The sequence below is a fragment of the Thermobia domestica genome, chromosome 16, assembly GCF_964235325.1.
Source record: "Thermobia domestica chromosome 16, izTheDome1.hap1.1, whole genome shotgun sequence".
Taxonomy (NCBI): domain Eukaryota; kingdom Metazoa; phylum Arthropoda; class Insecta; order Zygentoma; family Lepismatidae; genus Thermobia; species Thermobia domestica.
This window is the reverse complement of record NC_137469.1, coordinates 104,174,007-104,279,419: the sequence shown is the minus strand read 5'-3', so window position 1 is coordinate 104,279,419 and position 105,413 is coordinate 104,174,007. Positions and strand designations below refer to the sequence as shown.

The 105,413-nt window shown below is 36.0% G+C and overlaps 2 protein-coding genes across 4 annotated transcripts; one reads left to right on the top strand and one right to left on the bottom strand.

Annotated features, from left to right (window-relative positions):
* Nucleotides 1-1,016: 1,016 nt before the first annotated feature.
* Nucleotides 1,017-60,669, bottom strand: bora (aurora kinase A activator-like protein bora). Of its 3 annotated transcripts, none has more exons than XM_081742884.1 (9): nt 60,536-60,669; nt 47,440-48,084; nt 44,233-44,366; nt 38,040-38,194; nt 22,235-22,320; nt 14,851-14,960; nt 12,020-12,110; nt 9,577-9,808; nt 1,017-6,235 (listed from the first exon to the last, which is right to left on the bottom strand). In XM_081742884.1, exons 2-9 carry the CDS (start codon nt 48,070-48,072, stop codon nt 5,673-5,675), a joined length of 2,004 nt encoding a protein of 667 aa, XP_081599010.1. In that variant the 5' UTR covers nt 48,073-48,084; nt 60,536-60,669; the 3' UTR covers nt 1,017-5,672. The 3 variants fall into 3 exon arrangements, with proteins under 3 accessions (XP_081599010.1, XP_081599009.1, XP_081599008.1); XM_081742883.1 differs by lacking the exon at nt 60,536-60,669 and adding an exon at nt 60,263-60,378; XM_081742882.1 differs by lacking the exon at nt 60,536-60,669 and adding an exon at nt 59,548-59,803.
* Nucleotides 60,670-60,678: 9 nt separating this feature from the next.
* On the top strand, nt 60,679-92,437 carry PolE4 (DNA polymerase epsilon subunit 4). Its single transcript, XM_081742885.1, has 2 exons — nt 60,679-60,930; nt 92,147-92,437. The coding sequence occupies exons 1-2, from the start codon at nt 60,679-60,681 to the stop codon at nt 92,285-92,287; spliced, it is 393 nt and encodes a 130-aa protein (XP_081599011.1). The 3' UTR covers nt 92,288-92,437.
* Nucleotides 92,438-105,413: the final 12,976 nt, after the last annotated feature.

Sequence of the window (105,413 nt, the reverse complement as noted above, 5' to 3'; positions counted from 1 at the left end):
ATACCATACTGATTTTATGATAAGACGTCAGTAACGCAAAATGTATGTTTCGTGATCATTTATCCTCGGCAACTTTGATCACAGACTCGTCACCACATTTCTTCCAAAAATATCATGCGCTGCAATCTGCAAATTTTGCGAAGTCTAATACTTGATAATGCTCAGTGTGTTGAAGTACGATGAGAAGCGGTTCTTCATGACACTTCACAGCTATTGGTTGACATCAAATAAATCCATTCCGAAACCAACATGACATCAACAGATCATGTTGTGTGTGGTGAACTGCACGCATTACTGCTCTATCTGATAAGACGATCAACTCATGTGGGACTGTAATCGCAGAAACTGAAAAGTATGCTTGAAAAATCGAAAAGGTGTTATTCTGCTTCAGAACAACGTGAAATATCACAAGTTGCCATCCGTGACAAATATCCCCAGACATCGCACTGCCGGAATGCCAATTGTTCCATTCTTTAGACCAGCGTTTCCCAACCGGTGTGCCGCGAGGAAATCAAACAAAACTATTAATTCTATAGCAACCAAATTGCAAGACATAGGAAAAAATGTATATTTTTGTGTTTCACATTACTATGAATTTCTACCATGGAAAAAAATTACTGTAATTGTAATATATTATTCTACATCTATTACTGTGTAGCAGACAGTATTTCGGCTCGTACACATTTCTACGGTTAGCTGCTATGTTACGCTTCAATTGAGAGTCATACTAACACCGAGAAATGGAAGCACTTGTACGGTATGCGTCAAGTGAACGTTCGTAGAACACTCATTCGCACGTGAATGACAGTACAACACTTTGTTCAACAGCTGTGTTTTGAATTCGACGCATCGCAAGCTGTGTGATTGGAATAATATGCACCGGTTTTGGTTAAAAGTACAAGACATTTGTTTGTTCGTTCGTTATTTAGTGATCTTCGTTCTTAGTGAAAGGTTGGATACAGTTTTCGAAAAAGAAAGCGTATTTTTAGAAATCTGAGTCCTATATTTCATTGCAATTGTTTTCTATTTTAAAATTAGAATAAAAAATAAGCATAATGAATTAGCATAGGGAAAAACCAGTGATCGAGCTTTCATCTCTGTGAGAAGGAGATCAGTAATCACAGAAAAAATTACCATGGTATTTTATATTTGCAAATAATAATAATAATAATAATAATAATAATAATAATAATCTATGAGTGTGCCGCGAGAATTCAAGTTACACCCGTAGTGTGCCGCAAGTTGAAAAAGGTTGGGAAACGCTGCTTTAGACAATCATCTGTGCTGACGATGGTGGTAAACCCTGGATGAGGTGTCTCAGAAACTGGACTACTTTGGTTAACGTCTCGCTGAGTTCTACCTTTCTGAAATATTATAGTCTACCCGAGCGTTGGAGACAAGTTATGGTTACTAAAAGGGGACTAGTTCTTATTTTCTACGTACGTCTGTCTTCACGTTATCGCCTATCTCCTTGCAAGATCAAAATGCGACAGAACTTTTTTGGGTACCTAATGAGTAGGATATAACTTTGCTCTTTTCAAATTTCTACATAGTTATTGGGAAATGTGTCTGTTATTATTATGTTATTCTTTGAAATATTAACAAGAAGAATATATTGTATTAGTTCACGTATTTTCCAAGATTTTGCCATTGATATTGATCGCAGAAGATAAAGTAGTAATTCAACAAATGTAAGCATACATTTTTAACCCCTTTGAGATCTTTCTTGCAAGCTTTTTACCAATATACTCGCTCATTCTTTAAATAAAAAAAAAATGTGTTCATTTTAAGAACAAGTACGCATATTTTACATTATTCTATTGCTGTATCACATACTCTTCAATGATTCAGGCACAAGAGTCCCAGTTAGACACTTGCTACGTGATTTTGTTTAGTCATCTGAAAGACTACTATTATAACTAGCTGTTCCCTCAAGCTTTTGACTCGCTGAACACCATAGGTTAAAATCGTACTTCGTCCTCTTTTGAAATAATGCAGTTAAGTTGTAATTAAATCTGCAAATTACCTGCTAGCGCCATCTATTGGCATCAGACAGCGCAGGTACAGATACCCATCAGTACGACTGTGAACTAGAAGGAATTAGCGTTACTCACAAACTGAGACGTTCTCGTATTATAAAATACGGTATAAATACGCATGTAAATATTGTACTTTGAAACACGGGTAGAAAGAAATAATCGATTTGAAGTGAAAAAGGAGCAGCTGATCATGAACTCCCACTGCTTTCGCTTTAGTAATAAATAACTCCTATACATAAGCACATTAGAATTGATCCTCTAAACACAAATAAAGGCAAATTGTTTAACTACAGCGTTTCTGTCAAACCAAGGTTCGCCAGTTCCCATACATTTGTTGTATTTGTAGCAAAAGATTCCCAGTAAATAAATATGTGCTTAAAAAATATCATTTTATTCCGTGAGATTCCCTCTCCCGCCCTTCCAAAAGGATACTTCTTTGTTCTTCTCAAAACTGCAATTTTCACATATAGTCGTAGTACAGCCATTATATACAGAAAAGAATAGTTTCAAATTTGAATTACATGATTTTGTAATGAACCAAAATACATGAAAACCTTATTTCTGGCAAACCATTACACGAGACAAATTGGATTTCAGCTGTGCCTATACAGAGATTTTCTGTAGTTTAGTATAGTTTAATTGATAAGAACAACATGGTCAAACACTGGCCAGAAGTATGATGTTTATTAAACTTTTTCTAATTATAGGTATCTCCGTGAAAATTATGTAGAACATTCCTCTAAAGCAACCATTAAAAAATACATAAATAAAAAAATAAAAGATGCACAATATTTAATAAAAGAAAATAATATTGTTGAGTGATGAACACATTAATTTTATCTGAGTGCACACTCAAGATAATATTGTTAGTTTAAAAAATTGTCTCTGTGTATTCGCTTTCTCTCTCCAATTTTCAAAATAACAGAATAAAGAAGGATATGAAAATGTGTGGATCACAGCCATCTAGTAACTCACAAGTATACAAAACCCAATATTACAGGTCTCTTGATAGCAGGTGATCATAGCCCTGCTTAATGACTTCTCTAGCTACATTAAGTAAATTTACCAGAACCTACCATCAGACAAGCTGTCTAATAACGTAGTGATTATGACACAATGCCACAAGCTTTCTGATCCCAGTATTTAGAAAATCTTAGAAACGCGGCAAATTTCAACCACCTCTTAAAAAGCAGTGCCTCATTTCTCAGGTACAGTATTCTATATGATTACATTAAATAGGAGCCTTGTTCATTTAATTTCTGACACATTCTTCTCTTCCTTCCAAAATTGTGTACTAAAGCACCTGAAAAAGCAATGCTAGATGCGGCAATATATGGGGAGAATAGAACAACGAAAGGTAAGTGTACTGTAGCCGTGAGTGAAGGAAGTGAATCTGTGTTCGTTTCTGGTTGAAACTCAGCAAGTCGTCGTAGGAAATTTACAATTTTCTGAAAGACTGTTATGAGTCGTATGTTAACATTGAAGTAGCATGCTCGCTTCAATTCTCGCCGAATATCTACAGATGATGATTTACGTCTTACATGGCTTTACATCAATAGGGACGAAAAGAAACTGAAGTAACCATGGCAGATCGGAGGAAATCATCGACTGACCGTTCAAGAAATCGCAGGAGACTAACATCTCCGTGGACTAAATATCACTACATATTATTTGAAATTCTTGGGATAAACGTGAGGTGATTTTGAGTTTAACGTCCCCTTCAGCAGCGAGACTATATGAAACGTGAACCTACTGTTTAACATGGAATCCGAATCACATGAGCTCCCCCGGGAATCGAACCCGGGTCTCCCACGCCAAAGGCGCGTATGCTAACCGTTTAGCCACGAAGGAGCTCTCTTGGGATAAACATGTTGGCAAAATTCGTGCCTAGATGTCTCACTCAGGAACACTAAGGCAATCACTTTGTAATTTGCAGAGGTACTAGAAATATTAGCAACTAAGGATCATTGCAAGGGACGAAACATAGATATGACTACGAGTCAGAGATGAAGCAGATGGCAAAGCGGAAGGCACCATAGAAAGAGCTGCCACATTCAATTACATGCCAAAGTCATTATAATAATTGGGTTTGTTGAGGACGACCATGTGGAATATGAATTTATTCTACACAGAGAAACTATCAATTAGTACTACAGATGCTCTTCGCAACAAAATTAAATTGAAAGATTCACCACGAACCGCCCCAGCTTATACATTATGAATGATTTCTAACAGAAGGTATTCCTGTAATGCCCTTAATATTATTCGCCTGATTTAGTCTCTTGTTATTGTGATCCTGGATTAACAAAAGGCACTCAAGGGTCGAAAATTTCAGAATGTTGTGGATATTAAACGTAAAATCAGTTACCAAAGCACATTCCAAAAGAGCCTAACACCGTATCTTCTACAACTGGTAGCTACGTTGGAGTAGGGTTGCTGCACTGAATAAGAACCTGAATGAGATATTATCGAGTATCGAATGTGATATTGTCGAGTAACAGATATCATTCCTACAATTTTTAAAACCTGTCAGGGAATTAAATGAACAGGGCTCATGTTTAATATTTCACAAACATCTTATCACATTTTCTACTTTTTCAATTTACTTTAGAAAGAAATGGCTTCTTCAGAAAGAGCGGTATATTTCAGATGTCAAAGGTACAATACAATAGTAAGCTTTAGATATTCTTTAAAGCAGAAAAGTGAAAAGTAATAGATATCGAAGCTTATTTACATTCAAGATTGTTGATTTTGATATACGTGCAAGTACTTGATTTATATCAAAGAATATTTTTATGATACATTTCCGATTAATAATAAATATTGATAATTATATGTTTTTATTACATTATAAAGATGTAATGGATATTGCACTGACTTAAAAAAGAACTACGCCACAACGAAAATTTAAATAGTTTGAAAATTGCAAAGACAGTTTTAACCATTACTATCGACGAAACAAACAATAGATCTTTCAAATCAAAAATTACATGCTCTGGAAAAAGATCGTAATAAAATATGAAAGTATCGGACTCGTCTCATGTCCAGTCACAATAAACAAATCCAAAATAAAAGCAAACGCTAAATAAAATTGATAAATATATGTGTAACATGAAAAAAATAAAACGGAAAGAAAAAAATAAAGAAAAAACAGAAAAGTAAGGCTGAAAGAAAAAGAAGGAAGAAAGAAGAAAAACGCATTTATAAATATTTCAGCTAAAATCACTTTTTAAGCTTTATACTATTTGTTTTGTTAAATTCTTAAATATTTTAAAATGGATTTTAACTAAAGTTTGGAGAGCAGAATGGATTTTTTTTTAAAACATATAATTCCAGAGTACCTGTAACTGTGTTCCTGTTTTTTTAAGTTTGCGTGCTGGACATCACATCCATGTCTTGTAAAATATTATTGCAATAAGTATATACAAATATATATAATAGTTTTTAAGTTGCTTGTAGTACATTCAGAAAAAGAATCACTTTCCTTATAAACTTTGAATATTATATATACTCAAAAAATACTCACTACAACAATGTAAACGTAATCGAACACTCCTGATTCAGTTCATATGATACCAATTCATGGTCATATTGGCAATTATCATAAAACTAGAAGCTATTTACATATGTACATCATGAAAGCTGAAAGGCTTTGGTAGGAGTTGAAGATACGAAATGCGAAGATTTCCATTGATCCATGCTGTTATCATGGAAATGAGCAAAATTGTGAACACCGTCTTCCTTACTTGTATTATGATGCCTATTTTGAAATCCTTTTAGAACCGAAAAGTCACTTGTCATTTCGCTTGGAGCCTCCATACTCATCATATTGCGAGACGACGATACAGTGCTGTAAGTGGTTCCTGTGCAATAGCCAGTGTCCTGAGTCATTTCTGACGTATTCATCATCTCTACTGATACATTATCTGTTACTTGGTGAGTAACAGAAGGCCACAACTGTCTTGTTACAGATTCTAAATTGCTAAGATCCCTCACAGCCGTAAGTTCTATATTCATTGTCCGAAGTAATTCTTCTTTATGTTCTTTGCACACTGGATTTGGAGACATAGATTCATCTCCCAGTTCTTGACTAATACTCATATTTTCAACATGTTTACTTTGAGATGATGTTACACTGACTGATATCATTTTCACTTCATTATCACATTCATCGTCATCTTCCAATGGAGCAGTACCTGAGAAACAGAAAACAAGCTATAAACTATGGTCTGATAATTAGTATACAAAACTATTTCTATTTATAAAGAATACATATTTTTATATAGAGAATTACAACAATTGTAAAGTCCGAGTAGGGAAATACTTGTCCACGAACTTTCACGTCGAAAATGACCTGAAACCAGAAGATGCGTTGTCGCCATTATTATTTTTCAATTTTGTGCTGGAATACGTTATAAGAAAGATTAAAGATACTAACCAGGGCCTATAGCTGAATGACACATGGCTTATGCTGATGATGTCAATCTGACAGGGAAAATGCATAAAATAGGCAACATTAGGCACTAAAGCAATCATTTAGGCAGGAATGGGAGAAATAGGCAAAATAAAATTAGCTTAAATTGAAACCATAACCCCCCATATAAACTTTAAAACATTATTTTTGATCATATCTTTAATATTAAAGAATATATATTTTGCCTAACATCCGGTCACTAGTAATGACACAACTACACTAATGAAATAACTACACTAACAGATGTTTAACCTTGCTATGTTGATGTAGTTTGTTTCATTACTAACAGGGTTGAAAAAAGAACATCACTGATAAGCGTAGTCACATTGAGCACACACTTTGAGGAGATAATTTAGTATTCACTTAGCTACGTAGAAATAATAATTTGTTTCATCACGCTCATTTAATGAATTTTTAAACTTATAAAACCGAAACTGTTAAATAGTCAGACACTCAATATATCAAGTAGTGGAGAATGCAAATCCCTTCAGATTTATAAGTTCCATCCATATACGGCATGCGGATAGAAGCCACATGCCTCTTAGTACATTACTGCTTATGCATCATTGCACATTAGGCAAATAAATTCCGATTCTGACAGTCGCAAAGTAGGGGATGGTTCACTAATGGATCACGGATATATTATTTTTTTTTCTTTCTTTAGACTACGTAAGTGCAAATTAAATCTAGTGTTCCAAAATCCAAACTATTGTCCCTTCAAATAAAAAATAGACGTTTTTACTTATATATATATAAACCCATTGTGACCTTGGAATCTGCAGACATAATTAGTACAGTATAAGCTCCATTTAAAGATTTTTTTTTAACTTAAATGGAATATATTTTCCAAAAAAGAGATTAGATATAGAAGAAGTGCGCATCATGGAGAAAAGTTTCACCAAGATTTTCTAATATTTTAATATGCTTCGTGTTTTTAAAACATTAGAGCTAAATGATTTTGATCTGCACTTTTAAGGATTGATAATTTATTAATAAAAATATTAAAAAATTAAAATACTTAAATAAAGAGAGAAAATCACTTGCTTCAAACAGTTTGTCAAATGACAAACCAGTGAATCTAACCTATTGTTTTTAAAACGTGTATACTATCAGTGTTTTCATTTTCCCAAGACTAAAACATTCCATACTGAACAAACATATCAAGAGCAAAAATGAACAAACATATCAAAATAAAACTAACAAGCACCTGGAAAAAGAGAACTGCTAACATTAACATTTTTAAGTTCAGAAAAGTAATATCGATCTTAGTGTCAGTCGACAGTGATGAAAATGTTAAGCAAGTTTCTCTCAGAAGTTATCAAAATATTCATATACAAGTCGACTTTGATTCCAGTAAATATGGTGTCCTGTGAGCGATATATATGAATACTTTCTATTTACTGATAATATTTCTTCCGCTTTTTCCCACATTAAATGCGGGAAATGTACTAAAATATGTTTTCGTAAATGCGGATTTAAATACATAGCGTTATTTTTAGGAACCAAACTAATATTTCAATAAATGCAGAAACGTACAATCAGGGTTATACTACACGATAAAGTAGAAAAACATGATCATACTGAAAAAAAATGTTTTGTGAATTTACTCCAAATCAACTTTTTCAAAGCAGAAGACGAATCGCGAGTGATCAATTTTCCTTCGTTGATGTAAAGGGTAAGAGTAAGTGGTAATTACATAGATTCTGCGTTCCATTTTGAAGCATGTTTACTAGAATAATTACAACTACAGAGGTAGAGCACACAAGAATCATATAGTCTCAAGAAACTGATCATTTCATCGCCGCAATGAAACTACCTCCGAATAAAATTCGCATAGTGTGAAAGAACAATGTTAAATGATTTGTTACATCACTATCAGCTGTTGCATCACGTAACCTGTTAAACAAGATTACCGCTAATTCTGACGAAAAAGTACAGAATTACATAACTGAATTACTAGAACCAAACTCTTACTATTGTTCAGCGTAATTTTAGAACAAAATACAGCAAAGTACTACCAACAAGGCAGCTTATCTTTATTTACAATGCGAAATTTAAGGATACGACACGAAAGAAAATTTTGCAACTTCTGTTAATATCGACCCTTCCAACAAAGCTGGGGCGAATTGGACTACCAGGTACCACATTAGTGACTACCGTGTTACAAAAACTACATACATCATCTTCAACTTGCTGGTGCAAACTTAAAGACGAAATGTTACAAAAGATGGTTGGAAACAGTGTTTAAGAAAGGGAAATCAAAAGTATCTTCCCTTCAGTAGACGGATACTCTACTATTCAACTTGCATTATTCTTACTTCCCTGTTTCTGTTATCAGTATAATGACTATATTCCTCTACGTGAAAACACATTGCGATCCACTAAACCTTCTGCAATTTTTAAATCTTTTGTTCATATGTACTTATGTTGGCAACTGTAGGCTAACTTCATAAGGACATGCCTCAAACAGCATTCAATCTCATAAATACTGGAAATTCAGGAGCCGAAGGATAACAAAATTCTACCTAGGTAGGAACTCGGCATCATATGAGACTGATTCAGTTTCTTTCCGAAATTCCTGTTTTAAGAGGAAGGAAGGTGTAATTTCTATCCAATCTGAATAGACGTTGCCTGTTGTTTATGACTGCATCACATAAAACGGAATACCTGTTTGAAATGGACCTTGGAACATGGTTAGTTCCTGCTGAAGGTTTTATATCATGTCACAGTGGTTAACGAAGATATCTTAAGGGAGTAGGGGAGTTCAAAATCTATGCCAAAAATAGAGTATCTTAGGGGCTTTTAAAATTGCACTTTCACTGAAATGTATATCCTAAGGGAGTTCAAATATTTTCCATAAACCTATTCCTCCCGTGCAAAAAACGGGCATTTCAGCTGATATCATATAGAAGTTTTCTGTATCCATATCTTTGTCTCTCTTACCTTGTACAATTACACTACAAAAAATTAACAATATGATACAATAACGAATACAAGTGCTTGAATGCAGAAAATACGAAATATTTCCAGCAAAATCAACAAGAAAACTCATAAAATGCTTACCAAGTGGTGACAGGCATTCACCTTCAGTGAAACGCTTAATACTACCTGGAGAATTTAGTGTTCGGTCATTATTTTCATTCCCCTCTGATATGAATTCTAGTTTTGTTGAGAGTTTAGTTCTTAGGGTAGAACTGAATTCCTCGTTTGTTGTGACAGGAGACATACTAGGTGACAGATCGACTGTAGTAAGCGTACTTCTTCTTGTTGCCGATGGACTAAATGAAAAACGAGGCTGCAATGGAGAAATAAAATATATCTTTAGAATAATAGATTTTTTTTTAAAAAAATGTTGAAAACAAGCTACATTACTTGGAAACTTATGGGAATTTTGAATACAAAGGAAGATTTTGATATGTATATTTCAGATATATGTATATTACGCTGGAAAGATTGTAACGGTGCTGTTTTATTCCCACAATGCTATTTAGTAGACATAGATGAGTGGTCACGTGAACAATGTGCATTTGCAGTAGGATCATTTTACAAAAAAAATAATGACTAATTAAAAGCTGGAAGTCGAGAGTTCCGACGTCATTTCCAACTTCGGCGCCATAAAGTTCCGTCAGCTTACGCAACAAAGACTTGGATTGAGAATTTTGAAACAACAGGTTCAGCACTAAGCAGGAAGCATCCAAGAAAAGGAAAACTGTCCGAACACGGTGTTTTATTGGGTGTCACGCCACATTTTGGGAATAATTTTATTTCAAGATTTACATTTTCATTCCTATAAAATTCTCAACCCACGTCTTTATCACGTGTGACCTTATTATGACGCCGAAATTGAAAGTCACGTCGGAACTTTCATCTTGCAGTTTCTGAACAGTCATTATTTTAATAAAATGATTTAGCAAGTGCACATTTTTCATCTGACCACTCACCCATGTCTATTAAATGGCATTATTGTGGGAACGAAATAGTACTGTTACAATCTTGCCGCGCTAAGGTCCACTGATTCCTGGATGGCTATTATTAATAAACAATACCTGGTGGTTAATGGAACCAATAGCCTTGCAATTTATGAGCTAGGATCTCGGGTTTGTCTGTCCGGAAACTTTGATCTTTTAGTGAACGAGTAGTTCGTGCTGGGGATTTGATAGTTATTAACTTACAAAACATGAAATGAACCATGTAATTCGTTTGTCACTGAGAATCTAATGTATTACTTTCTCATGCAGACGCAGTTTCGTTATCAAAAGATCTACAAGTTGAAACTGGAAAATCAAATTTTAGGAAAGAAAAATTTCGTTACCTGGGCATATGACCATTTATCAGATCCTTCATCAGAAGAAGAAAAAAAAAAATCACTGCACACGTCAACACCTTTACAGTGTAACTATTAAGAAATAACACAAATATTGGCCAGAAATATTTAATTTTCACTTTGCCTTTTTAGTTTTATCTCACACAAACGGAAGTTTCTGCTTGTACTGATTATCAGTTTTTACACTTGGGGAAATGGGAAAGGAAGTAAGTAATTAACTGGTGAGGTATTGATACGAACATTCAGTAAATTGTCTTAGCTGCCTAATGCGTAGTATAATTCCACATATTGCGTAGTATAATTCCATATGCAAAAGTCGTAAACTTCTAAACATAACTTCATTACATATATTCGTATTTTTGATATTGCAGCAGAATCAAATAAGTACAAATAATTAATGTTGCCTTGAAACGTGCATGTGAATGTTAGGTCGACATTACGTTAGAAATATAACACTAGTGCGCTCAGAAGTATTTCGACGTGTATTTAATATAAGCGAGTGAGATTGCATCTACGGAGTACAAGCACGTGCTACTGCTAAAAGTGCAGTTTCTTGCAGCTTTTTGTCTCGGACGTGTGAACACGTTTTTCGTTCCCACTATTTTTCCTGAAAAATCTCATTCAAAAGTCACTGTCCAATTACTTTACTTACGAACGATGAATATATTCAGGTAAATACATAATGTTCTGGCAATCTCGTTTTGATAAAGAAAACCCAGTCTATGGGACAAAATTCTCTCACGCTTCGAGATTCAGTATAGCTTACTCACTTTGATGAAGAAAATATAATACACTCATTAATAGTTCGTACTCAAATTGTATATAAAACAGTTCAGTGCAATTATTATAGTAATTCGTAAACGATGAATTTATAGCAAGATTCGTACTACTGACGAGACAATATTTATGATTTATCACAAAATTGTATTTATAATTCAGAAAGAAAGAAAAGAAAATGTGAAAGCAGAAAAATGTACTCGTGGAGGTTTCAAAAGTTTCTACGATCAGTGTAAAATGAATGACAAAAATAACATAAGACAAAAATGATTTCTCCGGGTCAGAAATGGTAGAAAATTATAGAAAGATGCTATATATATATATATATATATATTCTAAGATGATGATAAACCTACCCAATTAGTATCCACTTCTTTGGACTAAAACTACTACCTTGAAACTTACCAATACTGGAGAAAGCTGCAATTGTTTAACATCACTGTCCAAGTGCTCGTTCGATCGTTCTGGAGACTCTGGAGGATCACTGTAGGCCGAACTAAAAGATAAAGATTAACACTTAGATAATATACTTAACAAAATACTGTATATGATAAACTTGGATCATTAAACGCATTCTTCTAAGCGAGAACCAAAAATAAGAATTTGCTTGTTTCTTTCCTTCTAATCGATCTGAAAGGACATCAATTCAAAGATACAAGAAAAATAATAGAGAATTCGACAGACCATTTGAAGAGGTTTTGAAGAACTGGTTTCAGTAAAGTTCACGAAACTTTTACAGTATGCGGCAAAACAAACAATACTGAAATCACATCGTTGACATTTATTTATATGTTGTACAACATAACGAAACATAAGAAAGGTTGTCAAACGGATGTCAACTACATGTTACTCAACACATACTGTAAATTTACAAGGAATCATTCCGGTACATCATGTGTTCAAAATGTTGAACATTATATCGCACATATTCTTCATAGCGGTCAAGTAGATCGATGAACATGTTAGTAAACACGGTTTACTGGAATGACAAAGCAAATGACCGAATCTTTTCTCGTAACTCCGGTATAGAGGTAGGAAGTTCGGAAAATTGCTTCCTTCAGCATACCCCGTATGTAGGCATCCGGAGTAATGAGGTGAGAGGAGTGGGAAGGATATGGAAAATCCGTTCCACAGGAAATCAAGCGATGTCCAAACTCTTGTGAGGAGAAGGGTAAGTGACTCACTTGCAGTGTTGGCAAACGCTCCGTCTTGCTGCATCACTTGTTATAACGACAGACTTTTCGTGCGGTAAAAGCTGTACAAATCATGCAAGACAGGGTCAATAATCAACTGTCGATTGATAAGGCGATCAAAGTACACATGGCTTTTCATCACTGAAACATATCTTACTGATGAAATCTTAATTTTCATATGCCATAGCTAACACTCCAGAGCAATACAGTAGACGTCCACGCTAATCTCCTGCAGTGAGACGCTGCCCCACACCATATGAACGGAAATATTGCTCGACAATAAGTATCTCCTCCTCTCTTGTAACATTATCTTCCCACCAACTGCATACTACGCTAGTCCACACACAACTGAGCACACATGTGGCACTCACAGCTCATACCACGTAGCATCTGAGCGCCACCCGTACGCGAATTTCAGTACTGTTTGTTTTGCCGCATACTGTATGTACATTGACAAATATAATCATATCACAAGGAAGAAATGAATCATATCACTATTAACCAGAAATTTTTTAAGCCACCTTGTATTTATATATTAAAACCAACCGTAAATTTTCATTCATTTCTCTATCTATAGTCATAGGCATATTTGAAATTACTTGCAAATTTAGCTTAGTTGAGCATTGTAGTACTGAAGGACAACATATTGCAACTGCTTCTTATTTAATCTATCTATTAAAATGCTACAATAGCAATTAAGAGCGACTGAGCTCCAACCTATAACTTTAGCTTTTAAACCTTTGATTTACGGTTATTTGTGATTTCACGTTTATAACAAAGACAAATATTTTTAAAAAGGTGGACTTTAAATAAACTACTTAAAGATATCTTTTTCACAAAGTTTATCCTTTTAAATTATTGTTCAAAGCCTTTGCATTTTAATAAGCCCTTCTCCGAAATAAATGCAAATGAATTGTCCTGCCATCTCTGGAGTTTTTTAAACTATACGTTTGTGGACGTTTATATGTTTGTAGCAAATCCTTTCGACAGTGAGATCTCGGAAACTACAGGCTCTAGAAAGATGACGTTTTCACTGATCGATTGCAAATTTTGCGTCGATTGTCCAATTCTAACTCAATATTTAAAAAAAATAAAAAAATAAAAAAAAACATGACCATTATTTATTTATTACATTTTTACGGGTACACTGGAAGTGTTGAAATTAAAAAAAAAAGAACTAAAGCATCATATCCTACCTATTATACATTCCAACACCATATAATTGTATATAAGGGCTGCATATCTCTCAGGGTTTTGTTTCATGGCCATATTATAATGAAAAACGAAGGATAACCATTTCTCCAGTCCAAGTTGAATCTTTATTGTTTGCCCAATGAACACCATATATCACTGACATTATAATTGATCGTATGTGTAATGTATTAGCTTATTTTAAAATGAATAAAACGATAATCATGTCTGTTGTTCTGCATAGTTGCGAAATATGGTCTCTTGCTCGGAACGAAGAACATAGATTGAAAGTATTTAAGAACATGATCCTGGGACGAATATTCGGACCCAAGAGAAACGGGAATAGGGAATGGCGGAATCTTCATAACGAGGAACTACATAATTTATACATTTTATCCAACATTGTTAGGGTCATCAAATCTAGGAGGGTCAGGTAGGCAGGTCATGTAGCCAGGATGGAAGAAAGAACGAACGCTTTCAAAATCTTAACTGGAAGACCAGCCGGAAAACGACCATTAGGAAGACATAGGTGCAGATGGGAGGACAATATTAAGATAAATTTCGCAGAAATAGAAATACAAAGTAGAAACTGGATTCAATTGGCTAAGGATAGAAGTCAGTGGACAGCTTTTGTGAACGCGACATTGAACCTCCGGGTTCCATAGGCAATAGAGTTACTTAGTTTATGTATTTGCTTATTACATACTACATGCAAGAAGAAAGAAAAAAAAAACAGATCATACATGAATTAACAACTGCAACCGGAAGTAGGCTCAAATCTTGCAAACGGTACGAGATATTGAAAAAGTAATCGAAAAAAATCGAGAGAGAGAAAAAAAATCCAAAAAGTACCTGGCGGATGCATTCGAATCGTTTGTATGGAATAGTAACTTTCGTCTAAGCGTTGACGTGCTTAAATTCGCTTCTTCAGTTTCTGATAAAGGGCATTGTGCGCTCTGCTCCTGAAATAAAATGAAAATAATTACTCACTTTTTATTTATTTATACTTGTTTTTTTTTAAGTTCCACTAAACTTCAAAATCTCACAGTTTAGGTTCGAAGAGATAAATCTAAAATCAAAATTAGGTACTACGAGGATCGCTTCCAAAATTCTGGGAATTTCTAAAAAAATTAACAGAATAACTATTAATAACAATTATTGACTGTAGGCAAGTCCTGACACATTTTCCTCACTCAAAGCCCGTCAATATAATTCGACTGCTTCCGTGATATCATTCCATATCATCAGATTTCATATCATCCATATTCTAAAGTTGTCAATATGATTCGACAACTTGAATCACTTCAATAGATTAATTCTAAGTGACTGATGAACCATTACAATTGGTTGACTAAAAACTTTCTTACTGACAACTAAAATAGCTCATAAGTGCAACACACACTTCTCAATTGCAGACATATGCCATGAAAGCTATGCAGTGTATACTTTTCTTTACCATTAAACAACTTGGATGAAGGAAGGCGTAAAACTGACAAGGAACGGACATGAACGTGTTATCCGGATATCTGAATCAAACCTAGTACATTCGATAAAAATAACAAAGATATGTTCATGCACAAAAAATTAGGTGCCATGAACAACGGAGTAAGTCCCTGGGGTCCATTAACCCTGTTAATATAAAGAAAGTCGTAGAGTAGCAGTGAAATAGCTATTGCATCAACACTGTTTATTGGAAAGTCATAGTTCATTCTCTTCATCATGAAACAAGCTTTTCCAGATGCGCTATGTCTTGGGACCCGTAATGTATTTGAACAGGGAAAATTGAGAGAATGCTGGGAAAATTCCCACCAGAAATCCCTACCGTCAACTTTGGACTTCTCTGGAGTGGCCCAGGTAAAAAGCACACAATCAAAATGTATCTTCAAAAATACTATGGGGATTAGGAAATGACTAACAGGATTTGTATTGACAGACGGAATAGATGTGAGGGAAATGCTTGTATTCCAATACTTTCCCCTCATACCTAATCTGTCTATCAATGCAAAACTTGTTATACACATTTCTTATCCCCTATAGTATTTTTCGAGATACATTTATATTGTGTGCTTTTACTCGGGGCCACTCCAGAGGGGTCAAAAGTTGATGGGAGGAATTTCTGGAGGGAATTGTCCAGACATTCTCCCAGTTTTCCCTGTTTAAGCATATTATGAGCTCCAATACATAGCACCTCTGGAAAGCTTGTTTTATGCCGAAGAGAATGACTATAAACCATTAATTTCCAATGAACAATGTTGATGCAATAGCTATTTCACTGCGAGTCTACGATTTTCTCCATATTAACAGGGTTAATGGGTCGCAGGAACTTACTCCGTTGTCCATGGCACTTAATTTTTTGTGCATGAACATATCTTTGTTATGTTAATCGAATGTACTAGGTTTGATTCGGATGTCCGGATGACACGTTCATGTTTGTTCCTTGTGAGAAAATCATTTTGAAATAAAATAATATTTCATGTATTTTAGAGGCTTAATTCTTATTTTCAAAAGTGGTGCATACATATTCACCTGTGAACACATCACAATACTACTGCAACAAAAAAGTATCTCATACATAACTTATTATCAATATATCACAAACTAACTTAAGACTCTTTTTAATGTACTGATTCCAAAAATCTATTTCTTTCCACAGTTTCTCAGCAGACAATTGCGTTATAGGCCTGAAATTTGCAGGGCACCATTACATTTGGAGTTAATTAAGGAGCTCTTGATTAATTATGTTGAGTAGCAAGTTAGGCTTACTGACTCCATGCACCACACTTTAAATCTAACATAGTAACACTAAAGAATAAACAATTATATCCACCTCGAAGATAATTTTATTGAGCACACTAAGTGGCTAATACACTTGTGATATATTCAATTACCAGACCGAGCTCCACAGGTTAAATAGTCTCTTCAAAATACACTCCCTCTAATATTCATGTTATTGATTTATATAACCGACAAAATACCAACACTTCACTTTATTGACTGGATTACCTAAATCCAGAGTATGTACACATTTCTTAATAAGTCTAACACTTTTCCCATCTCTAACAAGTACATACACAGAACAATGACAAATGGAACTAAACATTTGTCAGAAAAAGCCCAAAACTCATAATATCCTTCTTCATCTGCACTTGATATAATCAACTGGAGATTGGAAATAATTAAATGCAAATTCTTTATAGTCCAGGAAAATTAGGCTTTAACCCGGACATTTTGATAAACAAGTTGAAAATTGGTGGAGATGTTCAGAACGTTATTCTAATCAACTCACTCAAAGTCCCAAAAAATCCAGCTTGGGGAAACCGAGATATGATGTCATTAATATGGTCGACGACCGAATTCATCCCTTAAAGTGTAAAACATTATATCTATTCTGGATTTCAAGATAGGAACTTCGTTTTTGCTTCATTTTCCAGAAAACACATTGAAAATTATTATTTACAGCGGCTACTTGTCTTACATTGGCACTGCTTCCTCATATAGGACTTCAAACTGAAAATAATGTGCATTCTTGATTTGTTTTTTGAGATTTAACTGTAAATAACTTGGGAAGGAGTACATATACGAGAAAATATTCTGAAGTAATCGTTATTTGCCGTTTCAAGAGCTTTCCAACGAGCTCAGTTATGTTGCTGTATCTCTAAAACTAACGGAGATATTCCATTTTGTGCAGAAAGACGTAATCTCTTACTAAATTTATTGTGACGCTGTAGAGGTTAAAGACTAGTCTGTAGGGGTAAAAGATTAGTGAAATGTACACAAAATTAGTGAATTATCGTAACTTTATGGGCAAGACCCTAACCAATATCTCCCAAAAGTCCTCGCCGCTCTAACGTTTGCGTCATCCAATATGGCGATCATTTCTAATATGGCTGCCGCATTTAAGGGTTTATAAATTACCTAGGTAGGTTTTGATCCGGACATTTCATAAAACACGCTGAAAATTGGTGGAAATGTCCTGGGAAGTGTTCTAATTAACATACTGAAAATTCCAAAAAATCTATTTTGGGGGAAAAGACACCAGTTTTAAAAACTGACGCCATTTTGAGTATTACCGTTTTGGAGTGTTGCTTTAAAAATAGCAGTCCTATAAAGCTATTTCTCAGGCCTAGTTAATATTTTAGGCTAGATTGCATAACTGAAAGGTTAACTTCAAATAATAACTATAATTTAGTGCTTCTTGACCACTTCTAATTGTATTGTGGCTATGATAGTGAGATAAAAAAACATAATTAAAAGTTTTAGTACACATCTTTACAATAGAATAATTAGAAGTAAATATGTAGTTTGGAAATGCTGTACTGACCGAAATAGTGTTTACTGAAACTATATAATAGTAATATCCCAGTTGAGTCACACCATGAGAGCCGAAAATCACTGATTGTACCTAGTTTTTTTTATTTATTTATTTTTTATTTATCGATCCCCCCTGGATCCGCCCTGACTAACAGAGCAGTATAATTTCCATGAATGCTTTTTCGGAGTGCTATTTGTACTTACAATTCTTACTGTGAAACTACCCACCGGACCCTGCAGAGTCACGACAGCTCATCTCGCCCCGACCACAAATATAAAAGGCACAAAAAAAATGAGATAGAACAATTTTTGTTTAATTTGAACTGGAAACATGTTCCAAAGAAAGAAAACGAATGAAAAGTTTTGTTTGTTTCCAGAAAAAGAGAGAAGTAAACTAATTTGAATTTGAGCCTCACCTGCTGATAAACTCGATAGAAATGCTGCTTTGGTGCAGAGGAGGTATTCTGTAGGTGGAAGAATCGCTAAATCAAATTTTTATTTTAGAGATAGCTTTGCCACTTTCACTTACACAGTTGATGCCTTGCTTCGTCCAAAGTGCCATTAATATCACATCTACATAAAGCAAGCAGAAAAGCCTCTCTTGTCGCAAGCGATTTCTTAATGAGTGGCATTTGGTTTGTCAAATATTAACACTTTCTCCCTCAAAACTTGGTGCTCTTTAAGCTTTTTGAAAGATCTAACTTTTTCTTTCCTGAAGGGCACCCAAGTTGTGTCACATTCTGTTGCAGGGAAGGAGAACTGCAGAAGATCTCGTTGTCTGCGTTTTTCTTCCCAGGTATTAACATTCGGATGGTTTGGTCACCAGCAAGAGAGTTGAGTTGATTTTAGTTTTAGCGTCCATTTCAGCAGCGAGGCCATATGAGACGTGGACCTACTGATTAACGTGGAATCCGAACCACATGAGCTCCCGCCGGGAATCGAACCCGGGTCTCCCACGCCAAAGGCGCGTACGCTAACCGCTTAGCCACGGAGGAGCTCACCACCAGCAAGAGAAACCATAAGAACAAGGAGATCGGTGTTTCCTCCTACAATGACGAAACTCAATCCTTTTTCTGACACTTCCACAGAATTTAGCACTACCATCCTATCTGCATCACCTGGAGCTTTTCGAGATGTCCTTACAAAATGCAATGAAGCATGTCTTATTCTTTGCATTTGTCAGAAATACTTCCTGCGGTACAGTTAGTAGTGTAGCGTCTGTGATAACTGTCTCTGTCGCTGCTTGTTTCTACTTCTGATGGCATATTCTTTGTCCTTTGTGCTTGGAGAGAAGTCCCGTCGAACACCACCGTCACGTTTCGACCGTAGTGATTAGTTATGTATTTCACATACTGTAGGCATATCTGTTCAAAGTTTGCTGAACGCACCCATACCACTCGATCCAGTATGAATCCTTCATCCATTGTAAAAACAGAATTTGGTGGAAGAGTGTTTTCACAAGATTCTACCTCCTGCAGAACGGTTATGAATGCTGACTTGTTTCCTTTCCGCATTACTAAACAATCGAAAAGTGCAGGGTCTAGCAGGCAGCTCGTATTTTAAGTAACCTGCTTCCTCCTCTTCACTACATACAACACACAGAAGGCGATGGAAAAGCTGGTTTGGATGTACTTCAACGAATGTGTCTTTTATCTTAATCGTTTTGTCTATACTTACAAGTTACTGTACCTTATCTCTTCGCTTAAGATGAATGTCACTGAAGCGCTGACCTACCATTGACTTCATGGCGCGTATACTATACTCATGAGCATTATCACAGTTGACGGTTTCATCAGCAACCAATCCAGTAGATACTGAAACAAGATCTGATTGTCCTTCGAATGGGCTGAGTTACGAGCCAACCCACTAGCTTTTTGACGTCCTTTTCGTCTCTGGCCCGTCGACGTTCGTAAAGTTCTACGTGCGGACGTTTCGGAATAAATGCCACTAAAATCTTCAATTACCCCAATAATGTTCACTGAATCTGGCATTACATACACCCAACAAGAAATCACTCCATCAGACAGCCCCCGTCCGTGTGTCTCTCCTCCAACAGTTTACATAGTCCGTGTAAGTACTTGCTGGATGACAATGTCTCCTCAAACCCCTGACCAAAATTTATTCGATCTTCTAATAGTGAAACAGCCGTTCCAATTCTGAGGTTGTCATGGTTTCTTCTAATTTCATCATTTGCTGAAAGTAAATCTAAGCAAACTTTGCGTAATTTATGTGCCCAGCCGGGTGCAAATACGGAATCATACTTCTCACACAGTAGAGGTGGAGTTCCCAGTTGCCAGAGCGTTCTGCTCTAATAAAAAGACGCATAATGTTGACCATTTGAAAATACTGCGCCCACAATTTGGCAGCACGACCAGATGAGGAAACTTCCTCCAGTTTGATGTATAACAGCCTGGAAGCTTCGATAAAGCATTCAGACGTGCAAACCGTTTTCAGCGAAACTTTTCCTTCCAGTAGATCATTGAGTAATGTCTTCAGTTGTTGAGTGAAGTCAGAATCCTTCTTCAAATCTTCTAGGAGAAGGACGACTGTCAAATGGTAAATTCCAAAACAGCGAATCTGCAAATTTTGCCATTTTCAATTAAGTGCAGTTTCATGTTACTTGGGGTACACAGATTCCAATATCAAAGTCCCATTTGTGAAATATGAGTATATTAGAAGTTATCGTCAATTCCTAAAACATGTACCTAAGTCTATATACTGATTTTCGGGGTAAGTTGAATATTAAAATGCTTATAACTCAAAGTCAAATTTAGCACATTCGCGGTTTTGGCATTGGATCGACGAGTATGGCCCATTATTTTTGCAGTTGTACTCTCACACTCATCTTATATACCTATAAATTTAAAAGAAATACAAGCTGGAAAGAAAAATCGGGATAAAAATAACCTTTAAAGAATATTTGTATAAGAGCTACCCTTATCAAAAACATCAAATCCAAGATGACGGAGTTTTCTCAATATGGCGGGTTTTCCCCGAAATGGATGCTTGGGGACTTTCAGTATGTTAATTAGAACATTTCCCGGATATTTCCACCAATTTTCAGCGTGTTCTACGAAATGTCCGGATCAAAACCTGCCTAGGTAATTTATAAATCCTTAGATGCGGCAGCCATATTAGAAATGATCGCCATATTGGATGACGCAAACGTTGGAGCGGCGAGGACTTTTGGCGGATATTGGTTAAGGTCTTGCACGCCAAGTTATGATAATTCACTAATTTTGTGTACGTTTCAATAATCTTTTACCCCTACAGACTGGTCTTTAACCTCTACAGCGTCACAATAAATTTAATAAGAGATTACGTCTTTCTGCACATAAAATGGAATATCTCCGTTAGTTTTAGAGATACAGCAACATAACTGGGCTCATTGGAAAGCTCTTGAAACGGCAAATAACGATTACTTCAGAATATTTTCTCGTATATGTACTCCTTCCCAAGTTATTTACGGTTAAATCTCAAAAAACAAATTAAGAATGCCCGTTATTTTCACTTTGAGGTCCTATATGAGAAAGCAGTGCCAATGTAAGTAGCCGTTGTAAATAACAATTTTCAATGTTTTCTGCAAAATAAAGCGAAAACGAAGTTCTTACCTTGAAATGCAGAATAGATATAACGTTTTAAAGTTTAAGGGATGAATTCGGTCGACGCCTATATTGACGTCATATCTCGGTTTCCCCAAGCTGGATTTTTTGGGACTGAGTGAGTTGATTAGAATAACATTTTGAACATCTCCGCCAATTTTCAGCTTGTTTATCAAAATGTCCGGGTTGGTTTTTTTTTTTTTTTTTTTTTTTTTTTTTTTTTTTTTTTTTTTTTTTTTGTCTAATTTGCTTGGACTATTAGTTACGTAAATACCTGAAAAAACAAAGAAAGAAAAAACTGACTTAGGACTATGTTATCTTACCTTTGTAAACGTGCAATATGATTGCAACACAGCTTCGAGTTCAGCCGGCAATACAGGTGGAAGAGTCAGGATAGTTTGCGTCCACACTAGAGGAAGATTAAAATTGAAAAAGAAAGAACAAAATCCCTCATTAAATGTACCAACAAAATACCAGTTTGTTTTGCAAACTTCAATTTATAAGCCAATCGATATGACTTTCCTCCATAACTAGATAAAGCAGAAAGCTTTTAAAGCAATTTGCTTTATTACTATAACGAATATCTTGTGTAACAAATTTCATATAAAACATTAAAGATATAATACAACTAATATTAAAGAAATGTATGTGATTATTAATTTGTCTTTTAGACTGTATGGATGTAAAATTTTGGTGTTATATCGCTAAGAAGAATACAGACTGAAAGTTAAGAAACATCTTGAAGAAAACATATGGTAATAGAAGAAATAACAATATAATCAACAGGTAAGTGAATGGAGAATGTAACGATGTTGAACTACATTGTATGTACTAAATTACTAATTATAGAATATACAGATTGACATCTGGTGTGCGCAGAAAATACGCACGGGATGCCTCAAATGTGCCTCTGAGCAGAAATATTTGGATGAGCTGTGAAATCAAGAGCAAAAGATAAATCTGCGACAAATTGTTAATAATAACACTGATCGAATTGTTATAGTTGAGACCATGGTGGAAAGACTACAAGGTGGATGCAATGCAGTGCTACATTCTTGTCGCTCTGGCGCATGACGTCATCTTGGTAGCAGACGTGGCCAACGACAGTCAGATGAGCTTTTAACAAGCGCTTGCTCGCTGGTATCTTACACGCAAACTTCTCTTCTATTTATAGTGATCTTCAACGAAGTAAAAATTTTAATACAAACAGTAATTATATAAACGTAATGTAGCTAATCAATGATTAAGCTAAGTGAATTCAAAGGAAGATATTTACAATAGCAAAAGAAACAGCAATATCAGTTCATATTAAACAACTTTGAAGCTTAAACAAACTAATATTGCTCACTACATTTTCTACTTTTTCTTTCTTTTCTTTTTTAAACATCTGAAGTATTACACTCGAGTATGTATAGGCCTGAATACTCTATAACAGTGTGTCAATAATGCTTTTCATTATTATATATTTATGTATGCTCAAGTATATTTTCGTAACACATTGATCGGTTTTGATTTACTGTTATTATTATTCTGCTTGAAAGAGAATTCTTTATTGATGACCCCATATAAATTTTGAGAATATCTCAAGGAAGAGTTCATGGTTTTCGTAAACAGAGATGCACGTAACGTATATTTTATCCTCCTATATCCTTGGACAGTTTTTTTTTTTTTTTTTAAGAGGTTGCTCCCACGTAAGTTTCATTAGAATCTCTGGGGAGGTTAAAAACTTTATTGAGCAGGGACGTATGTATTTAATATTTTAAACGCCGTTTTTATTTTTGATTTATATTAAAAAAAATCTTATTTGAAATCGCTGATCGCTTATTTATAGAATTTGTATTTGAACAAAAGGTTTGCTGAAATTGACAGTTCTCTGAATATTAGTGTCAAAATTTACGCCATAACAAACTGTATTATTAAACATTTGTACGAAATAGAACGTTACATATACTATTGTGTTCTAAAAATATATAGAAATAAATATGTATATACAGTAAAACCTGTCAACTTGGCCACCTCTCTAAGTTGGCCACCTGCTTATCTTGGCCTGGTTCGTCTTGAACCTGCATTTTCCCATAAGACATTCATTACTCATTACTCTGTAAGTTGGCCACCTGTATATCTTGGAAGTTGGCCGCATTGAAGCAATGTTTATCCTATGTTGATAATATTAAATTTACCTGTCTATCTTGGCCACGCGTATACGTTTTGTTATTTTTCTTAACTCTTTCGTATTCCCGTATGAGAGCCAAATGTTCTGTATTTGTTACTGGAGACAGAGAAGCATAGATTTCCACTATTTGTTCTTGGAGGCCAATGGCCAGAACACTACCCTGACAAAGGGGTGGTGAAGGAAGATGCGAATAAGAAAAAGCACGTACAGGAATTCAGGAAATGGTTGTACGTATTTGTTTACCCTGTCTGTTTTGGTAAAACCATTATCTATATCGGCTCCTTTCATCAGAGGTGACCTTTAGTAATTCCGGAAAATTCTCAAGGTTAAAGCTAACCATCTCAATTGTAATTTATTGGCACCTGACGGCTTGTTGAAAGGTAGCGGAGGTTTTCAAATATGAATTCCCCTAGGATTTTCTCAAAACATCTTTTGCTCCAAGGGAAACACTTGTAGCTCATTAACAAGAGGTAGTTACTACAAAATTAGAATGTGCATATGTGCAAAAAAGAATACAAGACACGTCTAGAATGAACCACCATGAATAAATTTGTTATTAGTAACTGCTTTGCTACTTTTCGAAAGGTATCTACAGAAAATATTTGTCACTGCCGAAAAAAAATCATATAAACTGCATATAAATTATTGCATTTTAATTTTGCTTTTCTTGTTTTCAATCTGAATAACTCAGTGTGCTACAATATCAATTTCAATAAACTGCGTACATATGTTTCGATTTTACGATTGTGTGATTGTGTTTCCCGTACGAATAATTCAGTGTACCCGACTAGTTTTCAGGAAGAAAAAGGCACATATATTAAATATACTGTAGTATTTTTTCTAGTACTGTGTATTGTTATGATTACTTTATATACTTTATTTAAAAGTAGCTGTCGTGGTATTGCTTATTAAAATTCTACAATCAAGTAATACTAGAAATCCTATTCTAAAATAACACCAGTCACTTATTTTCTGTAAGTTGGCCACCTGTCTAAGTTGGCCACTTTTCAATGGAACCGATGGTGGCCAAAATAGACAGGTTTCACTGTACAAAGCACCTCAAACAAAGAAATTGCAACAACATGGCTATATCAAGAAAGGAACAAAGTATTAGGCGTAGGTGAAGCTGTAGGGGTGTTAAGCTAGACTAGAAAACATATAAACCATAAAATTACATAATTTTCTTAATTTTCTTGACAAGTTTTCCCTTTTCTGTCCCGTGGACTAAAGAAGACAAAAGATAAATGCAAGTGAATGATTATGTGGAATTTGGTGGAATGAGAATGCGGGAATACCCCGAGAAACTCACGGACACGATGTTGTTCACCACAAACTCACTTGACCGAGAAGCGGACCAGTATCCCTTGCACCAGAGGTGAGCTTTCTGCCACTGAGCCACCGTGCTTCCTTTATTGGTTGAGAATTTATCATTTTTAAATTTACTGCAGTCATTCTTAATTTTGTAATTTTGGAGGGGGCCCCTAAATATGTATATGTAATTATCCAAAGTTATGATTAAAATGAACAAAAATTTCTAAATCTGAGTGTAAAAATGTCCCGACAATGTCGCCCTGACATGGTAGGTGAATACTTTATTCTCTTGATCTAATACATTGTTATATATCTTTGTAACCGTTAATCGCAACATCGCTTTCTTTTTCAGCAGGTCAACTGGCAGGCCACCCTCAACTGGAAGGACATGTTGAGTTATCCCTCCCACGTAACAAAGAAACACGCGATTTACTTCAATGGTGTTCCGCTTCCTTTGTAGCCGCCTGGGGACGCTTTGAGCGACTTTACTATATGTTACGTTTAAAATTCACTGCCTTTTTTTTGTTTGTTTGTGTTTGTTTCTGTGACGATAAACCTTCAGTTCCTTCACATATCTAGTTGTAGGATGGACAAGCATCCTTGTAGGTCGATTCTTCATATGTTCTCTTTACAACATTCTCCTACTCTTTTGGAATTAAAGAGCATTCTTACTAGAACCGGAACATACAGGATGTTCCAGGAATTAACTCGATTAACTTCGCATATACAAAATAACGACTTCTACGTGTGATGGCTCGTGCCATAAATAAGTCATCGTCGGAAAGATCCTGCGGAAAAACCCAAGATAACTAAATAGCCAACCAGAACCCTCATTTCAAACAGTTAACAGTTGCGTATCAACTTCACGTGCAGTCTTAGTTGCCACAGTTCCAAATTCTGTCCTTTAAGTTAGTGCTCGATTCTCTGTTCCCAAGATGTTTTTTTGTTCTTACATTGCCTGTCATCTGTTTCATACTAGCCATAGTATTAGGAAGAAAGAACAGACACAATGGGTGTTAAGACCTTGCAACATCGCAAATGCGGTCAAAAGAGGGATGGAGGGAGGAAGGGTGCTGTTGTAAACATCGGTATGGGAGCTTGAAAGAAATTTTCTGAAGTGCACTTCTGTTGAGTCTAGAGATGCAAAAAAGCCGGCTTTTTTTGAATCGATGGTTTTTTTCACATAAAAAGCCGGCTTTTTTGAGAAAAAAACGAGAATTTTGGAAATTTTGGCTTTTTACATTTTCATGATTTTTCTATCTAAATAGCTTTCTTATAGTATATTCTATAGTTAAATAAGAATTCCATGACCTCAATGCCATATTTCGCTCTAAAATTCACCAGCAAGATGGATGGAGCACATGTTTTACGAATTAAAGCTAACGTGAAGAATGTAGTATTTGAGGTCAATTTTAGAGGCTATTTAAGGCGGTCTCTAACCCTTGGAGCGCGCTGAGATTCTCCCTATCTAAAAGCATGTAAAATTTGGTCATGATTATTTCAGGAACTACTGTACTTAGAACATTATAATTTTGGATAAGTGTTTTAATGACCAATCTCCAGAAAATGACTGAGCAATTTTATAGATATCCCGTTTTGTTTTGCAGTTGATTTTCATCGATTAAATTTGACAATCATGCAATGAAAGTCGTCGCTGCTAGCCAGAGCAGACGCGTTTTTTTTCTCTTTGGTCACGTTCATTGTAACTCAAGAAACATTTCAACGCTCTGCGCTATACTTCCGCTTTCCTCGTATAGTTACTGTGCGATGCCGACACACCACGGGTGGTGGACGATGTCACCAAACTCAGTATGAGGACCTATTTATGGCTGGTCGAGGGAAAGTTGGTGAGGGTAACAGATCTATTATTGCCACGTTTCCGTTTTGTGTTATTTGTATACATACTTCTCAACACTTTTGTTCCATGCTTTTATGCTGTAGAGTTCACCCACGCCAGTTATAGATGTAGGTTTTGGTTTCACAAATGCGGTTCCTAAAACAATCGACTGCAAAAAAAAAAAAAAAAAAAAAAAAAAAAAAAAAAAAAACTTTCATAAAACAGCTCAACTGAATTTTGTTTAGTTTTGCTGTGTGTTGTGAGGAAGTATGAGTTTGAAATACTAACATTGGGTCTTTGAGACATTCTGTCGCCTTTTGTGGTGCTGTGATATTTTCTTCTTTTTTCTTTTTATTATTATGTATAATTCTGAGCGATTGTACTGGTTGTTTTTAGAGTGCGTGGACAAGTTTTCATTATTACACCCGTATTGCTTTTGTAAGTCTCTTGAGTTTCGGAGTAAAGAAAACAACGTACCTAGTATTGACTTTTGTACATATTTACGTAAATACTAACCCATATTTGGCAAGATGAGTGATACAGAAGATTCGAAAGTAAGAAGACGAAGGAGATGCTATTCTCGGCTTCCGAAAAAACGATCCCGTCAGGGATATTTTCTGAAGAAGTACTGGGAAAATCGACGAGAATCTGAAATGGACAGGTAAGCAAAACGAATGTCTGCTTCTTTCAAGCATTGGATTGGTGCGATTGAAATGCCACTTTCAATGGCAGTAAAACCAAATAGAAAGTATAATTACTAATTAGTTATTCAAACTAGTCTGCGGTTGCAGCCACATACTTTGCGTTCTCTCTGCCAACAATTAGATTCCATCAAGAAAAAGTCTGAAATCTGCAGTGGCGGAAATCAGGCCCGTATAAACGAGGGGTCTGAGGGACCTGCCCCCCAAATTTTTACTGACCCTCCTAAAATTTTCACGGTATGCTTGCAAATGACCTATAATATGGTGATGAACTATAATATGGTTGGATCGCCCCTCCTAATTTCTACCGCCCCCCATACATTTTTGGACCGGCTACCTGCCTGGCAGAAACGTAGGGAGATCAGGGCTCCCTTCTCAGTAGCGACCATGTTATTGCTTACTAAAATATTGAAAAACTTGTACAGGTCGGGTAAATACTTTTTTGCTAACAAACATTCAAATGCAATACAAACTTCTGATAACCCTAAAGTACCACTAGAAAAATATCAGTAGTTTTGAGTTGTCCACAAGAAAAATATAACATGTGTAAGCCATATATAAGAGTTTCGAACCCAGACATACCTAATGCTGAATCAACGAAGTGACAAGCAGTGAATCAGTGGCTGCTTATATATTTTTGTTGCACGGCCAACTCGGTAGCTAAGCTAGGTGGGCCAAAGTTTGCCAATCCGTCCCTGGGAATCAACATAAATAAAAGAAACGGACACCTCATTTCTCATTCCAGCTTCTCAAATTAGATAATAAACATGTCACACTGAAATATTTATTATTAAACTAGTCTTCGGCTAGCTGGGAGCTTGTCGTCCCCAGAGGCCCATATTTGCTTGACCTACTACCTTGCACTTCATAGAGCTGCAAGCATATCGAATTTCACTTCCAATATCAGGTTTCATGTCTCTGACCTTCCGAGATCCTGGGATACATCGAATTTCAGTTCAAGTACCAGGGGATTCGCTCCCAGACCTCCTAGTTTGCTCGGCCTGCGGGCTCGCACTTCATAAACTACCAAGTACACCAAATTCCAGTTTCAACACCAAGTTTCATGTCTCTAACCCTTCAGGACCCCGAGATATGAACATATAATCATTGTAATCCCCATCCATATTTCTTCCCGTCCTTTTTCTTACCTTATAGACCATATATAAAAATACCGCTTATTGAGAAGTCGAAATAGCAAATTGCATGTTTCTAATTTTCAGAGATTCTGAGAGAACGATATCTTTATAATTGCAATCCTCACCCCTCATTTTCCTTTCTATCTCTTTTCTTATCCTTTTTATTAAAATGCTGAAACACGTGTGAAATTATTTTAAATGTGAAGTCCAAATACCAAGTTTCTTGAAGTCTCTAAGGGTTTGTAATGATGATTGTAATTCCCACTCATTTTTCTTTCCGCGCCTTTTCCTCCCTTCAAGACCATATTATTGGGGGGGGGGGGGACTGAAAACACTATCTAATATGAGTTCAAATACCAAATTCCATGTTTCTCAAATCCTATCTATTGTCCAAATTTCAAATTTCTGGTTGTGGATTAGCCTTTGCTTAGTGTCAGCCAGTCACTCAGGACTTCAATATTTTATTTACTGAGATTCAAATAGTCTGTCTAATTAAAAAGTTTACATCTAATGTGGCCTAAATTGTCGAAGGATTATTTCTCGTCTCGATTCCATTTTTCCCATCTCGTCTCGAAAACTTCCTCGTTTTTTTTCTGTATAATGACTTGAACATCTTTAAACGTTAATAAGTGCTCTTCATTTTGCTCGTACAATAACTTTGTCAACTTATAGGATTATATTATGCATCATTGAGATCTAATATTTGGGTAAAATACTGTTTCCCACAGGAGTCGAGAAATTTTTCGTTTCATGTAGATTGTCGTGTTGAAAACAAGGTGAGAATTGTCATGTTTCTCGTCTTGTCTCGAATTTAAAAATTACTTGTTGCCTCGTTTTCGAGATGAGACGAGACATCTCGTCTCGTGACAACACTACTTACCTCACCAGTCTAATATCCTTTCTGGGTTCTTCACAAAAGGAAAAAAAAGTACCATATTACAGGGTCAATTATGAAATACTATATTTATTCTAAAAATTCAATTTCTATAGCATTTATTCACAAAATTATAAGAACCATTCCTAACAGAATCACTAGAAAAGTCACTCAAATTCCGCTGATTCTATTTTGACAGAAATTATGATATATTCTAGATTTACTAATGAAATAAACTCTGGAAACGACAGTATAGAGTATCAAGTGATATATTTTTAATTAATATTGAAACCGAAAGTGATATTAGATTTATGCCGCTTCCGGTTTTAGTAGAGAGATTAGAGTGGACAATATATTTTTTCTTGATTACAGAAAACCGTTTCTATCTAGGTAATTATCTATTACAGTTTTTTGTCTACAGTGATCAACATTAAAATGTCAACATCAACATGAACTATGTAACATATGTATACCTATGTAATATACGGAACACTGTTAGATGTCAGACATCCTGCAGCGACATTATGTGATATCTAAGCGGAAAAAAGACAGTACGTATGTAACATATGGATGTGTGCTCCGTAAAGATTTACGTAGTAAACATATGGATTCCATATATTTGTAGAATAGGATACCGATGTCCGGATAACGGATTTTTCTCTGTGTATTGTGACTTGAAAAGACTGGCCACCTACTAGTCATTCAAAAGTCATATTTAATCAATCGTATGCATGAAATTATGATGCGACAGCTTGAAGAAACACCTCAGTTGTCCAAAAGAGATGTTCTTGTGTTGCTCATGATGAATAAAATCGATGGATGTCGAAGAGTTAGGAGAGTGACCAGACATTTTTTGAACCAGACTGTACAAGACGAAATTAGTGATGGAACAAATGAATTCAGACCCAATAATATTGTATCCTACAGTGCTTAGATTGAACATATTCTTCACTTGCTTTTTACTGTGAACGGACTTAGCCTCAAACTTTAATATATATATTTTTTTCAAGTTTCAAAAAGGAGTGTGGTTCAGTACTTTCTTATTCACTATAATTCTGAATATTAAAAATATTTTACGTTTTGCATTTTAAAAAGATATGTGAAAATTAGTAAGGAGACAGTTTTGTTCTTTTTCCAATCACTTGACTGTTATGCTTCTGCTGTAAGAAAAGTTACATTATCTGTGCTTCAACCTATTTTCAGATTCGAGGGAGAAAATGACTGAATAATAATAGTACTCCAATAATCTGTAAAGAAAATGAAACTTCTTATAAGCATTTCGTGTAGGGAGACAGGCAACGCGAGGAAGAGAAAAACTGATCGATTGTTGTTTTCCGTGCGAGCAGCAGCCAGTCTTATTGCGCGGTTGTCGAATTTAAATGATCAAAGTCCATTGCAAAATGAAACGGGATATCTATAAAATTGGTCAGTCATTTTCTTGAGATTGGTCATTGAAACACTTATCCAAAATTACAATGTTCTAAGTATAGTAGTTCCTGAAATAATCGTGACCAAATTTTACATGCTTTTAGATAGGGAGAATCTCAGCGCGCTCCAAGGGTTAGAGACCGCCTTAACTTTATTTTAACTTTTGAGATATCGACATTTTTTTCTTCTCGGGATCATTTCAGTTTGTCATCCGTGTTTCATTTCTAAGAGCTTAGTACTCTAGCTTCTAGCGCAAAAGTTAAACTTACGTTTTCTATATATCCATCAAAGCGTACGTTTTTCAATATATCCGTCAAACCGTACTTCCACATTTCTGTTATACTGTAGCTGTGCAACGATTTAGCAATAATTTTCCGGATACAACCTTGAATACTAATTTATACAAATAATCAGTAGCGGATTTAGAAAAGTACTTTCGGGGGGATTTCTCTGATTGTTTCGTTTTCTAAAATGTCCTAATTTTATTTGGGCTTGAAGTTTATGAGTATAGGCATAACTAAAATTTCGTTTCGTTCATATATTTAGCGATAATCTTCCGGATACAACCTCATTAAAGATCATTTTATACTGAGAATCAGTGGCGGATTTAGAAAAGTATTTTGGGAGTCTTTTTTCTTACTAATGTTTAGTTTTTCTAAACATTTGTAATTTTTATTTGACGGCAGCTTAAAGTTTATGAGTAAAGGCATGACTAATGGATATTTCGTTTGTTTTAGACATTAAGTGATTTTGGGAAACAGGCTTCAGTCCGAAAGACCGCCCCCCTAAACTTCGCAAAACCGTCACTGCTGGTAATTAGTAATAATGACGATTTGAAAACAATAAGAAAGGAAGTTGGCCAACTCACAGTACACGCACTATTTCTACTTCACAGATGGAATGAAGAAAAGCTTTGTCAGAATGATCGAATGCTGAGTTGAATCCCGGACTTCCCGATAGAAGCGCAAAAGCTCCACTCAGTCATATTTGTTGTGCAGTTAAATATATTCCGTAGTCCTTTTTTTTTTTTGGGGGGGGGGGGGGTGAGGAGAGTTCCATAATGATATGAAGGGTGTGAGCCAAGAACATGATAACTAACAAATTTTCAATTGCTGAGTTATGCAGCACCAGATAGACAGCAACGCATACCGCTTCGTTTAATCCTTCATGTATAGTCTTATGTGAAAAATTAGCTTTCCGACTTTCAAAATGGATTGTGCAGCAGAAAATTTCTAATTTCTTAAAATAGTAAAATTGTGAGTTACCATGTTCTTGCCTCATACCCTACATATGTTGAATCCCTCTTGTTAAAAATTCAGAAAACTTGAGGACTGAGTAAACCGTGATCAGGCACGTAGCCAAGGGGGGTCCCCCCCCCCCTTCGAGACCAGAAATGAAAAAATTAGGGAAGGATGAAACAAAATGAAGTGAGAAAAAGAAGGATCAGCGTTAAAAGTAAACTACCAGGAAGCTTTTGGTTACTCTTTCTTATGAGGAAATTTGTACTACTTGCAATACATGGTAGCGAGGTGAGCGAGATATCCTGGAAGATTCAGGGAATTTGAAATTTCTAGAAAAGTTGCGGAATTCTCAGAATTTTTGCAACTAGTCAGCAACTAAATTTCAAGCTTCCGAAAGCATAGTGCCGTGGTATAACAGCGTGGACATTTTTTTATCATAATTTTTCGTCATCGCATCCTTGCAATATCAAACATGTTATTTCAAAAACAATTTTCTACTGCTCCTTTAACCTGTCATTTGGAACCGACAGTAGTTGACGGAATAATAAAAACAAAAAAATATGTGGAAAGAAAGTTCTGTTAACATTTGATTCAACAGAAAAAAGAACGCAGATATTGCAAAATATTTTACAAGACATTATTAAGTGTGTACTTTTTATAATAGTGAATATGTACTTTTTATAATAGTTGAGGTCATAATGAAAAGAAAATTGTTACATTTGAATAAATAGAGGAATGATGTAAATATTGTATAATCTTTTTCAATACTTTTTTTTTTTTTATTTTACTCGAGATTTCTTCATAGTTTATTAACATACTTACCAACATTTTCTCACAAACCAATATATGTTGATAGTAAAGTAGTTCAGATTGATCGAGCTTCTGGGCCTTCAGAATTTCATGTCACCACCCCCCCACCCCCACCCCGCCGTTACGAAATCTTGGTTAAACGAAGCAATATATGTTCCAGTAAAATTGTTTAGAATGATCGAACCCCTGGTGTGATGACCACAGTATTTCATGTCACGGACCCCCCCCCCCCCTTCACGAAATCCTGGCTACGTGCCTGCCGTGATGGTGGTTATATAAAAGTGTAGAATTTCAAGAATATACAAAACCAAGCAGCCTTTAAGTGTATCATATAAACCTAAGTATTTTTCTTATGTTTTATTTTAATTTTATTTTGTTCCATAAAGAGAGTATGGAATATTTTAAAGTAAAAATACTACATAGAATTTTGCTAGTTATTTGTGTATTTTTTTAAAATAAGTATTTACTTTTAGGGTTGGCTGGTTTACACCAGCTGTTTTCTTTTTTTAAATAAACAACTGGTTTAAACCAAAAAAATAAAAAGAACGAAAAATGCGAATCGTGTAAACTTCATGGTGACGTTTCCCCATATCAAATCATCTGCATTAGTTTTATTTCCTTTTCACCTTTTAATCAAAGTGTCCCATGTTCAATTCTCGGTCGAACCACAACCCTTCTTTCATGCGTAAACAAAGTAGCGGTTCGGATCTCACTTTAAGCGAAAGTCTTCTTCTTGATAACCTCGGTATTACGTAAGGATGTTAAGCCTGAACATACGAAACGAAACCAAATTGTATATTTCTGCATGCCTGAATGCCTGTTGTTTTATAAAGAAGCCAAGGTTACTTAAATATATTGATATAAATTGACAAAATTTATCGATTGCCTACGTAGCTTCCAACATTAGCTTATATTGGACTTTCAATGATATGTACGTACTAAATTTGTAATTTAATAACCCCAGTTTTAGCGTACTGATTATGATATGTTGACCTTTAAATTTTACATGCAAAGCAATAACAGGATTTTTCTGTTATTGTTTTACATTTATAGTAATGATGAGATTTTCCCGATGGCTAGGGCGGGAGTTTCTCAATTTAAGAAATTTACTGACCGAACTTATTTAAGCTTATGTGACCTCTTCCAGCACAACCCCATTGTTGCATAATAACACCAAGGTGAAACAAACTTATTTCTGTCAATATGTAATATAAATACATAAAGTAGAATATCTAAACCCAAAAAACCTTGGTTTAAACCAAAAAAGCCTGGTTTAAACCAAAAAAAACTAGTTTAAACTCCCCCCAAAAAACGGGGTTTTGCCATTTTCAAAAACAACCATGGTTCTTAACAACCCAGCTTACTTTTGTATGTAGGAGGTTAAAAAAAATCTTATTATAAACATTGGTTAATCCTTTGGAATTCATAATGTAAATATGTTGAGAAGTAAAACTGTTTGAAATATCTTTTCGAAATTTATGGTTTATTTTCGAGGTTTTATATTATTATCGACATCAACCACTAATTAAATGACTTTTTGTGTTATAGAGAAGCGAAACAAAATGTCGTTTATCAATTTAAAGCAGGATTTTGAAAAAAGCCCAAAATTTCCCAAGCAAAAAAGCGAAGCAGAAAAAACCGAGTTTTTTCCAAAAAAGCCGGTTTTTGTCCGAGCCCTTGCATCTCTACACTATACGTTTTCAGGACTTCAATACAAGAAAAACATTTAATGGCGTGGGAGACCCGAATTTGATTCCTGACGGGAGTGGTTCGGATTCCACGTTAATCAGTAGGTCCACGTCTCATATAGCGTCGCTGCTGTGCGGGACGTTAAACTCAAAATCAACTTAACTCAAAAACATTTATCTGCGACTTCGGTTGAAATCGCCTAATTACAGAGATGGGCTAATTTAAGGTAATTAGTGAAATTAGTCGTACAGGAATACCACTATCAACAAATGCCCAATCTCCATAATTAGGCATTTTCGACCAAAGCAGATTTATTTTCTTGTATTAAAGTCCCAAATACGCACGAGAAGTCTGTCGTTTGGTTTATTCAGTGTAGCCACTATACTACTAATTCCACTTCTTCCTCTATCTTTTCCTGCTTTAGGTGCAGTCGATGTTTCTGATGAGTTATCTCCATAAAGCCCTGTCCCGCAATTCTTTCCCTGTTAGACCTTTCTTCCTGAAGTCATTCTTAACCATATCAACCCATTTTCTTCTTAGTCTCTCTCTCTCTTTTTCCATCCACTTCGATTGCCATTACTCTTCTGACTACAAAGTCATTTGTTCTTATTAGATGGCCACACCATTACAGTCTTCTTTAATCTTCCTATATTTTTATAACCTTCGCTGTTGCCCTTATTCTCTCATTCTTTACTATTTCTTCTTGTTATTGCACACATCCAGCGCAACATTCTCATTTTAGTAACATGCTTACGTTAATAGCTTCTTACACTTCCGCATTCTCTTTTCCTGCAGCGAAACTGAAATTACATCCCAATTCTTCTTTACGACTCATTAGTATGTTTTCATTGTTTACGCCCTATCACTTTTATACATTCTTTGAACGATTCCCTTAATTTCTCCTCTGTCAGTCTCTTCAACCCAATTTTCGGCTCTTCAGTTTACGGCCTCCTATTGCATCTACTCGCGAACTTTCAGTCTACGCTCATCATTTTAAACTGCGGGGCCATGCTTTCACCATTTATTATCTTGAAGTTTTTAATTTGCTTGAGATATTATTGTCTTTGGCACTTCCACTACTTTTACTCAAAAGTGTTCCTTCCTCTTCTAAAAATATGTACTGCAAATCGAATGTAATCGCAAAATCTATTACTCTCTCTCCTTCCGCGTTCACTTTCTCCCACAGCCGAGTCACTGTGTATCCTATCAATCCCTTCCCCGTTTCTACCGATATGCCCATTCAAGACACTATCCACAATTACTTATAAGGGATCTGCGGAGTTCGTGGTCCAAATCCTCTCAGAATTCGATATTTTCTTTCTCCTCGCAGCCTACTTCCAAAGCATATGTGCATACTACATTGATCATTTTGTCCCTGCCGATTTTGATACTCATCACCCTGTAGTTTCTTCTCTTCACACTTACCATACTATCTTTCAACTCACTAGAAAGAACAATCCACACTGTTTCTTCCTGTCTATTTGTTCCACTATACAGCAACTTGTAGCCGCCTCTTAGCTCTTTTACCTTATCTTTCCATTTTGTTTCTTGCATGCACATGATCCTCAAGTTTCTCCTTTTCATCAGATCTGCAATCTCTCTTCCTCATCCATTTATTGGAATAGGTGCATCGGATCAGATGCTACTTTAATTAAGTGTTCCTACTCTTACCCTCTCATGAACTAGTTTCTTTAACCGAGCTCGTCCTCGCCCATTTCTCACAGAAGTCGAACGAAACGTATGCGTGTCGCTTACGGGTTATGCACTAGCATTTTCAGAGGCTTTATTTTTAGAGTCCATCATAATGGTTTTGGCGTAGCTTTCACAACCGGACACCCTTCTTGTCGTCAACCCTCCTCATTTTTCTAGACTTGGAACTGGCACCAAGTTGGGCTGAATTACCCCTTTATTTGTTGAGTTCTACGACTAACCCCGCTAACTGCTTGAATTGGTTTAAGACAGGGATGCAAATAAGGAACAAAATTTTACTAGCCCAAGAAAAAAGCTACTAGCCCACATCCCACAATAGAAATCATTTACTTACCTTCGGTATGATATTAAATACCCGCCCGCACCGATAAACCACTCGGCCTGGGCGAGTGGTTATTTGCATCCCTGGTTTAAGATAAACTTTTTTCTTGTACTGAGTTCCTGAACACGTATAAGAAGTTTGTCGGTTGATTTCCAGAACCTCTGTATATAAAAATCCGAGTTTAAAAATCATCAAATTTTACTACAATCATTGGTTTCTCCTAGATAAGGTTTCCTAAACTCGTCCAAAAAATTCCTTTCCCATAGTCGAGACATAGCTCAATCATTTACTCGCTGCGAGGGTTGAAAGGCTAAATAAAGAAATGGAGTCTTTCTTAATATTATACGTCATTGGTCGCTGGTGGAAGATAACAATGCACCAATTTACATTGCTGGATCTATTGAAGCATGGTTTGTGAACATCGAAATAAATTACACCACCTCTCTTGACTCACCTAATCCCCAGAGACCTCAACATTATTGAACACTTCTTGCCAGTTCAGGAGCTCAGAGTTCCGAGCAGATAATTTTCTCCAGCATTGCCGACGGAACTGAATGCTGCACTGCATGATGAATGGTACAATATTCCTCTGGAAATTATTCATATGATTTAGGCCTCCATTCCACAACAATCCAAGTTGTTCTGCAGGAAAACGGTGATCCCACGCTGTATTAATCAGGCAAGTTGCATTTCTTCTGTTGTTTCCTTTGTTTTGATAGTCATCTATACATATATCACTTGTCAGGGTTTCGTTACATTAATACAACTCTCTTCTACGCTTGATAACCTTCGCATAACGTTGTGGAAAGAATTGGGAGGAGCATTTTCTTCTGTCTTCAATAACTTTTCATATTATATTTAATAGAACTACAAGATATAAAATTAACAATACTAACCTTCTTGTTTGTTGACTGTCTGATGCGCATCCGTCATATATTCAGGCGTAACACTTTTGTTTCTTATGAAAGGCTGCTCATTTTTCAATGGAATAATTTTGCTGCCTTCCTGAGGTCCCCAAGGACTTGGCACTATTTCAGTCTTTTGGAAAAACCTGTAAGTTTATATATATTACAAGCAATTAATGATGATTTGTGTAAGATAAAATATACATATTTATGTACTTATATGAAAATGAATAGTAAAGTTCTTATTTACCTTGGTGCATAATTTTATTTATATTTAGCTACATTTCATCCTCATACTTGCTGTGGTCATCTTAATGATAATTTCTCAAAATTTCACTAAACTACCTCTATTTACATCCTTCTGACTTCTTTATTTGCATCACAGAATACTTCTACTTATAGAAATACAAATGAGTGATTGTATAGCTGTAATTATGAAACTTAAAAATAGATGTTTTTAATTCACTAAAAAACATTAGCCAACAATTGAAAGCAAATGAAATCTTTCAGTTTTACGCCCCATGATTATGTTGGCTAGGATAAAGGAGACTGTGATGGCGAGAAATGAATAAAATGGTGGAATGAAGAAAGTGGTAGGAAATGGGAGAACCCCGAGAAAACCCACGCACATGGTGTTTGTCCACCACAAAGTTCACTTGGCGCGAGCTGGGATCTAACCAGGGACCCCAAGCACCAGAGGTGAACGCTCTACCACTAAGTCATCGCGGCCCCCAAATATTAGCCAACAGTAGCTGCCATTGGACTGCATTCCTATAACTTTTGGGGGTTTCTGTTGTATTTAATTTATTATTAACAATGATTTCTATGGATATCTCGGTGCCAAACTTCATTTATGAAAGCTTTCAATTTCAGTTACTTATTATATAATCCCATTGCATATCTAAACAACCTCTGTCTAAGTTCAATTTAGTGTCTTTCGTCGTAATGAAATACACCCTGTTTCAATAAGAATATACGTATTTCGAATGCATATATTTATCAAATTTTAAGACATACGAATATGAAATTTTACACACAGTTTAATGTTCAAATTACAGATGTTCAATATGTCGTCCCTCAGCGACACAAACAATACCACATCGATACTCAAATTCCTCCCATCTCGGGCAAGCATGTCCTGCGTCACTGATGTTATGGCAGTACGGATCCGGTTCTTCAACTCTTCCAGGTTCTGTGGGAGTGGTGGTACATAAGCGTTGTCTTTAACGAAACCCCACAGGAAGAAGTCACAGGGTATCAAATCCGGTGACTGTGGAGGCCAGCAAAGACATGCTAAGTCGCCAGCTCCTTGACGACCAATCCAACGGTTCAGTAGACTTTCATTCAGATATTCAGGCACTTGGCGACTCCAGTTGAAAAATGAAGTTGTCTTCGTGCAGCTTCGGAAACAACCAGTTTTGTAACACAGCGAGATACTGCTGACTGTTAACCGTGTTTCCATTAAAGAAAAATGAGCCACAAACAGATGATCGGGATATCGCACAAAACACATTGACATTGGGAGAATCTCGTACATGTTCAATGACTGCATGTGGGTTCTGTAGGCCCCAAATTCGAACATTTTGTTTGTTTACCTGACCACTAACACGGAAAGTCGCTTCATCACTGAACACGATGCGTTGTGCAAAAGTGTTATCATTGTCAATAGCATCCAGAATCTCGTTACAAAATGCCACACGTTTGCGTTTGTCATCAAGACACAGAGCTTGTAACAGCTGTAACTTGTAGGGCTTCATAACCAACCGACGTCTCAAAACACGCCAAATTGTTGTTGTCGGCACTTGTAATTCCTGGCACGACGAGTTCATTTTGAAGGACTACGTTGGAAAGCAGTTTGAATTCGTGCAACCTCTTCAGGAACACTAGGGCGGCCAGGACTCTTTCCTTTACATACACATCCTGTATCTACAAACTGTCGATACCATCTGCGAATGTTCCACCCATTCGGAGGATCAATTTGGTACCTCAACCTGAAACGTCTTTGCACTGTAATCACGGAATTGCACTTCCCAAAGTCGAGAACACAAAATGATTTCTGCTGCGGAGTAGCCATTTTAAACATATGACGGTTACTAAGCAAAACAGAAGACAAGTGACATCTAGCGGCTATTAATATAAACTAGACTATGTATTCGTTTCTCCAATAGCGAGCCGAGGCGCAGCGATCGATAGTTTGGACAAAATAATTCTTCGTAATACGTATATTTTCTTTTTGAAACAGGGTGTATAATTCATAACACAATCTTCCCCGAAACGTGGACATCCTATGTAATTTCATCTATGATGGTACTTTTGGATTCACCTGTATGTTCAACAATCGTGAAGTTACTTGATAATTATCTTTGGAGTCTCTGTATCCTTTAATACTAGTGTCAAAATTTCTTTCTTATCATGTCTCAATCAGAATCTACCTTGTAGTCGCCTTAATTTACCTTACCATCCCAAAATAGTTTCTATAGACTATTAAAACTTTTTTTAAGGGCCTTTTCTAGTAAGACAGTAAAATCAGCCCTTGATCCAAATTGAGTCGCTATTGACCCAAAATGTTAGTTTAGACCTAAAGCCAAGAAAGTTTCGCCCCTACCCTCACCCTTTAGCGAATTATCGTATCACACTTGCTCAGAATTTAATATTTTTTAATTCTGATGGGAGTGATCCAAATAGTTTGAAAGTTTCACAGATTACAGATAGTATGTAGGTGTAAATGTGAACATTTTATCAAAGAAATCAATGCACATTTAGGGGGAGCGGTGGCTCAGTGGTAGAGCGGTCACCTCCGGTGCTTGGGGTCCCTGGTTCGATCCCAGCTCGCGCCGTGTGGACTTTGTGGTGGACAAACACCGTGCTCGTGGGTTTTCTCGGGGCTCTCCCGTTTCCTCCCACTTTCTTCATTCCACCATTTCATTCATTTCTCATCATCACCGTCTCCTTTAGCCTAACCGGCATAACCGTGGGACGTAAAACTAAAGATTTCATTTCATTTCAATGCACATTTTTTGATACTTTTGAGTGTTGAAAATTAAAAAACAAAACGTTAAAAAGCAAAATAGAAGGGTCACATGGCTATTTTGTTCAAAATGTTGTAATAGCCTTAGGTACAAAATATGTTTTTTTCAGGGCCTGAAAGTGATGGCAACATTGTCCCCCCCAAAAAATAATTACTGAAAAAAGTTTTTTTTTTCCCACATTTTTTAAAACCATTTTAGGATCCTCACGGTCAAAACTTCATACATTTGCCAGAGTTCACGTTTTTCCTTTCTCTTTCGTCACTAATTTATTTCAAACAAGCTCTAAAGTTGGAAGTATTCCAGTCCACGTAGATTGGATAAATTATCGCGAATTATATGGTGTTTACTTTTTGATTTGTTCTCATTATCAGAGAATAATTATGTGTACCTTATTGCTTTGTATGTTAAAATAAATGAATATGTACAGTAAATATGTTTACTCAAAAATATAAAAATGAAAACGTATTGATATAGCTACAATCTAAATATAGTTTTCTCTTAATACGTAAGTTTTTAATGAGAAAACAAAGAGGCTAATACTCACCGGAAAAAAAATATATAGCAGAATTTCTTCTACATTCTGCTATATATTTTTTTTCGGTTAGTATTAGTCTTTTGCTTTTCCAATTGAACATCACCACCATGCGCAATACTGTAATACGTATGTTTTTGTTTTCCATTTCAGTTCTTAAACTATTTTTGTATGTTAAAGCTTTAAGTTGGTGATTCTTGAAGATTCAACTGCACCCAAAATTGCGAATTGGAAAAAAACAACTGCAATTGTACATCAAATAAATTTCAAATTGATCTTTTGTAAAAGACATATTATAATAAATAACGGACAAACTTCTGGAAAAAAATGCAAAACGAGGTTCGGTACCCAAAAATATGCTACAAGGAGCATTTCAAAGTACTCTTTTTAAATATTAAGTTGGAATGAAAGTTTTGACATTGAGAGTCCTAAAATGGTCAAAATTGTGAAAAACAAGTTTTTGTCAGTTTTACTATTATTATTATTATTATTTTGACAATGTTGCCATCACTTTCAGTTCCTGAAAAATATATATATATTTTATACTAAAGGTATTAACAACATTTTGGACAAAAAATCAGTCATGTGTCCCCTCATTTTTTTTTTTTTTTTTTTTTTTTTGTTTACGATTTTCTGAAATTTTCAACACGCAAAAAATCTATTTTTCTAAAAAAATGTTAACATTTACATTTACATAGTATCTACAATTTGTAAAACTTTCTAATTATTTGGACCATCCCACCAGAATTAAAAAATATTAAATTTTGCGCATATATGATACGATAATTCGATAAGGAGTGGGAGTAGGGAATCGAAACTTTTTTTTTTTTTTTGGGTAGTTTTAGGTCAAAACTAACATTTTGGACCAACAACGACCCAATTTGGATCAAGGGCCGATTTCACTATCTTACTAGGAAAGACCCCTTTGAATACAACTTTGAATTCATATTTTTGTGCTACTTTTTGTAATCTAAACGGAAGTCCTCGCCGTAAACAGAGAGAGATCCATTTCTTTATCATTTGTCTTTCTTAAATTTGATAGTTTTTGAATCATTTCTGTAAATGCATGCATGTTACTTTTATTTATCTTACGTTTTCTATAGCCATTATGAGTGCCTTGTTTGCAAAATTGTTCCATATGTTTTTCTATATCCTTATTCTGTGACATTACTTTATAAACTCTTAAAACAGTTTTTTTTTTCTTAAAAACAAAACAAAAAAAATCTAACTAACTAACGCTAAAAAGCAGAAAATATTTTTAAAGCGTTAGAATGCAGAATATGATTCATTACTAGTACTTAGAAAACATGTCTGTATTACGTCAAACAAATTAATCTCTAATATAGAATTATAGTTTCGATGGTAATTTTATGAGAAAAAAATTTATCTGACTTAACACAGACTTATTTCTTTTTATAGATAATAGTAATTATTTTCGGGTTTTGAGCTGATTTATTATTTACGTAAAAATTACAAGTATTATTTTTTTTCTTATTTTTCATAAATAAACAGAAAAACATCTACAAATCTATAGTATGTTTCATATTTGAGCTGATCTATTTGTAAAATCGTTCGTATATTACTGTGCTGGCAAAGAATGACGAGAGAGGATTGCTCATAGCTCACCTGATGGTGGAATTTTATTTTCAAAAGAAAAATAATTCGTTTGTAGTCATAGTTCAAATATTTTCATAATCTCTCATATTCCTACATCGATGAATTTGCAGCCTCTCTTAATCAATGCTAAGTGAATTTGATTCCTAGAGCTAAAGGAATCAAACCAAACACATGTCAGTCGACGATAATATTACACTTCTAGCATTAATCAAAGCTGATGCGTTTTGCTCAAATCCGAAATTGTTATTAACGGTTAATATATATAATTAACAAGTGCTTGAACTTGTTAATATTTTGTATCACATATTGAGCTAACCACTTGCTATTATAAGTGGTCATAGCAAAGTGGTAAGTTCAACATATAAACAAAATGTAACATACATATCCACGGTTAGGGTTCCCACTCAAATAAATATTGAATTCACGGTCCTAATTTTTTTTTAATTTCAAGGTCAATTTCACAGTTCCAATATTCAGTTCTGCGACTCAAAACGATTTTTATTTTCTTCTAATATATATATATATTGACCTATTTATTTGAAAATTTTCTTGATTTTCGATGTTTGGTACCGAAATTCACAGCTTATTCCAGATTTTTTTTTTTTTTTTATGTTATACGAAATCCACGGCTTATTCACGGTTTCACGGTTGACTGGGCATCCTACAGGATAGACGCGCCCCTCTAACTTTTAAACTAATAAAATAAAATTTTGTGTGATGAAAATGTCGACAGAACGAAATTGATATACTTTGCAACACTACTAAATTAATTGTTATCAAGTAGTTTTCTTTGAATAGGGAGCATATAAGTCTCTGCATATTATCAAGAACAGACTTATAGTTGTCCATTCCTTCCTAAGGTCCTGGCAAAAGAACATTTATGTTATATCTAGGCCTTTGGCTGATGACTGTATTAGAAAATCACAAACAGATTAGACTGTATAATACAGAAATAATTTCCTAGAAAACAAAAACAATTACAAAATTATATTTTGATATACTATACCTGTCAATAGCTTCCTGCACCTGAGATTCTTTTTCAGGATCCAAATTATCTTCATATTGATGAGAGGGGTCTTCTTCAATGACAGCTGGATAAAGCTGCGACACATGCTCTATAGACCAACGAAACTCAGTCTCCTAAAACATTACGAATTAATTCTCACATCTCGGAAGTAATAACAGTGCATAGTAGGAAATAAAAAATTAACAAAGAGGGAGAAAATTATGTACCACATCAAGCTATAGCCATAAAAAAAATTGGCGGAATTACTTTCCAAAGGAAATATACTCTCGAGGTGGTTTTGTTTAGAGACGGTTTGTCACAATATCTTGCAAAATCACTTTCGAAAACACTTTCTAAAATTCTAAACACTGAAAAATCTCTCAACATAGTGAACCTACTTACTTTATATAATACAGGATTTTTCAGAAAAGTAACGCAATTAAGTTCGTCAAAAAAATTATATATATATATATATATATATATATATATATATATATATATATATATATATATATAGATAGATAGATAGATAGATAGATAGATATAGATATAAGATATCCTTATAAATATTTCGAATTCATCAAAGTACTCCTCTTGGACAACTGCATACTTCTACCAGCGACTTTTCCATACACGGTACGCATTCTGGAAGACTTCAATAGGGACCTCCTTTAGAGCCATAGTCACGGCGGTTCGGATCGCTTCAACTGTTCCAAAACGGGTTCATTTTGGGGCAGTCTTGATCCTCGGGAGCAAAAATAAGTCTGCCGGAGCCATGTCAGGATTGTAGGGGGGCTGGGGCAACGCTGCCAAGCTGAGCTTGGCCAGGAATCCTGGATTCGCAAAGCGATGTGGCTGGGAACGTTGTTGTGGTGCAACATCCAGCTTGTGGTAATGTCCTTTTGAGTGCGGATGAACATTTTTCTTAATCACTTGGTGTGTGTCGGCGAAGGTTTTGTTCAGTTCAGCACGAAGCTTGATTGAATGCAGTTGTTCGATAGTTTTCTCCATTACACATCGTGACAAAGTTTTAACAGGAGGTTCACTGGAACAGCGATCCTTACGCTTCCCGAGCTCGAAGCACTGATCTTGGAAGCGTTGTAAAAGTAAGACCCGCCCCAACCAAACTCAACCCGTCCGAACGCGTTACCACCAGGAAGGCCGATCAGAAAAGACAAATTGCTTTATTTTCGGAACAAACTCTGCATCATAAACATATTATATTGGCTTAAGATATGTAAGTCATTCCATACCAAATAATCTAGCTAAATACAACTTTCCATCTCAGATTTTAATGAAATTCATGTGTGGCATCTATAGAGAAATATAACAACCAACTTTAGTAACCTCCATGTCCCTGGTAGTAGCCAAATAGTTAGAGACTTTTCCTGCTTTATTAATGCTTGCGTCTCTACATTGTACTAGAAGTTGATAGAGTAACAGATATGAGATACTTTTCCACCACTTCTTTGATTAGAAACCTTGGTCTACTGATGAAAGAAAATTATGCTGCCTTCCGAAATATTTAAATTTTCCTAATCCAGCGTTCATCAAGAGACGTCGAAACATCAACTTATGCGGACAAGGCATCTGTCATGCAATGGTTTGATCACATTGCGCAGGTCACTGCTCAATCGTTGATGTGTACAGTTTTCTATACAATTCCCTCACATAGGCATTATCATCGTAGTAATGTGCCTTGTATGTGTATCGATTTCGCACTGTGAGAAACTATCTTCCTGTGGGGACACTATGTAGCCCCGTCTAAACGCAGTCGGGTTTATATTGCTACTTTGAGGTATATGACATATAGTGGTGTTTGCATACACGTATGTTGTTTGCTTGTCTATACTTTTCTGACTGTGGCGTAAATCGCCCTCTCACGATATCACTTTAAGCATCGAAACGAGGGCGCGTTAAACCCGGGCAAGCACCATTCCAATAAAATCTAATTAGGTGTTGCAAACAAGTGTATTAACACCCAAAACAGTTTCAGTTGAGCTCAGCATTGAAATTGGAAGGAATTTTGTATTGCAGGTAACAGAATATAACTCATCTGTGCAGTAGTGCACACTTCTGGTACGACTTACGTCCGCCATAATTTGGTTACGTAGAACGCGTTTTCCTAAATTCAATTTATTTGTTTATTTATTTTTTTTTTTAAAGATAAAGTTACATGAATCCTGAGTTATCAAGAGCTATCTGGGAACTGATATTTAAGCTCTAGATTAGTTATGAGTCCTATCGTTACGTAAGCATGATTACGGAGACGGATGATTGATAGAAATGGAAGAACCTGAAAGATACTTATGGCTATATTTAACGGTTACCCCGAATTTACCTAGCCCAGGATCTACTCAGAAAACCTTTAAACCAAGGATGCAAATAACACTCACCCACTCGCCCGGAGCGAGTGATTCATCGGTACGGGCGAGTATTTAATATGATTCCGAAGGTAAGTAAAAGATTTCTATTGTGGGATATGGGCTAGTAGCTTCTCTCTTCGGCCAGTAAAATGTTGTTGCTTATCCCTGCTTTAAACATAAGGCAAATACTACCATTGAGGAATTGTATACCCAGTTTAAAACGAACTGCTATACGACTATTAAAATTCAGCCCAAGAAATATAGGAAGATTTGAATGAAAAGGAGGCATAAGGTGAAAATTTGAGAATCCTTAAAACAAAGACTTTTGTATTTCATTAAAAAGTCCTCAATATTAAAATTACAAATTATTTTAAGCAAGTAAAGTTAAAATTTAAAATCAAAAACAATAAATATATTTTTTTTTAATTTAACGTCCTATGCTTATGCCCTGTAAACTATAGGACAAAAATGATTATGGATAAATTGATGAATTGAGGGGAGACAACCTCGAAGGAACCAACTGATACAAAGCTGTTTACCACAAATTCACATAATATGGGATCGAACCAGGGAACCTCGTACTAGAGGTGAACTCTCCACTACTGAGCCACTTGCCCATCTCAACGCGTCAGGGTTTCCACGCCATTATTTCCTGCCTTCTTGCCGGAGTTTGTTTAATCTTCATTTAATCATCTTCGCAATATGCTGGATGAACACTAAAATTGCTGCTTCTACGAAAAACAAAAAAGCCACGAGGCGCTAAGAGCTTCGTTAGAAAAGAGAGTTTTATTAAATTTAACAAAGATAAACCTACAGCATTCTTACCCTAAAACATTCTTACCTTATCTTCAGTACAACTCTTCTGCGTGAAGACCGATGGACTACAAATTGGCAAATGAAGCCTGTCTATAAGTCCTGACTCAAAGGGATTGAACTTAACTGGAGTTACGTGATAAAAGGAACGTCTCGAGTTATTAGGAGTTGATTGTCCACATCTTTTAGTGACAGACAACGTCGATAAGGAGGGAGAACCATTGCACTCGTCTTGTAATTGCACAGTAATTATATTCGAAGAGGGCAAAACTTTACAAAACATTTGTGGACCTGAAGGTTTCCTTTGTCTGCCATTGTTTGGAGTCTGTCTATGCTCCTCGAGAATATTTTTCACTAAATTATTTACAGCAGTCGATTCACTAGAACCATTCTCTTCCGAAGTCTCTTCTTCTATATCTGCAAGTTCACTCCGTATGGATACCAAGTACGAGGTAGGTGACTCACTGGATCCTTGATAAAGGTGGCATGGCTGGGGAGATACATGGGAATGCGAAACCTTGTATGAGGAACTAGTATTTGAATTGGAAACTTCACCAGTTCTATTTGTATCCACGTTTTCTGAACATTTCTGTGTGTCTGATGTGGCAAGATCATTATTTACACTTTCCAGAGAGGACCTTCTCCCACCAAGATCTTCCATATTTAGAAACTCCTGCAAAAAGAACATGAAGATCATTTTCTATTACGTACAAAGTGCGTCCATAAAGAAACCAAACTTAAAAAAAAAAAAAAAAGTACTCCCTAAGGAAAAAAATAATGTAGTACGGCGACACTGGAAAGAGCTTTATCTATCTAAGCTTCCCGTTACGGCCTGTTGAAACCAGTTTCAACTAGTATGTGGGCGAACCTGCATTAGGTAAGTCATGTGAAGTCGTCGAATGAAACATGCGCATCGAAATGAAACAACGTTGTAATGTTAAGTTTTGTTACAAACTGCGTAAATCTTTTACCGAAACGTTACAGGAGTTACGGTGATACAACATTATCAAGAACCCAGGTGTATGAATGGTATAACCGTTAAAATGTGGTGGCGAAAGTGTTGAAGGTGATCCAAAATCAGCTCACATTTCAACATCAAGGAATGTTAGGCTTCATACAACATACTCTGTTAAACAATATATTGCTAAAATTCAATGACAGTGCAAAATTCACCATACTCTCCAGATTTACCACCTGCTGAATTTTTCCTTTTCCAAGTTTCGAAAGAGCAGAGCTTTTCAAACGTTGTAGACATTTAATCAAACGTTATGTATATTTTGCGAACTCTTATTCTCAATGACTATTGTTAATGGTTCGAAAATCTGGCACAAATGCTGGACAAAGTGAATTGCATCATCTGATGATTATTTCGAAAAGGATAAATTCATTTGAAAATAAGTACTAGTTCCAACTTCAAAACAGGAATTAAACTTGCATCTAGTTAGTCTGGTTTCTTTATGGATCCTTGTATTATCTTTCACAAAAGAAAATGCATTTTTCGGGGATAGCATGTTTTTGCCCTTACTATGACAACGAAATTGCTACTCTTACATTTCTACCACCTCGCTATGTACTTAAATAATTTAAAGCTTTCAAAGGCGCACTCCACAACAAAATCAATAAATATATTATCTTTCGTTTTGCAGTTCAAACAAGACACCATAGAAATATAATTAAAGTTAATAAAAGAGATTAAAAAACTAATTAGCCAATACGTTGTTTCACAACTTAGACCAAAACATATGGCTATTCCTCATATTTATTAAAGAGTGCACAAGCGGTGTTCCACGTTATTCTGTGGTTCATTGGAAATGAAATGAAATTTTTGAGTTTTACGTCCCGCTTATGCCGCTTAGGCTAAAGGAGACGGTGATGATGAGTAATGCATGAAATGGTGGAATGAAGAAAGTGGGAGGAAACGGGAGAACCCCGAGAAAACTCACGCACAGGATGTTTGTCCACCACAAAGTTCACTTGGCGGGAGCAGAGTTTGAACCCGAGACCCCTAGCACCAGAGGTGAACGCTCTACCACTGAGCCACCGCTGCCCCTCTGTGGTTCATTGGATCCATATTTGATTACCACTCATCCAACCTCTGTTTGATTCTTCGTTACTCCTAGTGTTTATTTATTTATTGGTCAGGTAAAACTACAGCCAAAGAAAAGAACGGTTACAATTTTAAGCCTCGTTCGACTTTTTACTATTTTTTTTTTTTTTTACCTAGATAGTCTTTTGATGAAGTGGCTGGATTTTACAAAATATATACATATATATATAGCGAGAGAGAGAGAGAGAGAGAGAGAGAGAGAGAATACCAGAATTCCTCTTATTAAAAATGTAGGAACAAGTTTACAGCTGAAAACAAAATGTCTTCCACTGCAGTTTCTAAACAGTTATGATCGACCAGATGAATTTTATATATTTTATAAGTAGTCAAGTCATTGGCTTTCTCATATTTATTTCTGGACCTAAATTCTTTTTTTTCGGAATAAAATACTGCATTTTTGTTCTAAAAGAAAGAAAAAAAGATAATTCAAAATGTTATTATGCCATTACGTTTCATTTAATAAATACATGGAAAACAACGAGCATGAAATGAATACGTTTATACTGGAAAATATCGAATATAACGTGGAAAACATTATGGACATGTCAATGATAAATGAACCAAAGATTAATATCAAATATGCTGCAATTTAGTGCAAAGTATTGTAAGTTGCTGAAATATAAGTTTCAAAGTTGATCAGTATATGAGACTCTTCATACTGAAATATAAAGCTTAAATTAGATTCTCGACAGAATTTAAAAAATGTCAAGAACAAACTTAACAAAAGTTTAACGTCTCGTAGCTATAATATTATCGTTACAAACTGAATCAAGCAGCAGTAAATCCGAGCCGCCACCTTATCCCCTTTTTCTTATAAAACATCCATCCTATTTGTATCATAAATAATCACATAATTGCTACATGCCGGATTTTAAGTCACCTTTTTTTTCACATATATTTAGATAATAAATAACGTCAACGTTACATTAGCAATCGTAACAACGGACCAAGTCATACCGCTTAAAATAGCCAATTTTACTTGTTAGAACCTCTTTTTAGTATAAAGGTTAAAGATTTTTATACTTTTGAATATTTTGTGAACGTTTTACTGAACTTCTGTATTATACGTACGTGTGTGTTCTGGTCGATATGAATAAAATGGTCTCCAAAGTTCCTTCTAGAATATCAGTTTTTAGCAGGGTGGAAAAAAATCATGATTTTTTTCAAAAAAATCATTTTTGTTGATTTTTTTGATTTAAATCGATTTTTTTGATTTAAATCAAATCTTTTTCTTCGTATAATACAAGTCGCGAACTGAAGAAAAAACATTAGGAATTAGTATTAAATGTTAATTATGTCATTTACGTGAAAGTATTGGGTTTAAATTTTGAATTAATTCCCAATCATTAACCTATTTCAATCCCAAACAATGTTTCTTAAGCATTAAGAAAAAAGTACAGCAATGTATATCAACATAACACTTTTCTTTTCACGAAAGTTACTGATATTTGGCAGGGGCATATTTTTAAACAATTGGAACTAGCTAGCGGCACGAAATCCATATAAAGTACATAAATTTCGCCTAAAATTAACTAACTCACTCTATGACCTATGGAACCAGGAGGTTCAGTGCCATGTTCACAAAAGCTCTCCACTGACTTCTATCCTTAGTCAACTGTATCCAGTTTTTACTTTGTATTCCTATTTCTGCGAGATGCAACTTAATATTGTCCTCCCATCTGCGCCTAGGCTTCCTAATGGTCGTTTTCGGATTGGACTTTCAGTTAAAACTTTGAAAGCGTTCCTACTTTCTTCCATTCTCGCTACATGTCCTGCCCAACTGGGCCTCCAAGATTTGATGACCCTAACAATGTTTGGTAAATGGTATACATTATGCAGTTCCTCATCATGAAGTTTTCGCCATTCCTCATTTCCGTTCCTTTTGGTTCCGAATATTCGTTTCAGGATTTTATTCTCAACTACTTTGTCTGCGTTCTTCCCTCAGCGTAAGCGACTATGTTTCACAACCATACAGCACAACAGGCATAATTATCGTTTTATATATTTTAAAGCTTCAAATTCCTCGACACAATTCGCGACGATAAGAGATTTTGAACTGAATCATAACACGAATTCCCTGTAGGAATTTTCTGCAGGAATTCCAAAATAAAAAAAATCAAGATGATCAGTTCCAGAAGAAGAAACACTTATGATTGTTAAAAATATGCTTTATGTGACGTGAAAAACAGTTCAAATGCGAGTTGTCCGTGCATTTAAGACATCTATACATAAAGAATGAGTCAGAAAAAAACTTGGCCAGTAACTTTGACCAAAAAAGTAGGTAAAGAAATGAAAAGAAGAAAGGTCGTTTGCATATTTTAGTTGACTATAAAGTTTAAAAAAATAAACACACAAAATATATTATAAAGAACTAATTATGGAAAAATGCTCGTACATTACTCTTAATCCGCTTCATAAGAGTTCGCACATCTTCTTCTGTTATTTGATTGGCAGCTGCAGTCCACTTGCGACGAAAAGTTTTCAAGTCAGCCGCCTTCCCTTTTGATGTTTTCAATGTTCTTTTAATGTGGGCCCAATATTTTTCAATTGGCCTAAGTTCAGGGCAATTTGGTGAATTTGCCTCTCTTCGAACTGCGACGATACCCTTTTCTTTATAACAATCAGTGGCTGCTTTAGAGTAGTGAGAGGTAGCAAGATCTGGCCAAAAGAAAACAGAGTTACTGTATGACATCACAAATGGATACAAGCGTTTTTGTAAACACTCCTTCGTATAAATTTCGCCGTTAATTGTCCCTGTTGTGATGAACGCTTTGCTTTTTTTTACCGCATGAACAAATAGCTTGCCAAATCAAATATTGTTTGGGATATTTGGATGCCTTCCGTTGTTTAAATTTATCCTGCAAATCTCCCCTCTTCAGTGCCACGTACTACTCCTTTCCGGGAATTTGACTGAAATCAGCGACACAATAGGTTTCGTCGTCCATAATGCAACATCCATATTGAGTAAGGTACTGATCATAGAGTTTTCTTGCTCTGGATTTTGCCGTCACTTTTTGCTTTTCGTCTCGGTTAGGTACCTTTTGGACTTTGAAAGATCGTAAACTTTTCCTTGCTTAAATCTGTGCACTGTAGATTGGGACGCTTTGACCACACCAGCAACTGCTCTTTCCGATAAATAAGGATTTTGACGCAGCAATGCAGTAACCCTTTTCTCCAGCTTCGGTTGGCTAGTCCCCGGTTTTCTACCTGAGCCAGGTTTTCTTTCAACAGTTAAATCTTGTGCGTACTTTTTAATTACATTTTGCACAGTAGACCGAGGGTATTTTACGAGTTTGCTTAATTTATTTAAGGACATACCTGGATTTTCGAGGTATTTGTTCACAATTAGTTTTCGTTTTTCTAACTGACTCATCGTTCTTTACCACAGTATGCACACTTCACAACTGACAATCTATTCGTGAGTAAGATCGACAGTCTGCCCTTGCTTATGCACAGTGCTGCCAATGTTCATCTTATATACTAGAAAATATGGAGGGAGGAAAGTGGCCAGGTTTTTTCTGACTCATTCTTTAGCAGGCACGTTTTTATACTTTTCTGTTGGCTATTTTATTTCCTCTGACAATTTTTCCTGCACAGGCACGGCATACTTTTGCGATCACATCGCAGATCGCGGCATGTTCTGCAATGGGGTCAAGTATCCACTTTATCAAAAGTATTACTCGATATTTTAACGCATCCAAAATTTGTCGTATTACGATCCCGAGGAACTTCTTTGTGTTTAGTACAAAAATTTCGCCCAAAATTTTAAAATCTAATTTTTTTCTTGTTTCGGAGAGGGGATCGGACCCCTCTAAATACGTCCCTATTATCTGGAAACAAACAAATAGACGTGTACAAAAAAGAGTTTTCATCTTAAATGTCCATCGTGATTTCCCCGTTGGAATAGAAATTTTAAAACCTTGTGTTACAAAGAGAAGAAAGCAGGGTTCACCCGTAACCCGTTCAAACGGGATTTTCCCTGATCGTTCCCTACATGATACTAGTTTTCATACTGTGCTTACATACATTTGAGTCTCATTGTATTATGATTATTATCTTCCATAATCGAAATAACAAAAGAGAAACGGGATTTTACTTACTTTCACTTTAAATTAATTCATTTCGGAATTTGATTTAAATCAACGATTTTTGTTAAAAAAATCAAGTGATTTAAATCTTGATTAAAATCGTGATTTAAATCAGACTGATTTAAATCAATCCACCCTGGTTTTTAGGAAAAGGTATCCAAATAAACCCTTCATCACAGTCATTTCTTACAGTTGTAATGCATGGTTGGAACTATCGGAAGAAGTGATGAAACTGGTAACGATTTTTGTCCGCTGCAAACTGTAAAATCTGTGACCCACGACATCCGATGACAACTGGGAAGCGTTAGAAAAATATACGTTATATTGGGCGAAAAATAAATATTTTTTATCATCATCATCGGTATTCTGCCATTATTGGCAGTTTGTCTTCACGTACGATTTTTGTTTTTATACCACCCATCAACTGTAGCCTCCTTCGACCTCTTCCTTTCTATCCTTTTGACACACGCTCTAGCGCGGCAATCACTTCACATTTCCTTCTCAGCCAATGCCCCAACCAGTTTCTCTTTTTCTTTTTAATTACATCCAAAATTGAGTTGAGTTGATTTTGAGTTTAACGTCCCGTTCAGCAGCGAGGCCATATGAGACGTGGGCCTACTGATTAACGTGGAATCCGAACCACGAGCTCCCGCCGGGAATCGAGCCCGGTTCTCCCACGCCAAAGGCGCGTACGCTAATCGCTTAGACACGGAGGAGCTCCGCATCCAAAATTGAATTCAAACTTACAAAGGGTGTGTCGTGTAAAAAAACAAATGTCTTCTATTTTCATTAATATACCTAAAATTTCCTTCTCATTTCTTTTTCGTTCGACGTAGCTAATTCTATCAATTCTTCTCCACACACACATTTCGAAGGCTTATAGTCTTTTCTCCATCGCTTTTGCGTGTTCATGTTTGTCTGCACCAAAATATAGTTTTTACACCAGAGGAAGTAAGTTAAATTTACTCTCTTATTCCTTATTGTTCTTAAAATCAAACAACGAGGATGACTGTAAAGCCCTAGAAATGATATACGCCATACTAAAACATAATCTAATATATTTACGAAAGTTATCGAGTAACATTTTTCTTATTTTAATCAGGAGAATATTTCACTCCTCATTCTTGAACAGTCTTAACCTAAACAAATGAGGATAGTGGATAAAGCATTGAAAATACGTAATAAATATACAGTGTATTGTTTCAAAATTGAATGTTTAGGGAAAATACACGGGAGTAGCCACGACCAAACGACTGAACGACAAATTGGCAACACAGCCGAAGTTATTCATTTCTTTCCCTAAAGCAAAGGGAAAGTTTTGTCCGTAAGAGGGCAGCTGGAGTAGGCACGAAGTTTCACATATTTTCCGAGGGCATACTTGAAATAGAAAGACTAATTGCTTTCATAATAAGAACGGAAGCTGAGTTGCTGAAATTATTCGTAATAAATTGATTGCTGAAATTATTCGTAAGAAAACTTAAATATTGGTAAGCTAGTTACTTACGTATGTAAAGAACAAGGAAGCGTATAATTGAGATATAATTTGAAAGCGTGCAAGAGTACTTTACAGGTAGCAATACATATACAAGTTCTGCCCGGAAGTATTTTATTGTGATGACGACTGTAGTTTGCAGCGCGCTCTATCTGCCGTCTAACTGAGTGAGTTCTTGCTCCGAGCTCTAAGGGGTGAAGGACGGGCGATCTCGTAAACCTCAGTTTCGTCCCTTCTACAAGTCGCGATACAGCGCACATTGGAGCAAAAGCACGCGATCATGTTCATTGAAACACTGCAAGTCTGCAGCGGAAACTTTTCTAATAGTTCTTCGGAGATAAGTGTTTATCACAAAGGCAAGTCTACCGATGGCACAAAGCGTTTTTGGAAGACTGTGAAGAGATCGACGACTAAACCCGCGCTGGACGCCCGTCAACCTTAACAAACGACGAAAATGTGCCTAGTGTGAAAGAGTTTTTGTAAACAGACTGTCAATGAATGAGAGTTCGTTCAATGACTGACATGTTAAATATTCCAAAAACTACCATTTACGAGATTGTGACCGACGGCCAAAAATCTTGCAGAGTGGAAATTTGTTAACACGTTTTGGAAATCTCTGAAAATAATCCTCACTTTTTGCACAATACTATCATGTGTGATGAAATGTAAATATTCTACCAGTACCCCGAAACGAAAAGGCAAAGTGTCAAGTGGTACATCTCTGCGTCCTCTCCACAAGACGACACGAATGAGCAAATCAAAGATCAAGACCATGCTTCCTGACATTAGGGGGATCGTCTACTGTGAATTTGTACCTTCCGGAACAATAGTTAACTCTAAATTTTACGTAGACGTCTTCAAGAGACCAAGAAAGGAGCCGGCGCGTCAGACCATACATCAACGGCGATTGGAAACTTCATGACAACGCTGCCGCAGCCAGTCGACAGTCCCGAATCGTCTTTCACACTTTATATATATATATATATATATATATATATATATATATATATATATATATATATATATATATATATATATATATATATATACAGGGTGCGGCACGTAAAACCGGCCCGTAAAGTGAACACATAAATGAAATGTAATGTATTGAATATGACTACCCACCTTCACAGCAGGTGCTGAAAGTGTCCTCCGCCCACTTCAACATACATGTGAGCACGATTGAGGAGATTCATATATACCCTTGTCAGTTCTTGTGTTGTAATGCTATTGGTGACATCCTGGATTCTGGTCTTGAGTTCTTCAATTGTGTGTGGATTTGTTTCGTATACTCTCCCCTTTAACAGTCCCCATAAGTAAAAGTCACACGTGGACAAGTCTGGTGACCGAGGAGGCCACAAGCCTTTGCTGATTGTCCTCTCTGGTGTAAACATCTCATGCACAAGGGACAATGATGCAGCTGATGTGTGGCATGTTGCACCGTCCTGCTGAAAGTAACATAACTGACGCTCCTCTTCGGTCAAGTGTGTATAAAACTCCTCCAGGATTCCCATATACACATCACTGTTCACTGTCGTCTCAAAGAATATGGGCCCAATAACGCGTGTGGCGGAAATGGCACACCATACAACAATCTTCTCATCACGCATGGTGGATTGCGTGTGGATTTTCTGTCGACCAATACCGGTTGTTTTGGGAATTTACGTACCCAGACAGGTGGAACCACGCCTCGTCACTCATGATGAGCATTAGTGGATCCAAGAAACCACTGGCAACATTGCTCAACAGCCATGAACAGAAATGCACCCTCTTCTGCAGGTCAGGCTCCTTCAGTTCTTGCACAACACTTATCCGGTACGTTTTAACTTCAGTCCCCTTAACTTAAAACACGTCTGCAACTTCTCTCACTCGCATGAACCTGTTGACTCAATCTCCTGGTTGACTTTCGAGGACTTCTTGTCATTATCTCCTCCACCTGCATCTTTAATTCAGGTGTGCAGACAGATGGTCGTCTGTTCCTGGGAGCATTTTGAACCGATCCTGTACGCCGCCATTTTTCAATCAATTCCTGAATGGTGCTTTTTGCTGGCACAGAACGTCCTGGAAATTTCTCCCGAAACAAATTCTTTGTATTCACATAAGATCCAGTGAGAATGAACCCTTCAATAATGGCAACACGCTCGGGTATCGAATACGGCATTATCACACACTGACACTCACCCGGCTTAACACAACAAGGCCTTTTTCACAACTGGTTTCGATAAGTTTCACTGGCTGCGGCTGCCCGTGACTGCTGCAGGTCACGTAAGTCGACCCGACCTCGACACGCCATCTCTTGGTAGGAAGGTAGATTATTTAAGTGTTGCCAAAAACACAATATACCAGAATATTACGACGGGCCGGTTTTACGTGCCGCACCCTGTATATATTCCCCGTTTGAAATCCTCTCTGAAGGACAGTTTGTGAAGTGGCTTTAAACGCACTTATTGTACAGGTTTTCCAGGATGCCTTCGCAGATTGGAAATCTCGAAGTAGAGGACAATATTTTGAAGAATTTTAATGTACAGGTTTCTTATTATTGTGTAAATATATTTGTTTCTTCATGTCTGTAGACGTGGTGACATTACTTTCCGGAGAGACCCTGTACGCGTGATAGAGGTACTATACCATGCAGGTTAAGACATAATACGAGTGATACATTGAACTTCTTTACGAGCTCACTAATTATCGATATTAGTGCACCACATTGTACGGGAACATGTTCACTGCTCCTCAAATTTCATTTTACCGGGAACCGGATCAGATTCCAACAAATTTGTAATATACTTGTACCAAGTTGTTCCTTTTTTCTATTTTTATTAGACTGTGGTGAAAGGATTATTAGTGGATTCTGTAAATTTACCTTATATTCAATGCGTCAGTTGTCATATCGCCGGTAGAAATAAACTTCGTAAATGGAATTTGTAGTGACATTGTACACTCATTGACAATAGGGAAAAAAAGCAAGTTAGTATGTGAATTGAGTTGATTTTGAGTTTAACGTCCCTTTCAGCAGCGAGACTATATGAGCAGCGGAACCTACTTATTAAAGTGGAATCCGAACCACATGAGCTCTCGTCGGGAATCGAACCCGGGTTTCTCACGCGAAAGGCGCATACGCTAACCGCCTAGCTACGAAGGAGCTTGAATTAAGAAATATGCTATTTAATCTTCTCTATAAATGTAACAAAACTCCTACGTAACGATTAATTCTACGTTGACCAAACAAGAGCTTTAGTGTGGTTTAAAGGTGACTTGTAATATATTTGCTTCTTAATCTATATATTCACAATCTACAACTAAATCTAACTTTTCTTACATTGTACTATTCTCTTGCGACCTAAGTAACTTTCTGAATCTTATTCTTGATGAATCACTAGTTAACTCAACCACTTTACGAAATCTTGGGGGCATGAGGGGGAATTCCCCCACTTAATATTTTTGTAAAAAAAAATCCATCTCACTAAAAACTTAAACCTAATTAAAGTAGCGGTTACTGGTAAGCCTAAACTTACATAGTTTATTAATCATGGATGTTCCAATATCTGAACTCTCCATTTCAGTGTTTTATTTTTTACATTGTTCCCCTTTCCCCTCCCTCCACATCGACTGTTATGATTTCGCAACGTGAACAGAATTAGGCTATATTCTTTCATTTATAAATAATAAACATGCCTTAAAGTATTTCTCCACTGCCTGGAGAACTGTTATAAAGCAAACTTTCATTTATGAATGCGAAAATCACTGGGTTGTTTTTATACTTAAAAGGCTTAGTGAATTACTTTCAATATAGATCTTTTGACCACAGTAAAAGAATCTGGGTACCAGACTTGGAAAGTTCATTAGGTAAATCCAAGAGGTTCACTCGAGCAGACGGTCCTAGCAAATAGAAAATTTATGGATAAAATACGATGTGAAAAATTTTCCGGAAAGGAATGAGAATGAATAAAGTAACCACTGGTCAGTGCACAACATATTAAAATGAATTTGAGTGATGGTGAAAGTATTGATTGTATAAGTGTGCTCTTCCACTATCCTAGTTTATGCTTATACCCCTCGACGCTGACGCGACTGATTCCTACGGACGCACCCCCTCGCACTGCTTCGCTTCTGCTCAGACTTGATTACAAAGTATTCGCGCTTATTAGGAGCCACCTAGCACAAGTTTGTTCGTATTTTATGCACTGTAGTCTTTAGACCATAAATGCATGCTGTATTTATACTGAGCCCTCCTGAAATCAATCTGCAAGTAGTAATGAAGTTCCTCATTTAGTACATACCCTGCTAAAAGAAATACAAAGCTCAAACCTAATCTGAAAATGCAAGAAATGTGTCAAAATATTACACCGTCTGCCTAAAACTTAGAATGCCTTCACAAGAATATTAAGGAACTTTAGGCACATGCTGATTCTAAATTAGAAACATAAAAATAAAATGAATAATGCAAACCTTACTGTATGCCTCCGGAACTCTCTTAGTACTACTCTGTGGTACTAATAGCCACATTCATTTCTTACCAGTCATTCAGGCTCTCATGCTCTACTTTAGTTTACTAAATTTATTAATTGCCCAAGCATATCTAGTATACCTGGTAATAAAAATTACTTTTAAAATGAGTCAACTTCATGCAAGAAATGTTTATCTGTTGTCACATTTTTACACACTGCTATCGTTAATTTCAGCGAAGGAAGCGTAAGACAATAAAATTCTATATGCGCCAACATAATAAACCTACGAAGGCATTATAAGAAAATCAGTCATTATAACCTAACACTCAGATTCTTAATCTGAGCAATATTTCTGTACAAAATATTGAATGTTTTAAGTGTCCAAGATTTAATTTCAAATTTGAGTATTCTTTCAAGACGTTAGTGTCTAAAATACGCAGAGATAATTAGTTCCTTATTTCAACCATAAAAACACATTTAAAATATCTGAAGAATATAAAGCAATAATATTAAGAGTTTTCGGTCAAGAAAGTTAGACAAATTAATCGTTACAAAACCGATCATATCGCCAATAGTTTTTGCACAACCGATATTCAAAATTGCCAAGCATTGATGTTTAATTTGTTATTTTATTAAATAGAGATTGATAAATCTTTAAGAACTAATTTTCAGTATACAACATGAAAAAAAAAATAAAAAATACACAGTTCATTTACCTCACCGACTACCGTATGCTATTTCCTACTACATTTAAACTTTACGCGACATAATCATTTAAATCCCACGACCAATTCATTTACCAATAGGATTGGAGTTTTAATACCAGATTTAACACAAAATAATTTTATATAAATGCTTCAACACTATATCAAGTCTTATTCTATAAATAAAAATATTTGTTGATGAATGTATATTATACTTAATTTTTAATTTTTTTCTATTTTTATAATATCTTACGTAGATTTTTAAAAATATATTTATGGCAGTACCGCAACTGGTAATCCTTGAATACTGAATGTCTGCTTTTAGAAATATGGCGGGAATGGCAAAAGAGTGACGAGGACTGTGAAAATTTTCTGTGAATTGGGTGTACATTGTGGTTTATGGAAAAGGTATAAATTCAAACTCTAAAATGGAACTTTTGCCGGAAGGAGAGGAGGTTCCAGTAGCAATAGCAGAAACAGAAATTGCTGATTATTCTAGTGAACTAGCGAATAAGACTGACACTACTGAAGATGAAAGCCAAGTTGTAACAAATCAAGATGAAGAGAAATCGGAGAGATTGTTTCGACTCCCATTATCACGTATAAAGACAATTATGAAGATGGACCCTGATGTAAATTTGGCAAGTCAGGAAGCTGTTTTCCTCATAGCAAAAGCAACGGTATGTATTTGAAAAGTGATTCAAGAAATGAATGTGGGTAAAGATTTAAAATATTCAGGCAACACAATACAAATATTTCACGAGTAATTTCAGCATTGAAATACTGTAGAAGTCCCAGTGTTTAAAAACATAGTTGTTAGTAGTGACTTATGTGCAAATTGAATATAGTCATAAAAATGACAACTGTTAACCCTTAACTAGTCGCGTGGAAAAAGTTACTTAATTAGTCGCGTGCGGAATTTTGTTCCGCATAATAACTACATAGTGAAACTCTTCTAATATTAGTTTTTTTTAAAATTTTTATTTAATTTTAGGTTAATATTTGTTTTAATAGGCGTCTTAATTTATTTTATGCTATTGAAGACCTAAACTAATATTAAAATACGTTAGACAGAAGTACCTAAACAATGAATAAACTATTCTGCTTTTTCTCAAATAACAAGAATAATAACATGTATAGCTAAACTTGATAAGACATGTTTCTAATATAACATGTTTCTAATTCTGTCCTCATTACGTTCATGATGATCCAGTTTGAAAGAAAAGACTGACTCTCTTCTCTATGTATTTATTTTCAGAGCGCACAATGCTCATATGAACCGCTTATATGTTCAGTTGCTTACAAATGAATTGCACCTGAAAATATATTTTTGTAAAATAAATTTTTAAAAAATAGTGGTGGTCGCGCTTGCTTGTGATATGTTTTGTAGTCACCGAATCGCTTAATTGTTGTCGGCTAAAAACAATAAACTGAAAGAAAGCGTAAAATTTGTAGGAGAAAAAAGGGTAACTTATTTAGTCGCGCGCGGAACTTTGCTCCGCAAATTGCATCACTCCAAAATAAATAACAAAATATTCACTGGTGGTTTGGGTAACAATTCAAATATGTATTGTTGTTTAATCATGAAACTTTAAAAGACAGCTAGACAAAAGTTCAAAAGCATACGATCGAAAATAAGGAAAACAAAAAGAAAAATGTAAAAGTGCGGAACAAAATTCCGCATGCGACTAATTAAGGGTTAACATGAGTGCCAACATATGAAAGAGGACTTTCTTAGATCTTAAGGTGCAGATCGAGAATACAGATCCAGGATAAATTCTGGTTTTGGGGGCCAGACTTTGTTCTAAAAATTTATACATTTTCCTAAATAGCCTAACTTTGATTAGTTTGTTAGTTAGGTTAGGTGTTTCAGGTAAGTTTATACTTCACGGTTTGTGTAGATCGTATTTTTTTTCTTTTACATAGTTTTGGCTCTCTCCCGGCAAGAATTCGTGTTTGTTAATTACGCAACATTTCTATTCTATTCAGTTCCAAGATTACTCGTACATTAATTGTCTTTGCATAAAATCAACTTGTTTCTCCTGTAATTTTTTTTTTTTTTTTTTTTTTTTTTTAATGTAGTTTTGGCGTAACACATTTTGGATGACTTGCAGGTAAAATTGAATACTTTGTATGAAAATTTATATTCATAAGAAACATTTCTGCAGACGACAAAATTTTATACAAATTAATACAGCTGTAGGATATAGGGTTATAGTTAAGGGGAAGAACTTCACGGTTACGGATGGAGTAGAAACGCCATACTTTCAGGAATTATTCATTGAGTATGTACGAACTTAAAAAGAGGGGTAACAAAGCGACTTTTTTTACTTATCGACTGATAAGAAAATAAAAAAGAACGTACCTGTACTTTATATCTGCATGTGTAGTGCCCTTGTACTTTATCTATGACTGTGTGGGGGGGGGGGGGGAGAATTTAACGCGTATCGCATGTCGTGCACATGGATACTTCTTACTATTGCACTACGTAGAAAATTTATGGTATTTCATGTATAAGTGGTAATAGAACACAGAAGAAATGCAGATCAGGGGGTTCTTCCGCCGGCCGTGTATTTCTGCACAGTGTATAGAAGCTGTATTTTTGAGCTAAGCGAAGCGAAGCTCTTATACTCGGGTTAGCCGTTTGGTTGTCCGCGAACTCCTCCTAGACCGTTTGGCCGATCTCAACCAAACTTAGCACGCTGATAGAGTATGTCGTGCTGAGTGACAACATAGGTCGAAATCAAAAATCCGATGTACCATCGAGGAATAATCACCGAAAAACGCTTCCTCCTAGACCGTTTGGCCGATCTCAACCAAACTTAGCACGCTGATAGAGTATGTCGTGCTGAGTGACAACATAGGTCGAAATCAAAAATCCGATGTACCATCGAGGAATAATCACCGAAAAACGCTTACTCCTAGACCGTTTGCCCGATCTCAACCAAACTTAGCACGCTGATAGAGTATGTCGTGCTGAGTGACAACATAGGTCGAAATCAAAAATCCGATGTACCATCGAGGAATAATCACCGAAAAACGCTTCCTGATTACGTAGTTTAAGCTCGCTCAGCTCATTTCATTGCAATCGGGTATATCCATTGCATTCCTAGTATATTTACAAGTGGAATGTTACTAGTGTAAAGCCATTTGCAAAAATCCGCTTCTTTTTAACTGTTCTTGCTTACGAGTATACCCACCATCGCTGACGCGTCTGCTCCCTTGGACGCATACTGCGCAGGCCCACAGCTTCGCCCTACGCTGACTCGTTTAGATTACGTTTGTGCTTTTTAGGGTCCACCTAGCACAGGTTGGTTTGTGCTTTTGCACTTTTGTCCTTATTCCGTACATCCGGAAACTATTTATACACAAATTGAAAAAGAATTGTAATTTTTCAACAATTGTCTCTGGTAGCCCCATTGAATTAATCTATGCAAAGTGAAATATTTTCAAATCGCCCAGCACAAATCTTTTAGGAGACAATAGTGCATGGAGTTAGTGTCAGAAACCACCAAAATATTTCACGTCCGGCAACCAGTCTGCAATTTTACACAGTTCTTATATGTATACCAAAGGAAAAGAATCCGCCGGGAGACACTTGATCTGACGTCCGGAACTCATGTGATGACGTCATCAAAATGGCGGACAGCTCGATTCAAAAAATAAGCCATATCTCCGTTATTTATGGACCGATTTTCTTCTAACTTGGCTCATTTTAAAGGAAATTAAATTTGTAATAAAACATGTTACCAAAATATTACCTCTAAAATTAACCGTTTCGGAATTATTTAAGAATTTAATAAATTAATGAGTATTTATTGAAGAAAATTACATAATAACTCCGAAACCCGTAATTTTAGACGAAACACTTAGGTAACGTGTTATATAGTTAATTTTATTACCTTTAAAATGAGCTATTAATGAAGAAAATTGATCCATAAATAACTGAGATATCACATATAACGTGTTAATTACATTATTAAAATGGGGGTCACAACTTCTAACACATAGCGACAAATTCAGCCAAAATACTTCACTTCTATATACCAGCTCCAAATTTTACACAGTATTTATATACATAATAAATAGTTTTAAAATACCTGGGAGACACTTGATTTAACACGCTGAACTCCTATGTTGACGTCATCAAAATGGCCGCCGGGATTAAAAACTTAAGTTTGCTTAAATACAACTATCTCCGTTACCGATTTTTTTTTAGTCTTCCAATTGTTCCATTTGAAAGAGCATGAAATAAGCTACAAAAATGTTATTCGATTTAGTTTATAGGTAAATGGTTTATGAATTACGTATATATGGGGATGACAGCTTGGAAGTGGATGAAAAGAACATCCGTACATTTTTTCTAGTAGATCTCAGAAGTTTCTACTTGAAGAAAACGCAAAAACATTTCTTTTGTTTTTGCTAGTGGTGATTTCTGATACTTACCGAATTTTTAGAAAAGAAACAAATATTCTATCACACAATGTACTGGAAGACCACCATGGTGCTAGAATGTTTCCTTTTAGATTAGGTCCGCAGCATTCGACAGGGCAGTTTGATAGACTTTATTTCTACTCTGGAAAAAATTTGTCCATGGATGTTTGCTGTCGATCATACTATGCGCGATGGCTGCCAGTGTTTTTGTACAACTTGAAGCAACTGCCAGAGATGCATCCAACAATGTTCCGTGAGTTCCAAAACGGAAATATATCTGGCTGCAAAACTAAAAGAAAATTTTCCAGGATGACACATGACTAGTTACATGAGCAGAACAACAAACTAATTAAAAATTCTTCAATTAACCTATTCCGTCTAAGTCAAGGGGAGGGGCTATTGCAATGGATGGTTGCCGGACCCGAAGTTGTCCGCATGATTGGAGAGTTCGAAAAGGATCGGAACCTGAAATCGTAAGATCACTTCCGAGGAGCATCATGAAAATACTCCAAGTTTTCATAAGAAATTCGAAAACCATGTTTCTGCCCTTGTTGAAGTGTTTGAATCACACGGCAACCCATTCGAAGATGACGAGTTAACTACAGTCAACAGCAGTAGAATCATTCTCCAAGAAGAAAATGCGATGAGTGTCTTGTCGGCAAATGCTACAGGGAAAAGCCAATTTGATACGTTTGTCGAAGATCGGTTAATCCTTAGAAAAGTTTCCATCCATGAAGTTATCAAAAGAAACTTGAAGTTCCCTTTATGAGTGCTAAGAAAGTTAGACTTAAGTCCAAAGACAAGCAGAAAATAGTAGACCTGAGAAAAGACAGTACTCTTTTTGCCAAGTTGTACGTTGCTAGTCAATCAAGGGGAATTGACGTCAGAAAGTTCTTTACCCATGAAAATAACTCATGTCCACCTTCCATATCCGACTGCGGTAAGTTCGGAAAACCAATAAAAAAATCCGACGTGTTGTATTCTGTATCGTCGGGTGGAGTTCGGGTGACCACTGCTCATTAGCCCGAAGTTTATTCGCTCATAATCGATGCAGCAGCCTTGATCCATATGCTTGTTCCAAAATCCAGCCGGACATTTCAAGAGTACTGCAACCAGATTGTTAAACCATTCTAATGAGATTAAGATCTGTGGGAAGAGTTGACCTAGTTTTTGACCGCTACCTAGAAGGAAGCCTAGAAAGTGACGAAAGTGAAGGAAGATAGTCGAGAGGGTTTGGGCTCAGAATAAATGTAAAATTTAATGTTGTCATCCCCAAATCTTTCAGTAAGTTCCTTGCTCACACTAAAAACAAAGAAGAACTCTCCCCGCCGGGAAAAACGTCATTTGCACCTACAGAGACACGGTAATTGGATCGCAAATGGAGGCGACATTTGAAGCTATATCTTCCGAATTCCATGAAGAAGCCGATGCCCGTCTCCTATTTCATGTATGGCATGCCATGGAATATTCGGGTTGTTCTTAGGTCATGGTGAAAACTATTTGATAGTGACGTGGTAGTAGTTGCTATATATGCCTTTTCTAGACTCAATACACTGAAAGAATTTTGGATTGAATACGGCAGTGGAAAGCACCTCCAATACCTTCCGATCCAAGAGTTGCACAACAAAGTTCCACGAGGAGTTCCAGGTCTTTTGCCTTTCTTCCATGCATTTACTGGGGCTGTGTCAATTTTTGTAAGTATTGGTAAAACCACTGCATGGAAAACGTAGATGACTTTCCGAGATGTAGATAAAACTTTTTAGGCATATTCTCAAGTTCTGGATAACATCTCTGAAGATGACAACACGTTTTTACTCAATCAACGCTTTGTAGTTCTTATGTACCATTCATCAAGTTCTGCAGAGACCGTCAATGAGGCCAGGCGGATTCTCTTTACCCAGCAAAATAGACCCATTGAAAATATTCCACCAACCAGCAACGCTCTGTTGCAACACTTGAAGAGGGCCATCCTACAATGTTCTTTGTGGACAAACTGTCTTCAACGGAACAGTCAACGCATGGATCCTTGTGAGTGGGGATGGAAGAAGACCGCAGATGACTACGAGCCCCTCTGGTCGACAAGCCCAAACTTCACGATGGGAAAGCTAAAAGAGTTGATAGCATGCAAGTGCAAACATTTGCACGCGCTGTCGATGTGTAAAAATACGCGAACTTTGCACTTTACTTTGTAGTTGAGGGTCAATGCAGAAATTAAGTTTAATCTTACAAAATTCTCACTTTATTTAAAGTTTATATTGTTTTCAATAGTTGTGGCTTCCGCGTTAATAATCCATATGGGCTGTACATGTTTTCATTGTGAGAAACTGTTGTAAATATCTGTTACTGTTCCAAAAAAAGAAAAGTATTTTTTTTTTTAATTTGCCAATCAGTAAAAAGAGGGCATTGGATCCATTAAAAGATGTAAATAACTATTTTTATTTTCATGTTCACTCTTTTGTGGTGTAATTTATAATTAAAGATGAATCACTCTTAAAAAAAATATATATACACGCATGCAACATTGCATTGGACGTAATGTGTTTACTTGAGTTAACGCCTCTTATAACAGAAATGTCATTGTAAAATATATTAAGCCAACAGCAACCATTTTAAAACGGTTTTTTTTTTACCCCCTTCCACGTTGTCATAGTCATAAACCATTTAAAATCGAATAAAATTTTTGTAGCTTATTTCATGCTCTTTCAAATGGAACAATTGGAAGACTCAATCAAATGATTGGTAGCGGAGTTAAGAGTATTTAAGCAAACCTATGTTTTTAATCCCGGCGGCCATTTTGATAACGTCAACATAGGAGTTCAGCGTGTTAAATCAAGTGTCTCCCAGGTATTTTAAAACTATTTATTATGTATATAAACACTGTGTAAAATTTGGAGCTGGTATATGGAAGTGAAGTATTTTGGCTGAATTTGTCGCTGTGTGTTAGAAGTTGTGACCGCCATTTTAATAATGTAATTAACACGATATCTCAGTTATTTATGGATCAATTTTCTTCATTAATAGCTCATTTTAAAGGTATTTAAATTAACTATATAACACGTTACCTAAGTGTTTCGTCTAAAATTACGGGTTTCGGAGTTATTATGCATTTTTTTTCAATAAATACTCATTAATTTATTAAATTCTTAAATAATTCCGAAACGGTTAATTTTAGAGGTAATATTTTGGTAACATGTTTTATTGCAAATTTAATTTCCTTTAAAATGAGCCAAGTTAGAAGAAAATCGGTCCATAAATAACGGAGATATGGCTTATTTTTTTAATCAAACTGCCCGCCATTTTGATGACGTCATCACACGAGTTCTGGACATTGGATCGAATGTCTCCCGGCGGTTTTCTGTTCTTTGGTATACATATAAGAACTGTGTAAAATTGCAGACTGGTAGCCGGAAGTGAAATATTTTTACGCTAACTCCACGCACTACAATAAGAAGTAAGTTAGTGAAAGAATTAAAATTTTTCAACAATTGTTTCTAGGTGCGCCAGCCTACCTAGTCTTGGCCCCCCAGATCCATACATAAATTCAGTGCATTCATTCTTTTTCACCAGTCGGTGTTTGTAGCTTACACAATCATTTTTGTGTGTGGGCTAGCGTTCCTCTTCATTTAAGTAGTGCTTAAATAATGTAAGTATGCCAAAAACTATTGTTTAAGAAGAGATGCTAACGAACTTGAGCTAGGTTGGCAGGAAATAGCACGAATGCTTTCTAACCGAGTCAGGGCGGGAATGCAATGGGTGTGCATCCTTAGGGAGCAAGTGCAACAGCGATGAAGGGTAAGCAAGGCGAGGCTAGTGGAAAAACATTTTATGTCGTATAAAAACAGAGGTCTCTATACTTGTATATTCCTAAACTCTATATTTGTATACAAAATACAGGTTCTCTACATTGTGCAGAAACATTCCACCGGTGGAAAATTATATCTAAGACACTCCTCTTTCATGTACATTCACCGATTTTAACCACAAAATTACCATTTTTATGGTGGTGTATTATAGCCTATATCTGCACGTTAATTTTCCCCCGACTGAGTATTTTTGCACAGTTTGGTACAGCTGTATTGTATTTTTACAAGTATATAATTACTTGTATGAAACCATAACAAGCACCGCAGAACAGCTAAAATGAGTGAGTACTTTTGAAAGATGACTGTATTAGTTATTATATTTGCATAGTGTAGAGAAGCTATATTATATAATTGTAGCGCCAGTATTGTCAGCCATTACAAGTGCTATAGGGACTCGTGTCAGTGTGACACTCTCATTAAGATATTTGCCAGTACAGCACATGCACTTACCTACCTCAACGTACATTAAGTTAGAAGCCCCATAGGGATTCGTTGGGTTGTTCTCGACATAAAATGGGCAAATTTAAGACTGTTCGGCACAAAGTAAACTCTTGCCGCATAGCTTTAGTGACACATCACATTGCACGCATATTAGCAGTCTGTACGCTATTATTTGTATGTGCCAGGGAATTACAGTGGAAATTGTCTTAGAGAACCATTTAAAGTCAGAAAAGTGAAGGAAAACTTCTTTTTAAAGTTAACGACCTGTTATCAATCTGCACTGCGTTTATACAGAAACTCACACACACTGTAAGCAAATACAATCCTAGTAGAAATCGGCGTAATCGAATAACCGAATAAGCGTACGAAAACTAATGCAAATTTCCTCTGCTCTTTGACTTTCTGTGCAACTTACGATAGATGTCCCACTAGAAATTTAATATATACCATCTACTTTTTCGACAAAATCAATTCTTAGTCTCCGTGAATGAATCGGTACGTCGCCTTTCTAATCAGAGTCCGGGATTCGACACCAGATGAAGATAATATCTCTTGAGTGGTGGTTCCAATCCCACTTTATGTTTAGGGTTGCCAAATTTTTTAGATCAAAAAACGGACGATCTTAAGATTTTTAAGAGAATAAACGGAAGATACGTAATATTGAGAATTTGCATATGAAAAACATTTGTTTCGTGTTGTAACACAGAATACTTTTGATTGGAAATTTTAGTAGTCTCTTTATACAGTGTTTCATTAAAACACGAGATGTGTATTAGAATTTTGCAACGCAGGCAATCTTTAACTCTGGTGCGCACGATCACTTACGCGCCAGTGTTGCCTTTAATTTGTCGAGCTGTCTTCTTGAATTGTGGTTTCGCTACATTTTACGTAAGTTATAGGTCGCTGTACTTAAAACATCTTTAAAAAGATCTATGATAGAGTACGAGTTCGGCATTCGCTGGTAAAAGGATAAGGCAAAGACTGCAAGAAGAGGTTAGTGAGAGTAAACTTGTAGGAATGAAGGGAGTAGCATTGGTTTATCAGGAAGCTATATATAAGTAAGTGTATTGTATAATGGGTGCCTTCCATTTCAACTCAGGCAAAAAAAAAAAAAAAAAAAAAAGTACCGTCACCATCTCAGATATTGTTGAAATTCTTTTTATAGCAACTAGACATGTTTTTAAGAGACCCATATTTTTTTGTTTTGTCGAGAAAAATTTTCCCGTCAAGCAATGGGCCATCAAAGACGGGGAGTACAATTTATGAATTGTAGAAGACATGGAAAATGGTCAACTTCGGAGCCTCACCTTTCGGCTATGGGGACAGGTAGATTTATAATTCTTGTTGTGGTATGTACATAGGAATATAAATAAACTATATTTTGTTATAGTTTGGTTTGCGCATGCGTGTCTTTTTGTACATAAATTAACAATTGAACGTCAATTTATCTGGAAAGTCGAAGTTTGCGAATTTTTTTTTCGAGCACCTTCGGTTCGAATTTTAAAATGCTGTTTTTACAGTTGGTAAGACCTAACTATCCGCTTTCCGAAAAAATCTTGTATCGCTTCTGTGTGCAACCGTTTTGTCGCAAAAAATTCGAGAAATTGTAAAATTTTCAAAAGTCGCCATTTTTGGGTGCCATTTTCTCGAAAACACGATCTTTTAAAATTCTGAAATTTTGTCAGATGGTTCAACTTTACATGAATAATAAACACACCAAATACCATTCTCGACCAATGTTTCATGAATTAACTGCAGCCTTTTAAATGTAGCGAAGTTTCGTTAACTTTGATGTCGCAGTTAGCAACACTGGAAACAATAAAAGTGCAATAATTTGATGATGTTTGTGGTTCACATTCATTAAATGAAGAATAAAATGTTTTCTTGACTGTTTTTTTTATTATTTTGATCAAAACGGCTCTCTGAAATATTAAAATGAGCCTCTCCCTTTTTTTTTTCACCGAAGTAATCAGAATGAAATTACGATTACGAAACACACAAATTTCAAGTTGACTTAAAATGGTCTTCAAAAACAAAATTTTACTTTTTTTTTTTTAACATGAAGCAATCATTTGCTTGGTTGCAGGGGCGTCATTTAGGGGGGCAGGGAAGGGCATTTGCCCCTTTAAGTTTGAGATTTATATAGATTTTATCAATAGAATAGTAGTAAGTCAGTGAAAAACGTGAAATTTTACATATATCAAGGGGTCTTGGCCCCCCCCCTCCCCCAAGTCAAATCTGAAACGACGCTACTGCTTAGTTGGTGTCTTCTTCGCTAATAGCATGTAACCGTGCAGATGCTGCAATAGGTGTTGGTTCACTCACAACTCGTCCAGGGGTGGATCCAGGGGAACAATCCCCCGAAGAAGAAACTTTCTTATTTTATATATAAATAAAACCCATCCCAGAGTTTGGAGCTCTTAAAAGTAGAAGTATCAGTATTAGAATCCCCCCTCCCCCCCCCCAGAAGTCCGTCCTGGATCCGCCCTTGCGTAGCACATTGTCGACAGTCACAAAACACTTATTTTCACTTCTCTTATGTTCTTCTGGAAACCTGTACCCTGCTGAAGGTCTATGTGGAAGCATAAACAGCACTTCAACTTCACGTATTTCATGATTTATTCATAATATTTCTGCTACGCACTACTAGTTATCATACATATATGTATGTAACAAAAGATCCTTTATGCAGATTTCTTAAATCTACACTTTGAATTGCAGAAGCTCGATTTTGGGGGAAGCATGAAATTAGTTCATGGTGACCCGTTGCCGCCATAAAAACTTCGCCATTTTCCGAAAGCCAAAGGTGACTTAGTTGAATACCAGTTACCGGTCGCATACTTTCAATTTTTTCTTCCGGAAGTCGTTGAATTTAGTTCCAGGCAACAAAACGAGAGTAATACCCGGAGTTTGTACTTGCACTATACTCACGAATTATTCTGCGGTTTTAATACTGTGTATATGTTTTACCTAAGGTTATGCCGCGTTGCCACATTCTTTACACCCACCCACCCGAATACCGTCGCAGAGACCCTTTCATGGCCGGTTTCACTGCAAAACCACTACTTTATCGGACTTATCTACGTCTCGAACATCTGAAAGCCATTTTTAAAGTGGAATGCAGCACCATCAGAAATCACTGACACAGTTTGGAAAATTGTAGACACTTATTTTCACGTATTCAAACCTTTTTCTATAAAATATATTTTCGCTTTTTTTCGAGTATTTTTAGAATCTTGTCTATGGCTATGAGTACATGAGCCGAATCGTGTGTTTTATTGTCGTTTATTACAACAAAACTGTCAGTTGTTTCATATTCCGGTGATAACTCCGAATTTCACTTTGCAGAATAACAATTTTCAACGAAGTCCTCATGAAGTAAAATAGAATTTGTATCTTCAAATTTTATACTATTCTTTTCGGTAGCACTTAATTCTCTGTGGATTTTCATGATGTAGTCATGAATTACAATTCTTATAGTTAAACCAGCAATGTACGATACGAAAACAGAAAGTGGCACAGTTTTTTTTCTTTAACGAAATCATTGTTTTTCCCATGTGGCATACGTAACACTTTCATTTTCTTTAGGACCAATAATTAAATACTCCACACTTATTTCTTTCCACTCCAGGACATTCACCACATTCATGAAACAGACAGCTGTCATTTTCTGCGGATCATACTACTAAAGGAAATAGGTCACTCATGGCACATTCAATACAGGTTGCACCTTTGATTTGTAGCAATGCAGCAGCAGCTAACTTAAAATTTGCACAATACACACATACACTTCCCTCGCAGGTTGCGGACTGACCCACTTTAGTCGAATACTATAAAATTCTGAGTGACCCATTCTTATGCTGGGATTGTTCAGTTTAAAAAGTCAGTAAATTTCTTTGGAACGCGTAAGAAAACCTTTCGATTTTTTTCAACTTTTTGTCCTTTTTCGATCACTGTAATGATATCGCACTTAATTGAGACTTTGCCTGGAGCATTCCAAATCATCACTGAGGTAATAGTTCAGGTTTTTAATAGATCATCTGAATTTATTGGATGGCCATTTCAAGTAAACTTAAAATATGTGTGTTTCGTAATTGTAATTTCCATCTCAGATTACTTCGGTTTAAGAAAACGAAGGAGTAGGAGGAAGCTCATTTTACTATTTCAGAGAGCCGTTTTGATCAAAATAATAAAATGCAGTCAAGAAAACCTTTTATTCTTCATTTAATGAATGTGAACCACAAACATCATCAAATTATTGCACTTTTATTGTTCCCAGTGTTGCTAACTGTGAGATCAAAGTTAACGAAACTTCGCTCACCTTAAAAGGAAAGGCTGCAGTTAATTCATGAAGCATTGGTCGAGAATGGTATTTGGTGTGTTTATTATTCATGTAAAGTTGAACCATCTGACAAAATTTCAGAATTTTAAAAGATGATGTTTTCGAGAAAATGGCGCCCAAAAATGGCGATTTTTGAAAATTTTACAATTTCTCGAATTTTTTGCGACAAACCGGTTGCACACAGAGGCGATACTTTTTTTTTTTTCCGGAAAACAGGTAACTAGGTCTTACCAACTGTGAAAACAGAATTTTAAAGTTCAAACCGAAAGTGCTCGAAAAAAAATTCGCAAACTTCGACATTTCAGATAAATGGACGTTCATTTGTTAACGTATGTACAAAAAGATATGCATGCGCAAACCAAACTATAATAAAATATAGTTTATTTATATCCCTATGTACATACCACAACAAGAATTATAACTCTACCTGTGTCCATAGCCGAATGGTGAGGCTCCGAAATTGACCATTTTCCATGTCTTCTACAACTCATAAATTGTACTCCCCGTCTTTGATGGCCCATTATTGGTTGGGAAAATTTTTTTTCGAGAAAACAAAAAAAAATATGGGTCTCTTAAAAACATGTCTAGTTGCTATAAAAAAAAGTTTCAACAATATCTGAGATGGTGATGGTACATGCTCTGCCTGAATTGAAATGGAAGGCACCAATGACAGAAAAAGCTCTTTCCACCATCTTTGATGTGACATCTCTGATATTAGCACAATAAATCTTCATTAACACCTGATATTATATTCGTTCATTTCATACCAGCACGTTATAAAATTGATTTTGTTCGTATTTTTGGACAGTTATGAATGATCAGATTCCTCCCTGAAGGTTTAGTAACAGATCACTGCGAGCTTATTGGCTGATGCCACACGCCAATTCTGGTGACGCGGACTATAGTTAATAATATCAACGTTTCCATGGACAGTCATTGAAGTAGTAAGTTTTTCATATCAGAAAATTCCTTAAAATATTGTACTCTCTCATAAATATAAAGTATATACGTATTCATAATCATCAATCGTATCATAATATAAATTTAAAATGATATAATAAGCAACAGTAAATATCAACAATTTAATATTATCTCTATTACCTACATTAATATGAACATACATATTAACGTTTGAAGAGGATAATGTTACGTTATGGGAACTGTTATGAAATAATTTATGTTTAATGAAGAAGTGCATACACTGGTCAGAAAAATAATAATTATTTAAATAATAATTCCAGAGTGAACATCGAGGAAGTTACATTAATTTTATAGCCTTTCATGCCAGCCTTCAGCAAACATCAAAGTTGATAACAATCACACTAAGTATATTTGGCTAAGCCGATATAACAATTAACTATAACTGCTAACAAGCTATTTAACTACTAAAATATACTGTAATTAACTGTAACGCAATGGTTCTAACAATTGTAACGGGTTTGTTACAAATGACCCGTTACAGTTTCCTGTGGGAGATAATGTGACTCGGATTTCACATTAAACCGCAAGTCCTCGTCCCATATGAGCGCTAGAGTTAAATTCAGACAACCAAATATATAACACAAATCTTTCTTACTTTTTCACTGTATTTTAATGAAGATTGCATCTATTAACAATTCCACATCCTCCCAAAAAAAATACTTCCAGAACATGTTGAAATTCACGAGTACCTGGAGTTCTGCTTTTATTAGTTCACAGTAGCTTCATTTCCTGACATTAATATATCGCGATCGATCTAAACTACGATATTAGGATTAGGAATTGGATTTGAGGGTTTTCGGCATCAATAGCCCGTTCAGCCTGTCACTTATGAAGGATGATGTCTCTCGATAATAAGACTGCCTGGGACCATCATGTGAGGAACCATCTCGACATTTGGCTGATGAATGAGGAAAACCTCACTCGGGGTGGCTGGCCTGAAAAAGCTTCCGGAACCGCTCGTAAACTACGTTATGATCGAGATAGTGTTGACAGACGAAGGCTAAGATGATAAAACCAACTTAAGATTGAAGATCATCATAAGATTGAAGTGCCAATTAGATAGTAGATAAAAACATAACCTGTTTTTTAAAATTAATTTTCTGCGTTGTTAACAGTTTGTGGGAAATCAGTTCATTTTTAAAAAAAAATCGTACTAACAGAATTGTATAAAAACATCCGAGATTATGATTTCTTTTATTTAAAAAGCGGAAGAAATCATTTTACGGGGAAAACTAAGATCAGTCAAGCCTATTTAAGTTGTAGTTCCCGTCCTCCATAACCCCGTTGTTGCATAAAAATATTAAGACCAATCAATCTTATTTCTATCTGTATATAATCTAAATAAATAAATGAAATCTAAACCGAAAGTTTTTTTTTTTTTTAATGATTTTTGCCAACCCTGTCTATTAGCATAGACTCCGAGCAATGACAGGGGTGAATTGACGGGTGCGTAGACCACGATGAGATCAACCTATAGTTCTCCCCGTCTTCTAGTACTTAGCGCGGGCGCCTTTGTAGCACATGGTGTTGGATTCGATTCCTGCTGGGAAAGCACAAAAAATTTTAATTTCGCAATCATTTACTTTCATTAACCATCCGTTTCCTTGAGTATAAAGGATACAACCTGAGACGTTAAACGAAAATTTTATTTCATTTCAAGATCAGCCCATACAATATAGACCGTTTTCCACTACAATATATCGCCTCTACGTGAGTTGGGTTACAACTCTACGCTACGAAGTCCTGCTCTGTCAAAAAACTCCATTTTGAGCCTTAATGGACGACAATTCTAAATATATTACAAAGAAACTATCAGCGTATCTCTGTGAAGTTCGAGGGTACCTAAAATATCACAGTTAAAATAAAAAATGTCTCTATACAGCTATAAACGATGTTATTCATATGTGGTTACCTAAAACTTCAGATCGGTATGCCAAACCGTTACCGAAATACCGTTCGTGTTGGGAGCTCATGGTGAAATTCCACGTTCGTTAAGCTATAGTTCTATGTCTAATTTATCTTCGCTGCTGGACGGGATGCTAAACCCAATTTGACCAACCAAGCGAAATATGATGAACTAAAGAGCGGCACCATGGGGTGTGATTTTTCCGTATTAGGCGGCATCGTTTCAGAAAACTAATTATTGATGTGTAACAACTCTAGAAGCAATTTCACCCAAAACAAATAAATATTCGCATGGGATACGCAAGGTTTTCATTTCCAAAGTACATCTTGCTTGAGACAGGTCTGAAGAAGAAGAGCCAATTTTACAATACACAATTCAATTGAACATCGTTAAGTAGAACCACTTTTAAAGGAAATAGTAGAGTTGTGTGATTTTTGGGAAGTGTGGAGTCATTTTGTTAAAATTAGTTGAATATAATTTCTCATGTCTGCGTAAGGATACCAGCTGGAGCGGGCATTGTACAGCTGACCTGTGAAGAATGTTATAGATACCTGTTTAACTACTGTTATATATACCTGTTTGACTAAAACCAAAAGTCGATACACTTAACATTACTGAGATATGGTCAAAGAACAGCATCATAAAATTACAGGCAAGGTTGGAGGTTGTGGCATTACATGACATTCATTTCCTGTATGCATAATACGACTGTATTGGTGTATGTGGTCTGACGTTATCATGGTGCAACACTCACTTGGTTTATATGTGTGATGCTTTTCATGCTACATGTTTCCGCAACATCTTCAGCACTTTTCTGTAATAATCAATATTTACTGTAGTGTTTAGGGGAACAATGCGTTAACAAATCATACCCCGACTGTCAAAGAAACCAATCGATATGATTTTTCCATGATTTGGTTGGCGAACCTTTTTTGTTTCAGGTGATGAACGCGATATCTGAATAGTGCCCTCTGCTTTGGTGTGTGACCAAAAATAATGCAGGCTTCATCAGTCGAAATAATGCATTCCATGATTTGTGGGTCGGTATGCACCACTAGCTTCTATTATTGACAAATCTAAATTCGACGAACCATTCATTCCTTTCTCATGATGTGGGGACCCATCTTGAACACGCGTTTCGTGCTCAAGTGTTGTTAAAATTCGGTTGATTGATGATCTTGGAATCGTAACAACATTTTAGAGTTGTTTAATTGATTAGTGCTTATCAATCTGTATAATTGATATTCACTCCTGTTCACAGTTGCTACAGGCTTTCCTCCGTACAGGATTAAAACGGGGGATTCACGGCCATCCATAAACTCTGAACACCCTGTATATTGATAATTTTTCTAGGTTTTTTTTGGGGGGTAAGCGTCTTACTGAAGACAGAAGTTTCACCTATAAGTCTTTAAAGTCTATATAAAACTTTAGTCACACTCTGCTCTTCCATCTTATTTATTTCTTTGTGGAAACATAAACATTTGTACTGATACAGGAAACAATGCTTACTTACCTTCTCCTAATAATCAGAATATGCGTGATAAGCACTTGCCGTTTGTTGCTATTGCTACTAGAATATCCGATCTGCAGATCGCAAAACATGTCAAAGTAATGCGGAATGTTGCCAAACGTCGATGCGGATTTTCTCTGGGTCAATCTATAACGTAACGATTCTATCGGTAACGATACATTGCAGGTTTAATTTGAATTTGTGTTTTATTTTGTGTTAGGTTGCGTTCAATTTATTATTATTGAGTTCCGTATGAACTTATCATTGATAACCCTTCTATTTAATGTTCAATAATGTTACGGTTGTATTGTTATAATATATTACGTTTTGGTGATAAATGATCCTCTGTGCTAAATTGTATGAACCTCTTGTGGACGGTCGTCACTGAATAATGTTCGTTCCAGCCATAGTTGAAATGGCATCACGGAACAAGAAGATCTGTTACTAGCGGCGGGATCCGACCGAAGATAAATCCAAACGGGAGTGAAATTTGGTTGAGTCCTGGAGCTAATCAATAGTACTTAAGTTACTAGAACCGAGGTAAACCAAAATCATCTTAAATTTTTAGACAATCAGAAAGTAGAAATTTCTGGAACCATTATGGCGACTTCAATGCTACCACCATCATAAGAATCATTATCGATATAACCTTGATTGACTGTGTTTAATATTTTATTCATGTGTTGAAGGTGATGGATATAAAAATGTTAGGTTAAAACTGTGTACGGCGTCACACATCTCAAACATTTTTTGATCATCTCTCCACCAATGCAATTTAATTAAGTAAAGGTCCGTCAGAGTTTTCTAAAACAATGATGGTAACACCGACTAAATTCTGTTTTTCCATGCCTCGTCAATAGCGTTTTGAACTTGAAGTAGCTTATATTTTGTACAAACCTGATGAGTCCAGAAATCAAACAAAACTCAGAAACTTTAAGCATGAATTATTCCCGAAGTCTTGAATTAATCATATATATATATATATATATATAAAATATGACTTTTTTTTTTTTTTTTTTTTTTTTTTTTTTTTTAAGTTCTCCTCATAACGATTGACATGTGTAATAAGTAACTCTGAAATGCTGTTCCGTCTTGTAGGTTTTTAGTTTTTGCATGCACATTTGTATATATTTCATATGTCATTAATTTCATTATGTGTGGTTTAGTGGCTGAATTGAGTAAGTCAATATTATAGCCAGAAAGAGCGATGCCTCATATCTACCACTGTTTTCTTCTAATTCTGAAATAAAGAAAACATGTAATTGTGGGATACAGAAATGAGGATATTATCGCTCGTTAAACCCACATATTTAACGGGACAGCTTGAATGTCAATTTAGAGTTGTGGAATACAATGTTGTTATAGGAGAAGAATTGTAATTTTATTTGTGTGCCATTTTTCGTGTTATCATGCTTCATATAATTACAGTGAAATGCAATCAGTCTGTAATATCATAGAGGTGCTGCATATGTCAGTACAATGAGGTATTTGAAACAGAAAAGTAAAATTTTTTCTTTCATTCTTTCTTAATAAAAACAACCAATTTAAAATATTCGATGATTTATTTCAATATGAGAAAATACATTAAAATTATGTTATGAAATTAAATAATAATAAAAAAAATGTACTTTGTATGAATAGTAATGTAAATCTTTAACAAGTTACAAAAAAATTTCTATATAAATATCTTTCCTTCATTCAAACGGTATGATGTTATCCATCTTAACCAGAATGTTGAATATTTTGTATTCCATTATCTGAAAACAATAAAAAGTCAATAATAGAGAAATCGAACACACTACTTCTGTTTTGTGTCATAATTAAATCTGTTATAGTATAATTTTAGTATATATAATAAACAGAATAGTACCTTATTCTAGAAAAGTGGCAAATCTTTCACAAGCGGTTACTACTTTAGTAAGGACTTGGAAAAGAGTTAGAATGTGTGGAACATGAAGTTCAAAGTCAAAATTGGAATGAGAATAAACAGTAAACTTAAATAAATAACTAGGCTAAATAACTCTCTCTCTCTTAAATTGGCATATTGTCAGGATGTTTCCGTGGAAATGAGACTGGATTCATGGAACTTTGTGTGTGTGTGTGTATGTGTGTTTTATTTTGATATTTGTCCATTCTAAATAATTGCGCCAAAAGAGTGTATTCACAAATTGGCGTAGTGTATTTTTATTTTTTTATTTACTTTTTTTTGAAACGACTTGATTTTTTTTTTCAAACCTTTGTACAATATTTACAACCACATTGAAATTACATAGTGTGTACTGCTACAACTAAGAAACAGCTCCATAATTCTTCCTGTGGTAAATAGGTATCTTTGTTCGGTTTGTACACCTATGAGAGAAAGAAACTTAATTGCGGATCTGGCAACTATTGCTTACAAGCAACGTACAGAACAAGGCACGATCAGATCCGACTCAAACTTCGCCCAGAGAACATATAATAGAAAAGAAGAAAAAATGTCAAATTAGAGCTGCCCCCATCCAGAAACACCGGAGATATGCTTCGCAACATAACGCACCACGCGACAATATGATATAAAGTAAACGTCGCAAGATACCCGTTTATGTCGGAAACGGAAATGATGGGCAGCACCAGGATATCAAGATATTTGATATGCTATAACGTTGACTTGGTGGCCATCTTGAAAGCCGCCATCTTGATTATAGCATAAGGTATTGAAATGAGAAACGGGGTGTATGATATATCAGTGTAAGGTAAAATGCAAAAGGAAAACCAATGATGTAACAGCGAAAAACATATGTATGATGGTATGGACGGGACGAAGTGTAGAAGACTCGGGCAAAACAAACGTGTATTCGAAGGGCAGAATAATAGGGCAAGACTCCACGATAAATGGTACGCGACAAGTAACTGCAACAGTGTCTGTGCATGGAAGTGCATCCGCCTTGACAGATTATGCCTTCCGAGGATATTGGGATTCCGTTTGGAACAGTGAAAACCACAATTGCAACCCGCAATACGATCACTCGTTTGGAGACTACATAATCTACAAAGGACTACCTCTTATGGAACAGCAATTCGGCACCTCACTCCGGAGTGTAGGACATATCATCTTGGATTGGTGATCAAAAGCGCGACCTACCTGTGATTGAAGCCCACTCCTGGACACAGTTTTGTACGTTTCTTGTTCAATTTTCTTGTTGTTTCGTGTGAACAAGAGACATTTCGGCCAACGTTTGTTTAAACAACACTATCTGAAACAAAGTGCGTACGGATGGGAAAGGCCAGCCCTGTTCTAGCTTACATTTCTTTACGAATGTATCTTTTCCTTTGCACGGTTTGCTACACTGTTTCATGACGGTCCCTTTTACAATTTAAAAAAAAAATAATATATAAATAATAATAATAAATGTAATTGAATTGTGTTTTGTATGATGTTCCCTTTCCTTGAGATTACATGCTATGTTGAATGTATCACCGACTAGTGACACCGAACCTACTGGGCCCGTATGGGCTCGTCATCAGCAGTCACTGATACACTCACCAAGCCAATCATCTCCGGAAAATAGAACTCAAATTTGGCCCGAAATATAAAGCTTCCAAACTCTCTTCCGTCTCGACTCGCAGTCCGATATCCAGGCCTGCAGTTCATCATCCACGTCCCATCCGGAAATAGGTTGTGAACCACGACTACAGACACAGGACACCGACCTCCGAGTGGAGCTGGCACTGAGCACAAAGAAGATCTTGATGTTGTCTGTGAAAGCCCTATCTGAATTTGAAAAAAAAAAAAAAAAATCTTGAAACAGAATTTTGTAATTAAAAAAAAAAAATCCAAACTGAGATTTTGATCGAAACTGATAAAATGAGAAATTTCTACAGATTCGGTTGTTTTCAACTCGGTCACACTAAGGAAAGTCTCTTCCCTGAATTTCACAGCTATTTCATTTCCCCAGTAAACTTATTCTGTACATACTGCTCTCTGTTTTGATCATGCTTCGCATGCATACCAAAAACATCAACTCTGTATTTCTATGACTTCTTAAAATTACAAGCTAACTAGATTTCGTATTTCGAAAAAGAAAGATGCATTCACGGCTAGTAAGTTTTATTCTTCAAAATATTCATGAATGTATTATTGGACAAAATATTCGATAATAAGAAAATATTTACATTGAACTGACATACCCATCAAAATAAAATTAATAAAATCGATTTCTATACTTTTCAGAGCCGAAACATTCTTTACTTTTGCTCATATTCTCGAAATATTCATATTCTTTAATATTCATTAAATATTCTTGCCTTCTAGAGCATTGACATTGTATCGACACGCAAAACAATCAAAAGGACACAATAGAAAATACAAAACACTACTGAAAATAATAACTTCACTGCCTACATGTTGTGGTTAGCTTATTTTGCTTCTGTTTACATATTCTTTGGTGCTCACACTCCTCTGTGCGTCGAGATTGTGGCCGGCGTAGAGGATTTACGCTCTTCGCGACCTCTCTTCAGCTCGGACCCACATGACAATCTAGCACAGGCAAAACATTCATGTACATAATGACATCACACTTAAACCTAAAGCCCTAATCTAACTATACTAACTTAACCTAAACAAGCATATATATATAAAAAAAAAATTCACACATATATTTCATAAAGCACCATACTTATTTCGCATTTATATTTTGTTTTGTGTCCACTACCACATTCCTGCCGAAGACGCAGTGGTTAGTTTTGCATCAGTGTCGCTCTGAATATATTGAATTTCTTAAAAAAAGAAGGAAAAGATATTTACTAGTAATTAACAAGGAAAACTGCAATTTCTAACTTGATGGGTATCAGATTTTTAAAATATTACGTAGGCTTAGCCTATTGCTGAAAGTTTTCAGTTATCGGTACGCAAAATGCATGTACCCTTGCACTTGACAGTAGCCGTGAAACTGACACTTGTTTACATCTTCAACATTCATAATCATTCTATTTCAAAAACCAAAGAAAACATGCCAAAATAAATAAAGATTGAATTTTTAGCAGAATTACCGAAACGAATACTTTCTAGATTTTGGGGAATCTAAAACATCTTTTCATCACTGGGGAAAATGTGTGTGTGGTACACACATTTTTCTTGAGATTACAACAATCGCTCTGTGCTGAGATTCTAGCTTTCGTTTCCCCCCATCGAATGAAAACACGATGTCACATTGCCTGAATCTACATGTGTGCGGCGTTGAGAGAAACTTTACGAACTTAATGCTTCATATTACGAATATTACACGTACACCAGAAAATATATTCACACATGTTTGTCAGAACAAGGAAATTTTCACGCCAAATACCTGGATTGAGTTTCACTTTCACTATTCCTTACTTACTTGAATCCTCTTCTTACACAGCGACTGAACGGATATATTAATAACAAAAAAAAACGGTTCCTGACGACTTTTCCACTCGAGATTCCTGGGAAACTCGTAAAACGTGGTCTCAAAACAGTTTTAGGATACTAACTCCTACAGCACCTATCCAGAAAAAGGCATCGAGCGTGGCTTGACTTCTTCTTCCTCGATGTCTGCACCACCACTCAATGTTCTCTCTCCTTCACCGTCTCCTCTGGCTTCTCTTAGGTTCTCTGGCTGATCGAGAACGCAAAATTTGCTAAGGAGCTCATTCCATAACACTAGACATCTACAGGCTAGTATCCATTATGTTATACGAAATCACTTCACAATTGGACTATTTCTGGATTAATAATCTGTTGAAAATACCAAACACCGTACGTTTATCTCTGATGACAATTTCCAATATTCGCCAAAACGAAGAATTTAACACAATTTAACGTGATCACAAATTATTCCACTTTTCTGCAGACGCTAAACACTGCACGTCTGACTCTTGAAATGGCTGACGCCGTAAGACAAAGAGTTACAAGAAGATGATCCCTAATTGGAAGATAATCATGACGTAACGATAGGATGATAGGCTTCTGTGTGAAGATCAAAGAAAACCGAAATCTCAGCCGCAGCTGTGATTGTGGATTAGCCAATCAAATAATTTTTTTTCGAAACAAAGAGATGCACCAAGAAGAAATTATGGCTGACTTTCTTAATTTGGAATTTTGAAGAAGATTTTACGAAATAAAATTTTTAGCTTTCTTGTGAAGATTCCCTAGGCCGAAATATGAATAGAAATGAATTGAAAACCATTGAAAAAGTCGAAATATACACTTATTTGTCTAAAATAATAATATATTCATGGATAAATGCGTAAAATATATAAAATATAATTAATAATCATGTAATCCTCATATAACATCTATTGAAACGCTCTGTTGTACTAAAATTACGCAAAATTCTCGACCTACGGTTTTCTACTATAAAATAAAAGTTTCTCTTAACATTCTAAATAAATTTTAAAATTTTCCTACCAACATACAAGGTGCTCAAAAGCATCGGGCCATGTTACGTTATGCTGGGCATAAGGTAACATCCTCCGGGAGCTTCGGAGAAAAAAAAAAAATCTGAACTTATGAGTTCTTCTTAAGTTGTTTTTTTTTTCTGTTACTACTAAATTACTAGAGACTATACAAGATAAAACATCCTTTTTTTCTAATTACAACTATACATTCTAATCAAGCCTAACCTAAGCTTAACCTATAAACTAAGTTTTCTTTTTCTTCTTTTTTTTTTCATCCTTCTAATAATTCTTTTCTTTTCTCTTCTGAACAGCGAAACAGTTTCAGATTGTCAAAACTCTGAACTCCTATGTTTTCTCCCTGCAGAGTCTGCAATCTCGCTGAATTTCGAGATAAAGATACCACTTTGTAAGGTCCAACGTATGTATGCATAAATTTAGCAAACACCTTTTTGGGTATTGACGATATATGATGAGTTTTCACCATCACCAAAGAACCTTCTGTGACGATGTCTTGCTGTTTCCGCAGCTTTCTCTCCTTCTTCGGTTCTGCTGCCGGAACAGAAACTACAAATTTCTTGTCTTCATTTACTTGTACCGTCTCTTTGGGCCAAACGAAGTTTTCTTTGAAGCTCTTGGATGCCGAATACGTTAAGAAACGCTCCGCTGGAGTACATCCGAGAGCATCACACCAAGAGTGATTGCACAAATCTTGGGCCGCTTTTAGAAAATTACTCCATTTGGACTGGTTCTCACTACAATTGAGAATCCTTCCAGATGGCATGTAGTTTTCTAAAATCCCCGAATTTCGGAAGCTGCCAAAACATTGAATTTTGAATTTAGAAGGTTAGTATCAAAATCGAATGAGGTTGTTACCAAATTGGAATTTTGACTACTCGCTAACCGATCTTGTTCTTTCTGGGGAGTTGAGGAATCCACATCGCAGTCCACACTCTCCCCTAATGAGGGCTGCGATAAGCATTTCCCAAACTATTCCCGTTCGTTTCCGGTGGCTGAGCCATCGTAGGTACGAATGTCGTATATTGCGGAGGCCATCCAGTGGACATCGCCATGTTCACTCCTGGGGAAGAAGCGGACGTGGGAGCCGCCACTCCCCCTCCAGGAAGTAAATTCGGCGCGTATCCCGGATAGGCTTGCGCTCCTGCTGAGTTCATCGCGTTTGGCGCGCATGTCTGAGATGTACCCCGCGGATACCCATAACTTATCGCTGCTGGATAGTAGCGTTGGTTGTACCCATACGGAGCATTCCGATTTCCGTTACTATCTCTTACCCAATTCGGTCTTCCTTGATTGGGCCAAGGTCTTCGAGACTGGAAGTTCCTTCTTCGCCCCCGGTTTCCGGAAAATCGGTAATCTCCTTTGCCATTGGAATTTCCTTCCTTCCTCTTGCTTTCGTCTTCCTCCGTCTGAGACGAAGTATCTTTGGTGGTTTGTTTCCCTGACTTTTCTGTCTTTTTGACGACTTTCGCCTGACGTACCTGAAAGCGTCTAAACTTCTTGTCCGTGACCGGTTCACTAGGCTCTGGATGTCCCTCTATCTCAGCTATTTTCACCATAAGGTGTTGAATGTTCTTTGGCTCAACAGCCCTCAACAACTTGGCATCACCAGCTGGTAAGCAATCCAAGACTATCTCAATCAGTTCGGTTTCATCCGGGTGTTGTGCCACAGCATAATATTCTGCTACTATTTTCCACGCAAAGTCCGTTAATCGGCTGTACTTCGCTCGATCGTATTTCATTCCCTGAATGAACTTCTTTTGCAACCTTTCCATTCTCGCCGAAAAATAGTGTTCTCGGAACAGACGCACAAAATCCGCATAACTATTAATGTCTTGACATACAGTCTGAAACCATGTCTTGGCCCCAGCTGTTAAGCAACAAGGTACCAAGGTTAGACGTTCGTGTTCTGATGCCGAAATTACCTTAAAAGTTTGTTCCAAATTTTCTAGAAATGCTCTAGCCAAACCGTATTCACCAGAAAATGTAGGTAAGTGATTTAATTCAGAAAGTCTTAAATTTAGAGTTCGCTTGCCAAAGCCTTCCTCGCTTCTACTGGGGTTCACGGGAGAATTGTGGCCAACGACGGGGCTCTTTGCACCCAAATGATTTTGACCGAAAATGGAATAGTGTTGGTAATTTTGTCCAGAAGTTAAGTTGTCTGGCATTGATACCACCGCGTGACCACATATTCCCTCCTGAACTCCAGCACACGAAGGAGTCATGTCTGCTACACTACTAGAGGACACCACATGGTTCAACCGACAACTAGGATTGGAAAATCCTGACACCTGAGGCGAAACTAACAATGGATTCGACCTCCTGGACAACGCCTGACAACCTATTGTCTCAACACAGGACGTATGTGACTTGTTTAAGTTCAACGTACGTGTAGATAATTCAAAGGGAAGGACATTTGTGCCGTGAATGTTGGTCGGCTGACAGACAGAGACAGTCACCGTGGGAACAGTACGAGTCTCCCCAACTGAAGAGACCGGTACATCCACTTGGATGTCTGACTCGGTCCCGTCAGACTCGATTTCATCACCGACAACAAAGTCTCGCGCTCGTTTACGACTACACCGTTTATCTTTTCTTTGGTTTTGTTTTCCCTCTAACGTCTGAATCCTGGCTTCAAGTGCCTGACACGACCTTTGGGTACTGAGTTCGAGATGTGAGAACTCCTTAGTCAAGTCGTCACATCGTCGATTCTGCGCTTCAACCGATAACCGGAGACCTTCCTCAACGGCATCTACCCGCGCGTCTATTTTATTCTGATAGTTCCCAACAGAGGTATATAAATCGCGAACTTCCGACCTAACAGCCTCTACGTCTTCGTTCACATGGGCTACTTTTTCATTAATTGTTTGTAACAATTCAAATTTTACATTATCGAATTTTTCATTCATATCCTGAAATTTACGGTCAACTTGATTGCTCATCGCCTGAAAATTACTATTAACATCCTGAAATTTACTGCTAATATCCTGAAATTTATTGTCCACCTTTTCAAATTTTTCGTTTAGGGTTACAGTTAAGGTTTGACTGAAGCGTTCCATCATGGCCGCAAAGTCCGTTAATTGCACATTTGGACCGGAAGCTACGTTTCCTCGACTTCCTTCCTCCTTATCAGGATCATTCGGGCTACCCCGCGTTACACGTTCGCCTTCATCACTCTCAGTTTCCGGAGATTTCGGCAGTGGCAACACTGTCACCTGCTTCGCCCGGCAAGGCTTACATAGCCACGGCTCACTACTTTTGTCTAACTCCTGCACTTGTTCCTCTGACAAACCATAACATTGGGCATGTACCCATCTAAAACAACTGTCACAATAAACACTAAACCCTGCAATTTCATCAGAACAGCATATGTATTCACTCGGATGACGAGATTCGTTACTTGATCTGCTACCCACAGACATTTCCACTTTCATGAAGTTTGTTTCCCACAACATCACGCACATACAGATTCAGAAGTGACCATGTTTCATTCAATGTAGCGATTGTCGTAATGATCCCCATTACAAATACTTCGCTGTGATTGTTTGTTTTCCTTAGCGCTCGCGTAGGATTGAAACAACAGAAATCCTGGCTAAGGGTCGCCATTTTTACTTTTAAAAAAAAAAATAATATATAAATAATAATAATAAATGTAATTGAATTGTGTTTTGTATGATGTTCCCTTTCCTTGAGATTACATGCTATGTTGAATGTATCACCGACTAGTGACACCGAACCTACTGGGCCCGTATGGGCTCGTCATCAGCAGTCACTGATACACTCACCAAGCCAATCATCTCCGGAAAATAGAACTCAAATTTGGCCCGAAATATAAAGCTTCCAAACTCTCTTCCGTCTCGACTCGCAGTCCGATATCCAGGCCTGCAGTTCATCATCCACGTCCCATCCGGAAATAGGTTGTGAACCACGACTACAGACACAGGACACCGACCTCCGAGTGGAGCTGGCACTGAGCACAAAGAAGATCTTGATGTTGTCTGTGAAAGCCCTATCTGAATTTGAAAAAAAAAAAAATCTTGAAACAGAATTTTGTAATTAAAAAAAAAAAATCCAAACTGAGATTTTGATCGAAACTGATAAAATGAGAAATTTCTACAGATTCGGTTGTTTTCAACTCGGTCACACTAAGGAAAGTCTCTTCCCTGAATTTCACAGCTATTTCATTTCCCCAGTAAACTTATTCTGTACATACTGCTCTCTGTTTTGATCATGCTTCGCATGCATACCAAAAACATCAACTCTGTATTTCTATGACTTCTTAAAATTACAAGCTAACTAGATTTCGTATTCGAAAAAGAAAGATGCATTCACGGCTAGTAAGTTTTATTCTTCAAAATATTCATAAATGTATTATTGGACAAAATATTCGATAATAAGAAAATATTTACATTGAACTGACATACCCATCAAAATAAAATTAATAAAATCGATTTCTATACTTTTCAGAGCCGAAACATTCTTTACTTTTGCTCATATTCTCGAAATATTCATATTCTTTAATATTCATTAAATATTCTTGCCTTCTAGAGCATTGACATTGTATCGACACGCAAAACAATCAAAAGGACACAATAGAAAATACAAAACACTACTGAAAATAATAACTTCACTGCCTACATGTTGTGGTTAGCTTATTTTGCTTCTGTTTACATATTCTTTGGTGCTCACACTCCTCTGTGCGTCGAGATTGTGGCCGGCGTAGAGGATTTACGCTCTTCGCGACCTCTCTTCAGCTCGGACCCACATGACAATCTAGCACAGGCAAAACATTCATGTACATAATGACATCACACTTAAACCTAAAGCCCTAATCTAACTATACTAACTTAACCTAAACAAGTATATATATATAAAAAAAAAATTCACACATATATTTCATAAAGCACCATACTTATTTCGCATTTATATTTTGTTTTGTGTCCACTACCACATTCCTGCCGAAGACGCAGTGGTTAGTTTTGCATCAGTGTCGCTCTGAATATATTGAATTTCTTAAAAAAAGAAGGAAAAGATATTTACTAGTAATTAACAAGGAAAACTGCAATTTCTAACTTGATGGGTATCAGATTTTTAAAATATTACGTAGGCTTAGCCTATTGCTGAAAGTTTTCAGTTATCGGTACGCAAAATGCATGTACCCTTGCACTTGACAGTAGCCGTGAAACTGACACTTGTTTACATCTTCAACATTCATAATCATTCTATTTCAAAAACCAAAGAAAACATGCCAAAATAAATAAAGATTGAATTTTTAGCAGAATTACCGAAACGAATACTTTCTAGATTTTGGGGAATCTAAAACATCTTTTCATCACTGGGGAAAATGTGTGTGTGGTACACACATTTTTCTTGAGATTACAACAATCGCTCTGTGCTGAGATTCTAGCTTTCGTTTCCCCCCATCGAATGAAAACACGATGTCACATTGCCTGAATCTACATGTGTGCGGCGTTGAGGGAAACTTTACGAACTTAATGCTTCATATTACGAATATTACACGTACACCAGAAAATATATTCACACATGTTTGTCAGAACAAGGAAATTTTCACGCCAAATACCTGGATTGAGTTTCACTTTCACTATTCCTTACTTACTTGAATCCTCTTCTTACACAGCGACTGAACGGATATATTAATAACAAAAAAAACGGTTCCTGACGACTTTTCCACTCGAGATTCCTGGGAAACTCGTAAAACGTGGTCTCAAAACAGTTTTAGGATACTAACTCCTACAGCACCTATCCAGAAAAAGGCATCGAGCGTGGCTTGACTTCTTCTTCCTCGATGTCTGCACCACCACTCAATGTTCTCTCTCCTTCACCGTCTCCTCTGGCTTCTCTTAGGTTCTCTGGCTGATCGAGAACGCAAAATTTGCTAAGGAGCTCATTCCATAACACTAGACATCTACAGGCTAGTATCCATTATGTTATACGAAATCACTTCACAATTGGACTATTTCTGGATTAATAATCTGTTGAAAACACCAAACACCGTACGTTTATCTCTGATGACAATTTCCAATATTCGCCAAAACGAAGAATTTAACACAATTTAACGTGATCACAAATTATTCCACTTTTCTGCAGACGCTAAACACTGCACGTCTGACTCTTGAAATGGCTGACGCCGTAAGACAAAGAGTTACAAGAAGATGATCCCTAATTGGAAGATAATCATGACGTAACGATAGGATGATAGGCTTCTGTGTGAAGATCAAAGAAAACCGAAATCTCAGCCGCAGCTGTGATTGTGGATTAGCCAATCAAATAATTTTTTTTCGAAACAAAGAGATGCACCAAGAAGAAATTATGGCTGACTTTCTTAATTTGGAATTTTGAAGAAGATTTTACGAAATAAAATTTTTAGCTTTCTTGTGAAGATTCCCTAGGCCGAAATATGAATAGAAATGAATTGAAAACCATTGAAAAAGTCGAAATATACACTTATTTGTCTAAAATAATAATATATTCATGGATAAATGCGTAAAATATATAAAATATAATTAATAATCATGTAATCCTCATATAACATCTATTGAAACGCTCTGTTGTACTAAAATTACGCAAAATTCTCGACCTACGGTTTTCTACTATAAAATAAAAGTTTCTCTTAACATTCTAAATAAATTTTAAAATTTTCCTACCAACATACAAGGTGCTCAAAAGCATCGGGCCATGTTACGTTATGCTGGGCATAAGGTAACATCCCAAACAGTCACAATATCAGAGAAAGGCACCAATATCCTCGGAAGGCATAATCTGTCAAGGCGGATGCACTTCCATGCACAGACACTGTTGCAGTTACTTGTCGCGTACCATTTATCGTGGGGTCTTGCCCTATAATTCTGTCCTTCGAATACACGTTTGTTTTGCCCGAGTCTTCTACACTTCGTCCCGTCCATATCATTACACATATGTTTTTCGCGGTTACATCATTGGTTTTCCTTTTGCATTTTACCTTACATTGATATATCATACACCCCGCTTCTCATTTCAATACCTTACGCTATATCCAAGATGGCGGCTTTCAAGATGGCCGCCAAGTCAGTGTTATAGCATATCAAATATCTTGATATCCTGGTGCTGCCCATCCTTTCCGTTTCCAACATAAACTGGTATCTTGCGATGTCTACCTTATATCATATTGTCGCGTGGTGTGTTATGTTGCGGAGCATATCTCCGGTGTTTCTGGATGGGAGCAGCTCCAATTTGGCATTTTTTCTTTTCTATTATGTGTTCTCTGGGCGAAGTTTGAGTTGGATCTGATCGTGCCTTGTTCTGTACATTGCTTGTTAGGCATGACATAACTTAACATGGCTGTAAATATTGTATATAGTGAATTTTATGATTTGTAAGTTGTGAAATTGTAATATATACCTTATTGTTTTAAAGATTTTTTGCTTTATTGAATTTCAGTTTTTCTAGTTATTAAGCAGTAAATATCGCAAAATCTCAGTATGAAAGCTGCCTTCAATAAGGAACATTGTATGAGAACTAGCGCAACGTAATTCCATTTTCGTAGGTTTACAAGAGATGACTCTTTTTTTTTTAAGAAATGTTTTTTTAAATAAGTTGGTAAAAACATTATTGGATGGCAGTGAAGGCATAACAAAGTGAGTTTCAATAACACTCAAAAGGCACCAAGTGGGCTTTCAAAATTTTGTACATACATCCAAGAAAACGAATATCTCATTCTTGGAGTTACGTTCCTCATACGTACGTAGTTCTCATATGACGATGTATGATGAAGTGCTTGACTTTCCCAAAGAACTCCGTAGTGGATTACATCTTACATTAGCTGAAATGCCATTGAGAAGACACCTTTTTCTACTACACTTCCAATTTAATACAGACACCAGCTAGGGTCTCAGAATTAAGAATCACTTGCAGGTAATCCTCAAGGCATTTTTAAGAAGTACTTAGTCATAGTGATAATGTGCCTATTAAGAACTATATCTAATTACAGTTATTATTAATTCTTTAGGAGCTGTTCATAGAGGCATTTGCACGGGAAGCGTATTCGTTTACCTTACAAGCAAAGAAGAAAACAATCCAAAGGAGGGACCTTGACTCTTCTATTGACGCTGTGGACGCTTTAGCGTTTTTGGAGGGAGCTCTGGATTGATGTGTGTATGTGAAATATCTACATTGTTTACATGACTATTAAAGTGAAAGACAGTGAATTTTAAATCGTTTAAACATTACAGTGTAAGATTGTGATATGTTTGTTATTTTATATGTGGGTAGTAATATAAATAAAAGAAAACTTCCAATATTTAAATTTCTTTTCTTTAAGGCGTTAAAATTCTCGTTCTTCGCACGCGAAGAATAATGCTTAGGAAAAATATTTCTACATGATTTCAAAACTTTCTTTTCCCTCTTAGGATTTCCTTTTCTTACGATGATTTTTCTTGAAGTGATTTTATAGAAACTCCACTGGAGCCAAGTGCTAACCATCTTCAAAAATTAATTTCTAACTGTTTATTCGTTTTGTCGTGAAAAGGTGGTATAGAAAGTTCTTAGTACTAGGGTTCAAAATGAAATCATCACGTTGATAGGTGATGTTACTCGGTCTCATACCGGCGTGGAAGATCCGGGTTCGATTCCCGGCGAGAGATCAAGTGATTCAGATCCACGTTAATCAGTAGGTCCCGTCTCATATAGCCTCGCTACTGAAAGGGACGTTGAACTCAAATTCAATTCAACTCAGTTCGGTCTCATATCCTGTAAGCCATCAGAAGTGCTCCCTGTTTTTCTGTGCTTTTGAAAACCAGTGATATTACTGGGCGCGATCCATTAAGTATTGTAATTTGGTGGATTAAGGTAGATTTTAAAAGAGAAATTTTGAATATTGAAAATTTTCTTGGATTCATTAATATTGAGACAGCAAATGCTGAAAACTTTTTCATGTTCTATGTACTAATGTAATTATCTGGAAACTTAGCATACAAAAATGTAGAGGGCAGGATAATGGTGGAGCATCAATTATGCGTGGGGCATACACCAGTGTACAGAAGCTATTAAAAGAAATTGTTACCTCTGCTCTTGTATCTTATGTACACTTCTCCAAGATAAAATTGCATGCCCGAAGTCCTTTGAAATTGTAGATTTGGCAACAACGCATTCGATGTAATGGTAAGGGAGGTCATGGGAAAAATAACGGGACTTCGGAATACAGCTCACAGCTGTTTGAAATCTTCAGTTCTCTCTTTGTAATGTAATGATACATTTAGAACATCATAGCCTTGGTAAATTCAGAAAACTTGGTCATAGGTAAAGCACACACGCTTTTCGACCACAAAATTCTTTAAAAGAAAAAGGAGTCTTGTTAAGAAATTCGTTCTCTATCCATAAAATTGGAATGGAACTTCGTAACTGTTTCGATAGCCATGCGTGTTAAGTTCTTAATTTCTGTGCGGGTTTAGTGCTTTTGAACCTGGTTCGAATCCCACTCGATGCTGTTACTTTTTTTCATTTTGTAATTTTTCAGTTATTCTTGCCGTACACTATTATAATATATGTATTACACGGAGATGATGGACAACTTTATTTATCTAAGATAAGAAGGTGTACAGGTGTGAAACCTTATCTGTATATCCCAATGTGATTCCTCCTTAGTACAAATCACTTCTTATATCGATCCGTAAGATTTTCATAAACCTGAAAATAAATCCGGAGTTCTAGTATCCAGGAGATCACTATCAGCCCTAATACCTCCATCACTACCAGAATGCAGTTCATACTATTTATTATTATTATGATTATTATTATTATTATTATTATTATTATTATTATTATTGCACGCATCTTTGGCGTGGGGAAACCCGAGTTTGATTCCCGACGGGAGCTCATTATGGTTGGAGGCTACGTTAAGCTATAGGTTCACGTCTCATATAGCCTCGCTGCTAAAAGGGGCGCTAAACTCAAAATCTATTATTATTATTAAGTAAGGCATAGGAAAAACGTTTGAGGGTACTAAATTTGGTAAGACGACATTTTATTTCCTCCCAGTTTGTTGTTACACCTATAGACTTTATGTTGTCTTGGTGTATCAGAACCATTTTAGATGGGTTTTCACGACGATCACACATTTTTTCACTTAAACGTCGTAATAGCCCTCAATAGTGTCACCGTTTGCTAGAGTCTGTCTCACAAGAATGCCCAGTTTCATGGAACATTGGCCATCACCTTACCCCAAACAAGCTCACATTATTATTTCGCGAGTGGAGATGATGTGTGTTCTCTACTGCTTTCAAATCGGTTTTGTCTCAGGTTCACAATAGTAGTGTTGTCAACGGCTCGAGCAGGTTGGCTCACGGCTCAGTCACCACTGAGCCGAACTGAGAAATGAGTCGAGCCAACAGCTCACCAAACCAAGCCGGCTGAAGCCCTCGGTTCAGTTGGGCCGAACCGAACCGAATCGATGACTCATCCCAACCGAGCCGGCTCGAGCCAATGGCTCACCTGGGCTGAACCGAACCGAACCAGTGGCTCATTCCAATCGAGCCGGCTCGAGCTGTTGCCTCAGTTGAGCCGAGCTGAACCGGTGGCTCAGGGCTCCGGTTAATATCACTATTTCCAACTCGATAAGTTTTTGCATCGCTATCTTGAAGAATTAATGGATTTAAGCAGTTTTCATCATTTTAGCTGAATAGAGCCTTTTTTGCCCGACCACTGGTTATGGCCCGAGTATTCTAAATAATATCCTTAACTTTAAGTTTTCTAAGCATAGAGAAATCCAACTGAAAAAGGTGATAAATTTCAAGCAATATCGCCGAGAATAGACCCGAGACGCACTCGTAGAAGGCAAGTAAATTGTATATTCGCCATTTACCAACATTATTTTATTATGAGTAGTGACCGAAAACGTACTTTTCAAAAGCAGCTGCATTACAGCTACATGATATAAATTGTAGTTCGCTGCAACTATTAGCTAGCTTTCTAGAAAAGTAGCTAAGATACGGCTACTTTTAAAATGAACAGCTATTCGCTACTTAAGCTCTTTGTCACAGATAGAGTTGATTTGGCATCATGCATCATAATATGTCATGGCATCTACATGCGTAACTGAACTTAGTTTGGTTAAAATATTACATAAAAGGTTTGTATGTCAATTTGCATTTTACAGTAAAGTATACATTTTTGTCTGTTCTTTTTAAAGTAGGCTGTATATATCATATCCCCCCTCCAAAAAAAAATGTATATGCTTTCGCTGCTAGAATGACGTGTAGGCCCATTTACTATCCTTTTGACCCATCGTCAACACGCAATTTATTTCAAAAAATTTTCTTGTAATATTGTTGCAAAATAATTGGAGACAGAAATCAGAAAACAGTCATATATATATTCTCTCTATCATCTTTATATTCTCTATAAAAAATAATTACTAAAAATTGTGAGGGCATGTTGGAGTTACAAAATATTTTTGCGTCCTGGAAAAGCTTTATTTGTAGATGTAGTGCAAAATTCGCTACAAACTATAAAAAATATGTAGCTCAGCTATAGCTACAGCTACAAAATTTGTTGCTTGGCTACAAATAGCACACTACTTCCGAACCGAGTATGAGTTACATTAGTATCAACTACCACCTAGTATAACATGTCATATACTGTATATAAGGAAAAGTTGATGACAAAGTAACGCGTTACATTTTAAAAGCAATTTAACCAACAGATGGAACTCTGGACAAGATATTTCACGTTTCTGTAAATTTATATTTTTATGTCAATGAAATATGTTATCATTTTGCTTTTAATGTGTCCATATGAGGCTTATTCAAAATTACCCTACGTATATTCAAAAGTTTGGACTACCTTTTAGAAAATTTATTCATGAATCTTCACGCTTACGTTGTAAAGCCTGAAAGAACATCAGCGTGTCGTTGTTTTACTGATATCTCCAACAGAACAGTAGAGTGCATTAATAATAAAGAAGTTGTGGGTTAATTGTCACTTGAATATGTTTTCTCCAATGAAAATCTTGTGGTATATGGGTTTGAAACACGGTGTTGAAAACAAAACCTGTGAAGTTTTTTTTTTTTTTTTTTTTTTTTTTTTTTTCAATGAAAAACATCGTTCTTTTTATAATTTCAATGAAAACCATGACCCTACTCACCTGAACCGATGAAAACTAATAAACACTGCTTAACCCTCAAAAACCTAAACGTAGTTCAAGTAAGAATTCTTGAACAAAACTTTCATGGTTCACTGAGCGAGGGTCTTAGATAACAGAAATGTCGTAAAAAAATGTTTTCGAATGAATTGGAAACCCAATATGACACCTGTGACTCAGCGAGAAACAAACGTTTTTCATAACCTTCATTTAGTACATGAACAATTACTATTTTACCAGAGTAATTACTGACCCTTCTAGATACAGGAAAAATAAATTATTAGGGATTTAAATACTTATCATAAGAATAAATAAAATATACCCGGAAGCTGAAAGACGCTCGAGAACTCGATGAGCTACACGCACCTACTGACAAGAAAATGTGAATAAAATTGCTAAAAAATGAAGAAAAGGAACGAAACAAAGCTTGCTACAAAGGTTTATGTGTGACTTGTAAAGTACAATGGGTATTTGTGTAAAACGTTTGAAACTAACTTTATAAGGTCAAGGAAAATCAATGTGATACCTGTGATACACTGGGGACTTGTGGGTTAAATCATTAATTCTTCAAGATAGCTGTACAAGAAATTTATCGAGTTGGAAATTTACAATTTACAACTGACTTTATAAAAGCAGCCCACTTCACATCCGAACCAAGGATTTCTTTAAGGAGAGGTCAAATACAAGACGACTTACTAAACCGGACATACAGTCACTCCCATAAAAGCGACATCCGATCTAACTTCTAGCGACCAAACTCGATCCATGTGAATTCGTTGAAAGAAACGTGCCGACTGTAATGGTGCAATTGGTTTAAACGGGTCGGCTCACGGCTTTTTCATCACAGAGTCGAGTTCAAAAAGACCGCTCATATATCACGTCTACCGAGCCGATAGCGCACCTCAACCGAGCCGAGTCGAACTGAGCTGAGGCTCATCTGTGTTGAGCCCAACTGAGCCTATGGCTCATCTGAGTCGAGCCCAATTGAGCCGGTAGCTCATCGCAGCCGAGTCGGCTCATTCCAATCGAGCCGGATAAAGCTATTGGGTCAGTTGAACCAACCCGAGCTGAGCTGGTGGCTCAGGGCTCGAGCTGAGCCGGTTGACATCACTACAAAGTATTGGATGTAAGCCATACATTGATTTACGATTTTTTTCTAAAACTTAGGTGTATCCTCTTTATAAAGATAAATGATGTGCTCAAAAAGTGAGCACTCTCACGTTTTCCTATAGAAGAGTTTGCCTGACGAGAAATCAAAGTAAGTTGAGGCTATACTTGGACACTATTTGATATATCTTAGATCTTGCGCAGGCGATGTTTCAACTTCGAGGGAAAAAGTACACCTAGAAAGAACACTGCCGACTGTGTTCAGCATTCAGATTTGGGAACCTGTCTCGTCAATATTTTCCTCATGCTCTGCCACATATTTATATCTTCAAGACCTTATCACAGGATGTTGTAATTTCTGACACGAAATGCCTATAATTTCTATAGCACACCAAGGGTTTTAATTCTGCAATACTGTCATGGTTAAGATCAATGTTTTCTGGGTCAGTATTATTGAAGGTGCACTGCAGCAAAGTTCATTAACAATCTGCAACTCAAATTCTCACAGTAGCATTAGAAGTTTCATGGTTTCTCAACGATAGATACATATCAAGATGGAATTTTGAGGTGATATCCTTCTAGTAGAGGCACCCAATAACAGCTCAGTTTTCTTCTGTTCCTTGGTCATGCCTATTCACAAGTCTATTCTGTCTGCGTTCAGAGCAAAATTAAATTGTAGGGTCAATTATGTAGCTGAGAATTCTGTAATCATCATGATTATTTTTTGTGCTACTTTTATAAAGGCACAGTAATAATGATAATAATATATTTGATTTTGAGTTTAGTGCCTCTTTCAGTAGCGAGGCTACATAAGAAGTGAAACTACAGCTTAACGTAGGCCCCGAACCACATGAGTTCCCGCCGGAAATCGGACCTGGGTCTCCCACGCCTAATAATAATAATAATATGAACTGCGTTCTAGTAGTGATGAAGGTGGTATTAGGGCTGATAGTAGTCTCCTGGATACTAGAACTCCGGATTTATTTTCAGGTTTACGAAAATCTTACGGATCGATGCAAGAAGTAATTTGTACTGAGGAATCACATTGGGATATAGAGAAGGTTTTACACCTGTAAACTTTCTTATTTTTGGATAAATTAGAAAGTTGTTCATCACCTCCGTGTAATACATATACTATAAAAGTGTACGGCAAGAATAACTGTAAAATTACAAAATAAAAAAATAAAAGCATGGAGTGGGATTCGAACTAAGTTCAAAAGTATTGCATCAACACAAAAATAGACTACTTAACACACATGGCTACCACAACAACTAGAGAACGCTCCGTCAGGTGTATTGATAGATAACAAACTTCTTAACAACCCTTCTTTTTATCACAATCTTTTTTTCGTCGAGAAGTGTTTTATTATATATATAACAGTTTTCTGCATTAATTCTAAGGTACTGTTTTGTACTAAAAGTATCATCATATAAATTAACAAAAAAGGAAGTGAGAATTCCAAACAGCAAACTATGAGGTGTGTTCGTAAGTCTTGTTTCTTTTTTCATTCCTTCCCCTCCTATCACTCAGAATGCATTGTTGCTAAAGTTACGATTTTAAGGGACTTAGAAATTTTATTCGTGCATTTATAAATTGGAGAAGTGTACATAATGTGCGTCTCATAATCTTAACCTCGTGATTGGTAATACCGTTAACAAGGTACTAGAAGCTACAGTCTTTTTTGATATGGAGGAAATTATAATTTCTTCAGAAGTAGTTGGCAGAATAGCTTTTGGTTTTGGCAATGGGCAGAATAGCTTTTGGTTTTGAAAATAGTTTTCAGAAACCTACATTAAAAAAGATTGTGCCCAACCCGATTGGCTTCACGTATTTAAAAAATCGTTATAAAGATGTTCTACAAGTTAGTATCTTTGTTCTACAAGATGAGCAAAATAATGCTTGCTTCTTAAAAAAAAAAAAAAAAAAAAAAAAAAAAAAAAAAAAAAAAACCACTAAGGAGCGAAGTGATGCCAAATCTCTGTGCTTGAAATTAGAGAGTTTTGAATTCATAGTTCTATTGCTGATTTGGGAGGAAATACTTTCTCGTTTAAATAGGATTTCCAAAGAACTACAGTCCATTTCAGTAAATTTAAGTGTAGGAGTGAATTTGTTAAGTATGGCGAAAAACAGCCTTGTGCGACTTGGAAACAGCTGGAACAACCGTGTATTACCTGCAGCAAAACCTGTTGCTGATAGCTGGGGAGTATCCCACACATTTCAAGACAAAAGAAATCGAAAAACCAAGTCGTCGTCGTCTTTTCTTTTGAAGAATTGTCTTGCAATGAACCTATAAGAAAGGCAGAAGATAAATCTCGGGGGACTATTTTTAACAGAATAGTGGATACAGCAATACGACAACTGGAACACAGATTTGCAGGATTTGAGTTCGTGGTAAGGTCGTTCAAATTTTTGTTTCCTAAAAATATGTTAAAAATGTTAATTAGAATTGAAAGATTCGGCCAAATTTTGGATACAATTTATACTTAAGACAGGCAAGATTTGATGAATGATATAATCTCTTTTAGAAATGAATATAAAGAGTCTGGAAAATTTGACTACAGCAAGTGAAGTATTTGGTTTACTTGTAACATCTATAATGGCAAGCTCTTTACCAGAGGTTACTGCTGTGTACGTCTTGTTCCTGACATTACCTGTGACAGTTGCCTCTGCTGAAAGATCATTTTCAAAGTTAAAAATAATCAAATTAAAGTTTACCGTCTACCATGTCTCAAGAAAGATTTGATAACTTGGCCATTATTTCAATAGAAAATGAGACTGCTAAACAGTTGGATAAAGAAAAGTTAATTAAGAGCTTTGCCGCAATGAAAGCCTTAAATTTTCATTTTAATTCCCACTGTGTAAACATACACAGCAGAACGCAGGAGAGCAGGAGTAAACTTGAACACAAAGAACAACATAAGAAGACGTTAGTCACTGACCAACTTCACTTTTTTTAAAAAACTCTTTCACGTCTTATGACGTCTTTGTTGTGTTTTTCAAACATACTCCTGCCCACTGGATAAATTAATGAAAAATTAACGTTATCATTAACTATTGTTTTTTTTTTTTTCCTCAAAAATGTAAATTTTATTAAGAAGGATTTCAATTCCTTAAGGTTCGAGTATCTCTAGTTTTTTTCAGCTATTCTGTAAAAAAAAAAAAAAAAATTAAATAAATAAATAAAACTATGTATACTAAATAAGCAAGTCGAGTTCAATTGTTACTTAACAGAAAGTTACTCAGTAGTTACTGTAACACAATTCCATTATTACAGTGTTTATATCAAAATCTTTATTTGTTAAATACAACCCTTAAAACTGAGTCCTGATACCACTAAGATTCCTTGTACTTTTCAAGCTAAGGGCCTCACCTGTTTTTGTTACGCCACTGAATAAATACCGTTATAAGCAGAAACTAGAAAGTATACTTCGGTATCTATAGACGTATTTCATATTTGAAGATCAAGAGCCCAATAATATTAGTCCAGCTATCCACTGAGTATTGTCCCAATGCTCACGCTGATGTTGAACTTTTTCAGCTATTTTCGTAAACTCATAAGCACCTCCGAAATATATTTCTTTGCGAATTAAAATACACAACAATGAAAACACAGGTATTGATATACGAGTAACCGTATTCCAAAATCCTTTCATTTGTGTGATAAGCTACCCTCGCTTCATTGGAATTTCATATTCTGCATTAAGTCAAAATAATGGGAATGAGAAAGAAAGAAAAAAAGAAAGTGTGTTGTAAATGAATTTTTCAGTGGATCTTTGATCTAACTGCTAGTTTTGTGGATGATTCACAAAAATGATATTCCAGTGCACGAGCGGCAGCAAAAGATCATGCCCACAACTGCAGAACATAAGCTTGGTTACACATATCATTAGTTGAAAACACAGGAAATTTTCTAAGTTTGAAGTTGCCAATTTAAAAACAAGACTTTTAACCCTCTGAGAGGGACGTAACCAGAAGTTTCCACCTGTTGCTAAAAGGACAACAAATATTATTGACGTATAATTAAAATAAAGTGGCCGCAAAACTTAATTTGTGTGAATATTGAATGGCCTTCCAGCAACATAGACGATTAAAGATATGGTTCAGGGTACTATCTGTTCGGAGCCTTCGCTATTATTAACAAAATACATGAACAAAACATATCGTGAGTAGTTCGCAACCGAAATGTTTCAGTTTATGTCATATGCAAATATTTCTTTTAATAAGTATTGAAATATGAAGAGGCAAAACTTAAATTCTCTTTATGGAGTAATCCATGTATGTAAGAGACGTCGAGCATCAACATTCACATAAATGTAACCAAAACATTACCTGTATACGTCATGTTTATTAGTTATGTTCCATTACGAAAATAAATAGATAAACATAAAAATGACTTCACAGTATGTATGCCGTATATGTACTGATTAAATAAAATGCTTGATTATTATGCCCTTTTGGTATTCAGCTGTCTTACACTTCATGAAAACACAACACTATAAACACTTGGCGGGAAGTGGAGGCAGGGGCAGATTGGGTATATTAGGGCCTAGGCCGCGGTTACCAAGGAGGACCCTCAGACTATAACACCAATTTTTAAAATTGCGTACAATGAATATCTGCGATGAGCCATCGCGTTATGCAGTTGTAAATACGTTGTTACTTGGTAGTTTTTGTAAGCTATGATTTATCATTGGTCATTGAAAATTTGATGTCACAGCAAGTTTTAATCAAACAGCAAAGCACAGGATTTCCAGAAACTTAAGCTTTAGACAGAATATTTCACAATTATTACTGTATTGCCACATAATAGCTGAAACACTAAACAAACAATAGTCAATAACTTTTTACTGTGGAACGAACAGAACAGCTTACTGAAAATTGAAACACTAAACAACTAATAATTACTTTTGACTGTGGAATGAACACGACAGTTTTACCGAACATGGAAACCACTAATAATATTTTAAAAAGTTAAGATTCTTTTCAGTTCAGATGATGAATTACAGAATTCTTGAATAATTTCGTCCACGGACACTAAATTTAACACGTCTCTTTCCATACTCATTAGTAAAAATGTGTTTAATGTATCTTCCGACAAACTAGCTCTGAGATTTGTTTTCACCAACTTTAACTTTGAGAAGCACCTCTCACATGCCACTTGTGTATATGGTAAAGACAAAGCATATTTGTATAGAATGTATAAATTATTAAAACAACTAGACTGACATAGAAATGGGTACAAAATTTGCCTTGCACAAGAAAAAACAATTTTTACACAAGGTGCTTGCAGCATCATTATCACTCTTGCCGTGAATCCCATCCAAAGATGTTCTATTTCACATAGCAGGCATCAGATGTATAATCATCGTCATACTCTACGGACTCAAGTGCATCATTCTCTTCAGGATAATCAAAAAGTAGAACGTTTTGTGACAGTGTCATACACCACAGAGAACTGCTGGAACTCTTTGCAAATTTCCTATTGTTTTATATTTATTTATTTATTTTTCACAAGAATTCTGAAAGCTGCTGCAGGAACACTATTCTTCTTCATTTCCGAAAAGTACTTAGGACCTAGCACTCGCATTTAGTGTCTTGTTTTTGCTCCATCATGTTGCACCAACTTTTTTAAGTTTTCGTAGTCTGTCATGTCCCTCGTGGCATGTATGAATCATTTGCTTCCAAGCATCCATTCTTTTGTAGGATTCAGACAGGAACACAGCACTGGTTTGAATCACTAAATAAGTTTGCAGCTTCAAGGATCTGCTCAATCGAATTTGTCATAACCAAATTAAGAGCATGAGCCATGCAGTGAGTGTAAATGATTTCAGGATTAGCTATCATCCTCCGGTATTGCTTTATCTCCTTCATAGCATCCACTCAAGTTAGCAGCTCCATCAAAAGAGCAGCCTACAACATTCTTGGCAGAAAGTACTATTTTGATTTAATTATAAATTCCTTGTCCTGTAGTGTCACTGTTCACGACAATTGCTAACAGCCTCTCAAATACTTGTGTGTGTATAACGTAGCGAATTACTATAGCCAACTGATTGAGCACTGAAACATCTAGAGTAGAATCAAAACGTTATGTTGAAAATGCCCACTTTCTTGACGTCTTACACTATTTTCTTCTGCTATAATTGTCCAATAATACGGATTAGTTTAGTTATAAACGTTTTTGATAGAAGAGTTAATTTAATTAGTGATCCTCTTCCCTGCCCATTCAGGTTTCCACGACGTTGCTGCAGTTTCTTGTGCTGCTTACTGACCGATATAGCTTCCTTAACATGCTCTATCAGTACAGCATCATATTCAGTCACTAATTAAACCAATCCCAGGAAGAATTATTCCTACACTATTATGACCACCCTTTTCAGTACCTGAGTAAAACACACTATATCCTTCGCTATCCATCACCCCGTTACTTTCGCATCTCACTTCACAAAATTCTACTAAATCTACACTATTTTGTTTCATTTCCTCTTTAAGATTTTCTGATTTCCCTCCCTGTAAGATGGTACGTACGTTCCATGTCTCTATCCTAAATCTTTTGCTCTTGCATGTCTTTTTCCTGATTATCCTCCCCACATTATTTCTTTCTCGTCCAATCACGAAACATCACCAAAAATCTGATAAGTGTTTCTGTATGTTGATATAGGATAGCTCTTCTAACTTAAATTACACAGTCCTGGCAACATCAAATTTTTGTCCTTGGACATCTTTCGATTCTTATGCATGCGCTTCACATGGCGCTTCTGTCTGGTAAACATTTGCAACGATTGTAAAGGAAAGATCATGCAGTTTATAAACACAAAAAAATCATTCTTTTTAACTTCCTTGTGTTTCAGTCTGTATACAACGAAGAAAAATTACGGTGGAAAATAATTTTAACTAGTGTGTCTTGTACACTCTCAGACACAAGTATTTGAGAGCCAAAGTTTGCTTACACACATTACCATATCTGAAAAAGTCTTAAGATTTTCATTACATATATTTTTACAACCTCATTTTTAGCAAATCGAAATTCGATGACTTTACCGGTTTTCCAAGTTTATTGCCATCTTTTATAATTAGGAAGTCTCTCCTAACTTACTGTTTAAGCAAAATACAAAAGAATACAAAAAAAAAATCTTTCAAGTCCGACCGGATAACTGTCTCCAGCTGGCTACCTTTGTATTAAAGCTAAGACATTATCCGCTGACCGCAGCTCTGCATCCATTTTATTTCTGTACCATCAGAAGAAGTGCAATCAAACAGTATGACATTATAGAAAATATTTAACTCTTGCAATTAAGTTTCACAGACAAGACCGTTTCATAGATTTGTATTTCTACTCAAACCAATATCAGATGGTATGTATTCTCACATTCAAACAAGTTTACTGATTGTAACACTACAGCAATTTGTGGAAATTGAAGAAACAAGTGAGGAAAATAACTGACTTTTTTACGTAATTCGAGAACTTCTTTCCAAATCTCTACAGATGAAAGTGTAGGTGCCAATTAGCAAGGTCCTACGGAAACTATCATTATTATGGTTCACAACTACTAAAGGCTGAAGCTTCAATATCCGCGAAAAACTGTGTACACAAATCAGTCAACTTTTATCAACAATGACATTTTAAGAAAATTTAAAAACGAAATGAAAAGAAAGATTAACAGTTGTTTGTGTTTTTGCTTCACGTATTAACTGTAAAATATATATATTGTTACTGTATTATTATTATTCCAATTTACAGTATACTTTTTATCGTATTTGCACAGCGCACCAATCTTGTGATTTTACCACACAAAAGAAACCGCAACTCAAAAATCAATTAAGTCTCAGTGATCACATTTTAAACACTTATTACTATGTAAATAAGGATTGTTTCGTCAAAATCTGAGATTTTTCCAAGTGTCCCTTTTGAGATAGTTCAGTGAAATAGCCGATTTTCGAGAAATCGCAATGTTTCAAAACCCATAACAAAACAAGGATGAGACTTTCAAGTATCAAATCTTTTTAGGTAGTCGTATCTAGGGAAAAAAAGAA

Coding starts and splice junctions, on each gene's coding strand:
- bora (XM_081742882.1), bottom strand. CDS start 59,604: ATGTGGCTATTAGTACCACAGAGTAGTACTAAGAGAGTTCCGGAGGCA. Junction 48,085..59,547: donor TTCCGGAGGCATACAGTAAG/GTTTGCATTATT, acceptor TTCTTTTTGCAG/GAGTTTCTAAATATGGAAGA. Junction 9,809..12,019: donor TGCAGCTTTCTCCAGTATTG/GTAAGTTTCAAG, acceptor TCTCCATTGCAG/CCTCGTTTTTCATTTAGTCC.
- PolE4 (XM_081742885.1), top strand. CDS start 60,679: ATGGAACTTTTGCCGGAAGGAGAGGAGGTTCCAGTAGCAATAGCAGAA. Junction 60,931..92,146: donor TCCTCATAGCAAAAGCAACG/GTATGTATTTGA, acceptor TTAATTCTTTAG/GAGCTGTTCATAGAGGCATT.